This window comes from the organism of the source record quoted next, unplaced genomic scaffold, assembly GCF_019419815.1.
Source record: "Pyrus x bretschneideri cultivar Hongxiangsu unplaced genomic scaffold, Pyrus_bretschneideri_v1 Contig1, whole genome shotgun sequence".
Classification (NCBI taxonomy): domain Eukaryota; kingdom Viridiplantae; phylum Streptophyta; class Magnoliopsida; order Rosales; family Rosaceae; genus Pyrus; species Pyrus x bretschneideri.
In genome coordinates this window covers 7,347,008-7,487,711 of record NW_025999390.1, presented here as the reverse complement: position 1 = coordinate 7,487,711, position 140,704 = coordinate 7,347,008, and the positions used below count along the sequence as shown (strand labels likewise).

Here is a 140,704-nt window from a genome sequence, read left to right as displayed (position 1 = left end):
ATCGATTTGGGGGAATTAAAGCTCTAAAGGCAATTAGTAGAGATCAACTTTAATATTTATCCACCTTATCCTTTAATGCTAAAAACTTCATCACTTTATATTGGTTAAGTCATCACTTAATAGCTGATGACCTAAAATATATCTAATTTTTAAAACGTTTAAATAGTTATTTAAAATATTTTAAAAGGTTAAGACTAATTTAAAATCATTCCACAAGATTAGATAGTTATCCCCACTTTAACTCCTATAAATAGGTCATTTAGACTTGAGAGTTGAAAAAAAGGTAAAAAGAAAGGAAGAAAAAAGTGGTACTTAAGAGTCAACCCATTTTGAACCCTTTTGCATCGTACCAAGGGAACAATGAATTTGAATTTTGTGTGTTTGCTGAAAATGACATTTGTTATGTTTAATTTGCCAATCATATTAAATATGTTAAATATCTTGTACCACATTGCGTACTTGAGACGGTTAATTCATGTTACTTTCATCTCTTATCTCAGATTACAATACATTCATGTTTAATTTGTCTTCTTATTTCAATCAACTTTTACGTTCTCATTATTTGATGATAAAAAATATCTATTTTTTAAGTCTCTCTTCAAAAATAAATTATGTGAAGAATTCATCTAATAAAAAACTGTTTAATCATCAGGTTTAGTGCTTAGCTGACAACGTGTTCATTTATTGGATAAAAGTTAGATAACTAAACGATTTCTTATTTGGTGATTTTTTTTTTTTCATAATTGATTTTTTCAAACCATTGTAGCTTGTAATAGATTCTTATACTCCTTCCTTGAACCATCGAAATAGAATGTCAGCTTATTTTCAAGTGTTTAATCACCCATTTCTCAGCACTATACTCTCAGTTGGTGTTTTTCAAATAATTCAATTGAATTTTGCAAACTCTTTACAAATTGGAAACCTCCCAAGTTGGAAATAATTAACTTGAACAACCAAGCTGCACTATTATTCTATTCCCAAATGGGGATCCAGCTGTGTGTATCTAATCATCCAAGCCTTATAATTGATAGCCACTCGATGTGGATACCATGGTTGGCAAAAAAGAGCCAGAGGGTTGGTTAAATTTGGTTCAATGCCAGCTCCAAGTTCATTGGTTCTTGGGTTGGGGGCCAACCTATTGGTGAATCGCCTTACTTTAAGGTTTGAAACCTTGACTTACAAGGTACTTTAAATTGCCCAAAAGAGAGGAAAACAAACCCCACCATCATTGTATAATCGAGAAGTAACGGTTGAAATTGAAAGGTCTGTTGAGGATTTTCAAATAGTAAATCTAAGATTGCATAAAAATATAAATTTGACGAGTGTTTTAGTTAACAATGATAACAAGTTATGTCATAGGATTAATTAAAAGACTTTTTTGTAGGTATTTTCTCAGAGTTTCATTTGTTATGTGAGGAGCTTAAATATTGAGCATTTAGGGGTATTATCCTCACACAATCACGTGTTTGATTTCTGACTGCCTCCAATTTTCGTATCATTTACATTGTAGTTCGACAAATGTTAGAATAGATAATAATTAACTGTTGAATGTGTTAGTTTAAAATCAATGTATGTACTATCTTACAATAAGTTTTACACGTACACATCAATAATTATCGCGCACGACACGTTGAATATAAGTAGTGTAGAATATTTTGATTATTCTCGCACTCTCTTCTCTACTCCAACGAGTAATTAACCAGCACATTTTGGGAACCTAAATCCTCAACTTGAAAAGAAAAGTCTAAACATTCTTAATAATATCACACCACTTGGCTTAAGCCATCTCATATATCATGGAATCCAGATCCAAGAGTGAATTAACTTATTAGAAGAATGATAACTGTGACGATAATTACGCAAGGCCTATCTTAATCTTTTACTTTTAGGATACTATATTGCAAGTGGGACGGACGGTGCTTCCCCTAGTTGTTCAATGTACAATGAAAGATTGCAGCCTGCATCGAGAGAGAGGGAGAGAGAGATGACGTGTACGGACTACCTCTCACCTTTCTAGGTTCGCTGTTTCTTTCTTCTGCTCTACTTTTCTTTTCCCTGTAGGATTCTCTTTTTGACCCAACTTGAACTTGCTGCTTCCCAAGTCAATTGTTTTTAGTCTTATAAATAGGCAGAAAAGAGAGGGAGTAGATTTTCTCCTTTCTTAATTTCCTTCTATTTTCCTTGCTTCCTTCCATACTTTCTCTTTATTTTTCTCTCTTTATAAAGAAATCAACGAAAAATATTGACGTTACTTAGTCTTAACCGTTCAAATAGAAGGAGTGAGGAGATAAAATGAGAGAGGAACTTGGAGAAGAGAGAATCCAAGTACTATTATAAGAGTATGCATTTTTTTTATACAAATAGTATGTTGAGATGGTAGAGAATGAGGTAGTCTTTACACTAGCAAAGGGAATTACGAGAAGATTATTGGAATCATTTTTCATAGCATGTTTACTAATCAGTAATTAAAGTGAACACGAATTTGAGCAAGCATGAACGGTGAATAAGAGTCATGACTACGAATCCCAGTCAATATTTTCTCAAAAAAAAAAAAAAAAAAAGACTTGCGATTGCCATTTCTCCATGAATCCCAATACCACATGCCCCAAGGAGTCATATTCTTGAAAAATAATAGGAGTGTGAGTCCCATGTATGCTAATTGAGATGCTTTTTGAAGCTCTATGTTTAGGGTGAACGATTGAGAAATCTAGACCACTTATTTTTACTTTTGCATTCTTTATTAGTTTATCTCATTGACTCATCTCACATTCGAATCTCTCTTTTGAACGGCACAGATTTCTAAGTTTGCTAGTAGAGTATCTCGATTCCATGTATGCAGTCCCATGATACCTACAAGAAACGCTTTAATATTAATCATCTCTCTCTCTCTCTCTCTCTCTCTCTCTCTCGATTTTTAAGCAATTTGAAATTGGTGCATCGTATGCATGTGTACCTGCTATGTTTGACCATAGTCCTATTCACCCAAGCACATCTTTCATTCTTTGAATCCTTGCTTTGAGGCTAATTAATCACTATTCTTTAATCTCTATTAACTATATAATTAAGCAACTAAATCTAGCAACTTGATTTACAATAATCCGTCCCACGCGGAGCCAAAGGCACAAGCACTATCCTTTCAGATCATCAGCCAGCTAAATTAAGCTAATTAATTAGCATGCAACCTCCCTGGATTAGCGGGTCTATCAATATATAATTAAGAAATATGATTTGCATTTGCTAAGAAGATGGATTTTGGATTGTCTTCGTCAGGAGCATCCGTATTCCAAGATTCTCTGAAATATGTTTTCCCAGCTAAATATTAGTTTAAGTTGTAGGTTAAGGATTTATCATGGAAAAACAAGAAAGAATATCTCATGACATCCCCTAATTAACCTAAAAGATTTCTTCTTGAAGTTGAAGGATCATGCTGGCCAACCCACCTTTTCTTTTCTAACGAATATATCCATGATCACCATATAATTTAAGGTAAAACTTCCTACGTCCAACTACATGCATATCTCAAGTGTATGTTGAAGGGCTCGTTTAGTACTGAGAATTGAATTAGATTGAATACTTCATAAGATTTAAAATTTGTTAAACTGGAAAATAAAGGTTGAGGTGAAGAATTATTCATTTTGCATGGATTTGGGAAGTTCGGAAGAAGTAAATTTCATTCGAGATTAGTTCATTTTTTTACTTGAACAAAATTTCTTAATTTCTTGCTTCAACATGGCTTGAATCTAATGAGTTATCCAATTTAATCGATTTCTAAACATCAAATGAGTCAAATATAATTACACCCATCAAAATTTGAACCTAAAACGTCTTACTGCTCTTTGCTCTTCCTTTTCCAACTTGGCCACCTACACGTTTAGGCCTTATTACAACATTTAATATGTTAATGTTTTTAACCTTAAAATTACCATGCATGTAAACAACTCATTTCACATCTCCTTACCTAAAATATTATGTTACAAGAACATTTTGTCAGCACATGGTGCGCGACTGTATCCCTAATGATGGTCAGTGGGTGCCCATATATCACTGTCATCACCAGCACAAGCACAATCACCACCATTCACCACCACATGTAACAAACTACACTCACATGAACCTCCATTCAACTAAATGTATGCTCATTAACCATTCCTATATCTAGGATCGTTGGTATACATATCAAACACAATTTGACACGTATTAATTCATTTTTATGTTTTTAATAGGCTATTTGTATATTTTTTTTAATTTACAAATAAATAAAATGACTCGTTTACTATAAAGAAGCGTTATTTTATTCATGCCTCAAATCATAGAAAAAGGCTAGAACATGTATTATTGGGCTGACCCATCTTTATGTTTAAAAATCTCAAATGAAGATGGCCCACATCCACTTTCAATGTTTGAATTTTGCACTAGTGTTTAAAGGAGTAACAAAACATGGTGCTTAAATGTCTTTGTCTTCTGTGTGTCCAAGAGAAGCAAGAGTGAAGAAATGTGGGGTCAGGAAATAATTTACATTGAACAAGTTTACTATTACGTTACTTTTCTCCTCAATAAAGCATATCATGTGTAAAGGTTTTTCACATTATATTGTTTTAAAAATCGAGACGCTACAATAATAGTAAACTCGTTTTATATCAATCGTTGTCATAGGTTGGACTTTGTTTTATAAAAGAACACTATTACATAATTTACATTACCTGGAAGCATACCACAAAATTTAAAAGGAGAAATTTGCAACAGGTTCACATTTCACGCATCCATTTTATTATTTTATTATTTTATTTATTTTGATTACAATTATTAAACGTGAAACATGGAACATGCATGACATAAAACATTGTATTTAGATTGATACTCAAAACACATTAGTCCAAAGTCCTCAAATTTTTTTTGACTCGGCTCCATTTAAGCTGGCTCACGCAATTTTTCCTCCTCTTAGGCATCATCTAAAGTGTCTCCTCTGTGGTTAGGATTAATTTTGATTTCGTTCGGTTTGGTTCAACTATATAAAAATAATAATGGTTTATAGATTTTAAAGGTTTCCATTAAATTTAAGTCTTTAACGCATCGTATGATCGAAGTTTGATGTCCATTTATCTGCTTTTAGTTGAATTGTCTAATTAACGCATCGTATGATATTGTCGCTTATAATAAAAATAAAAATAAATAGGAAATGGGACTCCGCATTTTACGTTTGGCAAAGTGATGGCTTTCAAAATTGTGGATATTATGGACGAGGAGCATTAAGGTAGGACGAAATGTTGAAGAACGTGATGCCACCAAGGAAGCACTAGTGGTATGTGGATGGACCAACCGTACATTGTTTTGACAAATAAATAAGGGCAAAGGTCTTAAATTGGCCCTTGTGACTTTAGGTAGTGTAACTTCAATTTTGTTAATTCTACCCATGCAATTTACGTTCACCATCTACTCAAGTAAATGTTCAATTTTGCGGATTTAACTACAGCACATATATTCACATAAATTAGTTGATTGTAAGATGATGATTGTATTAAATACATATAAGTATGGTAGACAATCCCTCAATTTTAATCAATTAGTTTTTACTGCTAATCGCACTTAACCACCTGGAATAACGCTAGTGTCAGTCTTCGAGTTTTGTTTTTTTTTCGAAAAAACAAGAAAATGGTTATTAGCGCTCCAAAATAGGGAAGGAGTTGAAGGCAACTATTTCAAGTGCTAATAACAACTTCCAAAAACAATAGCTGAGAAATAGTGTAAGGTAGCTATTGATAATTAAGTAAACCATGCAAAAAAGCAAGAGAGTTTTTTTAGTGTTTTCTTGGTCAATCATACAAACCCTCTTGCTCCCAAATATCGACGAGAAAATCGACCATTTCCTGTCATTTAAATTACAGAAATGGTCAGAATCAAAGAGGTTTGCTGAAGCATTAGCATAGGTGTGGAGCCAAGTCAACTTACAGGAAGAGGGATCGGCTGGGGAAAAGGCTTGTTGGTACTGAGTAAGCTCTCGTAAGTGGCGTTCCAGCTACAAAAATACTATCCAATCATCAGCGTAAAATTGATAATTCAACTGCCAGGAATAAAAACTTGCACAAGCAGCAACTGCGTGCCGATCCAATGTGCAAACAAGAGAGAGCTAAGATCAAGTGAAGACGATTAAGCGGTGAAGTTGGAAATCAGGGCACCTATTTCTACATGCTTGGAAGTGTCGGTTCATACTTTAAGCGTTAGGTTGACCAGTTCGGAGATGATTTAATGAATATCCGCAAGAGCCAATAGGTGCAAGGAATAAAAATTTCACCTTATTCTAGGTTCTCGAAGTTCCTTCTGGCGTTGAGGCTGTTTATTTGCAAGCCACTGATTCCTTGTCTGGTTCCAGAGTAAAAGACCTGAATCCATTTAAATTTTGAACATTAAAAATTTAGTTTGACAGAACAATTTGATTTAGAGGCATGGTAAAACAATACTATGATTCCGGACAAATAGTAAAGCCACATAGTTTCAGAAAAGCACTGCAAAACCTATCATCCATTGCTCTTACTTTGCTGGTCTAAAATATTGCAGCTTGATAATATGGCAACAGCAACACCAGGCCAAACTTCTATTTTTCTCAAAGATAGCTAAGATCAATCAAAGAATGATGACATAAAAAATAAAATAAAATGGTTATGCAATCAAACTTTCGTGAATATCCACCCACTGTCTTCTCTTTTGTTGTTGAAGATAAATAAAACGTGCATGGATATCAGTCAGACATGGCATGTCCACAAAAAAATTACATTGAAGAGAAAGAGACACAGAGAGAACTTGCCATGATTTACAAATGCAGTTGTATTGCTTGTGCTGCCAGAAGTACTGTGGGAATCAAGGGGATTTGAAGTGCTAACAGATGAGATGCTTTTCTGAGACTGGACTCCGCTGTCCTCCATTTCAGCACTGCTAGTACTCCAGAAATCCTCTGATATGCTATTTTTTCTCACTGATCGACCTTGAATTCTCAGTCTGTTCGATGGCTCATCAACTGGAATATGTACACGGGGTTGGCTACAGCATCCAAGACAGCCTCTGCTCTGTTACAAATTAGGTTGAAGTAACCACAAAAAATGATTAGTGCCACAACTATCAATTTGATTTAAGATACAAAAGTTTATGCCAAACTGTAACAAGTAAAAGGAAATTGAAAATTAATACTACAGGGGCATATAATCGACATACAAAAAATTTTCGGAATCTCTCTAAGCCTCCACACCCCAGAAACAAAGAAATAAGGAAACAGTTGAAACGCGGATGCATACATGTCAACATGATTTAAAACTGTAGAATCCTCCAATTAATGAAACTTCCACCTATAATCAAATCTGGCTTTCTTTTTCAGGTAAACTAGACAGAACCTTACAAAAGAAAATGATGCAAGCTCCTCAGCATGCACTCTCACAGAAAAAAGGTTTGCATTGCTGTCAAAGGCAATTCATAGTCCGCATAAGAAAAAATATAAAGCGAGCATTCAACAATAATGGAGATATACGGCCATGCATGAATTTAGACCTGTCATTATCCATAAAGCGAAAATATCACTGCACTGGTACCGAATTCAACCATTGCAACAATGAAGCCTTGTAACTAAAGTTATTAAACTCAAACATGAGAAAATAACTTAGCCACTCAAACTCACGCCACCAGATCCAAGTTCAACAAACGGCACTGACAATCCAATTACGAAAAACTCTTATAACAAGACAAGGCATTATCATTCCCTGGAGTAGAAATTCATTACAAATAAATTGTTTACATATGAAAAAGAAGGAACATGCATCCCTTACTCTGAAAAGAGCCTTGCATTTCGTATTGATTTTCTCCATAACTACAACCACAAAAGATCGAAAACAAGCACCGGAAAACACAAAAAATGAACAGCACGGTCTCTTCTCAAAGCATCTCTCTGTCTGAGACCAAAAACAACACCCATAATACATATTTCCTATAGAAATCCATGCGAAGGGAAACCCCTAAGAATATACTCACCAAATGCCTAAGGTTTGAAGCAAAGAATGTGAAATAAAAAAGCTAGAAACACATTTCCAAGTTCACTCACTCTCAGGATCGCTTAACGAACAAGTAAACCAAAGTACAAAGATTCTAAAACAAAGTTAAAGGAAAAAGCTTGAGCTACAGAAGAAACATAAAGTCCCTGTTTGGTCATCCAGAAAATTAAGGGGGAAAACAAAGTACAAACAGCAAATTTTCACTTTTAAATCTTCTTCTTTTTTTCCTGTGATGTCAGCATCCCAGAAAGAGCAAAATCAATTTTACTACACCAAGGAGTTGCATATCTCAGATTTCAATTTCAAGAGTCAATACTTGGAAAAACAAATCTCATCTGACATGTGAAGTCTCACTTTAAATATTCTTCCCTCATTCTCTCAATAACCAGACAATTAGAGCAGAATGCCTATGTTTGGTTGCTGAGAAAATCAACATAAACAATCCTAAGTTTTCAACTTTTCTTCATTTTCCTTAATTTTCTCAGGAAACAAACAGAACACAACCTTTTTTCTCCAAAACATAACAGAAAGAAAGAGAAACTCACCCCAAGCATGTGAAAATGGCAGAGACCCAAGAGGGGAGATATCTACAGCTTTTCATCTAGAAGCGGCCAAGCTCAAACTTTTCCACCAAAATCCTGAATCCAAAAAGGAGAGAAACAAAACCTCACGATCCTGCATAATCCCATACGGATACGGCGTTTGACAGATGGATACGGGTATCCGACGGTTTAGAAACGGGTATCAGACGGTCTGGATACGTGTAAGAAAACCTCGCGACGGAGATGACGCAATGTGGTGGAAGGAGGCCTCGCGAAGAAGACGACCTGATCTGGTGGAAGAAGGTGTCTCACGGAGACGACCCGATCTGGTGGAAGGAGGCTCTGCGAAGAAGATGACTGCTATACGTCGACATGCCGTTTGTTTGTTTCAGTAGAGAAAACGACACCACATATTTTTATTAATTATTTTTAGTGTTTAAATGGGAATAAAGCCCGAAATTACAAAGCCCACCGACTCTATAGACTATACCACGACCACCCTTTCTTTTTGAGAGTTTGAATTATACAAATTTATATTTGGTTAATTAATTTTTTTTATTGTTGTTTATAAAATATATTTATTATATAAATTTTTGTATCCAGCTGTATCATGTCTTTATTTTTAGAAATTCGATATATCCCCGTCTTAGATTGGTTGTATTCTCGTATTTGTGTCTATGCATCCTAGCCCATAATTTTCCAACAAAAAAAAAAAATTAACCCACAATTTAATGTTAGCAAAATTCATATGCAACCTAAGATCTATGTTTCTATTTGATTCCAGGGAAGAAAAATACATTAAAATCATAAAAAAGAAAAATGATTCCAACCGCAATAAATAAAAAAGAAACTTTTTATTTTGCAATTGTTAATTTAATTTAATTAGAATGAATCTGAAAGATGGCATGGTTGGATTGGAAATTGGGTATATCATTCGTGTTAGGTCCTTTTCTCCTTAATGGAACAGATGGCCGTCTGGTTGGCTTCTGATTCAACCAAAGGGGCAACCCTTGTTCTTCTTCAACTCTTTCCCCTTCTCTTTTCTTTCTTTCTTTTTATTTTCTTAATATTTTTATGTGTCCTTGTCAAATGTGAGTAGGGAGACAGAACCAAAGGTTACAACAACTTCTGTGAAATTCTAGGATTGTGTTGTGATGGATTCCATCATGTTTTCATCATCCAATTAGTGTTCTTTGGAGAGAGAACCTCTTCGAATCTCTTCCATCAAGCCATCGCATCAAGTGATCCGGATCTTTAAAATTTCATTAAACGGTAAAAAATTATCACACCTTTTCTCAATGATGAAAACAGGTGGACCGTTAGATGAAATTTCAAAAACCCGATCACTTGATCCGGTAACCTTGGTGGAAAGAGACCCGAGCCATGTTCCTTTACATCATTTTTCTTGTTGCTGTATTTTTTTTAGATGACACCTGTTATTGGATATGGGGTAAAAGGACTCAATTATTTGATTGCTGTGGGTATATGAAGTGTATTCTGAAGTTCTGGTCTGATTTGGGTGAATCAGAATATTGACATAAAAATTGAAATGAATAAGGCAAAAAAAGGTGTCAACTAATTTACAATTATGTATGCAACATGAAAAGCACCTCTCAAATGTATCACTTTCAACACTAAACCAAGAGAAAGAAAAAAACACTAAACCAAGAGCAGCAAGTAAAAAATTGAGAAGATGTTCTGATTTGTGCTTCCACCAAGTTGGCAGTGTGACGTTTAGCACAATACCAAATTCCTATACAAGAAGTTACCTTCACGAATATAAAGAACAGTGAATTTTCACTCTATTATTTTGTGTGCCCTTTTTTTGGTTTTAATCTTTAATCTTTGATTTGTTTAATCCATACTATAAAAATAAATTATAGTGCAGAAGGGGTGCGCAAAAGTAATTTTCCTAAAATAAAGTGAACTTTAACGAAAAGTTCTCGATACTGTTCACTTTAACAAAAAATCACCTTTTTTACACTAAAAAGTTAATCATGTTACTATTCACTTTACCCTTTATTTTATCCTTATCATTAAAACTCAAAGTTTTCAAATCATCTTCATTAGTTTTCCTTAAAACAAATAGCATCTGCCAGTTATGTCTTTCTTGGTGAGGTCAGATGGGGAAATTCCATTGCATTATGGGCAGGGGAACTAAAAAAAAAAAAAAAAAAAAAAGGCAAATGCAATATCACAGTTGATGGACATTAGACTTTTATTTGGATATTATTTGCATACGTTTTTGTACACGAACTAACATTGCTAGTAACTAGTAGGAATTTACATTTGAATTAATCAACTAGGAACTACACTTTTAGAGGAAACACAACATCTAAGTGGTGAGGATTGGAGGAAGGTAGTCAGATTTGGTGCCGAAAACACGAGCCTTGGTATCGGGAAAATATTCGAAGCCAGGCAGTGTTGTTAGAGCTCCATTATTGCTTACCACAATGGGGTAGTGGAGAAGGTGACCTGTAATGTCATAAATCGTGTCGCTCGAGTAAAATTCCCAGTTCCCTTCGGCAATCTGGTTCACTCTTCGGATGCATTCCAAAGATTCTGGATGCAAGAAGGAGTCGTCAACCACTTTGAGGTGCTCATACCATAGTGCTAGCCTGAAAGCATAGATCTGGCCCCTGGCTGGGATTGTCGAAGCTAAATGGTTAGGTTGGAATGCTCCTATAGCAATCTCAGAGTCCCTTGCCCCATCCATTGACCTTTGGTTTATGTTGGCAGATCCAATGATTATGTATTCATCATCAACTAAAAAAAGACATATGTTAGAAAAATTACTTTAATCAATATTGGAACATAATGACTAGTAATCTGTGCGAGGTATCTAACATGTTACGTTGCTAAGCCGTGATTCAAGACCATAAATTCTGACGTGCTATGACATGTTACTAGACCACGAATTAGGACTGTTCATTCTAACATGCTAGTTCTAATGGAAATATGCGGTTATGAGTCACTTACCTATCATCATTTTTGAATGCACGTAAATCATGAAACGCCGGGCCTCTTGAGCTCTTTTGTAATCGGTGTCTGGCTCTGGAGTCTCGGGAGGTTTATATTCTCCATCCATCTCCAACTCCCGGTTGCCGAGGCAGAAGAATGTGAGATAATCCTTAGGGTTTGCATTTGAGCCCTTTTTCTGAAGGGCTTCTGAGATATCAGTGTACATCATCTCCATTGTCCTTCTTTGCCAATCCAATATAGCCTGAACAGAAGCACTCTCAGGCATACCTTCTGGCCACATTGGGACAACAATGTAGACGCTGAACCTCTCTCCGACTTCAATTTTGCTAACAATCTTCAGCGAAAGCTCCTTCGGTATAAGGTGTAAAGCATTGATATCCTCATCTCTAATGTCTTTTGATCTCCATCCAAATGAACTTCCAAGAAAATACTGATTCTCAATGTAAATGAAGTTTTTGGCTCGCCGGATGGCATGGATATAAGCGTCTTGAATGCTTCGGTCGATGATGTTATTCTTCCCACTCACAAGTCCTATTTGTGTTGCTTCAAGAGGCTTTTCAGGAAAGCCAAAAGCAGCCCCATTGTCAATGGACCTGAATAGTTGAACGTTCCATGATTCGTCGTTGTTTGAAAACACATCTTGTAAAGGGTGAACTGTGATTTCTTCAAGTTTGCCTATTGGAATTAAAAACTTCTCTCCAACCTGTTTTTTCCACCTCTGCTCAAAGTTGTATAAGACATCCCAAGCAACCGGCCCTTCCAGTTTACAATGAATGTCATGCCAGGGCTCCCTTGGACCACCTTTCCTAATTGAAGAGCCTGCAAAGTTGGGCTGATGGAAATCATTCTGGTGGGTTGTGCCTAGGGTTGCAAACAAGGGATGTTCTTGAGTATCATATCTTCCATCACAAAGATCAATGCCTCCGACAAAGCTCACAATCCTCCTCTTTTGTGATCCTCTGCCTGATATCTCACTGTCCACCACAATCGTTTTTTGATGGTGAGTAAACATTGTGGCAGTCTGAAAACCCTGAATAATGCTTTTCCCTACATCAGGGTTCCGAGGGCATAAGAAGCAATGCACTTTTGTGTTTCGAAAATATTCTTCGGTTTCTTGATCATGAGTTGTCATCAAACCATCCTTCTTCAGCTCCTCAATAGAAGTTCTATCATCCCAAACAAGCAAAAGAACCAAAACGCCCTCATCAGCCTTCCTCTTAAGAAGCTGCCCTAGTGTAATGTCATCTTTTCGCCTTCTTGGGTCCCTTAACAAGGTTATTTGAGTGTACACAGACCACCCAGTTATGTAAATAAAGTATCTTGCATTAGTGATTGCATCAAAGACGTCCTCCCAACATCTTTGCGGCTCATATAATCCGCCTAGGGGCATAGGAATATGAGGATTAAATTCATCTGCAATGTGCGAATCTTGGTATAGAGTAACCCTACAACCCTGCCTTTGATTGAAAAACGTCCGAGGAACACCTTCATACGTAGGGTTTCTAATCCCAAGTGACCAGTGAAAATCTTCTGCAACACTGGAAAATTGTAACTTGACATGAATTTTAGAATTACCATGGATGGGATTGTGATCTTCATCCAAAATTTCAACCCATCTATCCGCCCCATAACCCTTGAGTATCTCCTCAACTGGTATATATGCTCTTCCAATTAGGGTTGCCCCAATGAGATCATCATCTTTGACAGTGAATATAATGTGTGAGATGTTGTGGGCACAGTAGATGTGAAATTCTTCCCCCCATTTCGGTTTGTTTGGATCATTTACCATTCGTGTACGCCCGACCCTTGCCTTGTCTAGATCAATTGTTGCATAGAGTTTGGATCCAACAATCTATATGCAAAATGTATATGGTAAATGTCAGAGTGAATTATGCAGAAAAGTATTAGTTTTGGAGGAAAATGAACTTGATATAAATATATTTGGCAAGGGATGTATAATATACCTGCTGGGGTCGGCAAAACACTAACTTCTTGATTTGAGTTGCAAACCTTTTAGGTGACTTTGGTACACCCACAATGTCAAAAGTAAAGGAAGAAAAAATATCAGGTAAAAACACTTGAGCAAAAGAGAAATTAAGCATTCAAATACGGTCAAAAGTTTGAAATATGAGACATTATGCATCGTATTCCAGTACAATTCGTGGAAACAAAAGTTACAGTTCACCAGATTAATTTGCATGGCTATTTTACTCATAAAAGATGATGCACCAATTTTTGTAGCAGAGGATTTGCAGGTAACCAAGAAAAAAAAAAAAAAAAAAACAGCATAAGAAAGGATAAGAAAGATTTATGAAGGCAAAGTCACATGCTCACAGGACATCTCTTTATCTTGTATGGGATGAAGAGGATTTAAAGTTAAGAAAGTTTTGGAGAAACAAAATTTGCCACATTCTTGGAGGCATTATAATATGTTTGGTACAACTTGGGGATAATGACTTTATAGTTTAGTCAAGGATCAAAAGCTTTTCTCAACAAATATTTCATACATATTATGTTGAAAGTATAAATCTCAGATTGAAAAAAAAAGAGATTTTGCATGTACTTATAAGATAAGATAGTTCATGTGTAAAATCCAACAGCTACACGTACACTACGTCCCCCGATTTATGTTGTCCACATAAGATGACGTGTTAATAATGAATCTCACATCAAGAAAAAGAGAAAACTTGAAATCATCAAATTTGCATAATATTGTTTTAAAGAAGTGCTGTGAAAAGTCATTTGGGTTTTATTGTGCCACCTCGTTCTACAACTTTGCAACTATATCATACCAACAAAAAAAAATTATTTACAACCATATCAATTTTTACCCTTTTACATGATTTTGAGGGGACAACAAAAAATAGAAAAAGTATAAAAGAGGCAATTTTCCTTGGTCGGGTTATGCTCTGTTTCCCGCATAACCACTTCTTATGCATTATAACAACATCATACAACAAAAAAGTGACATCCAAATTAACTAGCTCAAATAGATGATGTACAGAATTAAAAGGCTTCGGTTCAATCGTGCTGAAAAAACAAGGTACCTTGCACAACAAGTTGAACCCGCATCCAGTGTCCAGCCTATCAACTTCATATATTGTTGCATTAAGCATCCCATGAAGCAGACTTGGCATTGTATTTATTAACTTCCGTGACTAAAACTCTTTTGGGAATTGCTCGCCTGCAACAAAACATAAAGGTAAAGCATATGCATGTATATATACATACATTTATAAAAGAATACTATATAGCTTCAAGGAAGAGTTAAAGCAACATAAATTGAACAAGCTTCTAAGGATTTTATCTTATGGGCAAAACTTTAACGAATGTATATAATATATATATATATATATATATATATATAGAAATCCTTTAATAAGAGAGATCCCTATTTTTCTAAAAAAATAGAGACATTCTCTTAACCGTTAGATTTGACCATAATGAAATTATGTGTATAAAGACTTACGTGGGCGGTGTGTATGGTATTGTACAAAAGCTACTTTGTTGGGGAGAGATTTGACGAGGTTTTGGAATAAATGATATACATATAGAAAGAGGGAGGTAGGGGGAGAATCTCAGTCAGTTTGTCTAGGAAGGAAGGGATATATCTGCATAAAATTCAAGCTCGAATAAGTTCCTTCTTTGCTTCCAAGGTGCCTATTGTGCACCTTCCAAGTCATTTGGTGAAGATTATGTAAACCAATGTACTTTATGTACAAACCAATTTAATGTATTAATTAATTATGGAATATGCCAATGTAACACATTATTTTAAGCCTGTACTAGTGGTTAACGTCATTTTAATTTACTTTACAAAAGAAAATGAAGCAAAAAACGTTTTGGGCTAAAAATTAGATTCGGGCCCAGAAATATAGCAGAATACCAAATTGGTGCGATACCATTATTATATCATGCAAACTTAAATTCTACGGTATACCGAAATTTTGGTATTGCCGTATCAAAAGTTTGATATGGTAATTTGTACAAAGGTTTGGGTACAATAATCATATCGAACCCACTTCTAAATTTACTAACTACTTGTTGCTTGAGTGCTAATGTAAAAATGTCTCTACCAATTTATAAATGGACAAATTTAATCGATTGGTTTTATGAGACGGACAAGGATTGTCTGCCCTCCCACTTCTGGTGCCCTCCTATGCTCTCCTGTTTATGTTGTTACAGTTAAGCCACGTCAACATTTTATATTACTATTCATTTTTGTCTTTACCTCTATAAAAAATTAATATAAAATGTTGACATAGTTTAACCGTGATCATACAAAATAGAAGGATATGAAAGTGCATCGAAAGTAGGAGGACAAACAATCCTTATCCTTATGAGACGGCAATTGATTCTGTGTTGGAAAGAGTAAAAAGAAAGTCAATGGGAGTTAGTCAATGGGGAAGAAAAGTGTTGTAATGTGGTTGGATTATGATAAGTTCATGGTTGAATTTTCTTTAACGTAGTAATAAAAAGAGATTTAAAAAAAATAGATATATTAAAAAAGTAGTTATAACAACAAGCACGCAAACAAGATATTTTTTTTCAATGGACTCTAATAACTCACACAATCAACCAAACTCGGAAGAGGATCCGGTCAAGATTTCTTTCATCAAAGACCTATGATTAAGTGATTCAAGATATTAAAATTTGATTTAATTGCTACAATTATTATAATTTTTAGAGAGGTCTCCTATTTATAGCCATTGAATTAAATTTCAACGGCTTGGATCACCTGATCCTGAACCTTTGATGGGAGAGATCCGGACCATATCCTCTTCCACCAAACCCTAGTTCTTGGTATCTCACAACTCTCACAATGTTTCAAAGTGTTTCTCTTGTATTTCATTTACAAAAAAGAAAACCCTGTAGTCCTATCTACAAGTAGGTTTTAGGGTACAAAGGAATCCTTCTAAGTAAGCTGATACCCTTCTAAAAGAGGAGTAGGATTCTCTTTCCTTCAATTTCCCTGTTCTTCCCTCCCGACATCTCACACTCTCCACTCCGTCTCTCTATAAAAAATGTCAACACAATATGTTGATGTAATTTAATCGTGATCGTTCAAATAAGTGATGAGAGAAGAGTAGGGAAAAAAAGAAAGAAGATAATCCTACTCTTCCGAAATAAGAGTTAAAAAAAAAAAAGAAAAAAAAAAAGAAAACTAAATCACGAATCGGATAGGTCGTCTAGCTATCACGACGCATCGCCCAGCACCAATAAACACGCATGAAGTCTCTGCCTGGATCCGACAAGTAGGCAGGCCGATCAATCCTACGATATTCTACACTTGCTTCCTTCTCGAGTTGCTACTTGCTATTCCAATACTGAATGCATCTGCATGTCTAAAGCTTTCAAGAACCTTTTGCAACAATTAGATGGCGAGCCAACTTGACAACAACATCCTTTCATTTATTTAGTCCGGAAGATAGTGTTAAGCCAAACATGGAAAAGGGGATCAATAATTCAAGCCACGCTACATGATAAACTGAAAATAGGTCGAAAATTCAAAGCCAAACAATAAATTTGGACGCCAAAAGGTCAATAATTTAGAAACCCTTGTGGTCCTAGAAGAGTAAATAACCAATCCGGAGTCCACAAGAGTCTTTTGAGTCAACCCCTAACCAAACACCTTAATGCCCATCCGAGGAAAAAGAAAAGGTCTTCAGAGCACTTCCAGTGTTGGTAGGTCTCCCGGACAACTGACTATTGCATCCCCTTTAGTGAATAGTAATTGCTTTTAATAAACAGTAATTGCATTTTGCATCTCCATCCCTAAACTGAATAATCATAGCAATAGTCAATAAAATATTAGTATTTTTTATTTTATAAAATAATAAAAAATAATTTTATTTTTTATTTCGGATATTATTTTTAATCGGTCTCATTGTATCACGTGTCATTAAATAAGAAATTACAACACAAAGTATTTGAGAAAATATAAAATTGTGGTGTAAGTTGAAGATAATGATAAGATATTTATAGAAAAATTAAATCATTTTTTATTAAATTTTTACATTTTTTTTTTAATTTTATGCCTCGATGACAAAAAACTGCACATAACCGTATACAAAACCCCGCTCATATCGTGAGAAAAGAGGCTTTAGGACCAGGATTTTTTTATTAGAGTAAACAATATATGATTTTATTTTATTTTTATATTTTATTTCTGTTGGTAAGAAATAGTAAATGCAATTTCTTTTTGGCCGGGAGAGGGAGAAAGGATCATATCATGACGCTCATTTCCTTTTGTTCCAGTTGTCAAGAACCTGAGGGTGTTTATAATGGCTGTGCAGGTGAATGACTTTATTGCTCACACTCTCTCCCTCTTTACTACGTTAGACTTTCCGACCTAGCAAGCCACCGACAGTCCTTATAAATGCCTGTACTCTTCCCTCATCACTCTAAAATCTCATATCCCAAAAACTCTCTGTGGATATTTCTCAAAAATCATAAAAACATGGTACAAACAAGGAAGTTCAGAGGAGTCAGGCAGCGCCAGTGGGGCTCTTGGGTGTCAGAAATTCGCCACCCATTACTGTAAGTTCACCATACTCTCACATTCTTCCATTTAATACTTCATCCACCCCCATATCATCATTTTTAACTCCAAACACTAACAGTCGGATGGTAACATGTCAGACTGTCTGACGAGAAAGAATCTAGTAACATAACATGTCAGATTAACAGCGCTACTCGATCACCATGCTATTGAAATGATTCTTACTTTCTCCATTGTTTTTGTTTTTTTATTTTTTTGTGTGTTGTTGTTGATGGTTTTAGGAAGAGGAGGGTGTGGCTAGGGACATTTGAGACAGCAGAGGCAGCAGCAAGAGCATATGACCAAGCAGCAATTTTGATGAACGGACAGAATGCCAAGACCAATTTTCCGATATCAAACAACAATTCCGACCAAGAAACGAAACCAGCCAGCGGCCAAAACACTCCATGGTCTCCGAAAGCACTTTCCAAGCTGCTCAGCGCCAAGCTCAGGAAATGCTGCAAAGACCCATCTCCCTCCCTCACTTGCCTGAGACTCGACAATGACAATTCCGACATTGGGGTCTGGCAGAAGCGCCCTGCTGGATCGCGGGCGAGCTCCAATTGGGTCATGAGGATTGAGCTTGGGAAGAAGAAGAAGCAGAGTTCTGATCATGATCATCAAGAGGAATCACTGTCGTCCTTGACGTCATCATCAAGTTCATCGTCAATGGTGGGGTTGATTGAGGGTGGAATGAGTGAGGCAGATCAGGATGAAGAGGATAAACTTGCAATGCAGATGATAGAGGAGTTGCTGAATTGGAATTATCCAATGCCTTCAGCCACAAGTAATGTTCACGAAGGAAATAATATTTAAGGGGAATTCTATATGCCGGAATTCTTAACCGTTAAGTTCTTGATAAAAAAATAATAATTGGAATTTAACAGTTAAAAATTTCGAAGTATAGAATATTTCGAAGTACAGTAGAAATATCGATAGATATTACCAACCAGCTGAGCTGCTTGAATTCCTAGTGTTATTAGTCCTCGAAGTAGGGAGGCAGTTAAGTGCTCAATTTGCAGCTACGTACAGTAGTTAATTAAATCATAAAATGCCACCACACTGTTGTTTTGTGATTGGTGAACAAATTGTAGAAAGATTTGTAGATATTTGTCAATTATGTGTGTTTGGTTGTAGCAATACTTGGTTAATTTCAGTATTTGTATAAACTACATCTATATATTAACTCGAACGATATTATATTACTCTTAAGAAGTTACTAAAAAGTGGTTTGGGTAACAAGCGAGCATGCCTACGGTTCCAAATACTAGGAACCGAAATCAAACCGTTATTTTAACTTTTGGTCTGATTTCAAACCAATGGAAACCATTTCAAAATTGCAAAAATTAACCGTTCAATAGAGTTCGGTTCAATCCGTATTTCTGTTTGGTTTTCGATCCCAAATGCCCAACCCTACATTATTATATGCACATAAATAAATTCTGCCTAATCGGAAAACTCAAGAAAGAAGGAATCACAAAGCACACAACTTGTTTATTTACCTGCTACTTTCATAGAAAGAATAATTGAACTTTGACTTTGTCCAGTACATTTCAATTAAAACCCTAAAAATGATTCAATTACTTCAAAAGATGAGAAAAGAATTGTGAAGATTGTTCTCTGGTTGTACTTACAGACAAATGCAGAAATAGAAACACAGTAAAAATAATTTGGCTCATGAATGAACTGATGATTTCCATACATAGGTTAAATCTAAATTTGGTGTATAAAGCATCTCTACTATCTGTTTGAAAAAAAATGAGATTCACATATATTGGTGGACTCTATCAAAGATGTGATACAAATCTGATACGAAAATAATATTAATTATGATTAATTATTTGAAAATAACATCTGTTTAAGCAGTGTTAACATCACATACCCATCATATTTTTTGTTTCAACATCAACTTAGAATTTCTAATTTGATTGACAAGCATATATACCACATGCTTGGACAATTTTAGATTTCTACCGCAGAATATCTGAAGAGTTATTTTACTGTAAAACATATTTGTCTTCCCAAAAAGAAAAAGCTCTAGCGGTAAATCCATTAGAACCGAAATTCTGGAGTTTTTAGTTCCCTTGGGTAAAAGGTTGTGTTTAACAAAGATTTACGAGGAAGGAGACATTGAAAACACAAGTGCAAAGAGAAGCTCATCATGTTGTGAATGACGAATACAATACCCGAGTTTCATAATTCAAATGAAAGGAAAGAAACCCAATTTCCTAAACTCTTCCCAACGCATTCATGGATTTTTCTTCCACTAATTCAGAGGGAGAAAAAAAAAAAAATGAGAGTCGAACTCCTGTCGTAAATACCAAAATGAGATTTTTTTGAAGTTAATCAACTACCAATAGTTGAAGAGGTGAAGAGAAGCAGATGTGGATTTTTCAAGGCAGCGAAATAGGACAAACACATCCAGTGGTGTGAATTAGAAAGAATTAAGACCACATGAACTGCCGCCCAAACGTCCGTTGGATGACAAAGCTAAAAGAGAAGGGACTGCCCTTGGGTAGGTGGGGATGGTCAATGACCATCAATGCTCCATACATCAAAGAGTACTAATTAATGGGTTTTTTTCAGTGCATGTGATTGTCGTCAAATGGGAAGTTAACGCAGATGTGACAGTGATATTTGTAGTCACAGATAAATTTTAGCTTTAGTTTTGCTAGCGTCATTCGTGAGCGAACCTGCATACGAGAAAATTTTGGCTGTCGCTGCATTCTAATTTCTAACCCCACCCGCATCAATGGTTAGAGTCACTCACATGGACTCACGTGCGTGAGCACATACTCTGTTTCGTCGTGGATCCGTGCAGAGTCTCGGAATAGAATCAATGTTCTGCTTCGATCGTTTTTAGAGTGTAGATTGAATGGAGTAGTAACTACTCTGTTAGAATAATGTTGATGGATTAGCTCGATAATTACTGGGGTGACCGCTAAATTTTGAATTTTCTGGTTTGAAAGAAACCATTTATTTTGAATCATTTAAATTTGAGATATTAATTATTTTCTGGCAAATGACAAATAAAACTGAAATCTTTCAAATCCCAAAAGTAAAAATAAGAAATTACAGACTGTAAAAGTAGGAACCCAGAACTTCTATTTCGGTTTGTTTCTGAAGATATCAACCAGTAGCTTCAATGAGTCATACTTCCCAAGGAGAAATCAAAAAACACAAGATTAAACATAAAACTTAGCTAATAAAATTGGCAGAATGGCCTTGTCGCCGTGATGTTTAACGGAGAGACATGGGACAACTCTCAAGGGTTTCCGGATGCCATAATAAACGGCTCTTAGGTCTTCCAATGCTGGTCACATTCGATCAGCTAGGTACTTCGACAAAGAGTTGATAGGCTTCGAAGAATCAATATGTTCCACTCCGCGGCGCTTGATCTTGATTCGTGCAAGGTAGTCGGCTGTAATCCAGGCAAAGCTCAACAGCGCCACATTTCCAGCAACATCTGGCTCTTGCAAATGGATTGATCTTTTCACCCATTTCGGGTGGTAAGTCACCTGGTACCATGCCGATGCCTTCTGCTCATACAGTATACTCCTCTCATCATCAGTAAGAGATTCAATATTTGAATCCCTATTCTCAAAAACTAGCCTGAATTCTTTTTTAAGAGCACTGTAGGATTGCTTCAACCGCTCCTTCAGCTCTCCTTGTTTCTTGCTGTTGGATTTGGGGATGGACCAAACATGCCCAGTAACAATCTCTTCTTCTCTCTTAACTTTGTATTGCCCCATTAGACCCTTCACCTGGCCATCATAAGAGCACTTTTTCTCCCACGCATCAGCTATAAAATCAGTGGCTCCAGGAATCTCCAGATCCATATCATATGGGATGTCACCGGGAGTATAATTCAGCTCCAAAGAGGTTGCCATTTCTTCGTCATAAGCATCTCTAATGTGGCGATACAGTCGCCCCAAAATTTTAGTTGACTTGTACGTCTGGTACTCCTCTTTCCCCATGAAATCAGGGTACATCTTTGGCTTTAGATGTGCTGGCAAGGCAACAGTCTTTCCAGTTTTCGGAAAATCAACTGCTAATGCTGCATACTCAGCTAATAGAAGGCAGTTCTCATCCATAGCCCCATAATCACTACGGTCAGCATGAACCACATGTGCATTGCATATAGCCCCTAAGTTCTCATTCACCATGTTTTTCGCAAAAAAATTTATAATATCCTGAGGTATAAACATAATGACGGTAAGAGAATCAAAAGATGTCCATGAAAAACTTTGGGACCAAAATAAAATAGTGTAAATCAAACAAGAGAACACAATTTATTTAGAATGTAAACCTAATAAATGAAGAACAAACCACAAAGGAAACATCACTTGATTCACTTTCAGACAATACGTCATAATTCTGCCACATCTTGTTCATATAACCTTTCCATCAATGGATTAAGTAGAAGAATAGTTATCTTGTACAAAAAAGAAAACCCATTTGCCAGGAAACTTGACATTGACAATTCATGTTGATAGAATATAAAACAATTATTAACTTGCATTTCATGTTGCTAGATATATTGTAGGAGTGTGAACATAAAATTCTGTAGTCCCCATCATACCAGCTTCAACTTCTAGGAATAACGCTAAACTGAAGAAGTTTATGACACGCATCCTTAATAGTACAACCATAACCAAAATGGTGGCATCAAATGTGTTTCCAGGGAATTAGTTGATACACGCATCCTTGATGGTACAACCATAACAAAAATGGTGGCATCAAATGTGTTTCCAGGGAATTAGTTGATAGAAACTTACTCCTATAGAGCATAAAACAAAACAACTCTTGTGAGCATAAACTATACATGATATCAGACTGATGACACTATCAACTCTAAAAGAAAATTCACATATCTGATAGACATGCGGTTTTATTAATCTTTGTTGTTGAAGCATGCAAGATAGTGAAAATGCTGTTTGTCTAAGAAAAGAATGGCATATTGTCCATTATAGAAAGCAAGCATGGAAAGAGAAGACAATTAATCATGTTCCAAAATATTCACAGAATCTTGAAGACACCCAATGAAAAGGGCAAGTACCGTCTGAGTTATAGGACGCCCATGAGGTTTGGCTTCTTGAGGATCATACAACATAGGAGTCCAGCTCTTCTTACTTGGGGGAATAAGATCTTCATCCCAAGTAACAAAGTAAAGGTCCCCATCGAGGTCACTTCCAGAAGCTTCATTTGTGTGGGGCCTATCACCCTTCCGAGGGAAAAGAATGCAATCATGCAAGTGGTGTAACTCAGGGGCATCAACTGCTTCAAGAATCCTTATATCTCCGGGATGAAGGCAGGGATTCTTTGCTATCACAACAAGCCCCTTAATCACTTGAAGATTGTTCTCAATCTTATCAAACCTAGAGCCATGATTGGCAAAACAATTCTGTAGCGACGGGGTAGACACTCGGACAAAGCACTGGCCTTGCTCAAGTACCCCTAGCTCATCTAGACATCCCATAAGCCATCTTCCAGAAGGAACAAAAATCCTAGCCTTTTCCCTAAGGCCCCAGAGCTGAGCAGCTCGTATACAGGTTAACATGCCCCGTAGATGAGGTTCTGTCTGGGGCTTGAAACCAGCACTCAGCATTATGGCTGCTGCATTTCCTTGCTCAGCGCAAGAGCCAGTGAGAACATCAAATGCCACATCCGTGTCCACAAGCATCTGGTTTAACCTTAAAACCATTCTCTCCTGCATTCTCCAGAATATCTCATCTGGAACATCCAGTGCAGACAGTAATGTGATAATCTGCCTGTTCAGAAAACCCGGCTGCAACCTAGTCCAAGAACAAATTTCCAGTATAGTATGGCATGACTCAAACTTGTTCATACTAGGCCTTAAAGAAAGCCGGTGCCCATCACCATTGGATGGCCAACAAGCCACAACCCCTTTACAGCCAGCATATCTTATTTGATATGCACAAGGTGGATCTCTGTCAAGTTTCAACTTCTCAGCGACTTTCATTGCAAGGTCAGGAGTAATCTTACCAATCCCATCAGAAAAATCATACTTACCCTTCTTGATATCTGGAAGGGCAAAATTAACTTCACTTAATGGAACATCTACTGTTGCATATGTAGACGAAAAGCATAGGCCCATCCTAGCAGCACATTTAGCAATATTTTTGTTGGCGAACTTCCCCATCCATGTTTTGATGTCAAGGATAGTAATGTTCATGCCTTCAGCAAAAAACCAGGCAGAACGGTCCCTCAATTGATTGGATGAGAAGGCCAAGAAAGAGTACTTACGACTACACAAGTAAAAGCCGTCAGTCAAAATTGTCTTCACCCTTTTGAATACATTTGTCTTCTGAGGAGAGGCGTTCGTCATAATTTCCTTCACAATAGGAGCAACATAAGAGTTCAGAACATGAGAGTTGATTGTCTGCATACCTTCATCCATAAAGGTAACCCTTAAGAACCGATCAGCAACTTCCTTATACTTTCTAAGAACCCTATTGGAAAGTTCAACCTCTGGTGGAAGACAATAGGCTTTAGTTGGGGTGATAATCAACCTCCTAACTTCAGAAATGTCATCCAATCGCTTAGGATCCTTGAAAAGCTTGGGGTTCTTCAGCAACCAATCTTGAACAACTTTCAGTCTCTTACAGGCATCAAATTCTGGGTGCTTGTAAGTGCACAAGTGCTTCAATGCAGCCAAATTAACCTCCTTTGGTTGGCTCCTCAGTAAATCAAAGAAACTGTCCGACAACTGGTGCTGATTAAAAATGCCCTTGTGCATTACTGCATTAACCAAGAACATTATCTCAAACGAAATATCATCCTTATAATGAATACAGAAGAAAGGATCTGAAGCAGGCATTCCAAAATCAGGTTCGTTTTGAACCTTAGGAGGCCTTTTGAGGCAAACCTCCCGCACCCTGCATTCTCGAAGATAAGCCATAGTCCTCTTCAACTTTGCACCATGTCGGGGGGGTATTGAAACTCTGTAGCAATTACAACGCCCAATAGCCCCACTAGGAGTAAAATCTGTCGTTCTAATCCAAGGATCATCATCATCCAACAGATTAAATGGGACTGATTGGTCAATGTCATCATCAGCAGTTCTATACGAAACCAAGGGTGATGAAGCCAGCCGCAACAGAATTACATGATATGCAGTATCTGTGTATTGCTTGATTTCGGAAATGTCTCTTACCAAGAACTCTACCATAAAATCGCATTTAATGACTGCATGCTTCCTTATCCCTTTAAATGAAAATGCAATGTCTCTGGTAAAACAAAATTTGCATGTTCCATCAAAGGCATCCACAATAAAGTCAACACCATAAGCGGGTCCTCTCCAAGCAACAAAAAACTCATCTTGATGAACTAAACTTCCAATCTCGACACATACATCAGATAACTTGAATGGAGTTTTATCCCTCCTCCTCCTATTCAAGAAATATGGATTCTCAGGGCCCAAACTTACTTTCAATGGTTCATTGTTGTAAAAAAGTTGAGAACGCCCTGCTGCATCCATAGCAGAAGTTACTGACTCAGTCATGGCAAAATGCACAAATGCATGAGGCTCCACCATGATATAATCATTTGTTCTTGCAATATTTGAAGTATCAATGAGCTCAAAATTTGGAAAGGACTCTTGAGGGGTCCAAGATGTTTTCAACCGGCACCTATATACAAGCCCAATTTCATCTTCCAAGTACGTTACAAGATCGCTTGCCTTCACATGTCTACCAAATCCACCAAAACTAAGTTGAGTTACCACTGTGCTAGTTTCACTTGCTTCAGATTCCATTTTCTCTACAAATATTCACTGTCTGACACAAAAGAAAATGACAAAAACCAGATCAGTACGCCTGATACAAATGAACAAACATTTACTTGAGCAGAATCAGCAACATAGATTAATATTCACACAATAATTCAACCACCAAAGTCACCATCTGGTAACGAAGAACTCAAAAAAGGGTCCTCAGCAACCATGACCAAGGAGGATGGGAAAATTATAATCTTCTGTTTGACAAAATCTAAAGAAATATAACACACAAAATTGTAACAGACTCATACCTCATTCACGAAATCCTTGCTGATTGGAAAAGAATGTTGTGCACAAACCCAAAGATTAAGGTTCCAATCAATCAGTAAATCAAACCGAGTGGAAGAATAGCAAACACAATACAAAACAACAATGTGGTTTGGTGTTGGGTTTTCCACTCAAAGGAAAAGACGGCAAGAGAGATTGGAAGCATAAATGGTGTAAAGCAAAACAAAAACAGTGATCAATATGTCTGGTTTAGTGGTTTGGGGACAGGGCTTCCACAAGATGGGCGCTCCCACACCTTCCTTGTGTATCTCATAGTTCAATACACGCATACAAGACAGAACGCAACGTATTGGCGAATCGCCGTGGAATTCAAAACATCATATGTTACCAAATGAAGAACACTGAAAACCCATTAACCTCAACTAATTGAAATCGAAAAAAAACTCCATCTTCCTCTTTAGCCCCAAGACAGCGATCTAGATTCATTAACCTCAACTAAAAAAAATACATAAGTGTTCGCTTTCGATTAATCTCCTACACTTTTGTAGCAACATGATCAGATTCATCAGAACAACAAGTTCCATTTTTTGCTCAGAAAAAAAAACAAACTGAACAAATTGTTATCATACACACTTACAAAAACCAAACTCAATTTCCACTGTCGGGACTTAAATTTTCTGAGGAAACTGCATCCGATTAGAACGAAATTCCATTTCATTGATACATAATTACAACCAGAAATCTATCAGACCATGTACATACAACCAGAAACAAGAAAAGCCCAAATTTTCCCCCACATTTCCTCGGGAAACAAACACAAATGAACAGAAACTGAGGAAGAAAAGCAGCACTGACCTCTTGAGTTGGAGAAGAACTCGGAGCGAGACAATATGTGAGAGAGAGAGTGAGTTATGTGTCTCGGTGGTGGAATGTGGGGGGGTTTATGAGTGAATGAAGGAAACGTGATCTTGCGGTATTGTGGCTTTTTGGCTTCCCTTCTTCAAGAAGTTCCCGCTTTGTGACTCTGACTAGAATGGAAAAAGGAACGAAGTGTTCGATGAAAGTCACATTGGAAATACTACAACTTATATACGACCAGTTTATACAAGTGGTGTTTCGGTCAAATAATATAATGTTATATGTTAAAAAACGTAAATGTAGTATTGTTTTATTAGAACTGGATAATTTAAATTGCACTTTTTTCTTTGATAGAGGGATTTTAGGTTTGAATTTTGTAGACGGTGAATTCGATACCAAATTAACTTGCCTATTGTATGGTTTAGCTAAACACGTCCTCTTCTCCGTGTAAATTATGCCGTGTACTCAAAAAAAATTGTGCTCCTCCCTTCAGAATTTCGATAAAAACATATAAATTTTTGCAAAAGAAAATGTGAGTGATTAGAAAGTTAATCAAAATATATTTTGAAAAACAAACAATCAAATTAAAAAATAACTAATTACCACATGCGTATGTACCAAGAATCTCTTTCTTAAAAAATAATAGTAAAATAATTGTAACCTTTCTATCTCATGGGGTATCACTTTGTCCAATCATAATTAAAATTCGATTTTGATAATTATCATTTAAATATTTTTATATGTGTAACAGTAACATTAATCAAATTGAGATCCTGAATATATTACAAAAAATTGTTAATTATATTTATATATATATGGATGACTAAATCATTTCTAATTTGGTTGGTCTTCTGCACATATAATATCAAGTAATTGAGAAAATAAAAGAATCAATAATTGATTTACAAAATTTGCATAGTTAATACGTTAACAGCAAGTGAGTGGATAAAACAATCAACGGTGGACACATGAAGTGGATAAAACGAAAAGCCACGTAACGTTATATTCACAATAATTAATCTTTGTAGTAATGAGGTTTAAAACTTGGCCTCTAAGGGTGCGTTTGTTGCACCAAACAGTCTCGGACTGGACTAGCTTCAGGGACTAAGCTGAATTGGCTTAGACTAGACTAAGCTGGACTAGCTTAGTGAAGCGTTTGATGCAGTGTCAGACTAAGTCACAAACTATATTTTTTTTGCCAATTTTAATTCACTTTTGCCTTAAAAATTAAACAAAAAGTAATAATTAAAGGGCACTGAAGTATCGAAATGAATGGACCCAAGCAAATTTTCTTTCCCCTTCCTTCCCTTACCCTTCCTCGTTTCTCTTCTCCATCATTTTCTCTCTATCAAATTATGCATCCAATATCTTACTTTTCTTGTTTAATTAAGAGAATTTGTTGGTTAACCATTTGCCAAGCCTTCAGAGATTCCAAAAAGAAAGGTAAGCCTTCTAGTAACCAATTAAACCTACAAATCCTTGAAAAAAAAACCCATAAACTAGAAGAAAAAAACCCACAAACCCAGAACAAAAATCGATTTACTAAGATTGCGAAGCAGTCATGGTGGAGATGACCCAGTCAATGAGGAGGTAAGTCGAAGGCAAAGCCAAATCAGTAGCTTCAAAGCCACAACCATGACAATAACGAAGCAGCGAAGGATAAGAAGATGGCAAAGATGACCCAGTCGACGAGGTCATCGTCGGAGATGAAGCCTCACCCAAAGATTGTGTCGTCGAAATCGACGTCGGGGAGGTGATTCAAGCAGGACGAAGAAGTTCTTAGCTAGTCCGATGGTTTTCAAGGGGACACGCCAAGAACGGCTAGTGAGGTTGTTAGTGAAAGCGAGTCCTGGCTAATCCCATTAAAACTAGTCCAGCTAGGAAACAAACATGGGAGTAGACTAATCTTTAGTCTAGTCCAGTCCAATGAACTTTAGTGAGAGGAAACAAACACCCCATAAATATTATTATTATCATCGGTATATTTACATGAAGAGGTGAGATAATAAATTAGTTGTCGACTCGCTATTTTCACATTTCGCTATTTTTCACATTTGAATATAAGATTTCTCACTTATAAATGAATAGAAAGACCGATGGATTATAGTTTTTTTTATCATCACTTAAATATGACTGAATTGGACTATTTGTCCTTTAAATTGGCACAATTGAACTTTGATGTTTGACCAAAAATTCATGAATATTAATCTCTAAACTTGTCACAATATGAAATAATAATGTTATTGAATAATATCTTTAGAATTGCCGTCCAAAACAAAAGAAGAAAAAAAAAGTGATGAAAGTTCTTATAAAGTTGCTCAAATAGACCCTGGATTCGCACAATGAATTTAGGACAAGTTCACAATTAATACTTAGTTTTTAGTTCAAAGATCAAAACTTTTAATTGGACTAAAATTTAATGTTCCATTTGACAAAAAAATAAAAATAAAAAAATTGTTCCAAATATTTTTTTAATACAAAAAAGGATTAAAAAATACCGACCAAAAAGAAATGAAAAGATAAGATAAAATACGAAGTCCTTAGCTTTCATAGTTAACAGAGGGAATATTCCCCATAACCCACTTGACGAATATTCTAATTCCGCTTCTAGATATAATCACCTCTCCGTCCTTCTCTCTCCCCTCTGTCTCTCTCTCATCAGACCCGCACGTCGCCGTTGTTGGCAGAACATCTCGCCGGAAAATTCCCAGAACACTTCGGGCGTCGCGGTGTAGCGCGGGAGCATGAAGTTCTCGAAGAGCCTCGGCATCCTGATCGAGGAGGCCTTGCCGGAATGGCGGGACAAGTTTCTGTCGTACAAGGACTTGAAGAAGCAGCTGAAGCTGATCTACCCCAAAGACGGAGACAAACCTCCCAATAAACGGCCTAGATTGTCCGACGACGACGACGATCGTGCTGACGGCGAGGGCGGTGAGGTTTCCAAGGAGGTAACGGATTTCGTGAGGTTGTTGGAGAACGAATTGGAAAAGTTTAATGCTTTTTTTGAGGAGAAGGAGGAAGATTACGTTATTCGATGGAAGGTATAATTTCTTGATTTTATTTTGAAATAATTATCTAAGAATACAATTCTGATTTTGGGAATTACGAGAATTTGTTGATAAATTGAGAGATTGGATTGCTGCTTGCGAATTCGGAAAGTTAACGTTTTTGTTTGATAATTTTGGTTTAGCAGATAGAAATATTGTGTCTTTGATGTATAATATTGAATTGGGATGAAATTGATTGGTTTTTGCATTGTTTTAGGACATTGTTTTGCCGGAAATTTTGGTTTCAGTAGCAATCTTGTAGATTTAGGTATGTAATTTGATTTGACTAGCCAATTTTGATGCATGTAATTTGGTTGAATTGATCCCGAAATTGGTCTTCTGTTTGTTTCAGAGCTCCATTTGACTTAAAATGTCGGGTTTTGCAGCAATTGGTACAACCACTTAAGGCATATAAGAACTTATCGACATTATATCAGTGTTGTTAAAGAAAAAGTATGATTTGTTTGATATATATCTGTCTTGTATTCCGCAATCCACTGCCCAGAGCATTCATGATGTGTCTATCTACGGAACATGACAAAAATCTTTACCTATATTCGCAACATTAATTGCCGATGAACTTCTGTGGTCTTTTTTTTTCTACACATAATTTGATGCAGGACTTTCCTGGCTGCTAATTTGCTAATCCTTTTGTCTCCAATTTTGTATATATCATCAGTCAAATGCGGTTTGTTCTTCAACCCTTTATCACCTGAAGCAGTATGTCTGTATTATAAGTTTGATTAGCTAATTGAATTTGGAAAACTTAGATCACTTTTTTATTAGCTAATTGAATTTGGAAAACTTATCACTTTTCTTTTTTGTGACCGTCAATTTAGTTTTATTGTGTCACACAATTCTTCTATGAGTAATCGCCTTACACAATATGATTAAGGGAGAGCATGACATGCTTCATGCTTTCGATAGTCTTTGACCAAAAGCACTACTGTAATCATTGGTATTGATGCTTTGTTTGGCATGTTATGATGCACAAGTATTACTCTTTTCTTCGCCAAGACTTAACGACTTCTATTAATGAACTTGCAAATACACTTGGCCCCTGAGTTTTCTATGTATTTCTTTGGACCTGCCAATTGGCGGAAAGTGTGTCCTAAGATGCAGAGGCATTGCGACTTTGATTATTTTTTAATTTGTGTACTTTCTGGTTCTGATTTTGGAATACAGGAGCTGCAAGACAGGGTAGCAGACGCAAAGGATTCCAATGAAGAGTTGATGAATGTAGGGAGAGAGATAGTTGATTTTCATGGAGAGATGGTTTTGTTAGAAAATTACAGCGCCCTTAACTATACAGGTATACATCTTTATCTTGTGTTTGTGTGCAAAACTTGTAAAAGAGATGCCTGGTCTTGAAAAGATTAACATTCTGGTTGTGCACGATCGTGCATGAGACTACCAACTATTGAATCTCTTATTGTTGTAATTGAAAAATAGTAATTACAAAATATAACATGTTTATAAAGGTGTAAAGCCCAATAAAACTCAACATGGGCGAGTTCAGTTGAATGAATGGCTAATATTGATAAAGGAACTTGTCAATCTTATTTTAGTTTTCCTAATTGTTAGAATCTTGAACCTGTGCTTTTTGGTGTTTTTTGCTTCCTATTTCCTCGACAGGTCTATTGAAGATACTAAAGAAACATGACAAGCGAACTGGTGCTCTAATTCGCCTTCCCTTTGTCCAAAGGGTCATGCAACAACCATTCTTCACTACTGATGTACTAAACAAGCTTGTAAAGGAGTGCGAGGTGATGCTCGATCATGTTTTCTCCAAGAATGACCCATCAGCCCCATCTGAAGCAACCGAAGTGGAAGAACGGTGTGAGTCTACGACTGTGACTGAAAATAGAGATAGGATATTTAAAGCGCCTACTGAACTTGCAGAAATAAAACAGATGGAGAGCGTCTATGTGAAGCAAACTGTGTCGGCATTGCGTGTCTTGAAAGAGGTACGGAGTGGAAGCTCAACTGTGAGTGCCTTCTCATTGCCCCCTTTGCAAATAAATGTGATGGAAGAGGATTTGAAGAATATGCCTGTTTTAGAACAAGTAGCCAAATAAATGTTTTGAAAAATTAGGGATTGAATTTCCTTTTGGTATTGAATTTAGACCAATCATAGATACCAATTGTATTCTCATAACGGTGGGATCGAGCCTTTGAAATCCCATCCCTTTTTACCCTGACCACTGTTTGCATGTCAAACTGAAGTTAACTCGTGTGAAGATGATTGTCGCCCTATCTTATAATTATCAATTGTTGCCCCCTTTTTATGTGAATTTTTAATTTTTGTACAAAGTTTCAGAATTTTAGTTTTCATTGCCCTTCCGCTAATTGTCATTGTGACGGTATTCCAAATCAATAATGCATTGCCATATTGTAAAGTTATTGTTCTAAAAATCCTCGCCAAGCGTCGCCTAGTCCCTGTCTAGGCGCTGGGCGGTTAGCCACCGCCTCGATTAATGCCTAGGCGTTTGAAAATTAAGAAAGGGCGTCTAGATCTACTAAGGTGCCTGCCTAGACCGTCTAGGCGCCCGTCTAGCCTGACCAGACCCGTTTAGACATCAGCTTAAGTTGTGACTCACTTAGACAAAAAATAAATAACTTGTATTTTGCATTTTATTTTTTTAATAAATTGTAATAGACTTGTTGAATACTTAAGGAACACACATTATATATTTGTTTTCCATGTTTTTATTATGTTTCAATAGCTCATAATATATGTCATTTCATTTTGTAGTTTATGATGAAATCATATATATTTTAAGTATAAACAAACATTTATTTACATGAAATATAATAGATTTAATTTTCCGCATATACCTCGTTTAGCCGCCTAGGCACTAGATCCCAGCCCGCTGGCCGACTAGCGTTGACGTCTTTTAGAACTTGTGTAAAGTTGCATGATATTGCATTATTGGTTGGAATTACCGTCAAGTTTGGAGATATGGTCAAAGTCCGGTCTTGATGTTAGCTAAATCTTTTTGCCCTACACATACATAACGCACCTCTTTGACTTCTAAACTTTTCGGTTCCTCCCACATTTTACCTACCCTTTTTCTAATACCGACTTCTTTTGGTATTGGCCAACACACTTTACATGAAGAACCTAACATCATATCTTTACTAGCACCAACCCTTTATAAACTCTCACAAACTGGGAGACCGTCAGTTGAAGAAACTGGAAGAGCTTCTTTTCGTTTGAAGAATTATGTCCATTGTTGAAGAAGCACCGGACTTTCTTCAAGTTTTTTCCGATGGATCTGTAAAACGCTTTTCACCCGGGGTGGCATCTGCCTCACCAGAATCAACCGACGGATTCAAGTCCAAGGATGTGATTATTGACTCATCGAAACCCATTACGGGAAGGATTTTCCTTCCTGGTAATCCAACATCTTCGAAGAAGCTTCCGGTTGTGGTTAATTTTCACGGTGGTGGCTTCTGCATTGGCTCAACCACATGGCTTGGCTACCATCATTTCTTAGGAGGCTTAGCTGTTGCATCCCAATCCATTGTTGTGTCCGTTGACTATCGTTTAGCTCCAGAGAACCGGCTCCCCGTAGCTTATGAAGACTGCTATTACACGTTCGATTGGCTTAGTTGCCAAGCAAGTTCTGAACCATGGCTAGACAAAGCTGATCTCTCTCGGGTTTTTCTCACCGGGGACAGCGCTGGAGGGAACATAACTCACAATGTTGCTGTGAAAGCCATTTGCAATCGAATCGGTCACGTCAAAATAAGGGGATTATTGTTGGTACATCCTTATTTTGGGAGTGAAAAGAGAACCGAGATAGAGATGGCTGAAGAGGGAGCAAAGGATGTGGCGAGCAATGACATGTTTTGGCGACTAAGCATACCTAAAGGCTCCAACCGAGACTATTTCGGATGTAACTTTGAAAAGACCGGACTGTCTGCAACCGAATGGAGCGATGAGTTCCCTGCTGTAGTTGTTTATGTGGCTGGCTTGGATTTTTTGAAAGAGAGGGGAGTGATGTATGCAGAGTTTCTGCAGAAAAAAGGAGTTAAAGAAGTGAAGCTGGTGGAGGCGGAGAACGAGTCTCATGTGTTTCATGTCTTCCATCCCGATTCAGAGGGGGCCGGTTTGCTTCAGAGAAACATGGGTGAATTCATCAGGAGCCATTAGCGATTTCAGATGGCAGTCACTAGGGCATTCTGATATGAACCATTTGTAAAATAACGGAGACATGAACTCCTTCTATCTGCATTTTAGTAATCATAGTCATATGCATGCAAAAAAAAAAAAAGCTACTCGAAGCTGTTCATTAAGTTGAAATTCTTAATCAAATTCGACCTGAACCAGCAAATTAACCACATTATAATATGAAATCCCATAAATTTCCATCCATATACAGTAAGTCACAAGACTATATCACTATACTTAGCCAACGTACACAAGTATACAAGTCCAATGCTAGGAAGGTTGTGCAGCTAATGGCATTTTACATCATTCGGGCGTACTATCGGAAGTGCTCATGAAACCTCCGAGAAACCCAGCTCCGTTGCAATTTCCGCACAACATCTCCTTCCTACCACTATAAGGAAACAAGAACAGTGAGAATGAATAGCAAAACGGTTTGTTTCAGTGAGTCTCTACACCCTATACTCTCCAGGAAAACTAGCACATTGTTTTGCCCGAAAATCGTAGTTTGAATGACAGAAAAGGCGTTACCCGCAGAGCCAGCACGAGTCACCGGCTTTAAACCGTCCACCGAAGAGATCAACAGAGTTCACTCCACTACCTTTGCATTGCGAGCACAGAACTGCACCTGCCCAATTCACAGTACAAGAATATAATTTTCCCCAAAAGGAAAATTGAACATATATATGCTTTTAGAGTTAGCTTACCATTTGCATCACAATCAGGGCAAATCATGCTGTTCGGTTTTACGCTTTCATTGCTTTTCTCAGCCTATTGGGATGAAAAAAAAAAACACCAAAATTTCAGCATGCAACGTATACAGGCATCAAAATTATGTCAATAAAGAAATTGCTGAAACACGAGCGTCTAATCAAAATTATCTTTTAAGCGTCTAATGCAAGACTTTCATTTCCAATCTAACATAATAAGTGTTCAACCTGTCATTATGGATGTGGGGCGCGTATTGCCTCTAACCTTAACACGTGATTAACATGCTCTAATGGTAATACCAAAGTATGATGTGATCATCCAACTCATAGACAATAAACTCGAATACTAGATACTTTGAAAATTAGAAAGTAATTCAATGTTAGATCGGGACAAAAAGTAAAGAACCTTAGCTTTGAGATTGGTAAATCTAGCGGCAGGAGAATTTTGGAGCAGCTTATCTATTCGAACCAGCTTTTGAGTAGCGTTATGGTTGCCTATCCATCATTGTGCATACATTGATTTAAGTCAGTGATCAAATAACAACCAAGTTTATGAGAAAGAACATTAACTAGCGGAAATTCTAAAATGAACCGGCTCATAGCATGGAACAGGTGAATGAACGACTCAATATACCGCTAAAAATCCAATGGCTAAGGATCCAACCCGCGCATACTATGCTCCGGTCCAAACTAAAAAAAGCGGATAACAGGAGGAGAGAAGCGGAGAAAGACCTGGTCGTGGGGTGATTTTCGAGGAACTTGAAGGTGCCAAGTACAAAGCATAAGCCATTGGAGAATGAGGAGGGAGCTAGCAAGTTATGATGAAAACTAGTTTGAATGGAGATTGAGTAGGTAGAAAACAAAGAAGAGAGAAGTAGCAGGCTTATCTGCTCGTTTCCACGCAAATGACAGGGCAGCGCAGCTGCTGCCTTTAGCTCCTTTTCTGTCCCTCAAAATTACCATTTTGCCCGTAAACTTAAAATGTGCACAACTTCTTTGTTAAAACACCGGTTTTCGCAGGCATTCACGACGATGAGTACCGTCCAAATGAAATCGAATATTGATTACTACGTGTCTTGAGCTCAAAGGTCCGACAAAAGATGAAATTTATGCTTCTAGAGGCATTTTGGTCATTTCACATTAAGAGAAGCTATTTTACAAAGAAAATTAAGGAAGAGTTGTAATACTTGAGAAACTGGATGTCATAAATAGATGCATTTTTGGAGGTTGGTTACAAGTCAAGCCCAATAGAGGTGAGAAAGTGGGTGGTACAGGGTTAGGATCAACTCCTTATACAGTGACATGGTTGGCCTTTATCCAAACTTCGAAGTCGTCTACTTGTTTGGATCGAGAAAATCATAAGTTACTAAAAAGAAAAATAATTAAATATTAGAACAATTTCTTTCGAATCAATTTATAACTTGAATTTTCCAAGTTTGTATTACGAATCGTAACACGAGCCTTGCATATTTTTAAATTTTTTTTTTGCGCGCATTGAATTAGAAATCATTTTGTTTTTTTTTTTATTAAGAAAGTAGTATCCGTTTCATGTCAATGTTGTACAATTTTTTTTTTCTTTTTGGTTTTTTAACAAATACTTTTTTTCCCGTATGATTAGGACCAAAAATCAATTACAGTCACTCAACTTTTTTTTTTTTTTTGAGTTAAATGATAGATTTTATTAGATTAGATATTAGATTAGTTATCGATGATGTTTGAATTCACACTGTCATGCAACGACTTAACACATTTCCATTACTGTAGTAAATAGTCACTTGTTACCATGAAAATAAAGAAAGAAAAAATAATGTTTTAAAAAAGAAAAAATAGTAAATTGTATCAATGGTCTTTCATCTAAAAATCTATTACCATTAGTCCCTAACTCATCAAAATGTGCAGTTATGATCAGTTTCATCAACTTCGTCAAACTTTTGTTAACATGAGTTATGTTGGAAGGACTATTGCTACAATTGGGATCGCTCAACTCATCAAAACGTGTAGCTATGGTTATTTTCGTCAACTTCGTCAGAATTTTGTCAAAACAAGTTATGTTGGAAGGACTATTGCTACACTTGAATTAAAGTTGAGGGACCATTACTCGAATTAGGATAAAGTTGAGGGACCAATGATAATGAATTTTTAGTTGAGGGACCATATACATTTTAACGAGTTGAGGAACAATGGTAATGAATTTTTAGTTGAAAGACAATTGCTACAATTTACGCAAAAAAAAAATCCTGAAAAATCATTTTGCAATTGCGGACAACTCCAAGGACAATTCTGGGATGCGGCTACTTATATATATGTGGCTCCCAATTACTGTAACCCTATCACTCACACTTTCTCTTGCTCTCCTTTTTCGTCGAGGTCTCGTCCCTCTCTCTCTCCGCTCTCTCTGTAACAACAAAAATTTTCAAATTCGCGTTTTCATCTAACTTTTTCAATTGCAGAATCCCCAAAACTCAATACTTTCACTCTTAATTCTTCCTAACTCAGGTATAATTCTCTATCTCCAAAACCCTAATTTCTCCGATTCAAAGTTCAAAACCCTAATTTGCGTCTCGAGCTTCGAAAAACCCTAATTGGAAGTCTCCATTTCTCAGCAGAACATGGGCGAAACAAGGGATGACGTCTACGACGAGGAGCTCGTCGATTACGAAGAAGAGGAGGAGAAGGCCCCTGACTCTGCAGCTAAAGTCAACGGCGAAGCCCCCAAAAAGTGAGTTTTTGTTATACGGATTTGCTTACTTATTTTTTTTTTAGTCCGTTGTTTGGTCGATCGGAATTAAAAATTCAACCTTTTCGTTATTCTAATTGCTTATTATCCGTTGCTTGCATATGATTGTTGTAATTCAAAATCCGATCGTAATGCAGAAGTATTCTGATTGCAGTTGAATATTATTTAGGTCTAAGTTATGTTCGTAATTGCTTTTTTGCAGGGGATATGTTGGAATTCACAGTTCAGGGTTCAGAGATTTCCTTTTGAAGCCTGAGCTTCTTCGGTCTATTGTCGACTCTGGATTTGAGCATCCTTCTGAAGGTAAACTCTTGAACTTAGACTTTTCGATTGCTATTTTGTAGCCGAAGTCAAACCATGTTATCTTGATTTTTTTTTCCTGTTTCATGGGTGAAGTTTATGATTATGTTTTTGGTCATTTAAGTATATTTGAATCCCCATTATGTTATTTTTATCAATCTATTTCTTTTTCGGTTAAATATTTAACTTCTCGGGCCTCTTCTCATTTGTTTTCTTTTATGTGCTTAGTTCTAATTCAGTTTACTTCATGTTTTTCAGGTAATTTGTCCTACTATCATAATCTTGAATTCAGAGAACTATTAGAGTTTCGGTAAAGACTTTCATAAACAGATTGGAGACGTTATGTTTTACTTACCAATGGTTCCTTCGATGCGGTTTTCTTTGGTTCATCAGTGCAACATGAATGTATCCCTCAAGCTATCCTCGGAATGGATGTTATTTGTCAAGCTAAATCTGGGATGGGAAAAACTGCTGTTTTTGTTTTATCATCTTTACAGCAGATTGACCCTGTCGCAGGCCAAGTCTCTGCCCTTGTCCTTTGCCATACTAGAGAATTAGCATACCAGGTACATTTGGGATCTGATTATAATAGTAATGTGCTACTGAATTTTTTCCATCTGTTCCTGTTTATTCAATACTAATTTGCGATTGAACTCTTGTGTAGATTTGTCATGAATTTGAGAGGTTCAGTACATACTTGCCTGATCTCAAGGTTGCTGTCTTCTATGGTGGTGTTAATATCAAACTTCACAAAGATTTACTGAAAAATGAATGCCCGCACATTGTTGTTGGAACTCCTGGAAGAATACTAGCACTGGCAAGAGATAAAGACCTCTCCTTGAAGAATGTGAGGCATTTTATCCTTGATGAATGCGACAAGATGCTTGAATCACTTGGTATGGATTTTACCTATTTTGAATTTTGGTTGTGCTCTGATTTTTATGTATGTCTCAGTTAGTGTCCCCACATCTTAATATTTGCTTCTACTCAATGCAGACATGAGGAGAGATGTGCAGGAGATCTTCAAGATGACGCCTCACGATAAGCAAGTGATGATGTTTTCCGCAACACTCAGCAAAGACATTCGCCCGGTTTGCAAGAAATTTATGCAAGATGTAATGTCCCATGGCCGAATCTACTTCAATTTTGAAGTCTCTTTTTTCATAATCCCACATTCTCCGAGAGATTTTGTAATTAAGTCGAATCTGGTGGTTACATAACGTGCTTACCGTTGGCATCGTGTTTATTTGGATACCACCATAGTCAGCCGTTTATTTGGAATTTGCGGCTTGACAAGGGTGTTCATCTGGAGTAAAAAGCGAGAGTAAGACACAAAGGAGGCCATCTACTAGGAGTTCTCTCAGTTGTGGGATAAGTGCTTTGCAATCTGCATTAGTATTTCCTTAGGTTTATCTTCCTCGTTGGGTTTGGCTTTTTTGTTTTTAGTAAGTCATCTTGTGGGTTTAAATTTGTAGTCCAGTGTATTGGCATTATTTTCCAGTCAAGGGTGAGAGCGGTTGGGTGGGTGGGTGGGTGGGTTGGCGGTGTTGGGGAGCGGGGGTACTCATGTTGGTGTCCCCACTGGGATCAGCCTTGGTCAGCAGTCAAATTTCTTAATAGATTGTATTGAGCGTCAATGGTGGTGGCTTAAAGTGATTTAGAAAAAGTTAACTTCAAGGAGACAAAACAGATGGAGCGGAATCTTGATTCAGGAGATGTGCATCCGTCATTCATTTCGTTCTGGATTCTATTAGCTTGAGGAAGGCCCCTAATATGATTTACTGTGACATTTGTTCCTTTCAGCCTATGGAAATATATGTTGATGATGAAGCCAAGTTGACCTTGCATGGTCTAGTGCAGGTATTTAGTTTGCAAGTGGTCTTTTAGTTTATTACACTTATTTATTCATATAATTATTACCTTTCACTGTTCCTTCATAAAAATAAACAAGAGTCTTACCTCAATAATCTAAAATTTCAGCACTACATCAAGTTAACCGAGGCAGAGAAGAACCGCAAGTTGAATGACCTCCTTGATGCATTGGACTTCAATCAAGTTGTTATATTCGTCAAAAGCGTTAGCAGAGCTGCTGAGCTGAACAAACTGCTTTCAGAGTGTAACTTTCCCTCTATATGCATCCATTCTGGAATGAGCCAAGAAGAAAGGTTTGTTACTAATTCCTATATATTATTATTCCATATTGTATTCCTTGGCGAGTTTTTACTTCTTGTTACTCTGACACCTTTTTGTCACAAATTTATTTTTTTTTTATTGGATTTGGGATATTTCATTACCCCAACTTTTGCTTTGGTTGATCTTAGTAGTTTATGTCATTTTCCATCTTTAAATCAAAGTTTTCTCAACAGTTTTATAAAATTTGATTCAAACTATTAGCTAACCAGCTTTGTTTCGGTGTTTATTATACTGTGTATTTATTTATAAAGTTAATGATTCAGTGTCTTATATTTTTTTTTCTTCTCTCTATATAGTTGTCTGGTGTTATATAAATGTTATTTTTCTCAAGTTGCATGCCTGGTGACTCTTGTGCTTTAGAGTTTTTTCATACTTTTAAATTGATGTTATAGGCGATGAGTACTCTCTCCGGTTATCTTCTGGTGTTTGTGTCCCACTGCCCCTATTTCTCTCCTCTGATTGCCCTTGTGTCGTTTAAAATGTTTTGTTGAACTTGTCGTCATTTTTTGGCCTAGTTATTTCATTTGGGAGGGTGACCGTTTAATTTTAAATTGTATCTCTTTTGTAGGTTGAAGCGGTACAAGGATTCAAGGAGGGTCAGAACAGGATTCTCGTGGCAACTGATTTAGTCGGTAGAGGAATCGACATTGAGCGTGTTAACATTGTTATCAACTACGACATGCCAGATTCTGCTGACACTTATTTACACAGGGTAAGTTGATATTATGGTTTGATTCTTGAAATAAGTCTTGTCTAACTGAATTTTAGCTTATGTTTTGTCTTTTGATTAGCGTCTGTTTATCTTTTCTTTTTGGGTATTGTGGTGCATAATTATATGCCTTTGGTTCCTTTCCATAAAAGGAAAACTAAGAAAGAATTCTAGTTTTTCTTTTGGGGTTACTTGTAGCTGGAAGAGAGGCCTGATATTGAAAATGTATTTTGATGATCATAATGCATGAGCATTTATGCGGTGTGGTTTACTGTTTATATAAATATAGATTAAAATGCAATTCTATTATGTCTTTTGTCTCTTATGTGAATGGCTGGCAACTAATTTATATTCATATGTAATAGATCTGCTACGTTAAGAGTGTATTATAGTTTTTGGGTTCAGAATAAGATCATTTACATTGTGCCTGGTACAAAGATGGATGGTAGTAGGTAGTAGTATTCTGATGATTAACATGACGATGAACAGCTAACACATTCACGAATATATCTTGGATCTAACTTCTTGCTTTCACATAAAAATTCTGACAGGTTGGCAGAGCTGGTAGGTTTGGCACCAAAGGTCTTGCTATTACGTTTGTTTCATCCGCAGCAGACTCTGATGTTCTAAATGATGTATGAAATTAGTTATCCACGTGTGTTCTCTTCTGTTTATTGTAATTTTTCCGTTGTTTTAAACTTATTGGGTATGCAAATGCAGGTTCAGGAGAGGTTTGAGGTTGACATAAAGGAGCTTCCTGAACAGATCGATACTGCCACATACAGTATGTTTTCTTTGCTGGATATTTTTTTTCTGGTGTTTTGCTTTATAGTCAACTTTTGTTTTTGGTCTAAAGGTCAGAAAATAACTGATTGGAATTAGGAAACAGAAGCACCTGTATCACATTTAACAATCTTCTCAGATTTGTTTTTATTTTGACCGTACAACACCGATAATTTGCCTTTCTTCAGTAAAAATTATTTTTAACAGTTAACATCCCCAGTTTTTTATTCTTGAACAGAAAAATGAGATAATAAAAAACAAAAGACCTATCTTTTGGGGTTTCCCTAAATAACTAACCTCGCCAAGTTTATGTTTTATGAATTTTTTTTATTCTGTTTTATTTAGGAAAAGAATTAGGGTTTATTTTTCTAATGAAAACAGTTAGCAACTTAACCACATGGCAGTAAATGGTTGATATTTTCCTTCTCTTTCCATTAATGTCCTGCTATTTCTTCATCGTTTAGTTTACCAGTTTTGATATGTCAATCGTTACTGCAAGTCGGACCATAATTCTAATTTACTACTCGCGTCTAGCCCTTCCTGTGCTTCTGACAGGTGATTAGCTGAATTTACGCGTTCCTAATGCACTATCTTCTTTGTATGCAGTGCCATCTTAATTGAAGTTTACATCTCAGTATGAAGGCATCATTTGCACTGGTGGTGGAGGGTGTTGCAAACCGTTCTGTTATTTTATCAGACTGATTTTGAACGATTTGTTTTATGCGGTAGAAGCTCGACGCTGATGTATAAGTGTTTTTAAATATGGGTGTGTAGAAATTTGCGGTCCTCCACAACCTGTTACCCTGTAGGGCTTGGTTTGAGATGTTAGCAGAGTTGGAAATTTTAGAATTCATTTGCAGTATTATGTATGAAGTACCAGCCATCTCGCAGGGTCGGTCAAAACAGAAAGGATGAGACACTAGGAGGAGGGAGAACAAAGAAAATGTTATTTGCTTTAATATTATTTCGTGTCGGTATTGAGATTTTACTATGAAGATTTTGTTCGACGTTATTTCTGTTTATTTTTATATCGGTATCTGATAATGCAAGATTTCTGAATTCCGAATGCATTTCTATTGGGGAAATGATGATGTCGAAAAACCTGTTTGTAACAGTTCTGTTCGAGAAAGGATGAAAAGCATTTTTTACGTTCTTGTTTAATCATATTTGTTGTTTTTGTTTAATTTATATAATTCAACGGTCAAATAAAAGAATGATCGTGTGACAAGCTTAAAATGACCGAAGTGTCCCCGTTACTATTTTGGTAAATTACGAAGTCCAACACACTAGGAACTGGTTCTAGTCACCCGTTGTCATAATCACACTCTCACCCATTTGCAATATTTGGGACATCTCCGATGTACCCGAAAGTTTTTTCAGACTCAAATCGGAAACTTAAAACCTATAAATGATGGCTTTTAAGTCGAACCATAACTTATGTTTGGGGAATTGATTGACAAGCTACTCTCTTCTTCAATGCACCAGCACTAAGATGCATTGACGAATACGATGTAACTCACAGGACGCGAGGAGTTTTTTGGTAGTACAGTTTCACATTGTTATATAGTGTTTTTAAGTCACTTATGCTAAATACACAATATCTGTTTATCAATAAATTATAACTGCTATCCGCCTATATTTAATACGTGAATTAATAAGAATACATGAAGGTGTAACTGTTGCAATCAAAAATGTTTTTCACAAGTCATAGTGTTCCCCGAATTGAGATCTCAATTTTGAGTCTGTATAGAGCACTTTCTCATAAATTATAAACCATCGAACTGAGTCAAACACCATGAGCCATGGCAATAAACACTTTCCTCATCTGCAGATATGTGTTTTGGAATAACAGGAAAGAGAGTTAATAGGATGCAGTTCTTTGCTCCAATACTGTTCCTATTTATAGAAGTCGGGCCAAGTTGATGTAAACCATGCCTAATACCCATTTCTTCAGTGGATATTATATTCAAAATGGTATCCATATACAAGAATTTCTACATCCTTTTTCATCTTGCAATCCTATTATCTGTAAGGTAGTTTTTACTAGCTAGTACTACGACTATATTTGGGAATATGTATTTATATACATACATACATATACATGCATAGAATAGAGAATTTTTTATCTGTCTATGGCACACGTAATACGTGGTATAAGATTTCACATGTCTGATGTCTTACTTCTAGCGTATATTAATGGAAAACAAATACATATGTTATAATTTGAGTGAAATAATAACGTCACATAACTGTATTTGGAGTACTCCTAAAATTTGCTCACACGAAGTGTTAATAAATCAGGCATATATTATCATTCTCTAAGTTAGTATAACTACTACATATATATTTCATGCAGGAACTACTGCGCACCAGTTTGATGCTTTATATTGCTTTAACGAGTTTTGTGCTTGGCGCTGTGGATGAAACCCGAAGTAATATTTTTAACGTGCTTGACTATGGCGCCTTTGCAGATGGCCAGCACGATGATTCCGAAGTAATAAATATCTTCATGCCTTCAACTTTGTGTCTGCAGTTTTTTTACTGTAATTAGTTAATTACGTTTTAATTCTTAAATCCTCAAAGTTGCCTTCTAAGATATATATATATATATATCTTGTGCAATGAAAGGCCTTTTTAAAAGCATGGAAGGAGTTGTGTGAAGCTGAAGGAAGTTATTATGGTCTGCCAATGCTTGAAATACCTTGCGGAAAGACATTTAAACTGAAACCCGTGCATTTCCAGGGCCCCTGCAAGTCGAGATCTGTTCAAATTAAGGTACTAATTAATTTGTTCATTGGAGCATTTTGAAAATGTCAAAGTAGTATTCAGATAGCAGAAAACGTTTTTGGTAGTTAGTTATGGTTGAAATAAATAAAAAATGCTTTTTTGGGAGCTTCTAACCAGTATAAGTTGTTTCATATGTGTTCCATCGATGGACTCAAATTCGAATCCTTCTTCTTGTAGTGTAGAATATCACCGGCATTAAAAAAAGTAACTGAAAAGTTGGATTATATTTTTGTAAGAATAATTAATAATGGAAAATCATGAGAGTTTTTAACTAAGGCTCTAATACCGCATGTAAGAATAATCTGTTCTTCAAAATTCGAAGAAGATAAGTCATAGCTTGACTTCAAGAGTAAGCTTCTCCTCTCTTGCACAACAATATGCTCGACTTACAATAGGTCTAAGTCCATTAATGAGCTGCCTATTCTGTGAGAGCGCTGATTACTATTTATATTGAAATAATCCTATTAAAATCGTGTAGGATCCGAAACTGACACATAATTCTAATCGAACTATGAGTGCTAAGTATCAAGATTCATTTAAAGCATTATAACCGGTTCTAACTCCCACTGTCATGCTCACATTCTAACAACTTTTGGATCGATTATTTACAGTTTTGTTCAGTATTCAAATTGATCAATTGAAACTTAATTTTGCTGGATGCAGTTTTTTGGAACTATCATTGCTCCTGCGTATATAAGTGGATGGACTGGTTGTGTTGGAAATAGCTGGCTACTATTTTCAAACGTGGACAACCTCATGATCAATGGATCGGGAAAGATTGATGGCCAGGGTGAAAATTGGTGGAATAAACCAAAGGAACACCACAAACACAAAGTACACATTTCTCATTCTATGTGCATATTAACCTTACCCATATTACATCATGACATAGGTAACCAAACTTTAATTTATGTCCAGGAAATAATCAGATACCAGTCTCTCGATTTTCAGGGTAAAGGAAACTGCTATAGTCCTACAGTAAGACCACTCTTCTTAATATTGTCGAAACATATTAGGAAAGTGATTTTTAAACACTCATTTTCACACTCCGCACTTTTGTTATATTTAACATTTGCATTGAATAAATTAAAAGAGAATCAAGGAACATGATTAAAAAAAAAAGATATGTATAGAACGATAATAAAAATCATTTCTCACTTTTAATTTATAATAGAAATTTAGGTAAGAAGTGGCTAATTGGTTATAAGAGAAATCCTAAAAGAAATTTAGCCCCTTCTTTTAAACTAAAAACAATCCTAATAAAAGAAGTGTCTAATTAGTTACGTGTGATTGTATTGCAGGCTTTACGGCTCAGTAACTGCTCTAATCTTCATCTTAGGGGACTTACTCATGTTAATAGCCCAAGAAGCCATATTTATATCAGTAACAGTGAAAATGTAACTCTCACTCATCTCAATATAACTGCACCTGAATCAAGCCCTAACACTGATGGAATTGATCTCTCAAGCTCAAAAAATGTGAGCATCCATGAAAGTACCATTGCAACTGGTAATCCCAATATCTGTTACTTAATTAGGTGGTTCTGTTCGTATTAATAAAAATAATGATTTTACTTTTTATTGATTTTAGGGGATGACTGCATTGCTATCAAGGGAAATTGTTCCAAGATCAATATTACAGGGATTATGTGTGGCCCAGGGCATGGTATAAGGTTTGTCAATGACCTAATTTCTCTTTTGTTGATATAGAATCTACATAAAAGAGAAACTTACATGAAATAGATACAATGTGTGCATCTCACAAGAAAATAAAAAAAGGGGCCTTGGAGCAAGTGTTTTCACATGAGTTTCTTTAGATTACCAAATTCAAATTCGATTTTGCTTTCTCTATCCACAAGACAAGAGATGGAGCAAAAACATATATATGAAAGAATATATTATAAAATGAATTAGAACTTTGTTTGATCTTGTAGCGTGGGAAGCCTTGGAGCACAAGGAGCGTTTGAAACAGTTGAAGAAGTGTTCGTGGGAAATTGTACCCTCACAGAGTCCATGTATGGAGCAAGGATCAAGACCTGGCAGGTAGCGTTTAGGGACAACAATATTTTGGGCCAAACTTTATAATTAACGAGTAGTGTTCGTTGGCTACAATGAATGTGGACCACACATTTAGACAGGAACCATCAGTTACTTGATCAATAACTTTAATTTAAGAATCTCATAAACATTGTTGTTTATCAGGGAGGTTCAGGGTACGCCAGGAACATCCATTTCCAAAACATCCATCTTAGGGAAGCCAAAAATCCGATCATCATCGACCAATTTTACTGCAATGGTCGACACGATTGCAAAAATTCGGTAAAGATATACATGAGTTTTGATAACATATTGACTGTTATTAAAAAAATAAAAATAAAAGTTTTAGTTAATTACACATGCAAAATTTCTAATTATTTTGTGCAATTAATTAATTAATTAATGTTGCAGACGGAGGCAGTGTCAGTGAGCAATGTTACATATTTTGGTGTGAGGGGAACTAGTGCTAGGAAGGATGCAATCACATTGAAGTGTGCAAGTACAAATTGCACCAACATTTCAATGAACAAGATTAACATTTCATCATGGGACTATGGAAGTGAGGTTTCTGCTTATTGTCTGAATGCAAAAGGAACATCAAGCTGCTCCACACCTACTGTGCCTTGCCTGAACGGTGTTTGCGAGGGTGGAGGTGACTGTGGAAGTGAAGATTTTGTCTTTTATTAAAAATTCTAATGAAGGTGATAGTTATAGATCAATTAGGAGTGATGAATTACAGGACTCCACCAATTCTGGTGTGTAGATTTTTGAAAGATAATTTTAGTAACGATCGAGTGGTAAAGAATAATGGAATTAGAGAACACATTTCATATTGGTTGCAAGTGCCCCTTGGTCTTCTATGTACCTGAATTTGATTTCTCTCTTTGTCCCTTTGCTCCAATATTTTCCTCTCCACAATCCATTTTTTATTGATGAACGTTTATTCTAAAAAACTGAAATTGTTATTGACAGAATAATTCATGTGCATGCTATATGGATGAGATGTATATATATTGTTCTTCGCATAGCAAATTTAACTTTGGAAATAAAAATAACATATTGTATCAAAAAAAAAAAAAAAAAGAGACACTTAGGAAATAACAAAACATTTGAGAGATGCTCTCGCCATGTAACATATCAATCAACTACATGACAAGAGAAATTATTAAGAAAAAAAAAACCCCAATAATTATGTAATATATGAGGTGGTAAAAGAATTTCAGTTTTAAGAAATCCAACTCCCACCAACTATGCATGCGGAACTCCAATAACGACACTGTAAAAAAACATCATTTCCAGACAAAAGGATTTCGCGTTAAAGGTTTTGTCTGACAGGATTTTGTCGTTAAAGGTTTTGCTCTACAAGATTTCGTCGAGCAAGGTCGTAGCTAGAATGTTTGCCCGACTATGATTGATCATGAAATCAGTTTAGTTAATCTTATAAGTGCACTACGATCGTGATGCTGTGTCTAAATTTCACTATATAAAGTCATTATTAATCTGATCAATTATGATATAAAACATTCTACGTATTAGATTAAGGTATATACGCACAAGTTATAACACATAATTTTAGTTCTTATGGATTAGAAGAATGTTTTAAATTTTTTAGAAATACTGCATGAATCATGGATTCAATTATTTTTTTTAACAAACGATATTATCTACATTAAGGAGGAGGGGTGGGTTTAGCCTCACAATGAGTTAGCAATAATATGGTTCAAATTCACCTTTGGCGAAAATTGAACCTAAGACTTCTTACTTACAAGTGAAAAGGAATACTCCTAGATGAATATTTTAAATTTTGTAATTGTACACTTTCCATTTTTGGTACATATCTTCAGTCGCTATGGATTCGATGAATGTTTTATAAAAATTCAAAAATTTAAAAATATGAAGAAAAAAAGAAGAGGGAAAAAAAATTGTGGCAGTGCACTTTGAAAGAAATAATATTAGGTAGTGACTGCATGCATAGACTTTATTTTATGAATAATGTTAGGGAGATCAAATTTTTTAAATTCAATTTGTAAACCAAATGATGTGGTTGTTGATAATTAGATTATTACTTAAACGTTGATTAACGTGCTTATTTCTTATTGGTGACACATCATCTAGTTTGCATTTTGGTTTAAAATTTGTTCTCTCTAGCATTACCCTAATTTTATCCCAAAATAAAAATAAAAAAACAACCCTGCTAACCGTGGACTGTATTTTACATACATAAAACAATTGCATACCCAAATGTACTGATTAATAGTCATTAATCGTTAATCCTAGTATAGTGACTGCATGCATGCACGGCCAACTCCCACACCATGTATAAGAAGAGGGAGGAGCGTAGGGTGATTATCGGTAAATTAAGTTAAGAAATTGAGTTTTAATTCATCTCGCATATACTTACGTACTGATAATGGTGAGGAACACTGCAATTTCTGGACTCGATTCATTCTTGCTTAGTACTAACGTCACTTCTTTCTCTACTAAAATTAGCTTGTCATTTTATTTTTTTAAATTCTGTGTGCAGGACCTACATCTAGTTTTGGCATTGGATACGGGCAAAATGGTACTTATAATGTGTTTGATTTTGGTGCATCTGGAGATGGCGTCGCAGATGATTCACAAGTAATTAGATAAATCTTTTCCTCACTTTAATTATATGATTTTTTTCCTCACTTGAAGGCATGGCAAAGAGCATGTGGAACTCCAGGATCTTCACAAACCCTAAGCATCCCACAAGGGAAAACCTACTTACTCAACCCTCTCAGATTTTTGGGTCCTTGCAAGTCCAACAATGTTCAAATTCAGGTATATCTGCATATATATGGTTTTCGTTGATTTCTTTTCGTTAATCCTTGTACTTGATTAATCAACTAAGGTTTAGGGTTATGCATGCATTTCCTCTTTTAATTATAATGTGTGAATGATTAATTTAACGTCTTTTTGAATTTAATCAGGTTGACGGGAATATTGTGGGTCCTTCCGATCCTAATGTATGGACAACGGCGTGCGAATCTGGATGCTGGTTATGCTTCGAAGACGTGAAGGGTCTGATCATCAAGGGAAGCGGACATGTAAATGGGAAGGGTGCAATTTGGTGGAACCAAGTAGGTAAATTAACTCACAACTATAATTAAAATACCGTTTTTCATGTTTTATTTATGAAAATTAAAAACTCATCAGGTTTTTTTTGTTAATATGTATGTTCAGGAGGATAAGTTTCATTGCAAAGCACCATCGGTAATATACCTTTTTACTTCTCAGGACAGCCCAAGAAATCATATCATGATCCATCAATGCACTGGTGTACATATATCAAATGTCCACCTAATGCACCTGAAAATAGCCCCAACACTGATGGCATTGACATCAGTTGGTCAAGTCAAATAGATATACGTGACTCTTCCGTTGGAACCGGTAATTCACATTACTTTATATATATTTGAAGCTTAAGTATCTTTGTATTCATAACTATGAGTTCACTAGTATTTCAACTTGAAGTTTTGCCAAGTTTGTGTAATTGTAACATTGCTTAACATTATTGACGTGATGTCGCCTATTAAGTTAAATTTTAACATGGTGATCAATGATTTTATACTTGAAGGCACGTCAACATGGCATATTACGTTGTGGACACCCATGATATTTTTTGTCATTGTTTAGTTGTTTATGTTATTTACTTGCATATATTCTTCGTAACATATGATTAATTGTTTACAATACATAGGTGATGACTGCATTGCAATTAAGGGTGGCTCTTCTTTTGTATACATAACAAATGTGGCATGTGGACCAGGTCACGGTATTAGGTATGTGAAAAAGTTGTCTTTTACATTTTCGTCACAAAATGAAACTTGACGAACAATAAAAGGGTCCCTAAATCCTAAGCCTTAGTTGGTTTCAAACAACCTAATCAAACTATTTTTCTAATTGACTTTTTAACTGTATGCGTGTGTGTTCTGTTTCTAAAGTGTGGGAAGCTTAGGACAAGGTGGAGCTGATGATAGAGTTGAACAAGTGCATGTTCAACATTGTACCTTCACCGATACTCAAAATGGTGCAAGAATCAAGACTTGGAAGGTAAATATCATTTACGTTTTTAGGTGGATAAAATTTGTGCATGTGTTGATACCCTCTAATGTAAATCGGTCTCTTACAATAGTAGACTTTCTCTCTACAATATATCATTTTTCTGGACGAAACAGTTTGTGATGTAACATGTTTTTCAAATAATTATTTTAGATATTTAATAACACTCTTCTTGATTTGTTTGAAGGGAGGATATGGTGCAATTTTAGATGAATTGATACAATTCCAATACGTCATGGTGCAATTTTAGATGAATTGAAACCTCATGGTCTATTTTGAAAATCACCTCAAACTTGAAGGTGTAAAATCTAATTATCCTTATTTTTAAAGGGGCTTAGATTCACTATATAAAGGTTTCTTTGGTTTAGGCTATAAACATGAGTGACGTGACTTACACTGGCTTCCAAGGAACTTCAGCGAGTGAACAAGCTATAACACTGGATTGCGGTAGCGTGGGTTGCACCAACATTGTAATGGATCTTGTCAACCTAACTTCGGCTGTGCCTTGAAAGCCAGTACTCAAAGCTTTATGCAAGAATGCCAGTGGGAAATCAAGCTCTACTACACCTGTCGTTCCTTGCCTATCAGAGTGATCGATCCGTCGATGCATATTGCAATTCAATTTTGTAGTTCATTAGATTTCTTTTTTCTTAAGGTAGAAGTTACATTTTCTTTTTCGAGTTCATTTGGCCGTTGCTGCCAATCAATAAATTGTGCCCCTTTCATTTTCTCTCTCTTTTCTTCATTCCTGCAATATTAAATTTGAAAAGGAACCTTTTGAAAATTGTGATTTTTATTTTTATTTTTATTTTTGGAAGAAAAGTCGATAGATTCATTGCCATAAACATATGAAGTTACAAAACCCAGTTACACCAAGTTTTCCTCATAAAGTAAATCTGATATGAGGTCTGGGGTTTCTCAAACTAGTTACAATTAGAGCCTGAAAGTAAACCAAATCGTGCAAGACGGTGGACGGTGGACGATGCCATTAGCTTGTCGGCAAACATGAGTAGAAGAAACTCCAATGATTGAGGCCAAAAGCTCCTTCGAATCTTCAATAACGAGCCCAATCTCAAACTAGTCATTAGAAGAATCCTAGGGAGCTGCCGCAATATGGAGCGAAACGCTCTCAAGAATAAAATTTTGAATAGGGCAATGCTAAAGAGACTCAAATTGTAGACTAAATTTATAAACTAAATGATGTGTCACCAATAGAAATGAGCATGCTTATCAATGCTTAAGCAATAATCCAATCATCAACTTCCATGTTCTTTAGTTTTCAAAATTGAGTCTGCAAATTGAGTCTCCATAGCATTACCCTTTTGAATAACCCCTTTGCGTCGCCAAAAGCAAAGCCTCACGAGCGGCCACTGCCTCCACATGTAAAGGAGAAGAAATATGGTTTATTTTCCTCCTTGTGGCAGCTACAAAACTTCCCTGATCGTTAAATTAATCATGCCAACTCCCCCCTGCTTAGAAGATTCGTTCCAAGCCCCATCAATGTTGATTTTCAGAAAATTTGTCCGAGGCCAAGACCATTTAACGTTCTGATGGAGGCGTGTACTTGCAGTCACAGTTGGGACAGCAGTTCGAATGAAAGCCTGCCACCAAGAGATGCATCTGGACGCGAGAATATCTGGGGCCTCCATTGCATTTTCCACAACCTATTGTTACGAGCACCCCAGATAGCCCAAAGAATCATCAAACAGATAGCAAAGTTCTCGGGGTTCAGAACCGCCACCCAAGAAGCAATCCAATCCATCGAAGATGAGGAGCGATGAGGACATGGTGGAAAGCCAACTGGAGAAGCCATCCACACGCACCGAGCAAACGCACAGTCACGCATAAGGTGAAGAGTGGATTCACCAAATCCGCCACGCAGGTGATGTGTTTTCTTAAGATTGCTAATTTTGGTGCTTATAATTTGACCTATCTTTGATTCTACTAATACTCTTGATATCGATTTCCTTTTTTTAAAACACACATGTTGACTACCAGAACACTTTGGTACGGATACTGTTTTCCACTACAACAAAAATGTTTCGAGACAACATGTGCCAATTATTTATTGTTTAGGGTTCTCCGCTCCAAGTTCAACTCACTCTTTCCCCTTTGTTTTGTTTCTGAAAATGATTTCAAATTTTTCTCTAAGTTCAACCAAAACTGAAGACTCAAATAGATGTAGCTAGAAATTTAAAGAGAGGATGAAGTTGGAGAAAATTACTTCCAAGAGTGTGTATAAGGAATTAATTAGGCGTGACAAAGAGAATTATGACTTTCTAAAAATAATAAAAAAATTTGCCCAACAAATGTTTTCGTCGAGCATGTCTTTTGTATTTTTTTTCCTTAAATCCTTACTTGACGATTGTTTTGTGGGGCAAAAATTTTTGAAATTTATTTATGGGTAAATTACACTTTCATACCTCAAGTTTGGGGTTCATTTCAATTTCTTACAACATCTTCAAAACATTTCACTTTCATACCTTAAGTACTATTTTATTTCAAAATAATGTCTCCATTACATTTTTCATTCATTAATCTGTTAAGTGCTGAAGTGACTGCCAGATTTATACCACGTGGATGCCAAATGTGTGCCACATGGCAAAAAAAATAATTTTTTAATTTAAAAAAAAAAACCTAAATCTTCTTCCCAAAAAAAAAAAAAAATTGAAAACGCAGAACCCACCCGTCTTCTCCCTCCAGAGCCTCCCAACCACCTCCCTCTCCTCCACTCTCTTCATCTCCCCTCCCATCCAAAAACCCATCTCATCCCACCCCACCCCCACCCCCCCCCCAACCATTTTTCTTTCCTTCTCCTTTTTCTTTCTTTTCCCATTTCAAAGGGACAAACCAAAAATCAAAAGCCTTGTTTTTCACTCTTCCAGTTCCAAATCCCAAGTATTCTTCTAAGTAGAAACCCAAACCCCATCTTAAAGCAATCTCTTTCTGTTTTTCTTCAGACTCAGAATAGATTTTGGTGGCGGTGGCGGTGAAAGAACACCCACCAAATCCAAATGGAATACACCACAAGCTTAAGGCCTCAAGAATTTAGAGAGAAGCCCTATTCGTATTCCCCCATAAACTCACCGAGAACCAACAACAATGGCACAGCCACCAATGCCATGGTCTGCAACAGCAGCAGCAACTCGGCGGTGGCGGCTCAAATCCCGACAACTCCGAAAGTCTCAACTCCCATATCCGAAACCTGTCTGCATCTCGTGGGTCCGATCGATGTCAATTTGAGGTTAGAATGAGAGAAGGGGGAAGAGAAAGAGATGGAAGAGGTCGCCGGAAATAGGTGGGGTGGGATGGGGGGTTTGGTCGCGGGGAAAACGATGGCCTTTTTTTTTTTAATAAAAAAAATAGGGTAAATATTATAATAATTTTAATGCATTAAAATTTATTATTTTTGCCATGTGGTGTGCTACGTTGGTAGTCACATTAGCACTTAACGGACTAGTAGAAAAATCACTTTGCGCGACGTAGGTGCCTTCGTCGCGCAAAGTCAAGAATCGTTGCCTCAGGGTTTGCGCGACGCAACTTCGTCGCGCCAAGGCAGTGACAGTAGGGTTTGCGCGACGAAGAAGCAACCTACGTCGCGCAAAGTGTATTTTGCGCGACGTAGGATGTGCGTCGCACAAAGCGTCTTTGCGCGACGCATGCTCTACGTCGCGCAAAACCGCTTTGTGCGACGCACATCCTACGTCGCGCAAAATACACTTTGCGCGACGTAGGTTGCTTCTTCGTCGCGCAAAACTCTCTTTTTTTTTTTTTTTTTTTTTTTTGACAAAAATATTTTTATTTAATTTTTAATAAATATTGTAATTAAATTATAAACAATAATTAATAAACCAAGAAAAAGTATTTAATTATAGAATATATGAAAATGTACATACAAGATGTCCAAACAAAAAAGACAAAAACTACAACAAGTAGTCTTCTAGGTTTGATACAACATGCTACTGGGTATCGGCTAGGCGATGTGGCTGGAGGGTCAAAGATAGAGCAAGATCAGGTGCTGGCATCAGGATTTGCAGGCCGGACATGTGTAAGGCCCGTAAGATCATACTTATCTTCTCGTCCTGGGCCGATAACTGGGTTGCAATCTGGGCTTCCCGGGCTATTTCTTGGACCGCAATCTGAGACGCCGTGAGAGTAACCTCAGTAAAAGGTGTAGGCTCCCCAATCAATGAAGCACTCACGACTAAAGCAGTAGCTGCTGAAAATGCGGAATGCACATTGGTTACACTCCGACGACGAGTGATCAACTACGACATCTATACACTTTTTGAACCATAGAAATATAATTATAAAATGACTAGGCATAAAGTCATAACATACCCGCTGTATTTTAGGAACTTCTTGTTGCATAACATCTGATTTTAAGCGTCTCAAAATAAAGGGTCCCAATATAGATTTCATGCGGACAATCAAATCTCTATCTTCACCAATTAATAGATTTTTCAAGTCAACATCCTTAGTAGTGAAAAGATCTGGCACCATAAACTCCAACATAGACCAAAGCTCCTACAACAGAAACATACAAGTCAATGAGTCATTTATCAACAAAACTAAAATCTAAAAGAAATTAATAAAAGCATGAGTTCCACTACAAAATCAATAGTAATACCATTCCTCGATTCTCTTCCCTCCATTGTATACCTTCATTCTCAGCAATTTCGATGACCTACACAAAGCAAGTAGTAAGAAAAATTTTGAACAAAGCTTATATTTATGAAGTTGAGAGATCAAATAATCCAATTAAAGAAACCAAGATATACTTTGGACAGTTCTGAGATTTCTTCTTGCAATGTTTCCATAAAAAGATGGGAAGGTAAAATTCAAAGATCATTACTTTCATTATAGCCAAATACCCCCATGGCAGGGGAAGAAGAGAAAAATAAAACCTCCAGTAATTGTTATCAAAACTCAAACTTCCCAAAAAGAAAACAGAACAACAGTAGCAATATACAATCGAGTTAAATAACACCAAAACAACAGTAGCAATATACAAAAAAGGCACCATCATAAAGTAAGAGACATTTTATTTACACATACATTAACTCAGCCACCAGTTTGATCAGTTTAATATGCATTACCAAGCATTCCACTATTTCCCCAAAAATTTCATGCCAAAGAGAATTTAAAACCCCTACCGATTGCTTCATAACCATGCGACCCACACCCTGTGATAACCCTGAGGAATTGAACCGTTGTACCAGAGCAGACAAGTAAATAGACCATACCTAATAAAATTGCAGACCAAAATTGTTCAAAGAGAAAGCAAAAAGAAAATTGCAAACAATTACATTGTGCATAAGTTCCAAACAGTAGATGGATTTTTAAAAGTTTCTTGGCTTGTTTGACATGTTGCCCATGCAAATCAATTGTTATCACATTTTCTATGTCCTTGTTTCTGCAGATTAGAACATTAGCTTAGTTTGTCTACACTTGTGCCAATTTAGTTTGCACCTTCCCCTAGCCAATCGAAAGATAAGAGGTAACATTAATATCTCAACTTGAATTCAACTCATTTTATATCAAATATAACTAAATACATTACAAAACAGTTGTCCGTGAGGCTTAGCCCTCTTGGAAATAGAACCTTAAACTAACACTCAAGGGCCATCAACCTAGGGTAAGGTTTTCCCTAGACCATTGGGCAGATGAGGAAATTGATGGAGGGAAACTAATGGATGTGCAAGGTGCAAGCTTTGAGTTATTGCGAAGTATTTAATGCTGCTTTCTTGGATGTAAGCCCACAAATCTAGAGAACACATTGGACAACCACTCCACGACCCATAGCAAAAACTGACATGCATGCCTCAAAGCACAACATTCTTTTCAATACACAGAAAACACACTTCCCAAACAACAAAACAAACATTGTGCTCTTAGAGAAGCCCAGACCTGCTCAGCGAGGTAACCTGCATGTTCCCGTGCTCCTCTTGAATATGTCGTTGCAGCCTGCAGAAAAATGTTCCCTAGTCAGTAAGTTACTAAAATAACTGCTGAAAGTAAGGTGTTAAAACCATCTTACTTTCTGATAGTAGGACCTCATTGAATCCCAGTGCTCCTTTGCAGTTCCTCCGAAGGCATGATATTCATCTCCTTGAGCTACACTGAAAAATAAAGAAGGAAAGAACAAAGATAAGACATTGATATAAATATAGAATTTTACATATTTGGGTAGATAAAGGCATTGCTATAGCAGGATAGATCACAGTTCGTTCAAAAGAAAACAATTCGTTCAAATGAATAAATCAAAACCTTCATTCTGAGCAAAATAAACCACTACTATAAAAGGAAATTAATCCCCATCACAAGAGAAGATGTAAATGCAAAAGAAGCATCAGGAGTTCCAAGTTCAGTACCAAAATTGACCTGCTGTGCTTCCACTGAGCCAGAGGTGCCAATGACTGCAATCGGAATCGGAATCGAAGTCCTCGTCGTTGTGGGAGAGTTGTTGGGGCTTGGAGGCTGATCGGAAGCTGAGGAGGAAGGCTACGGGAGAAGATGAGGCGAGGATGAGGAGAGGATAAGGAGGAGACTGCCTGGGTGCAGTCGGGAGGATGACTCTTTCCCATTTTGTTCAGTGTAATATGGGAAAATTCAAAGTAAGCGCCTATTTTTAACAATTGAACCGCCACAATTTTAAGAACTTGCGTGACGGAGGGATAGATGTTGACGTCGCGCAAAGTGTTTTGCGCAACTACCTCTTTACGGCGTCTCGCAAGTTATAATTTTTTTTTTTTAAAATAATTGTAAAATTTATTAAAAATGTGACTTTATTCATTTTAAATTTAATTTTTTTATATAAAACCCATAATAATATATTTTTTCTAACAAAAATCCGATCCGAACTACAATAATAAATTTAAAGTTACTTAATAAATATACATACTATTTAATTTCTTAAGTATTATACATACAAAATAAATAAATTAAAATCTACTTAGTAAATATATATACCATTGAACTTGATGGGAAACGCATTGTACGAAATTAGTTTCAACAATTGAACCGTCAAACTTGTTTGTATATACTTCGAGATCGCATACGCCAAAAATCTCAAAAAACAAACATTCAGAGATCAAGTAATGGGAAAAAACTTTTTGACGGTTATAAACGAAAAATCACGATTTAACGGTTATTTTAACTCCGATTTTGATGATTTTTTACAACTACACTCCTTGACCCTAAATGAATACAACGAAGTAATACGATCATCAATTTAAAATATTTACACAAGTGGATACCACAAAATCTTATGTTATGCTTGATGAAAGTATTAATAAACTCCAGTGTTAGGGAATCTATCGTTTTGATGGGATACGCATTGTACAAAACTAATTTCAATGATCAAACCGTCAAACTTGTTTGTATATACTTCGAGATCGCATACGCCAAAAATTGCAAAAAATAAATATTCAAATATCAAGTAGCGAAAAGAAACTTTTTGACGGTTATAAACGAAAAATCACAATTTAACGGTTATTTTAACTCCAATTTTGATGATTTTTTATAGCTACACTCCTTGACCCTATATGAATACAACGAACTAACTTGATCGTCAATTTAAAATATTTACACAAGTGGATACCACAAAATCTTATGTTATACTTGAACTAATTGTTAGGGAATCTATCGTTTTGATGGGATACGTATTGTACGAAACTAATTTCAACGATCGAACCGTCAAAATTGTTTATATATACTTCAAGATCGTATACGCCAAAAATCGCAAAAAACTAATATTCAGATATCAAGTTACTGGACAAACCTTTTCGACGGCTATAAACGAAAAATCACGATTTAACGGTTGTTTTAACTCTAATTTTGATGATTTTTTACAGCTACACTTTTTAACCCTATATGAATACAATGTACTAATTCGATTGTCAATTTAAAACATTTACACAAGTGGATACCACAAAACAAAAATCCAATGCAAAAACCGCCCCCCCCCCCAAAAAAAAAAAAAAAAAAAAAAAAAACACTTTGCGCGACGTAGGTACAACTGCGTCGCGCAAAACATCTTTGCGCGACGCAGTTGTACCTACGTTGCGCAAAGTTTTTTTTTTTTTTTTTTTTTTTTTCCTTATGAGTACAAAATAAATAAATTAAAATCTACTTAGTAAATATATATATCATTGAACTTGATGGGAAACGCATTGTACGAAATTATTTTCAATGATCCAACCGTAAAACTTGTTTGTATATACTTCGATATCGTATTCGCCAAAAATCTCAAAAAAAAAAGACATTCAAAGATCAAGTAACGGGACAAAACTTTTCGACGGTTATAAACGAAAAATCACGATTTAACGGTTGTTTTAACTCCGATTTTGATGATTTTTTACAGCTACACTCCTTGACCCTATATGAATACAACGAAGTAATTCGATCATCAATTTAAAATATTTACACAAGTGGATACCACAAAATCTTATGTTATGCTTGATGAAAGTATTAATAAACTCTAGTGTTAGGGAATCTATCGTTTTGATGGGATACGCATTGTACAAAACTAATTTCAACGATCGAACCGTCAAACTTGTTTGTATATACTTTGAGATCGCATACGCCAAAAATCGCAAAAAACAAACATTCAGATATCAAGTAGCGGGACAAAACTTTTTGACGGTTATAAACGAAAAATCACAATTTAACGGTTATTTTAACTCCGATTTTGATGATTTTTTTATAGCTACGCTCCTTGACCCTATATGAATACAACGAACTAACTCGATCGTCAATTTAAAATATTTACACAAGTGGATACTACAAAATCTTATGTTATACTTAATGAAAGTATTAATAAACTATAAATGTTAGGGAATCTATCGTTTTGATGGGATACACATTGTACAAAACTAATTTTAACGATCAAACCGTGAAACTTATTTGTATATACTTCGAGATCGCATACGCCAAAAATCGTAAAAAACAAACATTCAGATATTAAGTAACAGGACAAACCTTTTTGACGGCTTTAAACGAAAAATCACAATTTAACGGTTGTTTTAACTTTGATTTTGATGATTTTTTACAGCTACACTCTTTAACCCTATATGAATACAATGAACTAATTCGATCGTCAATTTACAACATTGTTTGTCGCCAAAAGAAAAGCAAGAAACAATGAACTAATGCAAGAATCCCAAAAGAAAAGCAAAAGAGCAAAAAAAAAAAAAAAAACTTTGCGCGACGTAGGTGCAACTGCGTCACGCAAAGTTAGGGAAAAAGCGGTAAAGAATTCCTGGTTTGGCGCCAAAATCTTGCGTGACGCACAAAACGTCGCGCAAACAGCCTTTGCGCAACGGCACTTTGCGCGACGCAGGCTGGCGTCGCGCAAAGGTGTTTTGCGTGACGCAGGTGTTCCTACGTCGCGCAAAGCGTCTTTGCGCGACGCCAGCCTGCGTCGCGCAAAGTGCCGTTGCGCAAAGGCTGTTTGCGCGACGTCTTTTTTTTGCGTCTCGCAAACATACTTTGCGCAACGAAATTTGCTCCGTCGCGCAAGCTGCCGTAGTGCAAACATGTTTTTCTACTAGTATGGATGGAAAATGTAATGGAGGTATTATTTTAAAATAAAATAGTACTTAAGGTATGAAAGTGAAATGTTTCGAAGATGTTGTAAGACATTGAAATAGACCCTAAACCTGAGATATGAAAGTGTAATTTTGAAACATACGACTTTGTCCGATAAAATGCTATCTTCAGACAAGTTATAATCATAAGGTCAAGTTGGTCAACGCACTTGACTCAATGAAATTGTCGTTGGTAATTTTGTCATTGAACAATATTTGCCCAACAAAGTCTTAATATTTGGCGGGTAAGCATATAATCGACGACTTTTGCCCGACGAAATTCGTCAGGCAAACCATTAGGCGATGAAATCTTATTTGGCGTAACAAAATGAAAATGATGTTTTTTTAGCAATTACATTTAGTGCATTCAAAGTTCAGCTAGCGAGCAAGTAATAACACTGAACTGTTGTACCTTGCGTTGGACCATTGTAATGGATCATTTCAACTTAACCTTCATTGTGCCTGGAAAGCCATTCACATCTTCATGCAAAATGCGAATGGAAAGTCAATCTCTACTGTACCTGATGCTGATTGCCCTTCCAAATGGGATGTATTATATGTTAATGTTCAATCTCGAAGTACTAGTGCTTTTATAATAAGATTATTTGTTGAAAGATTATGGGCTCGTCGTGTATTAATTGTGTGAATTGGGAAAATAGTGATATGTTACCTTTATAAATATTTCCCTAAATCATGTCTCAAGATCTTTCTTTCAAAGGAATTAGTAAATAAATCAAGTGATTCTTTATGCCTCATATGCAAGTAGTGGATTGCTTTGACGGATAAGACCTTTCGTTTTAAATAAATGTAGTAAATAATGTTGTTTGTAATAAAATATTCACGCACCATACAGATTAGTAACCGAAGTGATCATTACATCAAAATTATCATGCAGTGCATCATATAATCGTTTAAGATAATAATGAAAGAGAAATGGTAAAGAGACTCTCAAAGTGGAATAAGAAAAGCTTCCACACGTTGACTTAAGGCCACATGCTCAAGAGAAAATTTGAATTCAAGATTAACGAAAATAAGGATGCTGTTAATGCGTATCTATGTGACTAACAAGCATTAACGTGTGACCATCGTTAATATGCGTGAACGTAGAATTGTGTGAAAGAAAGAAAAAAAAAAAAAAAAGGAAAAACGAAACCCTCAAACTAAATGAAACAAGCGTTTGCATATTCTCAGTCATATATATGTTCTTCTCAACAAACTAGAAAGAAAGCTTCACGAAGGTGTACTATGACTTCTGGTTTTTCCGTACAAAAAATGATTTACCACCAACCTAGTTTAAAAATCTCCAGTCAGTTGGAAAATGCTTCCAAATTGGAAATGGTGGTTGAAAATATAGGGTTAAAGAAATTGAATAAAGTTCTTTTGCTTTACCTACTAAGAATTTGGTACACTGGTACAAATTTGCTTGACTCACACTGATTGTGATAACGATATAGATTTGTGATGAGTGCGGTATCTAATTGTGTTCCTTTGTGATGGTTTGGTTTTGAGACTGCATTGTAAAAGTCACTGTACTGTCCTTTTTGCCATTACTAATTTACGTTAATATATAAGGGGCACGATTTAAATAGTAACATAATAAGCAAACAGGTTTCTGGCTAGTAAGCTAATTATATATATGGAAACTAATGTAATTAATTGAAAAACATTTTCTAAAGATATATTCAGTTAAACTATAAGATGACTAGTAATTACTGAAATCTTAATTTTACACAAATGTTCTATATACGTGGCCTACAGAGTTTCACTTCAACCTAGTCAACCATTTTTTAGGAAAAAAATCTATTTTCTGTGTAATATATTTGCATCTGGATTCATAGATGTTTAACTTGGAAAAGAAAAATCGCAATCAGAAAATACAAGGAAATGAAGAAAACTAAGATCTCAATTTTATGATTTACTTTGATGAATATGAAAGATAAGCATTACCCGCTCTCAATTTTTTTTGCAGCCCCCGCCGGTTGCGGCTAGTATATATATGTATTGGTACATAATCTCAAACAATTCATATCCTTATCAAATTTATTGCTGGACTCCAGAATATTTCTTTTGTTGCTTCAATTCTGGTTTAATTTTTCCCCCGTTTCGTAAAAAAATGCAGGACCGACTCGTTAGCCTTTTGATATTTAGCATTGTGCTGTCTGGGTTGATTGATATTGGGTACAGTGAAAAAACATTTGATGTTCTTAATTATAGGGCAGTTGGGGATGGAGAAGCTGACGATTCTGAAGTAACTTCTCTCTTTTCTTCTTTGTTTTCACATTCATATGTTTTGTACAGGTATATGCTTTGTGTATAGGTTCTCTATTGATTATACTTGAGTTCTGGACCCCTGGACATTCAGGACGTTCTATCCCAAATACATGAATCAGTAGTAATGTAACACATATTCTTTTTTAAGTCGTCATGAGTGGTTCAAAAACAATTAATTCGTCACATTATTAAATCAAAAGCATGCTTTACACCAAAAAAATTATTTTCATGAAATAGGACATAAATGTGTTATATTTTAATCAGTTCTTTTTTTGTTGAATAATAATTTTTTTACTATAGTGTTGTTATCCATACATTCATTTTTATCTTTTATACGCACCTCTCAATTTTTGGACGTTGGACCAAATTATTAAAAAGAACTAAGGACATATATTAACGGATTGTGTGTAGGAGCTTGGGAGGTAAAAAAAAAAGTAAGTGGATAAAATCGTTCTTTCGAATACTACTTGAACAAGTTAAAAAGAATAAACTTAAATATAAATCATTGTGTTACTTAGCCACACTTTCCACTCCAGCATCATTGTATAGAAAAAATAATGAACCGTTCTTATCTTTGCATGTATAGGCTTTTGTAAATGCATGGAAAGCCTTATGTGGAGCAGATGAAGTTGGTGACGTACCTACACTAGTTATACCCAAGGGAAAAACCTTCTTACTGCAGCCTATCGAATTTGAAGGCCCTTGCAGGCCTACGAGGGTCCATATTCAGGTAAATCTATAAGGAATATTTATGGCAAGCAAATTTAATAAGGAATTTATAATCCTCTAATTATAGCTAAGATTTCCCTTCTTCATTCGTCTTTATATTTCCCTCTGTTGTTTTTTATTTATTTTGTATCCTAACGTGCTCATTCGAGTTTGAATAAGAAAGATTTATATGACACATGTATTGGGTCACTGTGGTATGAAACGCTACGAGTAACAATGTATTCATAGCATATGTAAGTCTCTTGTGCTTAATAATCTTTAGTGATGTAAGATATGTGGCTATTCTGGTAGTAGGCTCAGGTTCATCCATGGCTATTGTCCGTTTATTGGTGCAAACTAAAATTATTCAGTAATATGACTTCAACTTTTGAAAAATGGTTAAATGTTCCTTTCATATTGGGTCCGGAGAGTAGGTCCTGGGGAATGTAGTGGCTCCCAAAACGGTGGATGCATGGAAAGAGTGCCCATCATCAAATGCCTGGCTCCAATTTACAAATGTGGCAAATCTCACGCTCGATGGTTCAGGAACAATCGATGGCCAGGGTTCATCTTGGTGGAGCAATAGCATTGCCGATCAATATATCTCCTTCATAAATGTAATACTCTGTTCGTATCTATTGAAATTATAATATAATCACCATACATCTAAGATGCTTATCCCATCCAACATATTTACAGGTCAATGAGAAGAGCTGCGAAAGACCAAAGGTTAGTATGAATTTAATTATCAGACTATGAATTCAAACTATTAGTCAAACTGATTTTCTTTTAGTAGTGTGTGGTGCAAATTTATTATCTGATCAACAAAACTATTTAGACACGCATAAGACACAATAATTAACGCACTCTCTAATATAGGTTGATCAACCATTTCATTTGAAAGTGAAACTCACTTGTATTAAAGCAGTGTATAAAGAAATGTATCAGTTTTGTGTGTTAATCCCGATTTCCTCACTATCGTTTGTATTAAAAACATAGCATTACTTCATCTGGTAGAATGCTACCATAGGAATTTGTTTGAACCGATATCATTTTAATCCATATTACTAAATTAAGTTGGGTTTTACCAATTACTGCAGGCTCTACACTTTAACAGACTGTAACAATCTTCGTTTAAGTGGACTTACACATGTCAATAGCCCAAAAGCTCATATTGGTATAACCCACTGCATCAACGTCGATGTCTCCCATCTTACTATAATTGCACCTGCCGAAAGTCCGAATACTGATGGAATTGATATCTCAAACTCTATCAGTGTCAATATTCATGACTCTTTTATTGGAACTGGTAATTAATTTAAATTCATTTTATGTAATTAATCCTGATCATTATTTTGCAGGCCATTGCAACCAATTAGTTTTTTTGTGCATTTTGTTACAACAGGTGATGACTGTATCGCTATCAGTTCTGGGTCTTCCAACATCAACGTTACCAACATTGCGTGTGGACCGGGCCATGGAATTAGGTTTATCCAAAATAACCACACAAAATATATTATATCAATTTATTGACAACATTAATTAGATGTTGAGCATATAATTAAGTTTAAAGTAATGTTAGGAAGACTAAAATTTTTAATTAAATTTTGTAGACCAAATGATGTGATTGTTAATAATTAGATTATTACTTAGGTGTTAATTAACGTGCTTACTTTATATTAGTAACACATCATTTGATTTACAGATTAGGTTTAAAAATTTAGTCTCCCTCTCATTATCCTTAAGTTTAACACTCGTTGTAACTTTATATACTTTGTCTAATTCAGTGTGGGAAGCTTAGGTAAAAATGGAGCTCATGAAACAGTAGAAAATGTTTACGTGAGAGATTGTAGTTTCAATGGAACTCAAAATGGAGCAAGAATCAAAACATGGCAGGTATATATAATTATATGTACCATAAAAGATTTATGTATATGCACACCTTATCTTATCCAAGTTGGTTAGATCAATATGATCTCTTCTCTACACCCAAATTGAAACTTTCATCCCCGTAGTTTAAATGAACTATCCCATTGTTTGTCCAAAGGAGAAATTCCATTTATATGGTTAGTATTTATACGTTCAGTCTCCAAATTAAGATACAGTTGACCCATTTCCTGTATTTGCATCGATTCTCTAAGATATTGTCCTTGTTAATTTTCAGGGTGGATCTGGCTATGCTAAGAACATAGTTTTCGAGAAGATCACACTTGTTGCAGCTGCAAACCCTATCATCATTGACCAATTTTATTGTGATGCTGAAGCTAAACTAAGCTGCGAAAATCAGGTATATTTACTTTCTCTTTTTTATTTGAAATGTTTAACAGTTCATAGGGTAATGTTATTTTACCATACTTATGATGTCAAACTATGAATTTGTATTTCACATGCAACAAAATTAGAATAATAAATGTGTCAGATTTACAGTTTAATTGACAAACGTAAACCATTTTGCATTACTAAAGATTCTGGCAAGAGAACAATTTTTCCATAATATCACATTTGTTGACATGGGGCTTGACTTGTTCCAAATATTGATGATTAGACATCAGCTGTGACCGTGAGCGATGTGAGATACATTGATTTTCAAGGAACTTCTGGAAGCGAGGAGGCGATCAAATTAAACTGCAACCAGATTCCAGGCTGTCAAAACATTGTTATGGAAGAAATTCGTATCACCTCTGCTGTTCCTAGTAAGAAGATTTATGCAAGTTGCAGCCATGCCAAAGGAACCTGCAATGACAGTACTGTGCCCGTACCTTGCCTCGACACGTGATCGCACTGTTCATGGCTTCTACTTGATCCAACTCTATGTTGTAGTTCCCTATGGCCTTGTAAGAGCCTTATTATATTCGCTCTTTTCTTGGAGAAAATTTCAATATTATATATAAGAAGTGTTTTTCAATATTCTAAGAGTTTTATTTGATCGAAAATTTCAATATTATATATAAGAAGTGTTTTTCAATATTCTAAGAGTTTTATTTGATCGAAAATTTCAATATTAGGGTTGTCAATTGGCTAAAAAATATATTGGAAAATAATCAAAAGAAAACACTTTTAGTTGGTTATAAATATTTACCAAGGTCTGTTGAGCAATAAAACTCAGTTCATGTGGAATTGGGGGAAAGAAAAGGTTCAAAACTCTAATCATCCAAATAGAACCTATTATGTTAAAATGGTTCTTGAATAAGGTCAGCAATGGTATTTGCAAAGAAACAACGATGTTAACTCTCATGTATACGTTCACCGATTAGAGCTCGGTGATGATTGACTCCTCGTTTTGCATCTTGTCGATTAAGATTATAACCTAGAAACCAAAATCAAACAAACATAGAAACATATATGAGAAATTACACAAATCAGCAAGGATTTTAAAGATTCGGAATGTAATGAAGAGAGGAAAACATGAGGAAAACATGCTTATATGGCTAACATGATCAAAGAAATTGCAAAAAACAACAAATGGGGAAAATTACAGAACATGGGCATTTCCTAAAACTCCCATCATGTTTTCCATTCCAAATTTTTTTGGGCATACAAAATGAAGCTTATGGAATGAAGAGTAAGATTATTACCTTTGCCAGACCCAAAGTGGTTGCAAAAGCTTGAAAAACCACATGCCAATCCTACCAAAGTCGAATCGACAACCGAAAGGAAACCCATTAAACCCACATTCCAATTCAACCAAAATTCAAACTTCACCTCAAATTAGATCAACAGAAAGAGAAATAGGGGAAAACCCAAATGCCATAGGATAGAAAAACAGGGGAGAGGGAGAGAGAGAGAGAGAGAAAAGGAGATTACAATGAGTGAGTGGGCAAAATTTGAAAGCTTCGGTGAACTCGTGGCTCCCCTACGACTCGTTGCATCAATAGGATTAGAAGATTCTGGAAATAAAAAAATTACCGACTGACCATAAATTCAATTAAATAAAATTTTAAGAATTTCGTAAAATCCTGGAACGAATGCTCACAAAAGATGAATAACATATAAATTTAAACAACAAAAAAATGAAACATACCTCAACAGAACAGATGGGCAATAGTTATAAACTATTGGCCTGGAAATAGTTGACAAACCACAACCCCATGTCCATGATGTCAACACTGTCGATGTCATCACCTGAAAAGGTATGCAATATATGTTTGTTAATTTCTACAACTAAAATAAAAAACCAACATACTTACTCATGTGTTATGTTTTGTGAAAATCCAAATGAAAATGTATTAAAAAAATAATAATAATTATACAGTAGCAACTCTTCATAGAATTCTTCTATCTCCTCCACTTTTTGACCATGATGTCTGCTTCCATATTAGGTAAACAACACATGAATACATTTAGGATAGAAAATAAACGTTTATTTTAACCCTGCACCAATCAGCTAAATTTCGCAGTAAGCACAGCATTTTCATTCCCCACTTAACAGTGAATTAACTATCTACCACTGCCAGATAAATAAGCATTGCTCTTAAAATGATACTTAATAAACTTAACCTTCTTCTTAATTAACACGAAACCGCAGATAATCACCCAAACCAAACTGTTATTCAGTATATAAAGCAAATTACAAACACTTGGAACAAACATTTCAAATTATAAGATCTAATTATGCAATTTCAACTCGATTTTACTCCGACACAATCAAATTTCACACAACTAAACACGAAACGCATCGAATTTGAGGGCTTAAGAGCAGCATTACGTGCAAAAACTGAAATTTCAATCACCTCGGGCGATCAGAAGCAGAAGGAAGAAGGCCGAGCAATCTGGCACACCTAAAGGAGCTCAGAATCTTCTCGCCGACCTTTGACAAATCCATCGCACCCCCTTAATAGGGGACCAAAAACGAAACCCCAGAGCTCTCACTGCCCTCGCTCAAATCGCCATTGAACACAAACGGATTCGCCAAAACACTGCCCAAGGGAGACAGATTCAGCTGCATTTCAATTCGAACCATGGAAAATGGCTAACCCAATTTTCAATCACTTAAAAGTAGATCGAGTGAGAGAGAAAGTACACTGTCGTAATAAAAAAAAATCAGGCAATCATGATTTTCTATCAGAGCAACCACGAAGAGAATAAAATCCCCAAGAGCAGAGAAAGAACTCACCGAAATTGAATAGAAAGGAGAGAACGAACCATTGATGAGGAAAGTGGCAAACCAAGGAGAGGGGCGACGTATGAGTGAGTTTTGGGCTGTGGGTTTCGGATTTCTCGTTCAGGGGAAATGGGGAGGATTCTAGGGTTTGGGGAAGCAAAGAGCAGGGAGAAATAAGGAGGAGCCATCCGGATACCCAAAAAAGGAAACGATTTCTAGGGTTTGATGGGGTGTTCAGGCAGTCGGACTTGCTGGGGAATGTTTTTTTTTTTCGAAGCTATGGCTGCAAAATGGAGGCGCGGCTAGGGTTTTTTTTTTTTTTCTTTCATTCATTTGCAGAAAGGTGAGAGAGAGCAGAGAGTTCTCGAGGGGTAGGAGGCCTCCACAGCTGCAAGGGTTGGAGAAAATGAAACAATGGCACAAACTCATTTTCCTTTCTTTGCCAAACATTGGAAACAAAGTAAAAAGAAATTTCCTAACCCTAACACAACCTCAAAAGGAACCTGGCAAAAAAAGTAATAAAAACAAAATGGACCTAAATTAAATAGTCAAAATTCTAAAATTTAATATAAAAATTGTTGCCTGGAATGATCTAATAGAAATGGGTGCATTTTGCTCACCATTTGAGGTGGTGGTAATGCTCATTACTCTACGTATTATTATTAAATGAGTTTAAATCTTAAGATTTGTGTCTATCCACTACACACACTTTGAAATTTAAACTTGTCCAATGGTGATAAATAAGGTGGTGAGCAAAAATATACACAGGGTCAAGTGTCGATTTAGTTCCTGAACTATCATCTTAGTGAAAATTAGGTCTCTGAATTATTTTTTTGGTATAATAAGTCTCTAAATTCATTAAAAATTGCTAATTCCATCTCTACTATTATATTCAAAGCTATTTTATCCAATTTTTGTCAACTTAAGTCAATTGACACACTTTAGAGTGTAATACCATCATTTTCTCGCCTATAAGCCCTTAACATTTCATGTAGGTTGTGTGACACATCCCGATCAAAATTAAGTCACATCCCACATCGCCCAGGAAAGTGGGTCCTGTAAGCCTTATATGTATATTCTCATCTCTACCTAGCACAAGGCCTTTTGGGAGCTCACTGGCTTCGGGTTCCATAGGAACTCCGAAGTTAAGCGAGTTCATGTGAGAGCAATCCCAAGATGGGTGACCTATTGGGAAGTTCTCGTGTGAGTTCTCAGAAACAAAACCGTGAGGGCGTGGTAGAGGCCTAAAACAGACAATATCGTGCTACGATGGAGTCAAGCCCGGGATGTGGTGGGGACCCAGGCCAAGATATGACAATTTGATTGTTTCATCCCACATCGCCAAGGGGAGTGAATCATGTAAGCCTTATATGTATATTCTCATATTTACCTAGCACGAGGCCTTTCGGGAGCTCATTGGCTTCGAGTTCCATTAGAACTCCGAAGTTAAGCGAGTAACGCGCGAGAGCAATCTTATGATGGGTGACCCACTGGGAAGTTCTGGTATGAGTTCCCAGAAACAAATTCGTGAGGGCGTGGTCAGGGCCCAAAGCGGACAATATCGTGCTATGGTGGAGTCGAGCTCGGGATGTGGTAAGGGATCGGGCCAGGATGTGACAGTTTGGTATCAGAGCCAATCCCTAGTCGGAAGTGTGCCGACAAGGACATCGGACCCCTAAGGGGGGTAGATTGTTTCATCCCACATCGCCCCAGAGAAGTGGATCATGTAAGCCTTATATGTATATTCTCATCTTTACTTAGCACAAGGTATTTTGGTAGCTCACTGGCTTCGGGTTCCATTGGAACTCCGAAGTTAAGCAAGTAGCGTACGAGAGCAATCCCATGATGGGTATCCTACTGGGAAGTTCTAGTGTGAGTTCCCAGAAACAAAATCGTGAGGGACGTGGTCGGGGCCCAAAGTGGACAATATCGTGCTATGGTGGAGTCGAGCTCGGGATGTGGTGGGGGCCCGGGCCAGGATGTGACATTGTGAATCTAATGTCTAATTTACCCTCCAAAGTTAACTCTATATACTATTTCTTTATGAAAATTACCACTCTACTCTCCAATATGTATCACATATAAGTAACGTGACTTAAATTAACGGAAATTGAATATAGTATCTTCGAATCTAATATTAAGGACGTAATTTGCAGATTTTTATAATTCAATGACTTATTTTTTTGAGAAAAAAAATAGTTCAAGGACCTAATTTTCACTCAAGTGATAATTCAAGGACTAAATTGACAATTCACACATATTATCATATAAAATTATTCATTTGATTTATTCAACCAAATAATTTTTGACTTTCATATAAATTAAATTTGAAAAAGAATCTAAACCCTAATCCCTAAACTGGTAAACTCTAACCCTAAGCCAAGTGTCTTTTATCACCCCCTTAAAGTTGGAAATGGATCATCTCTGGATCACTTCCACCTAATTCACAAAGTTCGGGATCCAGACCATTGAAATTTGATCAAACGGCTAAAGTTATTATAACTTTTAAAGTGGACCCCTGTTTATAGCCGTTGGATCAAATTTCAATAGCTCGGATCCTCGAACTTGGTGGATTATGAGGAAGGGATCCGGAGAGGATCCTTTTCCCTTAAAGTTGAAGGGTACAAACAACTTTCTTCAAAGTGCACGAACTTGTTAAGAGATAGTGACTTAGTAAATAAATATACGATTTTATCTTTTGAGGAAACAAAACTAACTTGGATAAATTTGTTGGTCACTAAATCTCATACCATAAGGCGATCCACCTCAATGTAGTCAGCCCGAGTGTGAAAGTAAGAGCAACTCAACGTTGCAAAGGCCCCCTAGGGCAACTCACTACTGAATAGCCTCCAGTGAACAGTACCTGCTTTAATGAACAGTAACTGCCTTTTGCATCTCCACCCTTAAGAGCAGCTCCAGCAGAAGCAATTGCTCGATGAACAGACTTCAGCACAGGGCCTGATTGCCTGAGGGAGGAAGTCCAGCATTGGTTGGCGAGGGAGCCCGAGCAGGCCCTTGGATTCGCGCCGCCCCGAGCACCTGAGGTAAGTCTGACGTCAACTGATGTTAGGCACTTATTTTAATTTTTTTCTATCAGGTGCGTGGTGTTCAAGCTCGCGTGGGTGCGTCAGGGGACAGAAAGTCCAAAAAGGGGCCCGCGGTGCACTAATTTTTTGTTACCGTTGGGGAGCCACGTAGCTTCCCCACGCCCATTGGATTTCAACGGATACAAATTGTGGCCGTTGGATTTCCAACAGTAATAAAAATTAAAAAACCTTATTTAATATCAGCTGTTGGATCTGAGATCAATGGACCATGTTATTTGACTTTAAAAATTGAAAAAAAAAATACTGTTAAAAAATCAGAAATGTTACCGTTGTGCCATGTGGCACAATCTGGAGTGTTGAAATTCAAATTTGTTTAAATCCAACGGTATAGATTAATTAGGTGAATAAAAAAATTTAAAATTTTAAAAAAATTATTAAAAATTAGAAGAAAAAAAATTTGAAAAGTTAAAAAAAAAATGATTTTACTTTTCTATAAATATCTTCTTATTATCTTCTACCTTGCATCACAATTTCATATCTTGTCAAAGTTTCAATTCGGATAATGACATGTGGCGCAATAAGAACAATTAAAAATCTTATCTGAAATTAAAAATAAAATTATTTTGTATTATTTTATAAATAAAAAATATACTAATATTTTATTGCTATTGTCTTTTCGAATAATGACATGTAGCACAACGAAAACGATTAAAAATGTCACATTCTGACCTAGGCCTCCACCACATCCCTGTCTCGACTCCGCCGTAGCATGATATTTTTAGCTTTGGGCCCTGATTACGCCCTCACGGTTTTGTTTCTGGGAACTCACATGAGAACTTCCTAATGGGTCACCCATCATGGGATGGCTCTTGCGTGCTACTCGCTTAACTTCGGAGTTCCGATGAACTCCAAAGCCAATGAGCTCCTAAAAGGCCTTGTGCTAGGTAAAGATGGGAATATACATATAAGGCTTAAATGATCCATTCCTCTGGGCGATGTGGGATGTTACAAAATTATCACATCCCGACTCAGACCCCTAACCACATCCCGGACTCGACTCCACCATAGCATGATATTGTCCGCTTTGGGCCTCGACCATGCCTTCACGATTTTGTTTCTAGGAACTCACACGAGAAATTCCTAGTGGGTCACCCATCATGGAACTTCTCTCGCGCGCTACTAGCTTAACTTCGGAGTTCCAATGAACTCCGAAGCCAATGAGCTCCCAAAAGGCATTGTGCTAGGTAGAGATGGGAATATACATATAAGGCTAAAAGGATCCACTCCCCTAGGCGATGTGGGATGTTACAATCCACCCCCTTTAGGAGCCCGACGGCCTCGTCAACACACTTCTGGCCAGGAATTGACTCTAATACTAAATTGTCACATCCCGACCCAGACCCCTACCATATCTCGAGCTCGACTCCGTCGAAGCACGATATTATCCGCTTTGGGCTCCGACCATGCCCTCACGATTTTGTTTCTAGAAACTCACACGAGAACTTCCCAGTGAGTTACCCATCATGAAACTTCTCTCGCGCGCTACTCGCTTAACTTCAGAGTTCCGATGAACTCTAAGTCAGTGAGCTCCCAAAAAGCATTGTGGTAGGTAGAAATGGGAATATACATATAAGGCTGAGAAGGATCCACTCCCCTAGGCGATTTGGGATGTTACAATCCACCCCCTTTAGGGGCCTGATGACCTCGTCAACACACTTCAGCCAGGAATTGACTCTGATACTAAATTGTCACATCCCGACCCAGACCCTTACCATATCTCGGGCTCGACTCCGTCGTAGCACGATATTGTCGGCTTTGGGCCCCGACCATGCCCTCACGGTTTTGTTTATGGGAATTCTCACGAGAACTTCCTAGTAGGTCACCCATCATGGGATTGCTTTCGCGTACTACTTGCTTAACTTCGGAGTTCTGATGAACTCTAAAGCTAGTGAGCTCCCAAAAGGCCTCGTGCTAGGTAGAGATAAGAATATACATATAAGCTAAGAGGATCCATTCTCCTGGGCGATGTGGGATGTTACAAAAAATCTTATCCGAAATTACAAATAAAATTATTTTGTATTATTTTATAAATAAATAAAATACTAATATTTTATTGCCAATTGCCAGGACTATTCAATGTAGGAGTGGAGATGCAAAAGGTGGTTACTATTCGCTGAGTGGATAACATAGTGGATAGCCCTAAAGGGCCTCCACCACGCTGCAACTACTCTAAACTGAATAGTCATGGCAATAGGCAATAAAATATTAGTATTTTTTATTTTATAAAATAAAACAAAATAATTTTATTTGTAATTTCGAATAGGATTTTTAATCGGTCTTGTTGTACCACATGTCATTAAATAAGAAATTACAACCCAAAGTATTTGAGAAAATATAAAGGGTAAAGTACAAAAAACTACCTTAACTATTGGTCTCACGACACTTTCATACCTCATCTTACGAATTTGTGCCAATACCATACCTCCGTCAGTTTTTATGTTAGTTTCTCTGTTAAGTGCTAACGTGGCTTGACTTAAATAGTGACATGGCTTAAATAAATTATTAAAATATTGAAATATTCATTAAATATTAAAAACTAAAAAAAAATTAAAATCGTTTAATTTTTTTTTTTTTACATAGGGACCCACCCCTTTTCCCCCTCCCGTCTTTACCAAATCCGATCCACCCCCTTTATTCCCCATCTACCCCATTTCTCCCTTCTCTCATTTGCAACCCCACCCACATTTCTCTCATCTTCATCGTCGACTCCATCCACCAACGACCATCACCTCCTTCCCCATTCTAACTGACGACATCGAAGTCGCCAATCTCCAGCACACCAACCTTACCCCTCTTCGGGTACCCAATCCCTCTATTCATCTCCTCCCTTTCCTTACCAAACTACCCATATGGGTTCAAATACTTCTACAAATCCTTGACAGCCTTGTTGCCCCACGATTACCAAGAAATCGACTTCGTCATCGGGTTTGCAGAAGTTGAGGACCGTATTTGCCACCTTCCTCTGTTCCCGCAGCCCAGCACCATCTTCAAGCCCAGCAAAACGCAACAGCAATCCCGCGCCCACCACCGCTACCGAGTCTCTTGTGAATAGAACTTGGGTTTTTTTTTCTCCTGGGAAAAATTGAATGGTTTTGCTTTGTTTGGTTGCTTGAAAAATGTGGGAGAAAGGAAATGATTTTTTTTGATATTCTGAACGTTCTATGTTCTTAGAAAAGTGAGGTAAATTGGAAGATGGGTTTTTGAACTTTTGTTAATGTTGTGTTCTTAAGATTGGTGGGTGCTTTGTTTTTGATGCATGCTTGTAGGTTAGAAATAGAGAGAGCGGCGGAGGAAGAAAAGAAAGGCACTTGGTGGGAATAGGAGTGGCTAGTTTGGGGTGGGATCTGGGTTGGGTTTGGGTTAGGGGAAGACGACAACCTCGTCGGCCCCAACCTTAACATCTCTTCCTCTCTCCCTTTCTCATTGACAGCTTTGGAGACGGCAACGACAGCGGATCGGCAGTGGGCAATGGAGTAGGAGAGGGAAGCAGGTCGGAGCTTACAAGTAGATCTGAGAAATGAGGGCGGATGAAAAAATCCAGGTGGGTTTGGTGGGTTCTAGGCACGGCAAGAAAGAGAAGTGGGGAGGAAAGAGACTACGGGAGAGAGAGGGGAGAAAGAAGGTGCTGGATGAAGGTTGGGGGGGGACAGGTGAGAAGCGGACGAGGAGGGTGGGTGGGAAAGATTTTTGGGGATACAGAGAAGGGAGAAAGGCAAAAGAGATAGGGAAGAGAGAGAGAAAATTAATATATATATTTTTTAATTTGTAATTATTAGTGAGTGACCCCCGTATCTAGCCACGTCAGCACTTAACAGAAAAACTGACGGAGGTATGACATTGGCACAAATTCGTAAGATGAGGTATGCATTGTCAATTTAAAAAGATGGGGTATGAAAGTGTCGTGAAACCAATAGTTGAGGTAGTTTTTTATACTTTACCCAAATATAAAATTATGGTGTAAGTTGGAAGATAGTGATAACATATTTATAGGAAAAATTAAATCAATTTTTTTTTAATTTTTTTTTCGGAATTTTTATTCAAATTCTTTCCCATGTTAGTCGGTTCCCACATCTCTCTAGCTCTCCCTCTTTACCGACGCAACCCTTCCCCCTCATTTCTGAAACCTTTCTCTCTCTCTCTAATCTCTCTCTCTCTCATTCTATTTTTACAGCTTTGAGAGCTCTCATTTTTCCTCTTCTTCAAAACCAAAGCAAATCAAACTAACAAACTCTAAAATCTCAATTTCCTGGATGAGAGGAACTCGAATATGTCCTTGCATGCATCATCAAAGCACCATTTGGGTGATCCACCATTGAAGCCGAGAGCTTCAAGCTTCCATTGCTCAAACCAAGATGAGGTTATTGCCCTACTTCAATTGCTTGAGTTAGTCTCTACCATTTGTCTGTGGGTGCATCATCAACCTCGACGACGAACTAAGGTGAAAGCCGTTGAGTTTGAAGCCTGCTAGGTTTTATATTTTTTTTTAATTTTTACTTTTTTATTAATTTTTTACATTTTTTTAATATTTTATATTTTTATTAATTTTATATTGTGGCTGACGTTGCCCTGAAGTCAACCTAGCGTCACCTAGCCTTCGGGCCTTTCGGGCCACCGATTCAAGCCGGTCCTCTCACTCGGGCCCCCCCTCATCCACACACCTGCATAGGCTGGAGCTTGCAGCTCTAGCTATTGGGTTGCAAAAATCACCAGTCCATCGGGCTAGGAGTCCCGATGAAGCTGCTCTAAGAGAGAGCGCATATTGGAGGGGTTTACTTTATGTCATAAGATTTCTAATTGAAGCATGATAGAAAAGCCAATCCAGATTTCTTTCTTTGTTGGCTTCCAATGGAGTTGCCCTTTAGTTGAACTTTTTATTTACTCATTTTTGTATGCAAGTTATTTCTTGTTAAATATTTTTGTTTTACATCAACCCTCTTTTGTTGGGGTTTGCTCAATGTTTCTATTCTTAAAAATATCCCTTATCTATTGTTTAACCAGCATTGTGCTCAATGTGTCCAAGAGTTCAATCAGATGAATCCAAATTAAGAAAAGATAAGAAATCTTTGATTTTGTATTGTACACATAATTGTTGATCAATTATTTGATTTCGCTTCTGAATATACCATTAACTAATCAAATCAGCATTGTGCTTAACGTGTCCAAAAATTCAATCACATGAATTCAAATTATGAAAACATGAGAAATCTTTTGATTTTGTATCTTACACGTACGTGTCAATTAATCATTTGATTACGTATCTGAATATACCTTTAACTAATCAATCTTATTCAGGGTCCAAATTAGACAGTTCAATCGCAAAAGAACCATCCTTCTTATTATGTACTTCAACAAGTTAAGATCAACAAATGTGAGCGATCTAGTACATACTTGTGGATTATTCAATCAACATTTAAGTAGTAATTCAATCATATAGAATCACGTCATATGATTTATAAAATATAGTTTAAATAAATAGTTTCTTTAGCATTGTATCTTTGACATATCTATCGATCAATCATTTTATTACGTATCATAGTATACCATTACGTAGTCAATCTTTGTTAGGATTAAAAAAAAAGGGGGGGGGGGGAGACAATTTGAATGCAATCCCTAACTATCAATATTCTTTAATTGAAACCTTGTCTGTTTTTAGTTTTTTTATTGAAGTCTCTGACATTAATGTAATAATATAAGCTACTATGGTTTTTATATTAAAATTTGAAATTTGAAATTTGTATTTATTTATATTAATGAGATTTTAAATAAAACTCATAATTTGTTGGATTAAAAATAATAAAATATAAATTAGTTGGATTAAAAATAATAAAATATAAATTATACTCTGTATTATATTGTGTGCATATATATATATATATATATATAGATACATTCATCAAATTAACAAAAAAAATTATTGAACCAAAACATGGGTACATTCTTCAAAACCATAGGAAATAAAAAAGAAGATATTATGCTTAATAACCTTAGTAAATTTCTTCGATTAAATTTGACATGGATACATTCTCAAATCAACGAAAAAGAATGAACCCATATAATTTTAAAAATAGATTTTATATTGAAAAATTGGGTACATTTTGTATTAAAAAAGGGTACATTTTACATATAACAAATTGGTATATTTAAGAATGGTACGTTTAAGATTTAAAATATTGAAAATTATAGGAATGGGTACATTTAAGATTAAAAAATTGAGATTCTTTTTATAAAAAAACTATTGGGTACAAACTTATTCTAATTTTTATTTTGGAAATGTTTGAATCGAAAATTAATTAGAAGTTTAATAGAGGTGTGAGTATTAAAATCCCAAATCAATTACTAATTTTTATTTAACAAATATGCAATTAACATTTACATTCATTATCACATTAATGCTAAGGACTTCAATCAAAAATTGAAAACTAATAAGGTCTCAATCAATGAACATTAATAACTAGGGACTAAATACTAATTTTTTCAAAAAAAAAATCATAACAAAATAAAGCAAAACTCGATTTTTTTTTTTTAACTGAATCAAAAGAGATAGGGGCCAAGTGAGTAACTGCACCAATTTTGTCCCCTAACAGCAAATTATCTTTGTAAGTTCCAAGTGAAGGAACGTGTGGGCGTATATGGACTTAAAAAGAATGGTGCTATCCACGCATTCTTTTTTATTTTTCACATATTCATCTCAAATTTCGGCAGTCGGATCGAATGAATGAAAGAAGATCAATCGATAAAAATCAATAAAGGTGTATGGAAGATAAAAAAGAGTGTGTGAATAACAATACCCTTAAAAATAATCCTTAATAGCAGTATAGCTGTCATCATTTATTTACAAACCAAACTGTCATCCTTAAATAAGATTTTTCAGTAAAAGATGAATTTTAGATTGAATTTAGATGTACCTACAAATACAATTTGTACCTAAATAATGAAACTAGAATAGTGATTAAAATCAAAATTATGAATGTAAACTACAATTTTATCCAATGATGAAAATCCAAATACCCCAATTTTGTAAGAAGATTATCTTCAAAAATGGAGTTGCAAAGCTTTCACTTTGAACGTGAATCGTGCGCCATTATGACAGCATCTTTGTGTCCAGTTAAACTTGGTGAGTCAATGTAACTAGTTCTTGAATTCAACAAAGCCGCGGGTTTAAATTTAATTTTTTTTCATAAAAAGAAGAAAAACAACTAATCCCGCACATGAATCTGTGTACATTGTTGTCATTTTCTGCATCCAACAACCGTAACGCTTCTCACTTTGCATGTTATCTCCAGAGGTGATTTAAATACATTAATTACAGCGGATATGGATGTCGTGAACGAAATCCAATCAAGGTGATAGTTGTTGTGAATTTGAGAACGGATGCCAGGAAAATAAAAATAAAAATCATATACGGGAGGTTATAAAAACTTCTGCACTCGAAGAACAATTGTCATGCATCTATTTGTGCTTATAAACAACTTGCTATGCATTATCCTAATCTAAAATTTTGAATTTAGGAAATTTCCTAGTATGCTTCGTGGTGCCATAAAACTTACCTAACGTGACTATCAACTTTAAACACATGTCATTTTTTAATTGAACTGTTTTGTGTATGTAACTGTCATATGAATGAGAGTTGTCACGTGACATCAAGGGCCCCACATTTTTCACCTATTTAATGTAGCTTTGTACCAGTTATTTACCGCATAGCATTCTTAGTTCTTCTCTTACATACCTATCACTTCACTATCAAAATGTCCTCCTCCAGTGTAATAAGCCAAGCAACACTCCACACTCTCAACAACACTAATCGAGAAATTTTTTCTCGATTGGTGATCACTCTCCGCCGTGATGTAGCGGAATCCTTGATGATTATGGCGTTGTGGCTCTTCCTTCAGGAGAAGGGCTACAACAAATTCGTGCACAGGATGGTGAGGCTTTCAAACGCTGTACTCAGTGCTTTAGCTGACGAAGCTGTCCAATGTTTGAAGTGCCTAGAGTCTACCGATTGTCCTAGAACCATTTCAAGAACTTCACCCAATGGTGGTAGCCTACGCCTTACTAAAAGGCTCCTGGGGAAGGAAATTTCACTCCAAATCATCAGCGTAAACCGATACACATTAATCAGTGGGGTAAAAAATTTCGTTAACAATGTTTGTGCTAGAATTTTTACTGACATTTTGCAGAGGATTTTGTTTCCTCTGTCCCATGCACATTTTAGTCCGGAGGATACTTTTGTAATCCCGTTATTCCCAAACGGGCTGTTTGGTAACGTGAAAATAGTGAACCCCGATAGCTCCATCGACCATGGTGTTCCCACCGGAGGGTTATGGGGTTGGAGCCCTTTTCTTGAACTGTCCGTGGATGATCGGACTATGTTCCTAACATTTTCTAGAGGCTTCCCTGTGTCACAATATGAGGTCAAGGAGCTATTCATGGAACTTTTGGGATCTGAAACCTGTGTGGAAAATGTGCAAATGGAAAATGTTCCTCCTAACGAACAACCTTTGTTTGCTAAATTGGTGTTGAGTACCGTAGTTTATGTTGATCGTGTTCTGAAAGGTACTCGAGTTTCGAAGTTTAGGATCAATGGAAAACACATATGGGCTCGGAAGTATGAACGCAGGGATTAGACGTGATGATCTCAAAGAACAAAGCTCGACAGTTTCTGATGTTTAAGATTTCAGGTTCTTCTTGTATCTTTTTGTCATTAGAGCTGTGACATTGTACTCAAATCCTATATGGATGAAAATAAAATGCTTTGTTTCAGATTTAGTCTTTGCAATTACTTATTTTACTTCTCAAGTTCTATACTATTCTGAATTGTAGTATATTATTTTGAACCCTCGCGAACATCTAACTCATATGCTGATGATGCCGAGAAAAAAGAAAACAAAAAATTACAAGCTAAAGACTTTAACTTCTAAATTCCATATTCATAGTCTCTTATTTGTTAGTGTGACATTTTTTTTATTTGCTTAATCATGGATTAGAATTAACATGATTCATTGGAATGCCATAATTTAATAGTATGCATTTTAGCGCTCAAATTTCTATATGATGTAGCGCACATTTAACAATTCATGCATAGAAAATAAAACGGCATATTTTTGTTTGTCGTTTGGCAACGGTATCTAACGAATGGTCATTAATACGTACGAAAAATCATTTGTCAGACCGTTATACTACATCATCTTACTGTAGAAGTGTGATATAACTAATCGTTCAAAAAAATAATGGGGTTTTAGATTTTAAGGCTTCAATAAGATTGTTTTTAGATTTTAACTTGAAAGGTTTTCAAAATCTAATATAAGTCCCTATTTTTAAAACCTACTATATTTAAGTAATTATAGCACATTTATTATTTATAAACTTACCATTCGAAATTCTTACCCATCCATAATTATGTTTTTCATTTTGTGCTCTGATCATATTAATAGATAAAAATTTATTCAAAATTCAAATTCTCATTATTAAAAAAATTCAACAACAAAACAAAATCAATTTATACATAACATTCGGTATCTTATTTTATTTATAGGTACAGAAGTATCGGTACATAACTTTAGGTACTTTATATTATTCATAGGTACAGAAGTATCTGTTTGTAAGTTTCGGTAAGAATATATCGGTACAAATGTACCGGTACGTAACTATAGTATCTAAACATACATATGTACGTAATATGCATATCATATATATGGAGAAATTCATGCACAATGAAAATTATATTATAATATATGACTTTTCTTATTATGGGAACTTAATAAAACTATCAATGATAAATAACATTTTTATTATTTATGGGAATCAATATATAGCCTACAAACAAAAACCTCAATAATTATTACAACCTATTTAATATTAAAAAGTTACAATTAAATGCCAAGGATTAGAATTAGTTTTTAATCTTAGATAAGGTTTTATTCAAAAAGTAATCTTAGATAAGGATTAGAATAGAATTTTCCGACAAAAATATTATATGTTAAAACCGAAAAACAAATAAGCTTTTAGGCTTCAATCTACATCATATATCAATTTCCTTCTATCTATCAATTCACAAGCAAAAGTTTAACTCCATTATTTGAAGGCCTTTCTTTTGACTAGTTAAACAAACTATGTGATACACTAGTACCACTTAGTAATTTTCATCTATATGTGTTAATTTTAATCACTCTCCCTCCCCCTTGTGGCCCCGGGATCTCTCGCAACATTGCAAGAACGGTTGCATGTATACCAAGTGTGATGGATTATATGTGCTAAGTTGGAAATGTTTTTTTCACACTTTTTTGCATGTTAACCAAGTGTTCTAATTTAAGACCCATAATTATGTCGTTTTAACCTTTTTTGCATGTAAACCAGGTGTGCACAGTCAGACCAACTGCCAGACCAAAAAAGAAAAAAGGAAAAAAAGAAAAGCACAATAAGGCCTTTATATTCTTTCGTTTGTTTCTTATTACCAGCGGGGTCTTACCGTTTACTGCTTTTAATTTGGTGAAACTTTTGAACAAGCTTCTGTCTTTTTCTGGTAGTATTTATATTTTAAAGCTCCAAATCTGAAAAACAAAAGTTTGTTCATTGGTCAAAATTTTACTCAATGTAACAGTCAAATCCTGTCGCATGCCACTAAATCATATACAAATAGGATTTAAAAATGAAATCGCCATCAATCTTCTCATTCTATTTAAAATTAGTCAGTGTTTACATATTATTTTACAAATATTAACTAAGTTTAAAATCGTTTAATCATCTAACAGTTATTGAATAAATTAAAGAATAATATTTTCAACGTAAATATTGAAATTTTAAAAATATTAATTAAAAACTCATTTGGAAGTGTTTTGAACATGACTTGAAACGTTTTTGGTGAAAATATTTTTTAAATCAATTCTTATCAAAAATCCAATGTTGGATATTGGAAAAGCACTTGAAGTGTTTCATGTAAAAATCACATATTTGATATTTCTTCCAAAAAGCACTTAACGTCTTTTGAAATTTAAAATCAATTTCACAAAAAGTGTTATTTTAAAAACACTTTTAAACAAGCCATAAAAAGTAAAACTATTTCTATTTAGTTGATTTTTAAAGAATAATTTGACAAGTAGACAATTATGATCATCAAGTAACATTATAAGAAGGACATTAGAGTTAAGTAGATAATCGGGAAGGTACAAATAAAAAGGTTAACAATATCCGTTTGTAATAAAAACATTTAAAATAGGATTTGGAAAAACCATGTACAAATAGGATTAAATAAAACTATATACAAACAAAGGAATATTTTAATGTGTTATTACCCAAAACTCCATTCAAAGTTCCCCTGTCACAATACTAGAAAGAAAAAAAAACATTAACTAAAAACAACATAAAATTCAGTAGCAGTAGGAATCCATATTAAAATAACAAAAACTTTATTTCCCTATATATAATATGCACATACGAGCATCCACCCAATTTTAAGTCAAAACCTCTATGGCTCCGTCCAATTTACAGTTAACCATGTTTTTTCTTTTCTTCTCTACCTTCTCATCAGCAGCCAAGCCTTTGTGTACTCCATGAACGATCAAACACATACAACTTTCTCCTTCCCCACCTTCACTCCTCAAAGCTGTAACAATGGTGACCTAATATGCATGGGCTCGGTGACTGCAAATAATGGATATTTGAACCTCATACCGGAGCCACAAGAAGCCAATTCAAGTAGTTCATCTTCTTCCTCACAATTGTATAAGGTTGGAAGGGTTTTGTATCACCTCCCGGTGATTGCCTGGCCGGCGTTTATCTCCACCACCTTTACTGTTAGGATTTCTGCCTTTCCAAACACAACTGGATCTGGAGACGGAATGGCATTTGTTTTTGCACAGGACACTAGTCCTTCTCCACCTGATAGCTATGGCTCGTTGCTTGGACTCCTTGATAGATCAACTCAAGGTTAGTTATATTTCCTATTAAAGTTTTATTTCTTGATTTGGAAGGCACGCGTAATTTTTTTTTTTTTCTAATGCTAGTTGGACAACATTTACTAGTTACATTAGTTTCACACTAAACGTAAAATTTACTTGTTTTGTCTATTATCAAGACCAGTTATAATGAACTCTTGACATGTCATATAATGTGGTTTACTACAACCACGTCTCATGATTAGAAATATAGAATTTACCAAAATTTAAAAACTTTGATATTGTAGAATATGTGTAAGTGCGTGCGCACGTATTATGCATATACATGTACACTTTTTTTACATACTTGATTGATGTTGTCTAAAAATTAGGTGGGGTGGTTAAACAAATGGCCATTGAGCTAGATACTTTCATGAATCAAGAATTTGATGATCCAGATGGGAACCACATTGCCATTGACACAACAAACGTAATGAACCCAGTTGTGGCAAAGAGTCTCAACACCACAGGAATTGACCTCAAGAGTGGAAGAGACATCAGATTCACAATTGGCTATGATGCTTGGAGTCAGATCCTCCAAGTTTCTGCTGGGTACACTGACATCCCAGCAACACTGATCAGCATCCTCAACCAATCAATTGACATGTCTAAAGTTGTCCCAAGTTCAGTTTATGTTGGCTTCACCGCCTCCAGTGGGACCCTCCAAGAGACCCATCAAGTACTTGATTGGGTTTTCACATCAGTGGAGTTACCAGGAATACCCTTAGGGCCTGCTGACAAAGATCATCACAATAATATTAAGAACATATGGGCTGTTGATCTTCCTATTTTCTTGGGTGTGGCAATTTTGATAGCCTGCACTTACCCTTTGATTTTGAAAGTTGTGAAGAGAAATCATAGGGATGGAGAGGACATAGAAAGCCAGTCAAGAACAGCTGCAAATGCCCCGGAAATGTTCACTTACAAACAGCTTTTAGTTGCCACTCAGAACTTCAGCAAGGAAAATCTGCTGGGTGCAGGTGCATTTGGAGTTGTTTACAAAGGCATCCTCTCATCACATCCTCCTAAAACTGTTGCTGTCAAGAAGATTTCAGCAACCTCCAAAAAAGGTTTGTTCGAGTTGCATTGCTTTCTAATATACCGGAAAGAAAAGAATTGTATGACAACTGTTTAGACCACATTCTTGTACTACATTTCGTGTCACACATATGTAACAAATGTTACACACAATATGGTACAAAAATATAATCAATGCATCATTTTTTTTGGTTCAGATACTGCAATTATTTTCCTAATAGTTTCTTTTGATTTCTGTTTACTGAGACAATTGTATGTTCAAAATCCAAAACAGGTGAAAGGGAGTACTTAGCAGAAATATGCACCATTGGGCGCTTAAGGCACAAGAACATAGTGCAACTCCAAGGCTGGTGTCACGAATACGACCATCGTTTCCTGGTCTACGAATACATGCCTAATGGAAGCCTCGATCAATACATTGGAAAACCCTACCTTGATTGGAAAACAAGGTACAAGATCTTAACGGGATTGGCATCAGCATTACTCTACCTCCATGAAGAGTGTGGCAACCCTGTGGTGCACAGAGACATTAAACCAAATAATGTGATGTTGGACTCCAATTTCAATGCTCATCTAGGCGATTTCGGGCTAGCGAGACTAATGTTCCAAGACTCATCAATTACAATCCCTTTGGCAGGAACTCCCGCGTACATAGCCCCGGAAGTACTAGGGTTATCTGCGAAAGCTACCCCAGAATCAGATGTCTATAGCTTTGGAATGGTGGTGCTAGAAGTGGTATGTGGGAGAAGATCAAAAGGGTTCATGGATGATCATAGTTTAGTAGAACACGTTTGGAATTTGTATGCGAAAAATGCGTTGCTTGATTGCGTGGACCAAACATTGGACGGAAAATATGAGGAGGAACAAGTAAAGAGGACATTGATTGTAGGGCTTGCATGCTTGCACACATATTCCATGCTAAGACCAAAGATACGGAAGGTGGTGCAAATTCTTATGAACCCTAATGAGAAGCTATTCGAATTGCAGGATACGAGGCCGAGGCCGAGTGCAGTTTATTTATCAGTATCTTCTTCTGCTCCAACGACTGAATTTGGCTCTAGAAATGCTTCATACACTGCCTCATGACCAATTTTCAGCAAAATTAGTTTTTTTTTTTTTTTTTTTTTTTAAGCTATTCTTTCTAGTAAATTTTGTAAATTCTTTGGTGAAGTACATACTTTTTCTCCTCACGAAAATGTGATGTAATATGAATTAACAAAATAATAATACCATATATTTTCATCTTTAAACTGATTGATTTCGCCGCCAATTTAGAGGTAAGGAGAAGTCTTCTTTCGAAACACACGAGAGAACAACTACTCAAGCAAGATGAAAAAAGAATTTTCCGCTGCCGGGAGCCCACCTTGGCTTCAAACAAATAATCCAGTTTTAATTTGCTACAGCGGATTCTTGCTAGCTTTGAACAGTTGATTTGTTTATATATTTTGAGTTATTCGATCGGCTTATGTAATGGTGTGAGTGCTCCTCCTTCTCTCTACAACTCACTTTCGCACAACCCTATTTTGATCAGTTGTTCGCCTCTCCCGCCACCCTAAGGGGCGGCACCTCCTCCATCCTTCTTTGTGATGGCTCTTCCATCCTATTTTGTGGTGGCTGCCTATTTGATGGCTATTCCACACTCTGTGGTGGTTTTTTTCGCTTTTCATCTCTCCCCCCCCTATCATTTTCCTTTTTGTTCTCTCTCTCCTTGTGCAACTCGATCGGTCTCCCCTTCCCTCCATCTCCACCTCAGATTTCCTCTCTGTTCTTTCCATGTCCCGCATCCTAATTTAGCTTGCCCACCCACTATTTTCCCCACCACCACTTCCTCCCTTCCCGGCAGCGGAAAATTATTTTTTGTTTTATTTGTTTATCTTTTTGACAGAAAAAGTAAAGTAGCTGACCTACGTAATAATATAAACAAAATAAATGAACATATTAGAAAAACAATCCGTTGTAGCAAATTAAAATTGAAAAAAATAGTCTAATCTGGGTCTGGCTCTCAGCAGCAGAAAATTATTTTTTTGTTCATCTTTTTGACAGAAAAAAATCTACTTTGCCTACATAATAATATAAATGAAAAAAATTGAAGATGATAGAACAACAATCCGTTGTAGCAAATGAAAATTGGAAAATTTGTCCAATCTGGGTTCAACTACTCACTAGTACAAAAGAGGTTTTGCACAACGCAGGACTTTCGTCGCGCAAAGTCAAAAAAAGGTCGTGCAAAAATTAGCCCAACGGACGTTCGTCGCGCATTCACCGTTGCGCTAAGTGCGTGAAAGCAGGGTTTGCGCGACGAATTTCCTGCGTCATGCAAAACCACTTTGCGCAACCTAGGTCCTGTGTCGCGCAAAACAACTTTGCGCAACTAAGAACCTGGGTCACGCAAAGTGGTTTTGCGCAACGCATATCACTTCTTCGTCGCACAAACCCTTTTTTCGCAACTAAGAACCTAGGTCGCGCAAACCCTTCTTTTTTTTTTGGCCAAAGAAGTTTTTTTATTTAATTTTTAATAAATATTGTAATGAAATTCTAAACAATAATTATTAAACCAAGAAAAAATATTTAATTATAAAATATATAAAAATGTACACACAAGATGTCCAAAAACAAAACAAAAAAAACTACTAGTCTTCTAGGATACATCATGCTACTAGGTATCAACTGGGTGAAGTGGCTGGGAAGTTGAAGGTGGAGCAACATCACGTGTTGGCATCGGGATCTGGAGGCTGGACATCGCTAAAGCTTGTACAATCATACTCATCCTCTCGTCCTGGGCCCTAATGTGCTCGCCCTGGGCCGCAAGCTGACCTTTTAGGGTTGACACTTCCTCCTTCAAGGCATTGACCTCTCCTGTGGACGATCTGGAAGAGGAGGCACCCGTCTCACGAACCCCCGCCTTCCCCATACATCGAACAACCTTGCCATAACGACGACCCAACTTCTGATCGAAGACCTCAGTCACGATCTGAATATCTGCATCCTCGGGTACATTGACGTCCTCAATCAGGGTCTCCGGGGGAAGCTGGGATGTTGCTTCTTGGAGAACAGCAGTGGACTTTTCCACCATAACATCCTGTAATAATAAAGAAAAAACATATAATGTTCAATAACAAAATATAAATAATATTTGAACGATTCGTAAAAATAAGAATAATAAGAATTACATATACTTACATGAAGCTCCTTAGCGGTCTCATTGCCGGGTCGAACGTAAACGTCATTGAACAAGTCAATCTGTGGGAACTTAGAACCCTCCTAAAAAAAATCATTAAGTAAATTTTATTAGTCAATAATAAAGAATAAAATGTATAAAATTTAAAAATTAATATACTTTTACCTGACGTCGTGCCTCAAGCCTATACAAAAAGGGCTTCGAACCGGAATGGTGGAGAAGTGTCTTTGAGTCCCGAGCTTTCTTGCCAGCAATAGATTTCTTCTGTTAAACATACAATATACATGTTAGTGCGATTATTTGAATGAAATTATTAAAAAAAGCTTAAAAAGATAACAAAAACAGTAAATTATTATTAAAGTATTATGTACATACCACAAATTTTGGATCCATAAAATGTTTACAGAGCCACTCCCAATCCTCTGGCCGGTCCCTCAACTCGTTTGGGCAACCCTCTAGGCGAGCAATCTCCGGATCATCCCATAGCTGAAAATGCGTGTGAAAAGCGCTCTTCCAATCTTTGTACCGGTTTGCTAAGGTCCCCTCTAAGTAGGCACTGACCTCAGGGGATAAGTCCTTAACATCAAAATTGACCTACAAATATGAAAAACAATAAAATAATATTAAGAAATTTAATAATATTAAGATAATATACTTTGGTTTATAATATTTGTAAACAAAATTTAAAAAAAAAATGATAAGGGCTAAAAATTAATTTACTAACCGACAACTTGTCTCGCACCAGTTTCTTCCTTGATCCTATATGAATACAATGAACTAAGTCGATCGTCAATTTAAAATATTTACACAAGTGGATACCACAAAATCTTATGTTATACTTGATGAAAGTATAAAAAAATTCCAAGTGTTAGTGAATCTAATGTTTTGATTGGAAATGCATTGTACGAAATTAGTTTTAACGATCTAACCGTCAAACTTGTTTGTATATACTTCGAGATCGTGTACGCCAAAAATCGTAAAAAACAAAGATGCAGAGATCAAGTAACGGGACAAACCTTTTCGACGGCTATAAACAAAAAAGCACAATTTAACGGTTATTTTAACTCCGATTTTGATGATTTTTTAAAGCTACACTCCTTGATCCTGTATGAATACAATGAACTAATTCGATCGTCAATTTAAAATATTTACATAAGTGGATACCACAAAATCTTATGTTATACTTAATGAAAGTATAAAAAAACTTCAAGTGTTAGTGAATCTATTGTTTTGGTGGGAAACGCATTGTACGAAATTAGTTTCAACGATCTAACCGTCAAACTTGTTTGTATATACTTCGAGATCGTGTACGCCAAAAATTGTAAAAAACAAAGATGCAGAGATCAAGTAACGGGACAAACCTTTTCGACGGCTATAAACAAAAAAGCACAATTTAACGGTTATTTTAACTCCGATTTTGATGATTTTTTAAAGCTACACTCCTTGATCCTATATGAATACAATGAACTAATTTGATCGTCAATTTAAAATATTTACATAAGTGGATACCACAAAATCTTATGTTATACTTAATGAAAGTATAAAAAAACTCCTAGTGTTAGTGAATCTAATGTTTTGATGGGAAACACATTGTACGAAATTAGTTTCAACGATCTAACCGTCAAACTTGTTTGTATATACTTCGAGATCGTGTACGCCAAAAATCGTAAAAAACAAAGATGCAGAGATCAAGTAACGGGAAAAACCTTTTCGACGACTATAAATGAAAAAGCACAATTTAACGGTTATATTAACTCCTATTTTGATGATTTTTTAAAGCTACACTCCTTGATCCTATATGAATACAATGAACAAAGTCGATCGTCAATTTAAAATATTTACACAAGTGGATACCACAAAATCTTATGTTATACTCAATGAAAGTATAAATAAATTCCAATTGTTAGTGTATCTAATGTTTTGATCAGATACGCATTGTACAGAAATAGTTTCAACAATCTAACCGTCAAACTTGTTTGTATATGCTTCGAGATCGTGTATGCCAAAAATCCCAAAAAACAAAGATGCAAAGGTCAAGCAATGGGACAAACCTTTTCAACGGTTATAAACGAAAAAGCACGATTTAACGGTTATTTTAACTCCGATTTTGATGATTTTTTAAAGCTACACTCCTTGATCCTATATGAATACAATGAACTAAGTCGATCGTCAATTTAAAATATTTACACAAGTGGATACCACAAAATCTTATGTTATACTTAATGAAAGTATAAATAAACTCCAATTGTTAGTGAATCTAATGTTTTGATGGGAAACGCATTGTACGAAACTAGTTTCAACGATCCAACCGTCAAACTTGTTTGTATATGCTTCGAGATCGTGTACGCCAAAAATCACAAAAAACAAACATGCAGAAATTAGGTAAGGGGACAAACCTTTTTGACGGCTATAAATGAAAAATCATGATTTAACGGTTATTTTAACTCCGATTTTGATGATTTTTTACAACTACACTCTTTAACCCTATATAAATATAATGAACTAATTCGATCATCAATTTAAAACATTTACACAAGTGGATACCACAAAGAAAAAGGCAATGCAAGAACACCAAGAAAAAAAAAAAAAAAAGACTTTGCACGACGTTCGTGCCCTGCGTCGTGCAAAACGGCTTTGCGTGACGCAGGTGGGCATACGTCGTGCAAAACATCTTTGCGCGACGCCAGTCTTTGTCACTCAAAGATGTTTTGCGCGACGCATAAGATCCTACGTCGCGCAAAGCTGTTTTGCGCGACACATGAGGACCTACGTCGCGCAAAGTCAACGAAAAACGCGGTAAACCTTCTTGGTTTGGCGTCAAAAGTTTGGCGACGAATGACGGCGTCGCGCAAAGCAGTTTTGCGCGACGTATGCCCACCTGCGTCGCGCAAAACCGTTTTGCACAACTCTTTATTCGTCGCGCAAAGTACGTTTGCGCGACGTTTTGTGTTATACGTCGCGCAAACGGACTTTGCACTACAAAATTTTCTTCGTCGCGCAAACATGTTTTTCTACTAGTGACTAGTAGTGGAAAATTATCTTTTGTTTTGTTTGTTTATCATTTTGACAAAACAAAGAAAATTATTTTGCCTATGCAATACTATAAAATAAATAATTTATAAAAAAATAAAAATAAAAACTATTTTGCCTACGTAATCATATAAATAAGGTAATCGAAGATAATAAAACAACAATTCGTTGTAGCATATGAAAATTGGAAAATTTGTCTAATTTGGGTTCACTTCCCAGCAGCAAAAATTATTTTTTGTTTTATTTGCTTATCTTTTTTACAGAAAAAGAAAAAGTTCGCTTATCTTTTTAACAAAAAAAGAAAACTACTTGTCTACGTAATAATATAAATTAAATAATTGAAGATGCAATAATCCGTTGTAGCAAATTAAAACTGGAAAATTTGTCTAACCTAGGTTTGACTCCCAGCAACGAAAAAATATTTTTGAACAGAAAAAGAAAACTACTTTGCCTACGTAATAATGTAAATAATTGAAGATAATGGAATAAGAATTCGTTGTAGCAAATTAAAACTGGAAAATTTGTAAAATCTTGGTTCAACTTCCAGCCGTGGTGGATTATTTTTTGTTTTATTTGTTTCTGTTTTTGACAAGAAAAGAGAATTATTTTGCCTACGTAATAATATAAATAATAGAGCTACAATCGCTTATAGCTAATGAAAACTGGAAGATTTTGCCCACGTAATAATGCAAAAATGCGTTTGCCGGGAGTCGAACCCGGGTCTATTGCTTGGAAGGCAATTATCCTAACCGTTGGACTACAAACGCTTGGTGCCTCTAAACATGGCCTTTTTTTTAATTACATACGAGGACCGCATCTCCTAGAGATAATACCTAAATCGTAGCATGGCTCGCCCTAGTAATATAACATATTTACTTGCCCAAAAAGGATAGAGTCTATTTTCACCAAAAATAAAAAGAGGATAGAGTCTATAAGAACTAAGGCTATCTCCAATAGAGAGTTCGTTTTAGCCCTTTGACCTTCCAAGATATTAATATTTTTAATGAACAGTACATCACCATATTTGCCTCAATCTCCAACCGAGGGTCAAAATGTCATAATGCAAAACATAATTTATTATTTAAATTTAAAAACTACAACAACTTAAATTTCAAAACAACAACAACTTATATTTAAAAACAATATTAACTTATATTTTACAACTACAACAACTTAAATTTAATATCCATAATCAACATCATCTTTATCATCCGCCATTGTAAAAGTGTAGTCAGAGGTAAACAACTGCCGTCGGGTTATAATATCTTCTTTTTTTTTCCTATCAAAATAAGCCTTACTCAATGAAGTGTAATTCAAAGTGTTTCTTTCCATATTCTTATCATCCATCTCTTCTTGTATTTGTTTGGCCCGTTCTTCATGCCTACGGTTCCTTTCTTCCGCGGCAATGGCATTTTGCTCTGCCATGAATCGCAACAAGGCTGCCACTTCATGTAGAGCAACATAATCATCATTTGCCTTGCCCTTTTCCTTCAACCTTTGGGCCTTGTTTCGTCCCATAGCCCTAGGTATGGAACCTTCACCTGAAGACAGATTTTCTACCCTTATTTGTTGAATGGTAGGAGATCCATCTTCATCTATATCTACAGCTGAGGATGTAGTTCCGAACACCGGTGTAGGACCTACTCTATGTTGAGGTGGATCTTCAAATAACACCCACCCTTTACAAATTTCCCAACAACTGTAAAACTGAAAGGGTTTCGAGCTGCCCTTCATATACAATTCCTCCGCTTGGCGTACCTAGAAAATATAATTACAAAAATTAAAGAAAATTAATTTATGAAATTAAATATATTTACAAAAATTAAAGGAAAATAATTCATGAAATTAAATGTAATATAATTAAATATTTAAAATAAATTGCAAAAACACTTACTTCGTCGTAACAGTATGCACCACTTTCATGTCTACTTGCGGCTGCTAACAGTGCTTGATGCCATTTGTTCAAACTTGGGTGAAGATGTTTCTTCCATCTTGAAGAACAACTCTTGTGGTTTCGGATATTCAATGGAGTGGTGCCTACGTAGAACTCTAAGTATTTTTTGGACACTCAAATCCAAACACCTTCACTTGTTTGAGAACTCCACCTCACACTATCTTCCGACACCTATCTATAAGCCCTGCAAAGAGCTTCATCTTCTTTTCGGGTCCAAGCCCTACCTTTTATTGCAAATGAGGCCATTTGGAAATTATTGAAAGAATTGAAGGGAATATTTTTGAAAGAGGTAAGAAAATATGAGAATTGAAGTAGTGTAGGAATGGTGAAAATTTTGTGAAGAATGGTGAATCAGTAGTTCAAGTATTTATAGAAAAAAAAATGAGAAATTTAAAAAATTAAAAATTAAAAATTTGGCCCAAAATAATAATAATAAAAAAAGAATCCAACGATAACTGGCGTCAGCTAGCCGTTGCATTTGAAATTTGGCCTAGCATTCCTGTTAGTTATATCCGACAGAAATGCTCAAATTTATGGCCTGGCCTGGGGCTGGCTGGCTGGCTCATTTGGGCTAGCCGGTTGGCCCTTTGGCCCTTGTTTGTCCAATGGGGCCCACGAGGCCTTTGACCTAGCTCTTGGTTGGAGACAGTTTTAAGACGTTTTTCGGCCTTCTAACACTCTAGATCCTTCGGTTGGAGATGGTCTAAGAAGACTAATTCATTCCAACTTTCGACTTTCTTCAACTAACATATAAATAATAATTTGGCAACTAATTTAAATGATGAAAAACTAAATCTTGATTGTGAAACAGAATTGACACTCTTGTAAACCCATCACATCACTCGGATTTCAACTTTATTGACTCACCATTTTTTAAAATTGATTAGTTCAACACTTGAATATTGAAAAATCATTAGAAAACCCAATTTTACTAAACCTACCCTAAAATCAGTAATTCCATGCTTTCAAAACCAGAAATGAAATAAACTAGGAGTAATAAATAATATGATTCTCATTCATTTCGTTACTCTTAAGTTTTCTGACTTCCTATATCTCTCATTCATGATAAGTAAATATGTTACAATTATAGACATACACACATGAGAAATTGAACAATTTTTTTTTTCCCAACATTACATGAAACTTTGTGACAATATTAAGTAAAGTTTATACTTTGGTTTGTGTTTTTAAGTTCCTTGTCCATCCAACTGGACCCTCCTCATAAGCTTCTTTTCAAAAAAAGTTAACAAATCTAAGGAAAAAAGAAACAACGAGTACATGAAAAATGATTGTGGTGACAAAAGCAAAGGCCAAGAAAACTGAAACATCTTTCGAAATAGGTAAACGACCACCTAAACACAACTTTACGGATTTTCTGGTCAAAGAAACATGGAAATGATTTTCGTTGTTCTGCATTATTTTTGTTTCTTGATTTTTTAATATTTAATTTAAATCTCAAAAAAAAAAAATAAATAAACTGGGAGGTCGCAATTGTGGGGAAGAGGGAGGCCACTTTGTCTGTGGAGGGGCCCTATCATAATCTCTCGTCCACGTAGCTAACTTTTTAACTTCTATTCTTCTACACCCAAAAAATTATTTACTATTATAAAGTCATATTACTTGCTGAGTTACAGCGATGTCTAAAAACAAATGTAATTTCTGTTGGGTCTTTATTCTTTTTATTTTTAAGTTTATTAGGGTTTTTATTCTTAGAAGTTTCAACTTTATTGACTATAACGACAGTCGCGATAATAAACAGATATGCGACAATGATAGGAGGAAACGTTCTGCTCTCTCATGGTCCCTTAGAATCTTAATTTAATAAGAAGAGTCTTAATTTAATATTTAATAAGAGTATTAATTTATTAAAACTTAGTAAATTTTTTATATGCGGAGCAAAATTGTGATAAAAAAAATTTAATTTTCAAATTGTCATGTGCATTAACAAATTATTTGTTGGAGATGCTTTTTTTTTTTTTAATAACTTGGAATATTTCATTGCCAGGGCTGAAGCCAATAGAGTGAGAAAGCCACTAAGGGTAAGCAAATACATAGGAAAATAATTGGAAGTAAGGCCATCTCCAACTGAGCCATTAAAGGGTCATAGGCCAAAATATAGTCCGTTTTGACACAAAAGTCGTCTCCAACCGAGAGTTGGACCAAAAGGCTTGCGGGACCCATTAGGCCATAAATCAGCCACAATGCTTGCAGGCTGGCCAAAGAAAGCTAACCAGCCATCCCAATTTGGGTAGACCCAATCTAGTCCAACAGCAACATGACATCATCCTGACACCAGCTAGCTGATGTCACGTCATGTAGCCGTTGGAATTTGAATTATTATTTTTTCAGACGAAATTTAAAAAAAATTCTAATTTTTTTTTTGTATAAATACCTAAGTCATTTCTCACATTCTTTTCATCATTTCATACTATCTTAACTTATTTTAATATGGTAGTTTAATTCAATTAACTAATAAATTAAAGAACAAGTTTAAAATAATAAATTATTGAGGGGGCTAAAAAATAGCCCTATTTGGTTGGAGATGGGTTTTGTGTCAAAATAGATTATGTTTTGGCCTATGACCTTTTGGCTCGCTCGGTTGGATATAGTATATAAACATGGCTTGGCACTATTCATTAAAAAATAATTTCTTGAAGGGCCTCTATCCAGATTATATACAATCTCCAACCAAATAAACATGGCTTGGCACTATTCATTAATAAACAGTGTCATGCCATATCTATATACAATCTCCAACCAAAACGGGTTATTTTTTAGCCCCCTCAATAATTTATTATTTTAAGTTTGTTCTTTAATTTTGTCGGTTTATTGAATTAAACTTCCATATTAAGATAAAGTTTCCAGACATATTTTGAGGGCTACTTATCGTTAAATGTTGTTTTAAGTTTCATGTTATTAAATATTTTAATTTTACTTGCATGTTAACAACTTATACATTAAAATGAGGTAAGATAGTATGGAATGGTAAAAAGGATGTGAGAAATGATGTGGAAATGACTTAGGTATTTATTGGAAAAAGTTAGAATTTTTTAATTTTGTCTTAAAAAAAAGGCTATATGACGTCAACTAGCATCACAACTAGCCCCAACTTTTAGGGTTGGCTGACTGGCTATGTTTGCCCAGCCCTCTGGCCTTTTGGTTATATTTTTGGCTTGGTGGGTCCCAAATTTTTTGGGTCCAGCCCTCCATTGGAGATGAGTTTTGTGTCAAAACGGGTTATGTTTTGGCCTATAGATCTTTGGTCGGCTCGGTTGGGGATGGCCTAAGGGAGATTGAAGGGCACGAAGCAAGACCACGCCATCCCCTACAACCAACAAAAGAACTAACTAGGTGGGCAAGGTAGTTTGTCCTTGTTCAAAACCCACACAAACAAATATGGGGGCCGAATGATCCAAACCAAGTCGCACATGTTGGAGATGCTCTTAATGTTTACTTACCATGAGAAGGAATGAGATTAGATGCATTATTTTTATCATTCTTTTGGTGTTAGTAAACAGATGAATGAGAATCACTCATTTATTTCTAATCATTGATTGTTAGTAAACACAAGAATGAGAATAGAGAACAACAAAGTATGGTAATTTGATTAGCCTTGAGCTATTTTATAAAATCAATTAAGTAATTATACTATTATTTTTTGAACTTCCTAATGTAAGACATTTCTTTACATCTTTATAATTATTATTAGCACTCAAAAAATTTAATCATATAAAGTGTATTCTCCTCACATATTCACATCTTCCCAATCGTTACAAGTCTAAGCTAACAACTCTCATACGATACCATATTTAGCTTGTAACCCAAAATTCTAACCCAAGGATACTACCATTTCTTTTCTAAATATGAACGGAAGAAACATTTTACTTCTAACATAATTGACACTTCATGAAGTTACATTCTTTGCAAAGGATTCTTGTCTCCAAACACACATTTCCAAAGCAATAATTAATTAAGCTTTGCAACTTTCTTGGCGTAGCCTTCACTTTCATTTGTCCAAACGTAGACTTCACTTTCATTTGTCCAAAATTTTGGACTTGTTTGACGGTTTGAGTGCTGGCTGACCGGTCGGTTACATATTAGTCTCGAGAAGGCACCAATTTCTATATTGGAAACTTGACAACTCATCATTTGTTGGGTTGTGCAAGTGGTTAAGTTGAACAATATTAGTGTAAATAACTCCAAAATCTTGATAATTAAGTCTTTAATCCATAATTAAGATTCTTAATTAGAAAAGGCCTTGCTAGTATTTCACGTTGTTTCTATGAAAATCTCTACCCTAAAATCTTATAAAAACGCAATAGTTATAAGCTAATTAGCAATATAGAGAGTAGTTTAACCTTTTATAAGCCTTTACAAGGTTTATTTTTTCATTAATGTTGGACTCTTTTTACCTTCACTTCTAACATACCCCCTCGCACGTGTGTTCAAGCCAAAAGCATGGACAACACAAATTGGGTGACGTGGAGCATGTATGACTGTTGAGCTTCACACGTGGATGTCAACCTGCTATAATATTATGGAGACAATTGAGATTCCACCATAAAACTCATTGACAATATGAGGCATAATTCAACCTCTTATAAACCTTTACAAATAATTTATTCATGGGGTTTTTTGAAATGGGTCCAAAGTAACTAAAAATTGGACCTATTTCAAAAGTCAAAAGTCACTAAAAATTGGACCTATTTCAAAAGGTAGTCTATAAAATTTGACCTATTTCAAATTTTCCCTTTATTTCATCGATGCATAGTGCCCTAGGTTTATATAACTTTATAGTAAGTGATATAACACGTTCAACAGCCTAGCAGCTCAGCATTTTTAAACGTGCTTCTGCATTAAGCTCTTTTATTCAATAGTTGTTTCATTAGAATTAATGAATTATATCAGAAAGCAATACTCAGAGGAAAAACACAAATAATTCACACACATTTGCCTGACTATTAATCCTAATTTGACAAGAACTTAACAACCAAGAAGCGCTTGGGATCGTTCCGCATCACAAATTGGTTACCTGTCAAAATCCAGTTCGAGTTTTCAAATGAAATAATTGGGGAAAGAACATGGGTTTTGGTGGGCGACTAGCCATTAGGGAAATTAGTAATTCAGGCAATTCAACATCAATTTCGAATACCAAGGAGAATCAAGACTGTTTAAGAAGACATGTGAGATCTTCTTTATCAAATTCCTCATTTTCTATTAATCATATATACAGGGAGATAAAATATTACAAGTTGATCGATTAGTAAATTTAGAATATATTTACGATCATTTTTATATTTGGTTTAACAATGTTCCTTTTAGCACTATTCTCATGCTAACATTTGATATGTATGGTTTTAGGATCCGCACAGGTTCTATTGTAATTTTATTTTTTTATGACACAAAAATACTGCCTACATTAAAAAATGTAGGAATAGACTAGACTTCACAATAAATCAGATATAATACTGTAATTTAAATCTGCTTATAAATTTTATTCTCTCGCTAAAATAATGTGATTTCATTTCAATGTAAAAAAAAAAAAAAGTGCAATGATTATTTTATGTGGGCCAGGTGGAAGAAGAAACGCAATGAACCCTCCCAATACGGCATATCCCCTCCCCTTGTTTGGAAATTTCTCACCGACAACAACCCAACCCTGATGAAGAGGAAAAAGGAAAAAAATGAAAAAGAAGGCCCGTACCCGAATGCCCACAGACCCAAATTAGAGAAAAACGGTTGCGGTTTTGTATTGAATTGAATAGGAATACCGAATACTGAGGTCACGTGGTGCAGCCCACGTGAGGATTCAAACGACTTACAAAATACAAGGTCGCGTAAAGCAACTTCCTTGAATCAGAATCTATGCTCCCTTTCTTTCGGACTTGAAACTCACATTTCAATTCAATTCATCATTCATTTCACACACTCGCCGCTGTTTGTTTTTTCATTTTCGGGAAGGCATTTAATTGTGTGCACGAGAAATTTTGATCGTGACGTTTTTATATTTTCTGATGATTTTTTCTTTCAAATTTATATATTTACATCAAGAGATAGTGTGGATAAATTAGTATCAAACTCGGATTTACAGATTCAATCATAAGATCTCTCTATAAATGCAGTAGTAATATTACTAAATTATAGTACTATGTGATTTTACTCTGCTTTTTTTATTTTATTTTATATAGCGATATATTTGCACTAAAATGTGAAAGAAATTTGTATTGAATACGCTATTTATGAAATTCAGTTTGAGACATCTTATTTATAAGTGAAGAAAAATTTCATCATATTGTAGTATTAAATGTGTATATTTTTAAGCGAACTATTATTGGCATGGTAAATGTATATTTTCTTGTTTCATTTTGTATTTATCACAAGATTCATCACTAAAAACAAATATAATATCTTATGTTAGTTATATTTTTATTTTTTATGGTAATATCTAATGTTTAGTTAGAATATCTCTAACAATACTAGTTAAATTTTTGTTTTTGTACCTAACACATGACCCAAATATTAATATGGCTAGTCATCGCATCCAACAATACTAACTATTTTAGTTTAAGTTAAAATATTTTAATATTATTTTTCTAAACTTAACAACCCAAACTTTTTTTTTTCTTCTCAAGCCTACAAACAATACAATCTTATAGTCTAATGTTTAGCAAAAATTTAACAGTCTCCTCCTAACTAAATTTGGCTAATTATTATTCACATAGTTAAGATTGGTAGTCAATTAGCTAGCCTGTCAGAGATTATTTTTCTGCATTTTTAGTTAAAACAATGAAAATCTCGCATTTAACTAGACTGTTAGACATATTTTTAATGAATACGTGACAATAATATATGAACAGAAAATCCCATAAGCATTAGCACTATAGTCTTTTAAGTTAATGCAAGCCCGACAATAATATATACGTTTCAAAGTTGTCATCCCCACCCTCCCTCCCATCCCACGATAAAAGTACAAATTAAATCCAAATCCAAAAAAATCGTGACTACCTCAAAATCAAATGCATAATTGCACAAAAATGCAGACTGTTCCTGCAAAAGCCTAAATAAATACCACGGACACAGATCCTCCCTGGATCTAAGCTTAGGGATCGGGATCATTGAAATTTGATTTAACAATTACAAATATGAAACTCTCTAAAAATTATAATAATTGTAACCGTTTAATCAAATTTCAATAATTCGAATCTATCTATTGATCTCTAGTCTTAGATCCAGGATCTCCTAAATACCACCTCCCCTCCCACACCAAATAAAAAATGGAACTTCCACACCAGATACGCTCCCAAATTTAATATTTTTTAATTATTATATTACCCCCGTTTCTCTCACCAAAATCCAGCTCTCACTGCCTTCTTCTATCACTTTGAATCTGACTTCTTCCTCCTGCTCCTCCTCCTCACTTCTCTCCCTTTCTCCCCCACCACCGCCACCGCCACCACCGGCGAAAACCCACCTCCAAAATGGGAAAAGGTGGCTCCCTGAGCGAGGGGGTGATAAAAAAGATCCTCCTCTCCTACACCTACGTCGCCATCTGGATCTTCCTCTCCTTCACCGTCATCGTCTACAACAAATACATCCTCGACAAGAAGATGTACAACTGGCCCTTCCCCATCTCCCTCACCATGATCCACATGTCCTTCTGCGCTTCCCTCGCCTTCCTCCTCGTCCGCGTCTTCCGCCTCGTCGAGCCCGTCACCATGTCCCGCGACCTCTACCTCTCCTCCGTCGTCCCCATCGGCGCCCTCTACTCCCTCTCCCTCTGGCTTTCCAACTCCGCCTACATCTACCTCTCCGTCTCCTTCATCCAGATGCTCAAGGCCCTCATGCCCGTCGCGGTCTACTCCATTGGCGTCTCCTTCAAAAAGGAGTCCTTCAAGACTGACACCATGGTCAACATGATCTCCATTTCCATCGGCGTCGCCATCGCCGCCTACGGAGAGGCCCGATTCGACACCTGGGGCGTCATGCTCCAGCTCGGTGCCGTCGCATTCGAGGCCACCCGCCTTGTCTTGATCCAGATCCTCCTCACATCCAAAGGCATTACCCTCAACCCCATAACATCTCTCTACTACGTGGCTCCTTGCTGTCTGGCTTTCCTCTTCGTCCCCTGGATCTTCGTCGAGTACCCGATTCTGCGTGATTCCTCGAGCTTCCATTTCGATTTCGTGATTTTTGGGACCAATTCTGTTTGCGCATTTGCTCTGAATCTCGCCGTGTTCTTGCTCGTCGGAAAGACCTCGGCGCTGACGATGAATGTTGCCGGAGTGGTGAAAGATTGGCTTCTGATCGCCTTTTCGTGGTCCGTTATCAAGGACACCGTGACCCCGATCAATCTGTTCGGCTACGGCCTCGCGTTTTTGGGGGTTGCCTACTACAACCACTCTAAATTGCGGGCTCTGAAGGCCAAGGATGCGCAGAAGAAGGCCGCGCAGCCCGACGAGGAGGCCAGCAGGCTCTTGGAGGAGAGGGAAGGGGAAGGAATCGGGAAGAGGAATGAATCCCAGAAATGATTTTTTCCGAGCCCTTTAATTTGATCCGGGGACTTCTCTGATTTGAGCTGGATTATGATAATAAAAACAAAATGGGAATGTAGGTGGTGGAAGAGCGTAAAATGGGTCCAATTCGAAGGCGGAGGAAATTCGGGTTTCCGGTATGTTGTTCTAGATTTCTGTTTTATTATGATTAGCAATATATAGTATTGTTTAAGGGATTTGAGATTCTGCAAGTGTTGCTTATGCTGCCAAATCATGTATGTTAGCAGAGGAAGAATCTCAGTTGCCTTGTCTTTTGTTTCTGAATTTTTCCCTTTTTATTTGTATTTGTGTAGGAACTCCTTATTTATTCATATTCGTTATCTTTTTGTCTCAATGGGATCGCTGTGGATGAAAATTACATTATAACTTTGATCACATTTTGGTTTCTCTGAGTTGCACTCATGTTTGAGTAGAGACTTCTTCCTGAAATGGTTAGACAAAAAGACTCAACTCTGTGAGTGTATAGCGTGCACCGGGGTTTTGGCCGTTAGATCCAACCATACCTTTGCTCGGTGTATGCCGTGCACCGGAGCATAGGAGAATTTTCACGGCGGCACACAACAGTTTGTCAATGCATTTTGAAGATGTCATCTTATCTTCTCACCATAGTTATGACAATTCGGCTGTTATTTGACTAAGACCAATTCCTTGTGGGCATATAAGTTAGTGAGTTAGGTTAAAGCTAGAAAATTTGGCCCAAGCTGCTATCTCGCATTTACACGGTAATTAAACTAAGTTATCTTAAACCTTATTAATACCTACAAGACTGACCTGTTCTGTGCTCTCAATGCGATCCGATCCACCAACCCTTAATGGACCAGGACGGGTTAAATTTGCCGTGTAGGTATGTTAGTCTTATGGCGTATAAGTTTTCGGTATTTCCTGCAAGAAAATTGCTTGCATGGGTTTAATCCTCCATTTGGTAGTTAGATTGTGAGACAGATTGCTTTCTTGTACACCGGCTGGGTTTGCTCGGTTCCTTACCTTAAGCTTAAAGCTGTTATGTGGAACCTGAGGTGCTCCAAGTCAGGATATTGTTCAAAGACACGTACAGCCCCGTCATTTGAGTCGTACTAAACCATGTTAGTTCATCAGTTTACCCGAAAGGGAACGAAGGATTTTAGATTGACTTATCGACCTGTTTTTGGAAAATGCCGGATGACATAAGTTACCAAGTTTCTTTGGGCAGTTTCTCTTGGTTGGAACTTCTGCTTTGGATTTGGAACTCCATTTGAACTACAATTAATGACTTTTGAGTTTTGGAAACTTTTAGCTGACAAAAACTGAACGTGCATTTCTGTTTAGACGTTTGAGTACAAGACTCTTTCTTCCTCGTTTAGATGCGGAATCTATTTCTGCTACATTGTCGTCTATAGGAGTCCAAAACTTCTCTCTCTTTGGATAAGTTAGAAGCTGTTAAAATGTTCATTTGGTGGTAAATTAACGTGTAAAAATGTTGTTACTGAGGTAAATCTGGGACATTATTGAGCAATTTATGCGGCATGAGATGTCACAGTAACGATGTACTTATATTGTAAGGTAAATGTATGACATTATCAAGAGAGCAATTAACACGACGCGAAATATTACACAAATAATATACTCGTACTATAAGTCCTGCTCCGTTTACAATCACAGCCTTCTACCTCGATGAGTCGATGACTACAAATCACGCGAATCGCTGAGCTTCCGACACGAGGCGACGTTGTCCAAAGTTGTTATGGTTAAATCATTATTAATTAATTGGGGTTAGTTTAGTAGAAGTTTCAGTTTTTTGTTGCATTTAACCCGTTGACTCGTTTTGCTTATTACGAAAATCGTAAGAGTTTTTCGATATCAACATATTTTAGCAAACAATACGCACAGCAGCACATGGGAGCCTGTCTTACTCTGCCAACTGGGGGACAAAGACATATTATAATACGTGTGGTTCTAGTGGCATTGGGACAATGCTCATTTTTTTCCTTGCTCTGCATTCGCTGCAATTTCAGCGTGAATATGTGCATTGTTTGTGCTGTTCTAGGGTTTGGGAGATCAATTCTGCTAATAAACACTTTTGGAAAAAAACGCTTTTGTTCGGAACACATCAATTTTTTTTCTTCTTCCAAATGCGAGTTTTTCTTCTTCTCAAAGAATCCAATGTTGTGTGCTTCTCTAAAAGGAGCTCAAATTGTGATTTTATAATTTAAAATTATTTTTAATCTTTATGCCCCTCTCAATCATAAACGTTTATTGTTATCCTAAGCCTAAGGTAACTTTCCACTGGGTGGCCCGTGGGCATTTGGGGTACCCGAAGCAGGAAGGAGGTATGGGGTTTCGAAATTTTCAAGATTTTAACGATGCTCTGTTGGCTAAACAGTGCTGGAGATTGATTCACGAGCCAAACTCGCTTTGGGCTCGTCTTCTAAAGGCCCGGTATTTTCCTCATTGTTCTTTCCTAGATGCTAAACTGGGGGGGAGAGCGTCTTGGGGCTGGTCTAGTCTTTTGGTTGGGAGGGAGATTCTGCTAAGAGGTGCTCATTGGCAAATTATGAACGGTCGAAGTGTCAGGCTATGGCATGATAGATGGGTGCCGTCTATCCCGGGTGGGAAACCTTCGGTCATTGGGGACGTGCGGGTGTCTAGGAACATGAGGGTGAGCACAGTGATTAAGGAAGGGTCCGGATCGTGGGATATTGAGGCCATTAAGCCTCTCATTTCTTCGGTGGATTATGAGGCCATTCTGGATACGCACATTGGCGATGGGTATCGGGAGGATAGGTTCATTTGGCCTGCCACGCGGAATGGGGTGTACTCTGTGAGAACTGGGTATCATTGGAAGAATGCTTGCTCGAGACCCATGAATGATCGTGCCTCCTCGTCTTCATCTGTAATCCCGAAAAGGGTCTGGAGATGTGTGTGGCATTTGAGGACTACCCCGAGGGTTCGAAATTTTATGTGGCGGGCCTTAAACTGCGCTTTGGCAACGATGGAGATTCTGTTCAAACGCTACTGTTCTCCCTCGCCGGTTTGTCCAATTTGTTTGGATCAGGTTGAATCTTTAGAACACATGTTTCTTTTGTGCCCATGGGTTGAGCCGATTTGGTTTGGGGGCCCGTTGAATTACCGGGTGAGTAGAGCTAATATTTCGAATCTTCCAGCTTGGGTTACTTCTTTCTCCGAGTCTAACTTGGGCTCAAAAGATGACATTGAGAGGATTCTGTCTATTGTAGCGATAACTTGCTGGCAAATCTGGAAATCCAGATGTAGTTTTGTGTACGAGCATAAGCGCATTTCCCCAAACCAGGTCATTATGGCAATTGGGATCTCGGTGAACGGGTTTATGGAGGCAAATGGTGCTCCTGAGGGCAGTCCCCAGAGGAGCTTGGTCTGCTCTAGTCAACCTGCTCGTTGGTTTCCCCCGTGCCATCCTTTCATGAAAGTGAATGTTGATGCGAGCTGGGAGGCTAATTCTAAGAGAGGCTTCGCTGGAGTTGTTATCAGGAATCATGACGGGCATGTCGTGGCGGCTAGGCGGGAGCAGATTGGGGCGCCGAGTGTAGTGGTGGCGGAGGCTTCAGCGATTTTGCTCGGGTGTAGCGTGGCCAAAGCGATGGGTTTGGAGGAAATCATTGTGGAGTCTGATTCTAAGGAGAATATCCTTAGTTTAGATCAGGGTTCTACGCGGGGCAGCTGGGAGGCTTTCCCCGTTATTTCTAAGGTGTTGAGGCTTAGGGAAGAATTCCAGGTCTGTCGCTGGTCTTGGGTTCCGAGATCGGCCAATTCGGCGGCGCACTCGTTGGCGTCGAGACATAATCCGGAGATGTGCGATGTTACTTGGGTTAATCACCCCCCATCTTCTCTTGTCCATGTTCTGAACAAGGATGGTTTACCATGTCCCCATTAATTTTGGTTTTGGTTGGGGAGGGGGTGACCTTGGCTTGGGTGCTGGGTCGGTTGTGTTATGCCCTCTCCGTAACTTGCTGTTTGGTTTTCCTTGTTGCTTGCTCTTGGTGAGCTTCTGTGGTGCTGTGGCTTCGGCCCTGGTTTATTTGCCAGTTTTCAAAAAAAAAAAAAAAAAAAAAAAAAAAACAATCCTTTATAAATGAGAGTGCAAGGAATGGGTATCATTTTCTTTTCCGTTTTCCTGTCACACAAGCAATAAATAAAGGAAATTTTAAAGAAAACTCTTGGTACTGTTCACTTTAATGAAAAACCACATTTTTACACTAAAAAGTCAATCTTGGTACTATTCACTTTACCCTTTATTTTGTCTTTATCGCTAAAACTTAAAGTTTTCAAGCCATTTTTATTAGTTTTCTTATAAATGAATGAATCATATGTGTTGAAAATTTGTTTCAACCCTAATTTTTACAAGGTATCGAGCCGAAAATTTTAACCACGAGTTGGTGGTCTAGTGGTAAAAGATGAATTGTGAGGCTTCCTTTAAATTAAAAACTGAAGGTCTTGGGTTTGAAACCCGCTGCTAGTGTGGAAGCCAAAATTGTGATCAGGAAGAGGCTGAAATGTCTGTGTGAGCCTTTCCGTCCTCTTGGAAGGGGTGGATAACTGTGGGTTGCCACTAGTTATCCCCTTTTTTAAAAAAAAAAAAAGACCTAAACAACTTAAGAATCACGTCCCGATTATTCCATATCAGTCATATTCCCAAAAATGTAATATCCAGAAGCATATACTACCTAAAAATTGACTAAAATTGGGTAAGACTGGATGATAAAAAGAATCCACAAGTGCGTTTGTTGATAAATTGAGTTAGATGCTCACAGGTAACAACAATACAAATGAGATAAGGTGTCACGTCTTGACCAATATTTCAATTTTTGGAATGCCGCCTTAATTTGGCCTGTTATTTGAACGTTGTATCAATGTAACAAGGATTCCTGATTGGAAATTGTAAGGGTCAAATGGGTAATTCCAACTTTTTCATCAAACAAGGGATCATCCATTTCTTATTAATTTGTGTTTAAGTTTTAAAACCCCACATTAAACTCGGCTGGGTGGAAAATTAAGAAACATGTCTATTGCTTGTCCTCTTTGCCTTTGTAGCCCTAGGGGCCCACCTTGGTTATAGGCCCAACAAGGCCCATAATCAAATTGGCACAGCTCAATGTTACATATAGGCACTTTGGAAACGAAAACGAAACACGAACCAAATCGGATCGTATTTAGTGGTTCGATTTGTCAGTTTTGACATGGTTTCGGTTTTGTAACCAAACCGAAGTGTAGAAGACTGTTTGATTTCGATTTTAACTTTTGAAAACACACCGATACTGAACCACACCGTAAATATTAATAAACATTTGATTAAATATTCATTCTTGGACCCCAAGATAATTTCTAAAAAATATATATAATAACACATGTCGATCGTTCATCCTATTCACTAAAGCCTTTTGGCGACTTGTCTGAGTTGGAAGATTCCTGTGACTCTGCACGAAACTTTTCCTTTCTCTTTCTGAAATGGATTCTTAGGTTTGCAGTACCTTGGAAAGGAGCTTCTTGCGACAAAATGGCTTGCATATGTTGTCGAGATTGACGTTCAGCCTCTGAGTTGTTGGCAACAACCGGCATCATATGAGCAGCATGCACCGAACATTCATCTAGTTTTTAATTATATCATCGTTCAGTATCTCCGCATACAAGTCTTCATCATAAGTACCCTGCAATTACTAATTAACAAAGGATCACGATTCATTAGCTGGACATACAATGGACTAAAAACCACCATCAGTTATGCATTGATTCTTGGACCCATGATAATTTCTCAAAGAATAATACATATTAAGACGAATGAAATGAGACCCTCTTATACATAAAGCATACATATGTGTAAATTTTAAATTGTATATATTTTCTTAAAAATCAAATTGAAACCTTTTGAAAACGCACTGAATCGAAGCAAACGGCTGATTTCATTTTGATTTTGGCTTCCAAACCGCATCGAACTGAACTGTGCTCACCTCTAATGTTAAATAGCATTTTGGTACTAGTTTTACCTCACTTTCGGTCCCACGCCACCATGTGTCCGGAGGTCAAAAGCAATGACCGGCTTCACCTCCCTTCCATCTCATAATCTTCTTGCTAGAACCATATCCTGATGTCCATGTGAAAGATCATGAAGAATTCTGTTTGGTATATTTTTCTCAAGAAGACAACTAAAACTAACTGAAGAAAAAGTTTTACTTGCTGAAAACAGAAAATGTGAGAATTTATAGTTTTTAGATGAGAACCATTCGTCGGCCTTTTCTCTCACCCTGTCCTCTCTCTTTTCTCTCCTTCTCTCTCCCTCACTTCTCTCACTGGTTACTCAAACAAATTTCAGAGGACGATATCTGCCACGAGCGCCCTTCAACCCGAGATAGTTCAATTTCGCTGCTATTCGACTCCATCGTTGCATGCTATAGTCATGAAATGGTAGTGCGCATAGTGGGCACTTGAACTGTTTGGCAATCTGAGTTTTTTTTTTTTCTTCTCAAGCTTTGAAGATTCACAGTTGCCTCCCAGCCTGCATTTTTTGTCTTTGAATATTTGATAGTGATCTAAAAATAAGTTTCAAGTTCTCATACCAAATGAATTTATGAGTCTTATGAATTGTAGTTAGAACTATGTTCTTTGAACAAATAAAAATTTTCAAGTCCAAGTTTCTAAATAGAATACTAAACATGCCCTTAGAAACGGAGATGAAGTTCCTTAGGACTCAAGATATTCAGGAAGAACAGGTTGTTCCAGCTCAGTGCCGTTGATAGTTCCTGACTATTGAATGGAAATAAGTTCATCTTCAAAGTTCTATCTGTTTGTGCTTCGCTGATTTCTTTTATCGACCTCGATGATGAGAATGGGGCTTTAATGAGTTCAACTATGCAACGTCAAGAATTCCTCGTCGAAACACAAGGTTAGGGATGTTGAGAATTGTCCACATCGGTGAGGGGACAAGTTTGCTATGTGCTTATATGGTCTTGAGCTACTCCCTATATTGCCAATTGGTTTTATGGTAGAACCCTAATTTCATCATGGTATCAAAGCAGGTTATCTCACGTGTGAAGCCCAACGGCCACATGTGCTCCACATCACCTTGTTGTGTTGTCCACGTGTTAGGCTTGAAAATTGGCTACACGTGTGAAGCCCAACGGCCACATGTGCTCCACATCACCTTGTTGTGTTGTCCACGTGTTAGGCTTGAAAATTGGCTACACGTGCGGGGGCGTGTTGAGAATTGCTTTCTGAAAGACTATACAGAGAGAGTTGATCAAAAAGATAAAATTGGCTACACATGCGGGGTCGTGTTGAGAATTGCTTTCTGAAAGACTATACAGAGAGAGTTGATCAAAAACATAAAATTGGCTACACGTGTAGGGGCGTGTTGAGAATTGCTTGGCTACACGTGCGGGGCGTGTTGAGAATTGTTTTCTGAAAGACTATACAGAGAGAGTTGATCAAAAAGATAAACGACTACACAGAGAGGAGACACTTACTGCTGATTGATCAAGTAATAGAGATAATGGAGCAGACCGTTTGTATGATAGTGAGTAGGAGGAGAAACACAGCTGCATTGTCGTCTATTTTTTTCGGCAGCATCTTCTATTGATGAATTATTTCAATGAACCGAAGAGGGTGCTCTTTTTGATTTGGAGAGGTGAGTGTTCACTTTTGTTAAAGGTTATTTGTCCGTAATGTTATGGCTGGTAACATTTCGGTCTAATTCTTAAACATATGATATTGAAAGCATGTATAATTGTTGCTTTTAGTTTCCAGTTTAAAACAGAGAAGGAAGGTTTAAAACTTCGCCGCGATGTTGTAGCAGAAGGTAATGTGAGTTCTGGAGAGATGCCCCAACCCGTATAATATCCCGGCTATCTGGTCAAGAAGAGATGTTTGCTTTCCGTCCAGCAGTAAGTGGTGTCCTGTTTCTCTAGTACACTAGTTTCCGATTGCTTTCTCTCTTCCACTCGTAAAGGTATGGTCTTCCTGTGCACTGAGGATGAATTATCTGTGTAGGTGTTGCGCTTGATTGAAATGCAGACACCGGTATATCTAGAGGAGTCCATAGTCCTCATCCTTATTTCCAGAAACAACGCCGAGAATTTGAAAGTATATCTTCACGGAACATACAGTAGCAGTCGTCATACTAAGCCGCAGAATTGTTGTATCAATGTTGCTTCTTCCTGTACATTTTATGATTTTTCATTCATTTTTATCTCGTTACGGTATGAACTAATACGAAGCCAGGCCTACAGGTAAAAAAAAAAAAAGGAAATCCTACGGAGTCTGAATTTGCCATTACTCAACAGTTGACACTATATATCAAAAAACGTTGGTTCTTCATTCTTTATTTCTTATCTGCAATTTTAAGCACGGCGAAGGATTTCTACGTGAATGGTGCAGTGTAAATGATATTTTTGGAATAATAATAACAATATAGTTTCAACAAAAAAAAGTTACAAATCTTCAACAAAACAAACAAACTAGCGAACACAAGGACATAGCTTGTGGAAATAATTCCTTGCTACTAAGTGTTTTTTTAACGAATTCATTGCAACTAAGTTTTTTTTTTTTTAACAAATTCATTACAACTAAATTTGAATTCTCTTTTTTGTAAATTAGTGTCAAAATATATATTGTCTTTGTAAAAATTATGTTGTCACTAATTTTAAAATATTTGTTAGTCTCTAACATGCACGCTATTTTGTGAATACAAATTCGTTGAAAACTCTGGCACAAGAAACCAAGGCAGAAGGGAAATTGATCAGAATCACTTGGTTTTGCTTGCATGAGGAATGAGGTGTACATAAAGTAGATGCGAAAATGAAATTTTGGTTGTCACTCTTTCAGTTGGTATCATCTTTGACTCTTTGACCATGCAACTTACTTTGAAGTCGATAAACACATTTTGTATCTTTTCAATTGGTGAAATCATGATTCTCTGAATCTGATGACTTTAAGTTAATCTCAAGCCTTTATTCGGTTCTAATAATTGTTTGGCGGCTAAATAAGGAATAGACATTATCAAATAGTACTACAGTTTAATGTTATTTTTTTTTTATTGATAAAGAAAAATTTCATATTTAACTCATACAATCACACAAATAACGATAAGGTATTATATGTGTTGAGTTCAATACTTAGTAGTTAACCTATTGTGCGGTCTAGCTCAAACTTCCCATTCCTTTTAATAGAGTAATCCTTCTTCCCTTAGGGATCAATATCAAAATTACAAGGTCAAGGAAGAACATTTGCTACTGTATTTTTCAAGTAGGAATAACTCCTAAAGGAATATGCCATTCAAACGAAGTGACAATGAAGAATACCAATTCATTATAACTACTAACCAAATCAAATCATACTATTATACATGGATAAAAGAATACGAACACAATAAACAATTTATTTAAAGAGGCACAACTATCTATCTCATATACAACAGTTTAGTTTGACCCGACCCGACGCAATATCGATGAGCCTAAAGTCAGGGTGTCATAAAACTACTTGATTTTTAAGGGTCGAGCCTAAGCATGAGCACAACTCACCTTAAAAGTCATGTTTATTTAAATTATGGTTAAAACTGCTTGATTCTTGTAGTGAATAGGGGTTCCTTCCTTGGATGATATTGGAAACAAGGGTTTTCTACTTTCTATCTTAAGTACAACCATTGAGTTGGCCCGATCTCAACACGAGCATGATGAGGAATATTTGGAAGCTGGGATCGTGTGAAAGAAAATTTTGTGTATTATCGAATACATTTAGTAAGAGGACCGAGACTTGTGAAATTACATAATTAATTCAAGCATTCGTGAAAAAGTAGCATGCATCCAAAAGTTGACTAATTAGTGGCCATATACCAGAAGAAGAGATGTCAAAAACTATGTGTAAAATTGATCAGATAGTTCTTAGTTGCAGTAGTGGACATGATAATACACCACCCCACTCATCAATTATGATACAGTTGTTAAGTACTAATAAAACGCCTGGCTTGTTGAAAAAGGGCTACAAGCCTACAAAACCATGCACATTCCGTTTTGTTTAGGACCACTGTTTTATCTTTTGACTCAGTGGAGGTTCCATTTCGATAAGGTGCATGTGGCTAAAATAGATACATCCCACTCATGGCTCAAAGTGGAGAAAACAAATCAATCCAGAAACAAGCAACGAACTGTTTACACAGATACGACAGGGGATGCAAGTAGAGCCTTAGCTACTAGCCAAATCTTTTCCTTTCTTTCTTCCAAGGGATGTTACTTTGGATGTATCTTAAGTAATCATACACTGTTTATATAAAAAGTTATAACACATAATAATGCGTAATTGACTTGAAATATTATTACCGTGACATCTCCCTTGTATGTAAGAAAGGAAGTCAATATACTGCATAGTGACTATCATGGGCACGATGGATAAGTATGGTTGATTAGGTGCTAAATGAAACACATTTAAGGGCTACAAAATAATTGAGTAGAACAGAACTAGATCATCCAATTCAAAATTAATTGGATGATCTAGAGAGCAATCTCCATTAATTATGTGGTGTATTACTAGTATCTGTGGCTATGTCGTGTATTAGATTTTGCATCTTCGAGTGTAGTCTAGTCTCATCCCCAAGAAAAAAAAAAAAAGGATATGTACGAAAAGAGTTGATATCATTTTCCTTTATAAGCATAGAACAAAAACTAATCGGGAGCGTGGTTTCCATTATGATTAGTAAATGTGACATAAGTAATGTTATTTTTGTTTTAATTGGGATGTGGAATTGTGGATGTATGATAAAAAAAAAACTCTGCATATCATTTTATTGAAGACTAATGGACAAACTAAGAAAATGTAGTATCAAATTAATATTACAATGTTTCTCTTATCATTATAAACTTGAGTTCAACATGAACTACAAAGCCAGTATAATTGATAATATCCTCAGCTGTACGTGGTCATCATATATCTGGTTCAGCTGATTTCATATCCTGAAGATCAAACCATCGACATATATATTAGAGTGTGTGTGTGTGTGTGTGTGTGTGTGTAGATATAAGGAAAATGATAGTAGAACTATAAGAGAGTGTAAAGTTTGTAGAGATATTTACTGGACATATTCGACGTTGATTCGTGTAGAAGGAGAGTGTGAGATCGCTGCAAAAGCATCAGTTGACATTGCTACGGTAGAAGGGCAAGGTGATTTGTTGCAAAGATCAACCACCTTCACGTCCACCGTAGCACCACCCTTGCAGGGTTTATTACGTCCACTCAGGCACCTCAGTCTATATCGCCTTCCACACGCAGCACCATTGTCCCACAATCCTTCACTCACCGCCACAAACAGGTTCCCCGGAGGGAACTGGTCTTGCCTACTCCCAAAGCACTTTGTAGCTGCACAACAATTACAATGGCATTAAGAAAATGAATTGTCATTCATAATGGATCAGTTAAGAAATAGAGCATATATAACCTAAACTATATATGTTTTTAGCAAAGTATTAGACATGTTATGTTGTCAAACTGTAAATTAAAATCATAAATGAATGTGTATGTAGTTCTAATTCACAATCTCTGACGACATAACATATTGGATATCTTTATCTTTATTGGGTTGAGATTAATATGTTGTTTGCTCACGTATGTAAGGAGGACCGTAGGAAGTTGCAGTGCCGATATCACCAGAGACTAGCCTTACGTCTCTGCAGAATAAGCTTAACACTATTAACATGACTAAGAGCCTCATGTTCACAACTAAGTTAGAAAACATATACATTCGTTTTGGGGCATGGCTATATATAAAGGCATTGGAGCTCCTCTCTCTCTCTCTCTCTCTCTCTCTCTAGATTTCAAAATGTTCAACTGCTAAAAAAATGTTCTGCGAAGGAGTAGAGATTATTCGCAGGTTGAAAAATCAAGTCAAACAGTTCAATATCTTCTAGAGTAAAGATACTTGCATGCATCTCTCGGGATGTCAAAAATGTCATTGGCATCCCGAGGGGTGCATGTGAGTCCTTATTCCTCTCAGCTTTTTAAAGCTGTCGTGGGGTTCAGAAAAGGTTATTGACTACCTCGGAACGTATGAGCTAGGTACGAAGTCTCATGACATAAAGTAAAAAAATCACATGAAAGTATAGTTTTTTTGGACAAAACATGAAAGTAATGTGTGCTGCTTTTTAAAGGGAAAAAAAAAAAAAAAAAACGTGTGAGAAGCACATTACTAATTCAAATTTGCTTTTGCAAATGCCGACTATTAATTGGTAGAGGTGATAGTCTGAAATGTACCAACAACCAGTCCTGTGTGTGAACGCAAATTTCTTTATAAATCATTTAATTGTGAACTATTTTGGTACCCTTTTTTCATCAATAGAAGCATGAAAAATTTGAACTTGAGATTTCTTTCAACGTTCAAAAGGGATCAATGTACCTTAGGCTAAGAACTAGTTGACATGTATATAGAAGAGAAAAACCAAACCAAACCTTTGGTCCTTGGTTGACTAGGCACTGTGTATGAACATGATCGAATAAAGTTCATTAAGAATTGCTTAGGAATGAAGTGACCAAACACGCTAATTACGGCATACCGTCAAACTTTCTTTTTTAATTAACAGAACGATATTTTAAACAACTCTAATTTACGAGAAAAAGAATTTGAACTTGAGTGCAGTGAGCACACTGGCTTAACTAACTGATCTAACCAACTTCTATTATCTAGTCCTGACAGTTTACACAGGTTGGAATTCAACAAATTCAAAGTAGTAGTTATACAACTTTTGACCATTTGATTAAAATCTATCCTTTAGTGATTTCCGGAGCTACTAATACAATTATGCTTTGGAGATCCTCACCCTCATATGAAAGATTGCAGCAATCTCTTTTGGTTTCCAGATCAAGTTTGCGTTTCCAATCCTACTGTTTTCTCCAGGCCTCCCTTCCTCATTGTGCACACAAAAGCAAGGGATTTCAATGTCCAAAGTTTGGAACAACCTGGGATAGACATTATCATATATGACCTAGTACACTGACCTAATTCCTCCATAGATTAGAGTAGTTTAAATTATCGCTTTGTCAAAATATAGAATGTACCCTATAATTCGTATTCATCTACATTTTTGTCAAATAGTTGATGCACGAAAAATTGAATTTGAGTCCGCAAGCCAACACAAGACAATATGTTTCAAGTTTTTCCGTCAAACAAAAATAAGATAAATGGTAATCTTTGATACAAATTCCGCGCTACCATTGGACGAAGTTGAAATTGTGCCAGGCCACTTAAGCCGGAACAAAGTCTCTAAGAATATTCTTAATCCGTTTTTTGTGTGTAAGTTACAAAGTTTATAATTAAATTTGCTTATTTTTAACCACATATACATACCACTATGCACTCAAATTTCGAAATCCTTCATTTGAAAAAAAAAAAAAAAAAATATTGTCACTTAATACTAGGTATGTCTTCACTTTGTAAGTGAGATCTCTCTTATGCTCGATTATCGTCATAGACGAATTTTAACCACTTGATTGCTAGATCATTGTGAAGCTTAGCATAACCTCTTTAATATAGATAATATCATTTGTTCAAATAAAAAATAAAAAAAACCGGTTATAAAATATTGGGCACTCAGAGACTCTAAAAGAAGTTGGAAATAGCATAAGAAAACGTGTTGGTTCAATTGGGACTGCCTGGCGGGCCATGATGGATCCGAGTGGCACCGACCAGTTATCCTTCCACCGCCAAGAACGGGAGGTCATCGTTGATCTGTGAAGCCAGCCTTACGCGGTGCCCTCCATTCTAGGAACCTGGAAGCCCGGGCCTTCGCCCAAGCTCCACGGCCCAACTCCCAGAATGGGCGGGCCAGAAAAGAACCACAACGGACCCGACCAGCTTGAGACTGAACCAGCGTCCCAACACCTTAATGTCCCACTCGGGCAACAAGCTTGCGTTGCCAAGCCCGACTGTATATGCGGCTTGTGCATGATATATAAAGCGTTGTTTATAGCTGCTGATTGTCGATGTGGACAAGTTGTAGTTGTTGTTCTTCTCTCTTAACTTGTACTTTGGCAACTCAAAATTTTGGCTACATTTAATCAAATTGTATTTTCTCAATCGCGCAACTTCGGGAGTTGAGATTTACATTGTTGTGGACAAACATTAAAAAAAGGGATGAATCGACAATCAAAACTCCCAAAAAAAACAGGTGGTGTTCCTAAAGTTTAGGTTCTGCATATTCTCACACAATTATCTTTCCATTTCTTTTTATTTAAGGGTGAAATTTCAAGTGATCAGTGATGTATATGGATTAAAGTTCCAGCAAGAACCTAAAATAATAAGATTAGTCAGTGTTACGAAAAAGAAAACACCATGAGAACTACCTGGCATTCTAGATGATAGACACGACAAGGAAAACAAGTTGGAGAGAAATGCAACTGCTGCGGTTTGGTTATCTGGTTCTTCGAACTTCCAAAAACAAAGCCATGACGTATTGGTTTGGAAACGAAAGCAGAGATTCGGATCCTAAATTTTCAAATATGAACAAAAGGTTGCAGTGCCCAAACCAATCATGGTACATTGTCCAAAAGACAAACATAAAACATGTAATGTGTTGGGGGTGTCGGTAAGTATGTGTTGGGTTAGGACACTAAAATACTAGGATTTTGCTTCTGGAGGAGACGAGACCAACACGCCGGTCGACTAATTAGATCGATACAATCAAATCAATCTCATCTAAATGTTGATAACTATCAATTTAAGTTTTGAACTCTTCTGTATCCCTGTATATATATATATACGCGCGCGCGCACAGATGTTCATATGAGGCAGATGATTTGGGACTTTTGTATATGCCACAAAAGCTTTCGAATTAAAACAGAGGTGTAAATAAAAAAGTGTTGGTTCAAATTGGAGTGGTCCAGCGGGCCATGATGGATCCGGATGGCACCGACCTGTTATCCTTCCACTGCCAAGAGCGGGTGGTGATCGTTGCTCTGTGAAGCCAGCCTTACGCAGTGCCCTCCGCTTTAGGAACCGTGAAGCCCGAGCCTACGCCCAAACCACACGGCTCAACTCTCGGCTTGGAACGGGCGGGCCAGAATAGAGCCACGACAGAGCCGACCCGCTGAGACCAGACCAGCGTTCCAACACCCTGATGCCCCCACTTGGGTTATAAGCTCGCGTTAGTAAGCTCGGCGACTGGCGCTCTTTGCTCAAGGTATATAAAGCTTTGTATTTAGCTGTTTGTAGCCGATGTGGGACAACTTGTAGTTCTGGTTCTCTCTTCACTTGCTCCTCTATTTGGCAGCTCTAAACTATGGCCATATTTAAATCAAATTGCAGTTTTAAATATAAATTTATGGAGTGAAGATATACATTGTTGTGGAGAAACATTAAAAAGGGTTAAATCAAGAGTTTGAAGCTCTCTCCCACCATCAAACTCCTCATGTAAACAACTCGAAACGACCTTGTTTTTTTATTGTTTCAATCTTTTCTCGTCATATCCTTCACACAAACACAATTTTTATTTTTAATTTAGGTTTTGTAAAGTTTCAAGTGATCGGTGATATATGCTGAAAGAAATGAGATTGCTCAGAAAGTGTAGCAAAAATCACCATTAAAGCTACCTGGTGTTCCTATAGAATGCTTGTCAATATTCCGATTTTGCATCCAAGTTTGTGCAGGTTTTTGAAAAAACCAAATATAGCAAGAGAATTGTTATTAGCACTCCAAAATATCTCATTCTTCACTCCAAACTTTATATATTAGGAAAGAAAAATACACATGTAAGGAGTGTAGAATGAGATTTTTGGAGTGCCAATAACACTTCCCTATAGCAATTAGTATAATTCATAATTATAGTCAATTTTTTTTTTCTTATTACTTAATTCTCTTAACTTCTGTCTCACTTTTTTCCTTCAATTAATTATGTCAAAATCAAAAATCAATCCGTCATCTAAACGGATCACTATCAAATAGTTCGATTCAAATTGGGTGATCACATATTCTGGTTAACAAGCTGATGAGAACCAAACAATTCAATGTCGGTTTAGTTCCACTGGTTCATCGGGCATCAAGAAGTAGGTTTATGACATGTTGGTTTGGCAACGAAAAGGGGAGATTCGGATTCAAAATTTTATATATGAGAAAAACTTAATCCATGTACATTTGAAATCAATTCACAACACTCATAGTCAAGTGCGGTTAAGTGTGTGAGTGAGGAAGATCTTATATCAAACTAAGAAGTTACGGTAAAAATATTACAAACCAATCATGTCATGCTATGTTTGAAACTTGAAAATATGTGGTGGTGTGATTAATTTGGAATGCCACGATATCATCTGGAGGATGTAAGTCCTTCTCATGTGGGGTGAATTGGGTTGGTAGAATTGTTAGGTAGGGATAGGACACTAAAATCACTTGGGATTGCTTTTGGTAAGGATGAAATCGCTTTCTAATGACCAAAATACATTTTGACTGTGTATGCTTGATAAACTTAGACATTTTCGCCTATTTACTCCATAAACTTGTAAGTCATGTTCATTTTTACCATGGATTTTTATTTTAGCCAATCATCCCGTTAAACTCTTATAAATATCCAATTACCATACCATCATCAAATTTTTCATAATTTCACTCATTCTTCCCTCCACATCGATGGACGGAGGGAGGTAAAGCCCAGTGGGGGCACACGCCCCCTCTCATCCCTTTTTTTTTTGCATTACAAATTATTCAATCAATCATTCCCTTTTTTTTCACTTTGCAAATTATTCAATTAATCATATTAAAATAGTGAAAATCCTCTTTTAGTTTTTAAATGTGCATCCGTCTTGTATATTTTTCTCTCACACTAATGTCTAAACATTGTTGAGTTGCATGTATTGGGTTAATTAGTACAAATGAGCATTAGATTGTCAACAATTAAAGACAAAATTAAACAATAGAGTAATAAAATTAGGCATTTGGAAATTAATTTTTTCAGCATTTGTAAAAGAACTAGCTTTATTTGTCCAAAAAAGGAGCACAAATTTTTTAAGGTGCCCCCTCTTAGTTAAATTTATGGTTTCGTCCCTGTCCACAGTCACTTGGACAACAATTAAACCGCTTAATAGGGTAAAAATGTGATTATTCTGCACTTAGATGAGTTGTTATAAAAAAAGACTGATAGAATTCGTCAACAAAAAAATTATTGAGTAATAGAACAGTGAGAAAGTAACTGATGAAGGTGTAATTTGACTGAAATAAAAGGTCATGGTGAATTTTGAAAAAGTGAAACAATTTTAGGTGTAAATCTACGAAAACCTCAAAAGTCAAAAGTGGTTTATAGTACTGGATTTTCGAAAAAGCACATGCTAGAAGCTTTTTCAAGTAGCACTTCTTAGTGCTCTTTTAGAAAACAGGTTTTCTAATAAAATTTGATAACTATTTTAATGAAAATGATTTTAGTAAAAAAAAAAAAAAATGATTATGAGCAAAAGTATTTTATAATTATAAAAATTCTACAAATCATGCCTATTTATAAAAGAGAAATGTTAGGTAGATTTTCTAAAAAGTGTGACACTATATGAATTTTCTGACATCTCATATTTTTTACGCGTTTTATAATATTTGTAGATGGATTGACGTTAAATTGTAAAGTGATAGAGTTTTTTTTTTTTTTTTGTAAGGGAAGTGATAGAGTTTTAATCTAACTGAATTTGCTTAGTATTTATCTTTTTTAATAAACCAAAAAAATAAAAAAAATGAGTGAATCCTGGAGCGACCCAAACGCGACCTTTTGCTTACACAAGTGAGAGAAGTAGCTTTGCAAACCCGGACGCAAAACCTAACTCCCTATACTGTTTCCCCTTCCCCATCACCCACCTCAAGAGCCACCACCCCACCAAACCATTCCTATTCCCCACACAGAAATAGAGAGAGGGGGCTGCGACTGTGTGTGAGAGAAGCAGAGAGAGAATCCAATTCCCACCTACCTCTTCTCACGCTCTCGCTCTCTCTCTCTCCCCCCCCTTATTTTTCTCTTCCTCTCTCACTCCTCCTCCCCCTTTCGTTTTTATCGCCTCCTTTTCCGAATCAAAACAAAACCCAAATTCCGTATCCGCAATTTTTTTCCATTATCTGCTGTTTGTTCCTCTCAGTCATCTAATAAAAATGGATTATTCGATTACCCATTTGCCAAAAGTCGAATCTTTGTCTCTCAAGCACTGTGAATCGGCTTGAAACCGTGGCAAATAATGCGAGTGTCTGTCACTAAACCATAGAAGAAAGCGTTTTACATTAGGTTTTGATCAATGGGGAGGAAGCAATTCCAAGTTTTCGATGATAAGAGTGATGGGTTTCTCTCTGTTTGCAATTTGGGAAATTTGGGATTTCAATGGAGTCCCGAAGAGGAGGGTTACCATCCCGGAGGCTTATTTGCAAGCGTTAGCCAAGTGGGGATGGGCTTCGGGGTCTCGCCGGACCCTCCCAATCCACGCCGTGATGGCGGGGCCGTGAAGCTTCCGTATGCCGAGCAGTACATGAAGTATGTGGAGGGGATTAAGAATTTTGGGGTGGGGGAAGAGAAAGGGGTGGTGAAGAATAAGAAGGGCGGTCTGAAATTGAAGGTTAAGATTGCTAACCCTTCAGTGAGGAGGCTAATAAGTGGTGCAATAGCCGGGGCAATTTCACGGACGGCTGTGGCACCATTGGAGACGATAAGGACTCATTTGATGGTTGGGAGTTGTGGGAGATCTACTACTGACGTCTTCAATGATATAATGAAGATTGATGGGTGGAAGGGGTTGTTTAGGGGAAATCTAGTCAATGTGATTCGGGTTGCACCGAGCAAGGCGATAGAGGTAGGAAGAATTCTTTCGTATTAACTTGTTTTAGGTGAATGACATGTCTGATATCTTCAACTTGCTTCATATTTACTGTTATGTGCTTATCTTGTCGGTGATTTGGCTTGTTCTGTGTTAGGTGTAATTAATGTATTAGTGTCAAGTTCTTTTTGATGTAATATGGGTTCTGCTGGTTTCCCTTTGTTTGTTGAAACTAGGAGCAAGTCAAGTTTCATACTTTTTCATGTGGCATTTAGTTTCTCTGAACATATCAAGGGCGGCGTCCCATACGCGTTGAGCAGTCTGTGAAATTAATAATTGAGAACATTTCTGATTTAATCCGAAAAGCTTGGTCTTTGGGTTCCACAAGATATCAAGATGTTTTTTCTATGAGATCACAGGTCTTTTTTCAGTTTTGTTTTCTCACCGTCAATCATGTGGTACGATGTAGCTTTTAGTTGCACGTGTTTGTGCTTTTCATTCTAGTCAAATGATCTGCAAGATATGGTAAACTACTTTATGCAGAACTTCAAGGAGGAACCTTGTGTGAATTGGAGAAATTGAATTCGTTGCATGGTGCTCTTCAGTAGTTATAGAATGGGAAATGCTGGGGCAAATTGTTGATTTAACGTGCTAATCAGTTCTCCATTTTGTACCCTTTTTTAGTTATATCATCTTTGATCATTGAGGAGAGGCACTATAATATTAAAAGGAGGTGGCCGATCTTGCTTCGTGCAGAAGGCACCTTCCTTTTGATATACCTTGTTTCAACTGGCCTAGTCTGTTTTTCTGTGTGGCCAAGAAAGCATTTGTTTAGTGTCTACAAACAAATAAAGAGGATTTAAGGCACCTGTTCAGTGTACTATAGCTGTTGTATTGTGTGTAACTCAAATTTGGCGAGAAAATCAATTGGAACTTCCCTGCATGAATATGATTTTCATTACAAAGATTTAAAGATTTCAATTCTGCATGTTTAATTGGTTTTGTATTTGAATTTCTGCTATATATTTTTTTTTTTTTCAGCTGTTTGCTTATGATACGGTTAACAAGCAACTGTCACCAAAACCTGGAGAGCAGCCCAAACTTCCAATTCCTGCCTCGTTAATTGCAGGTGCTTGTGCTGGAGTGAGTTCAACAATTTGCACATACCCTCTTGAGTTAATTAAGACGCGGCTAACCATTCAGGTATGTAAGGATTAGCAGAAGTGTGTGCCTATCTCAAGTATGGCCGTAGCAATCACATAATGATGTCATTATATTTGCAGAGAGACGCTTATGATGGCCTTCTGGATGCATTCTTAAAAATAGCGCGAGAAGAGGGACCGGCAGAGCTCTACAGAGGTCTTGCCCCTAGTCTTATTGGAGTAATTCCATATGCTGCCTGCCAATTACTATGCTTATGATACATTACGGAAAGCCTATCGCAAGTTTCTCAAGCAGGAGAAGATCGGCAACATTGAAACCCTTTTAATTGGATCAGTAGCTGGTGCTATTTCAAGTACTGCAACATTCCCACTCGAGGTGGCACGCAAGCACATGCAGGCGGGAGCCGTGAGTGGAATCCAATATAGAAATGTGCTTCACGCCCTCACCAGTATACTTGAGAAGAAGGGGGTTGAGGGTTTATACACTGGGCTAGGCCCGAGCTGCATGAAGTTGGTGCCTGCGGCAGGGATTTCTTTTATGTGCTACGAAGCATGCAAGCGGATACTGGTAGAGGAAAAAGAGGAAGAGTAGAATACTTTCCTGAGAAATAAATTAATATTACATATCGGTCCTGGCAGTGGTAAGGACACGGGATAACTTATCTCCGACACAGGTTTACTTGCCCATTTTCTTTCTTTGATTGCTGGATATTTATTTTTTTCGTTCCTTCACATTTTGCAACTGAGTTGAGGGGAGCCTTGTCTTTCAAGAGGTTAGACTTGATGTTTTTGAGGATTAATTTAAATGGCATTTTAACTGAGCAAGCAGATTACTGTTGGCTTGATATGTTACATGCGGCTCCAAGGGTGTACACATTGTACGCGTGCCTTTCTTTGTAGGGTGCCCTTTATTTGTTGCTTTGGAGAATTTACCAGCAATTCCCTTGGCTATCCTTGTCCTTGCATGTCAGCTCGTGTCGCCATTGTCGACGTACACTGCCGAAATGCCACTACTAATTGGGTGTATGTGACAAGAAATTATTGCATGGTACGGCAATAGTCTTAAGCATAAACTCCTCAGTTGTATTGTAACATGCGAATTAATTATATCATGTGGCATAGTTCCGGACAATAATCTTTTGCTGCGGACACTGCTTAGTTAATGCACACCTTCAACTTTTGAGCCTTTTGATTTCTCTCTGTTTCTCTCTGATTCTATGAAGGCTGGCTGCCCACAACTACTTAATAAGGGTACACAATTGCACATCCAATTCCAATAGGCCTGTACTTGTTCTCCGTCTAACTCACCTTTCTAATTTGTTGAACATGCAAAGGTGACCCCACAATGAGGGAAATCTCGGCGGCTATCACAGTTGTATCTCCCTTACGTCTCTCGTCACGTAACTCATTTTAGAAATATGTCTCTCGTCACGTGACTCATTTTAGAAATAGACACAAGGGAGACAACAACAGGTAACGATGAGACTCGTTTTAGAAATAGACACAAGGGAGACAACAACAGGTAACGATGAGAGCGGTGTGGGGTAACCAATAATTTCACTTTAGGGTTCACGTGCCAACAACCAGCAGAAAGAAGCAATAAAAACACCTGATTCACACGCATTCTAGAGGTCGAGCAGAAGGAATGCCATTGGTCTACTAGAAGAGCATTTCAAATTCACAACATTCTAACACAAATGCCGGCTTAAACAATGAACCTAGGAACAATTTGAATCTTCTGGTAGCAGAAATAGCGGTATTCTACTACAATTCCTGAAAGAAATTTTATCGCAGCTAAATAAACACCACTAGAGAGACGAATCTAAGAACAAAAGTCAGACATCAGATATATGTTTCAACTCTGCTCATACTCGATGCCTTCCTTGGCGGCAGCAGCAGCATCAGCAGCCATTATCTCGTCGAACTTCTCTGATTTTCCGAGCAGTATTTCAATCTAAATAACAAGGAATCACATGATACCATCAGCCTCCAAGACAAAATTAGAGAAGTAAATGAATAAATCCAAGTAATGTAATGCATTGTAAGGTCAAATTAGAAACTGAGAAAATCATAGAGCAGAATGATTAAACCAACTCTTAAACTCATAAATTACTCACAAACAACTTATAGAACAAACGCAGGTTAAACAAGCACTTCACATGTAAAAGGAGGAGCAGAGAACATATTTTACGATCAGAAAGAACTAAGCCAACACTTTGCTTTGAAGGTCTGACAATTCCATTAATGAGATCAATTATCTAGAGAGTCGGATAGCTAAGGAGCTGACATCTAAGTCCTCACCTCATACGCATAAGCATCTAATATTCCAACACCATGTCCATGCCCCGAAGAATGGACAGACCATCGTGCACGCGCCAGTAGTTGGTTAAATTCCAGAAACAAGCAAACTATGAAAACTACGGTGCCCCATTTACGAGAACAAGCAGTACTTTATTAATATGGAGCTCCTTTTCTTTCAAACCATCAAAATTATGTTTGCCCATCTTCCTTGTTTACATATAAGTTTAGTTGCTAACATCTAACAATGTTTCTAGAATCCCCTATCCTTGGTGCATTTTACCTTTGCCTTTTGAATTGGCCGCCCACCTGCATCCTCCCTCATGTTAATTGTCGAAGTCTTGATTCCTGTATGTGTTGCATACAACAGCAAGTTGAAATATATATGAGGAGCAATTACTACACAAAAAAAGGACTATCAGAAAGGCACAAGAACCGTACTCTTCTCAACGGCCAATCCATTGTTCTTCAGAATCTCAGCAATGGTAACCACTGTGGCAATAGCTGTAGATATACAAGCAAATTATGAATCCTTAGTACACAAAAGATACAAATTTTCCACTTCAATAACAACAAATATAATGAACGATTTGACACAGTCGAGGAATGATTATGGACAAGCCAATACCTAGGCAGCATTACAGTTCTAATCCATAAGCGCACTTGTGACAGGAGAGACGATAATCAAAATGAAGACATAAAAGCATCGACAACACAATAATAACCTTACTGAATTACCGAAAAGAAAAAAAAGCGAGGGCTAATGTAATGAAACAGTACCCATTCCGAGAGCGGAGAGCTCCACCTCGTTGTTCTGCTGCATGTACCTCTACAAATACCAAATTGAAAACCACTGAGTCACTCAAAACACACACACACACACTACTGTAACTAAGAATAAACATGAGTACAAGATGAAATCAACAAAACTCTGCAGCCACCAAAAAATCGACAGCGAAACAGATGAACAAGGAGAAAAGGGGGTTTTGTTACCTTGGCGAGGCTGACGTAGAAGAAGACGGGCTTTTTGGTGTTGGAGACTTGGATGCGATTCTTATTGTTCTTGTTGTATGATGCGTCTGTAATTTGCAAGTTGTTCACTTCTTCTGCCAGACCCTCCATTGCTTCTTCTTCTTCTTCTTCTTGTTTGGCTCTGCAGAGGGGGAGAAGAAAAACCCTAATTCCTCACGGTGTCTCCGAAATCTCTCTGAAATCTATTAACCCTGGACTACCGAAGGCTCGAGGGGGTTTGAAGAAGTGCTCCAGTCCTGTCCCACTGGCTCTACAAGTCAATACGCCGTTTTACAACTCATCTTACCGAAATGATATATTTGCCCTCCCAATTTATTATTTTTACTTCTACAGGTGGTGTTCAACTTAGTGTACTAATCTAAATTACGTAAAGGAAGATTCAAATTCGATACATAAGGGAGCACATTAGCTCTCACAAATGTGGCCTTGTTTTAGCATGATGTACTTCGCTACCTTAGTGGTGGTAATATGATATGATCAAGAAAAACTTGAATAAGATAACCTAATCAACCAGCTAATCAAATCACTCTTACAAAAGATGAGTCCACGTGCATTAAAAGTTGGTACCCAAGTGCACTTGGATCCGTTTGCCGGAGGAGTGCTAGTCATCTAGCTTGTCAAGTTGCACTACCCAAGTTTTTCTCCGTGCTTCATCAGGGTATCAGTCATGCGATTGTGAATATGTTTGCAACAAAAAGTGGCCGCATAGAAATTGTGTTCAACCTACATGAACTTAGTAACATAGGCTTGTTTAATGAAAGAATCAGTATTTCAATTGTAATGCTTACATCGACCAAAACAAAGCTTGTCCTTTAAAAACAGACCAATTACTGAAATAAATTGCTTTCTACATCCTCCCCTCGAGTCCTTGACAACAACCATAACAACAATACTGCACAACAAACAATGGCTAAGATCATCAAAGTTCAGGAAAACATACTTCAGTAGCGAACAATAAATACTAGACAACGGGACAATAAGAACTATACACAAGGCGTTCTCTCGTTTTTCTTCCACCCGACTCCCTTTTGGATGTGGAGACCCTGTGTACAAGTTCAGTCGACGATTTACTTGATTTCTTGTATATACACACCGATGGTGTAGAGAGATGCCGGTTCCACAATATTATTGCATTTGAAATGAACTAACAGTTGATGCCACATTGACCGTTTGATGCAGCAGTTGTTTTGTCCGAAGTGAATGGGTCGATGCGCACCCACAGCAAGGAAAATATTGATGCAAGAAGAATAGACCACACGATGACGATTGTAGGGGTGCGATTTTGCCGACCCAACAGACCCTTCAAGAATGGATACAGATGTGCTACGACCCATAGGGCGAAAAACAGTTTGCCGAAGAGTGGACCCCAAGATTGGTAACCGCTATTTATGGCATATGAAACACCGGCCACGATACCTACCATGTTCACAAGAAGAACCGTGGTTGGAGGGATGAGAAGTGATGTCCATTTGAACACGTAGAGCTCAGCAAAATCCCCATCCTCATCAGATGCCTTTGACGTCACAGTGAAGTTGGTATCAATCCCAGCAAGAACTTTCAGGAGACCTTGGAAGACGGCGAAGAGATGAGCTGATGTTCCACCAATGATCCAGAACTGTTCGTTTCTCCACCAGTCTTCAATACTGACTCCACTCCACCTTAGCTCAAGAATACCAGTTGCAATAATAGAAACAAAGAGCAGAATGAACCACATGCTAGCGAAGTTACTTATCTGCATAAACATTCAACAAATTTAGTGGCTGCCCAGAATGATGATCTGGAGTGTGAAAATCCTAAAGAATCATCTTAATGAATTCTTCCAAAAGTTGCAGAATTAGTGTATATTTTTTTTTTTTTGGTATGTTTTAAGTAAGATCGACACAGAACCAGTACTTACCTCAGGAATGATAAACTTTTCTGTGAGAAGGCAAAAGGCAGGAAGCAAACAGTATGCAATCAGTGGTATAGATGTGAGGGGGTAAACAATGGTATTGATGTATGCAAGTCTCTCTAAAAGCTTCAACTTGCCATTGTAGCCATACCATATGGGACAATGCCTGCTGAGCAGAATTTCAATGGAACCCAAGGCCCATCGAAGCACTTGGTTCAAACGATCAGAAAGATTGATGGGAGCAGAACCCTTAAATGCTGGGCGTGGAGGCATGCAATAGACTGATATCCAACCACGAGCATGCATCTTAAACCCAGTTAAAATATCTTCAGTCACAGAGCCATAGATCCATCCAATCTGGTGACAAACAAAATGTCAATTATTGTGGATCTAAAATCACAAGTTCATTCAATAAGTATTTTGGAACAAGGGCTGCTAGGACCTAAATTGCTATACTTACCTCTTTTCCCCATTCACTCTTGTCTTCATATCCACAGCTAATAACATGTATGGCTTCCTTCAAAAGAGTTGCAGGATTGGTTGTAGGCGGAATACCTCCCTGTTCCATGAATGTGGCTGCAATAAAAACTGGTGATTGACCAAAACGCTTCTCTAAGCTCTTCTGAGACATAAGAAGAGTCCTCTCATCATCATAACCTGCAGAATATGAAGTTATCTCAGTCAAATTTGCAAAACGCACGGATGCATCAAACATCATTTTGGTTTTTCTGTTAATTTTCGTCAATATCAAACTCCCAATGTTTTTTTTTTTTTTTTTTTTTTTGAAGTATTATCAAATGAGCAGAATTGTTAAAAGTTTTTGTTATATGTGATGAGATGGACACACTTTCATGAATAACTCACAATACTGTAAGCGGCAAGATATTTGGAGAAAAGAACTTAAAAACAAAAAATATAATAACAAGAAACGACCTTCAACACCCTCCTCAATGTCTTCCATATTAAAAATGGGAATGGTGGATTCCGTTCTTTTAGCTGCCCTCTTCTTGTCAATATACTTCTTATTGCTAGTCTTGTTCTTCTTTCTTGAACCACAACAACTCTTTACAATAATGTTTGGCTGCAAATCTTCCTCAGTCAAAACCGGATCATACCCATATAGAGCTTGTCTGTTGAAACAACAACCAGTTCCCACATAGACTGGACCCTGGATGCCATCTAGCCCTTTCAAGTTAATCTGCAAGTAAGACGAAATAAGAACATAATTTACCAGAGTGTATCCATACTAACTGTCACACAGAGTGATCTTAGTAATTGGTGGTTATAAATCAAGTAGTACATACATCAAAGAAGACAATGTTCCGATTGGCATATCTATCGTGTAAATCAATGCCATCAAATCGCTGAGGGAACTGGACATAGCAGGTCTTCTTCCCATAAGCTGGGTCCATCATGAAACACATGGCTTCCTTAAGAGCTTTACTGTTATTGAAGTAGTGATCACAATCGACATTCAAGAGATATGCACCATTTGTCAGGACGGCTGAAACTCGAATCTACATAGCACATGGTGAACCAACCAAGTTAGAAAATCAAAATGGTTTTGGTGATGACTTCACTTCATCAGGTAACAATCTTATCTTACAAAACTTGTTTAAGAGATGATGACAGTTTGTACCATAAAATGTGTCATGGTGTAATTGGTCAAGGAAATATTGAGGGTTCTAACTGGTCAAGGAAATTTTGGAGATCCTAATTGGCAAAGAAAATATTGAGGATCCTACTTGGCCAAAGAAATATTCTAACTGGTCAATTTGGAATTTGTCCAGCTTTAGCATAAATGTTGACAAAATATAGTTCCAAACAAATCAAACCACTGGCATTACTACCAAGAAAAGAAAACTGATATCATAATCAATTTGAGGGGAAACAAACCAATGCATTCATTGCTCCAGCTTTTTTGTGATGCTGGAATCCAGGTCGCTTCTCACGAGAAACATAAACAAGTCGAGGCAGCTCATTGCCATCAGTATCAAGGCCCCCACTGTGACCTAAGAAAACCTGTTCTTCCACACAATGGAAAACTAAATTAGTATGAAAACAAGAAGAGGGGGCAGAAACCCAAATGCACTGGATAAAAATCCAAGTACCTGGATCATTCCTGGATGGTCCCTAGGGTTGTTCCCAGGCCATGGAGTTCCATCCTGCATTGTCCAACCTTCTTCGGGCATTTTCTGTGCCTTGGCAACTAGGGCATTGATCCGAACCTTGAATTCTTCATACTCTCTCTGTGGGCAAAACAAATATGCATTGAGACTCCATTCGTAGTGCTAAAAATGAATGTGAATTTACCACAATCTGCTCACTAAACATCCGTTAACTCTCTTAGGTATAATTAACTCACGATTTCAAATTTTAAACTATTTGAACCGGTTGCAGCAATAATCTACAAAAGCATAACACTGTTTTTCATTTTCCTTTTGCGCACTTGTGTCAAACACAAATTTTGATAACTAATTGATAATCCAGAGTCCACCTATCAAGAATTGAAGTAATTGTCTTGTTTGAAATTATAAATAATGCAAACTATCAATCAATGTTTTAAAGATGAAATCAGATGGGGGTTTATGTATTAACTAATTTTGAGAAACCATGCAACATATTGAACCTGTGTGCGCTCACCTTCATTGCTCTACGCTCTTTTACGAAAGAAGGCTGTATCTTGTCCTTTAAGTAGTCAATCTTTTGGGCAAAATAAAACTCAGGGGCTCTAGGTTCAATGTTGTGCTTCTTGCAAAAAGGTACCCACTTCCTAGCAAACTCCGCAGTTTCAGAAAGAGATTCAAATGTAAGCATTGCTGACCCATCATCTGACACATAGCAAGAGACTTTGTCCACTGGGTAATCCACAGCAAGTATGGACAAAACAGTGTTAGCTGTAATCAGAGGAGGCTCTTTCATGGGATCCACTGTACTAACGAACACATCTATGGGAGCTAACTGGGATGGCTCCCCATCACGATCATACCTGCATGGCGAAAACTATGTTTAGGTAAATAAAAACGATAATGAAACTAATTTTTAAAACCTGAACAACTATAGATTGTCACAAATACTGTGAAGTTGGCTAACCTCAGTGTGAGCCTATCAAGATAGGTCTCACGGTTAATGGGAAACCATTTTGGAAACTGATCCAGAAGCCAGGATAAAGCAAACCAAATCTCACAGATGACTGATGTTAACCATAAAGGGTATGCATCTTTCACTGGGTGAGTTGCACGGTATTGCAAGAAGAAACCCAGAATAATAAGCCGGAGTATGATCACAACACGATAAGGTGTCAGATGAGATGAAGAAATAGGCACGATGCGACTCAAAGGTTGTCTAGCATCATCAGCCCTGAGACAAAGCCAAAAGAAAAGAAAACGTCATTATCAAGGAAAATTTGCACATATGAAACACTTTTCATTCCCGTTATCTATAATGTGAAGGCAAAATGCTTGCTAATTAAAGCTTTTACTCACATTTGGAGTTCTTCACCATTTGAACCAGTGCCTTCCATGTCCCCCTTTCCTTCAGCGTATTTACTAGTCATCTGCATCATATTTTTGTCCTGTTTGAGTTTCCAGCCTTCAACCCTTTCTTTCCAGTCAACATTTCCTAGCCCATAAGAATTCAAGTCCTTTGATGGGTCCACTATTCTTACTGGAACTGCAATAATAAATAATATAATCAGATAAATATTTGACCAAACCATTTATCAGAGGACTTTTTGTGGGAATGTAACTAATTTGTACCTGGCTGTCGCGGATCCAAAGGACCTGATGTAGTTCGCACAGATTGGTTATCAGGTGTGGCACAGGGAATCTCACCAGACACCTGAAGAAATTAAAGCATAAGTTCAAAGCAAGATAGAAAAGAAATGCAAACCATACAAGACTTGTACTGTAGTTAAAAACAGTAATTTCAGCTAAGAGTAGAAATACTCCCAAGTTACACACAGGAGGAGCTAGAAACACTTCCTTTCACAAATGTTAGTTGCAGTATCAAATTAAAAGGAGCTAGAGAATCAACCAGCTCATTTCGATGAACATGAGAGTTTTTTATTTTTAGTTTTACAATAATTCAGAGATAAATGAGTGATATGAAGAAGTTTCGTTGCTAATCGCTTACCGACTGCCCATTCGTGAGAAGGGGAATTGGCTGTTGAGATTCATGTCTCGAGGAAGATGAGAGATCAGCATCTTCTCCTTGCCACTGGCGTCTAGCATTGCTAGTTCCTTGCGCATAATTGAACTCATTCTCCAGATCATCAATGTCATCCTCATCATCATCTCCATCCACTCGAGGACTCCCTAAAGCACATCAGTTTGAGTAAATTCATTTCCAGAATCATATCTAAAAATCAAAACAGTACGAATCTGTTGAGAAAAACAAGCGAACCTTTGTGCCTTTTATATCTAGTCTTGCACTGTGGGCAAGCCTGGTTCCCATCTTTCCGCTCATACTCATAACAAGGTCGACAGACTGGAAAGGCACACTCATTGCAGGCAACAAAGACATCACCAGTGGCTGTAAGTCCAACAGTATCACCACAAATCTGACATATCTGCCCGTTCAGATTCTTTACGGGTTTGGGCTGCATTGCAAATGAAAAAGTTCAAATTCGTTAAAGGGCAATTCAATGAAAGTATCAAGGAATTTGATATGCTTCTGCAGATATTCTATGTTTTTAGCAAATAAAGAGGCTCTGTTTTAAGAGCAATATATTGCTACAAGGAAACTCAAAGAATGCACACAATTACCATGATCAATGTCGTAATCAATTAATCAATTCAGAATTTCATTTCAAGTAATGTTAATTAATCAATTAATCAATTAATCAATTACATTGCTGTAGTTTCGTTAAGTGAATTTGAACTTAACTCAACTGCGATTTTGCGATCACCGAAAATAGAGGTTTTTTTTTTTTTTTTTTTTTAACAAACCGAGAATAGAGGATTAAGTATCAAGATCTTAGATTGATTGTCGAAAAATAAGATAACCATCCAACTACAAAACAATCCTTACAAAACTAATAGTAATTAGATTGGGTTGTCAACAAGTGTCGGCAAATCAAGCTATAATCATCAAAGATTAAACATTTCTAAGATCTGATTAAAATTACATTTACTATTCCCTAACAATTCAAAAAGCAAACATATTTCCATAACAAATCATAGCTTCAAATAATCAAAACTCAAATCTCCAACTTTGACTGCAACATCCCCTCCCCCTAGTCTCAACCAACACTCAAAATCCAATTCCAAAGCCTACCCACTTCCGATTCAGTAAAAAACCCCACAAAAAATCACTGAAAACTCAGTCCCACCAGATCCACACACTCTACAAAAACCCACATCCAAAACAACACAAATCATCAAAAAGACGAAATGGGTAACTCCAAAATCGAAATGGGTAGTTCCAAAAACACAATTTACCGCGCTATCGGAATCGTGGCGAATCCGAACGAGCTCGTTCCTCTTGTAAGAGCCAGCCACCAGTCCTGCATTGGCTTCCATGGCTGCTGCCGCCCTCAATTCTCAAGCTTTCCTGAGATTTCGATTCAGTGGTTTGGGATATCAGAGAGGAGAGAGATCTGTCGGCAAAAGAAGCTGTCAAATTCGTCGCCCGTTCACTACGACATCTCCACTCTCTCTCTACTCATGACAGCTTGCTTACTCTTTGCTTGTCTTTTTATCACCATATTTTTGTATTTTTGTATTTTTATTTATTATTACCGGATGAACCGGTTGCCCCCGTCCCAAACCCAACACCCATCTTGCTTTTCAGTCGTTGTGTCTTGTTTTTACGTGTTTTTATTTTATTTTGTTTTTTTGGATGGAATTATTTGTTTTTTTTTTTTTAAATTTAACGAAAAACTCCCGGTACTGTTTACTTTAATGAAAAATCATATTTTTACACCAAAAAATCAATTCTAGTACTATTCACTTTATCATTTATTTTGTCATTTTTGTTAAAACTTAAAGTTTTCAAGCCCTTTTCATTAGTTTTCTCTATTTTCTATTCCTTAATTTGTTAGGAGATTTTTTGTGGATGGAGTGGGTGATAAAAATGATACTTTTGCACCTAAAAATTTGACAGGTATTTACTCTTGTATTTTCTATTCTTCGAAATTACTAGTTCAAATTGACAATTTGACAATAAAGCATGTCGTATACGGTATTTACCTTTATACTAAGAGCACTTCCACCGTGTGCTCTCCCCCGAGGGACAAGCCTGTGAACAGTGGCAGAGAGCCCGAGCAACCAAGTCCAGCGTGTGCTGGCGATGGAGCCCGAGCCGGCCCGAGGGAGAGGCCTGGCACGAGTTGCCAACCCGAGAGCCTGAAGGCAACGTGACGTGGGTTGACATCAGGGTGATGTCATCCATAATATAAAATTAATAAAAATATAAAATAGTAATAAAAAAAAGTAAAATTAAAAAATTGTAAAACCCGGGCTTCGAACTCAACGGCTTTCGCCGGAGTTCGTCCCCGAGGTTGATGAACACCCACAAACAAATGGCAGAGATCCTCCTCCACCGCAACTGCCGCCGCACCCCATACCACCTTCGCCCCCACGCACTCGCAATCCTCCTCCTTCCACTAGCGCTCCCAGATCGCATGATTTGGGATTTGTTTTATGGGGAAATAGGAGAGAGAGAGTTTGGTTAGGGAGAAGGGAAGATCAGGACCGTTATGGAGGCTGAGGTGGGTGGGGTGGTGAAGATGGAGGAAGAGAGGAGGAGGGTTTGGGTGCGTTGGGGGGTTGTGGGGGGGACACGGGTTGAAAAGAAAATGTTTGGGCTTTTGGAATGGTGCCAACGCACCATGTGAAAGAGTAGAAGAAAAAAAATAATAATAATAAAAAAGGTTTTGGATTGGATCACCATGTGAAAAGAAAAAAATAAAAATAATTTTTTAATAGAAAATAGTACAACGAGATCGATTAAAAATCATATTTGAAATTACAAATAAAATTATTTTGTATTATTTAAAAAAACTAATATTTGATTGCCTATTGTCAGGACTATTGAAGTCAACGATAGAGATGTAAAAGGTGATTAGTGTTCATTAAGGACAGTTACTATTCACCAGGTGGATAGCATAGTGTATTGCCTGAGGAAGGTTTCACACGCTGGAGTTGCTCTAAATCATAATTCTTTTTTTGGGATTATCACTATACATAAAGGTGTATTCAATCTTAATGAATTCCCATATAATTTTTTTAACTATTTTTATTGATGCATTAAAATACACGTTCTTTAAAATAAAACATTATGTATATATGTTATACGCATATATGTACGTATTTTTCACGCTTGAAAGTTTTAACTCTCATGTCTTCGGCATCGCTTGAACATAAGAAATTATATATGTTTCTTGTAGGTTCTCAACATTTCTGTTGGCCTTCAAAATTCAATGTTTTAGTTAGAGGGTCATTACCATCCTCATAACAACTTTGATTACAGTGGTCACGAAAGATAGTGGTTTAAAGCCACGTCCGCATCAAGAGATGTGATTAGTGATAACGCATTTCCCAATTATTTTTACTTATTTATTTAAAGATGATGACATCAAAATTAGATAATAATGCAACGTAAAAGAAAGTATGTACTAGTACTTGGTGTATTTGAAACACGGTATGATACACTAAGTGCAATAATACAGTTAGTTGAACATTAGAAAAGAAAATTTTCAACTAATTGTATTCTGACATGTGATGTACTAGTCCGTGTTCCTAGCACATTAAATTTTTTTCCCAATTGAGTTGCTTTGTTGACTTCAGACAGTTCTGTCCAATTGAGCACGGACACATGTATGTAACCGGTTGGGTGGTCTCTATCAAGGAGGAAACAATAAAAAATTGTTGTGTATTTTTAAGTCTTAATTTTTGTAATTTATTGTTTGCCGGTTGGTACCAGGCTGTAGTGGGAGGTGTCGGTGGCCTAATTCCTCCCCTTTTAACAGTGGCTTGTTCAGCTCCGCCGTCGGAATAGTTTTGCATTTTTACCCCTGGCCGTAGTATAAGTAAATCTTCTTCAAAGAGAACCGAAAGCCCCTACATCCACCGGTTCAAGGAATTAACTTGGCTCCATAAACGATTAAGAATCAAGACAAGTTCATTCACAAAATACTTATCCCTGCAAAAAAATAAAAATCAATAAAGCATGAGTTTGTTTTGTCGTTGAATTGTATAAAAACAAATTGATTGTTACTATCATACCTGTGTTGTTAAAGTTGATTGAACAATTTTAGTTTTAATTAATTTTTTCATAGATGATTTTTATTGAGTGTCTTATAATATGAATAGTTATGATTATAAGCACTAAGTTCTATGAACCAGTCACAAAGTGTTTTGAGGAACTCTTCCTCACCCATGAGTGGTCAAACATTGTTCCGGATCACAACTTAACTAACGAGTAATTTATCAATGTGGGATTTGTATGTACTTCAACATACTCACTTCACCACGTAATGTTCTAGTGGGCCACATGTACAACAAATTCATAATCAATCATTTAAGCCTAGAAGCAAGGCAAGACAAGATGAAGACTCAAGAACAATCAACAGCTCATATATGGTAAGATTTCAAGTGCCACGCTACCGATTTATTACTAACCACACTGATATTACCCCCAAACTTGTCAACTTATTGCGTACAAGACAAATGTTGAAGTTCTATCACAAAAAAACACCAGGCCTTAAGAATGAAAACATTCATTACATATTATATTTTATTTTGTCACTCTTTCAATTAGAGATTCGTGTACTCTTCCTCAAATGTAACTACCAAATGGTTTCTTAAATTTTGACAATACAATTCGTATCTAAGAGATACTAAACTTAGGACGCAACTTGTAACTTAAATGTGTTAAAAGCGTTTAACCATACACCCGAGTTCCCTTTTCAATCTCTTCCTTCAATACCGCTTGTGTAACATATATATTATATTTTAGTCCTTGGATGGAATTTAAATTTAGATTTATCCATGGTATAACATCAGAACTTCAATGTTAAGGGCAATATAGTTGGTTGATGATACATTGATACTAGTAAATTACTGTTAAAACATCATTTCCATCGTTCCATGGAGAAGAATTGCATGTAGACTAAAACACAATTAACTCTTCTTCAACCACAGGTTCAAAGCCCTGACGAGGTTTTAACAAGACCACAGTACACACCATATCCTCTTATAGCCACCACTACTATTTCCATTTGCTGTCTCTGTGCTATTATCACTCCTATGAATCAGCTTTCCTCCTGGACTTGCACTCTTTGCACACAGATCTACTAGTGTTTTCATTTTTGAGTCATACCTACCCTCAGTTGCTGTCGCCACAGTCGGAGCAAAACCGCACCATATCAACGACAGCAGAGTACAAAAAATGGCAAAGCAAATGAAGTACTAGCGAAGATAACTAATAGAAAAACTAATCTAAGATTCAGCATGCCCAAGTCCTTTTGCGTGTGATGTTTCAACGGACGCTTCGACTACGGATGTTGTGTCGCCTCCACTTTTGCACTCGCAACTTCTTATGAACACTCGGATCTTAGTGTCCTACGAGGATCAATCCGCATTTGCACTACCACCCGCTCCTCTCCGGCTTGCTGTTGTGTTCTTCAATATCTGCGACAAAATTAAAATGACAAATGTTACCTACAAGTAAATGCTACATTCCATCAAACTTGGCGTGAATTACATAAAATGGTATATAACAATATTTAGCATATATAACCTCTGTCTAGTAAACAATTAAGACTTTCAGTAAAAGCATAAGCCTAGTGGCAGTTCTGCTAGGATTGCTTTCAACTCAGTCAGGGTTTCTGAACGACCAACACTTTTGGATCATGCTAAGAAGTTGGACACTACTTAATACTTTCCAACTCAAACAATGACAAGGCATAGAATTTGGGACTCATACTGATGTTCCAAGCCGTCTAAACTTTTGCAAAATGGCATGTGTATAGCTTGTGAATTGGATAGCAAAAGAGTACCCTTTGGCTCTAAGCACCGGAACATTTCTGCGCCGTCCCAACATGGTATAATGTGTGAAAAAATGTTTTACTGTAAGTAAAATCACATATTACTATGAATTACCATTATAAACTACATGAAACATGTTAACTGGGATAAATTTGAAGCCACTAGTCAGTGGACCAAAGGGAGTTTGGCACCATTATAATTCTATTCCATAAACTCCCCATGCCTCTGCAACTTTCTTTCTTATCAAGCAAAGTAATGGATTTGGTGGGGTAGACCCCACAGCCCCTACCCCATTCATTACACTTTCCATTTTTTATAACAAGTGATAAGGTGATACCAAGGTGCTCCCCAACAGAACTGTACATTTATCCCATCAAATTTCCTTTCCCACAGTACCCCATATCCAATTGTTTTGTCACATATAAACACATTCCAACTAGTGATTCTATGTTGATTGAAAACATATATTTGTATGCACCTAGCATCACTAACTTTAAGAAATGGAATCTGATTTAAGGAGTTGGATTCCGATTTCAGATTACTAACTATGCGGACGCAACATATCTGACTATAATATGTACAAGTACTTAATATTATCACCATTTGACGGTTAGATATGTTATAACCATCTGTGTTCACTTCCAAAAAAACATATCTGACCGTCAGATGGTGATATTACTAATTGGACTCCTTGTCGTTGTCACCCTTTACGGATTAGTAACGTGCTGTGAAAGACTGAAACCATAATGATAATGGGTAATGATACACATACTTGTCGAAGCATCTGATTCTCATTCTGCAAAGTGGAAAGCCTCTCATCAAGCTCAGAATTCTTCTGCTCCAATTCTTTGACTCTCACTTCCAAATCATTCAAATATGCCTTCTTCCTCTCCCTTGCTAGCTGTGCTGAAACTCTGTTCCTCAACAACCTATTAATTTTGCACCCACATAATAAGACAATTCACCAAAATACCAATGACCCCATCGCACAATAAAAGGGCAGAACGGTAAAATCATCCAGAAAGAGGTGCATCTGAACCCACCTCTTCAGCCGCTTGCTTTCCTTGTCTGCTGGATTTCTTCCTCTCTTTCTTTGACTCTCACCAGCCGCTTGGACCCGGTCTGGACCGCCAACGAGCCGTTTTCCAGGCCGGAAGCCGACGCTCCCGCCGATTCGCCGCCGATCTCCGGCACTCTTCTGATCTCCTCATCACTTTCCATGCCTGAATTTAGGCAAATAAATTTTTATTTTTTTGGATCCAATAAACGAAAACAAAAAATACAAGAAATGTAGAAAGTCAACTGCTTTTCATCTGAATCATGTAACAGGGCAGAGTTTCCCGGGAAACTAGCATTTCCCGGGAAACAAACAACCAGCCAGCTGAGGAAATCGTCGACTCTACATGACCCAGATGGGAAATTTCCAAGTTCTTTGGATTTATAAAGATATACTTGTTGAACTCAAGCTTTCAACTTATTATCTGGAACAATGTAAAAGCAAAGATTTTCCATCCGAAAAAGCATTTTCCCGGGAAAATAACAACTACCCAGCTCAGAAAATCCTGGATATAACAAAACCCAAATGCGAAATCTCGAAATTCTTCGGATTAGCAAATAAGGTAGACAAATTGAAACAAACCAAAGATATACTTTCTGGAAAGAAAGAAAAACCCCTTAAAAAAACTACTAAACGAAATGAAAAATCAAACCTTCTTTAACTTCAAGATGAAATGCGGAGCTGGAAGACCTTTCGCTGCTGGAAGGCAGAGAGCTCGCAGCGAGGGAGCTCGTCGCCTGCTCTTGCATTTTTCTCTGCTAAATCCAATCCAACAGGGATAGAAATAAAATCGAATCTTCTGCGGCTTCTTTCTGCCGAAACAAAATTAAAAGAGCGGGACAATAATGTTTGAGTGAGTAAATAGCAGAGAGAGGTGGATTTGCTGCCGTCAAAGGCTGTGCCGATCTGAGGGTTGTGGGAGTGTGAGCGTGGAGAGTTGTGAGCCATGAGGTGTGGCAATAATCAAAGGTTTGGAGGGAGGGAGCGTGGAGGTTTGGTGACCGTTGGATTGGGCTTTGATCGAACGGACGGCGTGGAGGGTTGCGAGGGAGGTGCGGTGAACTGGGACAGTGTGGGACCACATTGTGTGCTGGATGTAAGTGCATGTGCTTCTTCATTTTGGGGAAGCATCGAGAGCTAGGTTTGCCATGGAATTTGGATACTCCATACCTTAGAGGTAACGTGTGCGTGACTGTCTTTAACTTGATAATCTTTATTGACCGTTAACATGACTATTAAGTAACTGCATAAATTCTGGATATGGACAGCCAACAATTAGTCTAATAGTAAATCATTACTATTACATCACGTAATTGAGCATTTCTCTTACACATCAGTTTCAAATAACTGCATTATATTTATGGGATTGAGCAATCTATATGCTGATTAATATGATCGTTATAACGTACGTGCATATTATCGAGTTGTTGAATACATATGGAAGTGAAGCTGCCCAAAGGAAAGCAAGGGAGATCATTAGACCAATGCTTATAAAGTGAGCTAACTATAACAAGGACGTTGGGTACAGAAGCATGGTCAAATGTTAACCAATTCGAAAAGATAACATATCTTGAAGTTGTTTAGGTGTTCCTTACAAGCCAGTTTTTAGGGATAGGTTATACATGTAGTCTATTAACAAGAAAAAAGGTTATAAAAAACCCATTTAGAAAAATCCTAGATAAATAGAAAATAAACTATATGCGATTCACATTTGAGGTAATACTGTACCGGCTGAATACATATCAATCATGTTCACACATATGAGAAGATTCAAACTTGAAATCTCTTTTAATCATCGATAATAAATATTACTAAACAATGAGTATGCTAAATTAACATATCTGATGATTCGATTTTTACCTGATAAGGGTGGTAAGTCTTTCACTCTTGATCTACCTTCCCTTGGGTGAATGGTAGATTGCCTAGTATGTACAATCACGATGAAGCTCTTTTCAGAGTTGTGGAGGCAAAGAACTCGAAGACGACCCAATACCAGTTAGGTTTGACAACTCCACAGATTTGTGATTTCTGAAACATGAGTTTGCCTTTTGATTTTAGAACATTTAAATGTACCGTCAAAGAAAAGACATTAGATATCTCTAGATATCCCCTTTGAAGATACCAACTTGAGATGTTAGGTGCGAAGTTGCCTTCCAAATTTACAACTATGTAACTTCATTTTTGGTGTCTTAGATGCAACGTACAAGTGTTGGACCACAACTATAAGGAACAAAGTAAAAAAAGGCGCTTATAGTTTTTAGTTATTTTGCTTATTTACTTGTGAAATGTATTAAATTCGATTTTCATGAATGACGAGTTTGATATTAATTATAGAATATAATAGAAAACATCTAACAACGCACTTTCTTTTTTTCTTCTTTTCCTGGCTTCGATGTTTGGATTGAGAATTTTGGTTTCTCAATCCTTAATAATAAAGAAAGTTAACTATAAGTATTTGTTTACTAAAAAAATGCCGTCAAATATCCTATCCGTCATTGTATTAAAAAACAGAAAGGAAAAAAAACATATATAAGTAACTTAATTATGGCAATTTACTACAGTGACGAAAAGCAATCATGCCTATTCACTATGGTGTAGGTTCGATCTTCATCAGTCTCCCTACCTCCTAACAACTAACAACTTAAAACGCTATTGTTTGTCAAATAAAAAAAACTACTTAATCCATGGTTTACACTAACAATAGTACAAATGCTATGCTAGAATACGTCACTGTAAATGACATACATTGCTAAACCTAACGGATTAAATATGCGTTGAAGAATCCAATTAAAATAAACGGATGGATCTATTACGTATATATACTATACACTGACGTATACCAGAACTCTAGGATAGATGCCTATCACTTGTACGTAGACTGACTTTTTAGGTTGGACCCAAAGAAAAAATTTACCAAGCCTTCTAAAAATAATCCTCCATGACATGAAGGAATGGTTTCTTTCAATTTATCCATACAATATAAGTAGAAACGTAGAGATGGGCGTTCAACCCTTTTTTGACTAAAAGCTTTGTCTATTTCTTCTAAATCAGAAGCAAATGGAGATGGGCTTCTCCCACCATTTCCACACTGCAACGTTGGGCATCAAACTAATCTGTCGGCATACCACTTTGTCGGTATCCTCGATTTATATGAAATGCCAAAATAATTACAAGAGGTGATATGTTGGAACATCATTTCTTAAGTTACAAGAATTTCAACGAACATGTTCAATATAATATCCATACTACATAAGAACTCATACAAGCGATATTAGAGAAGGGAAGACTCGGAGATTGCTTATTCTATTATGCGGCAGCTTATATACGCACAAAAGTAATGACTAGGAACGACTGAAAGCCTAAAACCACTCATCATAAAATGCACTACAAACTAGGGCATCTCGATTCATGCATCGGATTTTCGGGTGGTGGTTGATTTTCGGAAAAGAGCACGAAACATTTTCAAGAATTTGCTTTTGAAAGAATTAGGGTTCCTGGTTGGGACAGAACGGCTACGGGGGCAT

The 140,704-nt window shown here is 36.8% G+C and overlaps 18 protein-coding genes, 3 long non-coding RNA genes, 1 other non-coding gene and 1 pseudogene across 25 annotated transcripts; 11 read left to right on the top strand and 12 right to left on the bottom strand.

Annotated features, from left to right (window-relative positions):
* Window positions 1–5,737: 5,737 nt before the first annotated feature.
* On the bottom strand, window positions 5,738–9,022 carry LOC103946700. Of its 2 annotated transcripts, none has more exons than XM_009357463.3 (5): window positions 8,576–9,022; window positions 6,800–7,053; window positions 6,290–6,377; window positions 5,947–6,013; window positions 5,738–5,864 (listed from the first exon to the last, which is right to left on the bottom strand). In XM_009357463.3, exons 1-5 carry the CDS (start codon window positions 8,629–8,631, stop codon window positions 5,811–5,813), a joined length of 519 nt encoding a protein of 172 aa, XP_009355738.2. In that variant the 5' UTR covers window positions 8,632–9,022; the 3' UTR covers window positions 5,738–5,810. The 2 variants fall into 2 exon arrangements, with proteins under 2 accessions (XP_009355738.2, XP_009355737.2); XM_009357462.3 differs by lacking the exon at window positions 8,576–9,022 and adding an exon at window positions 7,809–8,536 and having other exon boundaries at window positions 6,800–7,058.
* Window positions 9,023–10,776: 1,754 nt separating this feature from the next.
* Window positions 10,777–15,082, bottom strand: LOC103946698 (phospholipase D alpha 1). Its single transcript, XM_009357461.3, has 5 exons — window positions 15,024–15,082; window positions 14,602–14,738; window positions 13,519–13,575; window positions 11,552–13,406; window positions 10,777–11,338 (listed from the first exon to the last, which is right to left on the bottom strand). The coding sequence occupies exons 2-5, from the start codon at window positions 14,689–14,691 to the stop codon at window positions 10,908–10,910; spliced, it is 2,433 nt and encodes an 810-aa protein (XP_009355736.3). The 5' UTR covers window positions 14,692–14,738; window positions 15,024–15,082; the 3' UTR covers window positions 10,777–10,907.
* A 2,672-nt stretch (window positions 15,083–17,754) lies between these two features.
* On the top strand, window positions 17,755–19,300 carry LOC103946697 (ethylene-responsive transcription factor SHINE 2-like). Its single transcript, XM_009357460.3, has 2 exons — window positions 17,755–18,094; window positions 18,338–19,300. Exons 1-2 carry the CDS (start codon window positions 17,934–17,936, stop codon window positions 18,909–18,911), a joined length of 735 nt encoding a protein of 244 aa, XP_009355735.2. The 5' UTR covers window positions 17,755–17,933; the 3' UTR covers window positions 18,912–19,300.
* Window positions 19,301–21,183: 1,883 nt separating this feature from the next.
* Window positions 21,184–27,166, bottom strand: LOC103946696 (RNA-dependent RNA polymerase 6). Of its 2 annotated transcripts, none has more exons than XM_009357458.3 (3): window positions 26,977–27,166; window positions 23,155–25,894; window positions 21,184–22,288 (listed from the first exon to the last, which is right to left on the bottom strand). In XM_009357458.3, exons 2-3 carry the CDS (start codon window positions 25,870–25,872, stop codon window positions 21,413–21,415), a joined length of 3,594 nt encoding a protein of 1,197 aa, XP_009355733.1. In that variant the 5' UTR covers window positions 25,873–25,894; window positions 26,977–27,166; the 3' UTR covers window positions 21,184–21,412. The 2 variants fall into 2 exon arrangements, with proteins under 2 accessions (XP_009355733.1, XP_009355734.1); XM_009357459.3 differs by having other exon boundaries at window positions 23,155–25,890.
* A 2,432-nt stretch (window positions 27,167–29,598) lies between these two features.
* On the top strand, window positions 29,599–32,320 carry LOC103946695 (SPX domain-containing protein 1). Its single transcript, XM_009357457.3, has 3 exons — window positions 29,599–30,020; window positions 31,212–31,338; window positions 31,662–32,320. Exons 1-3 carry the CDS (start codon window positions 29,724–29,726, stop codon window positions 32,102–32,104), a joined length of 867 nt encoding a protein of 288 aa, XP_009355732.1. The 5' UTR covers window positions 29,599–29,723; the 3' UTR covers window positions 32,105–32,320.
* Window positions 32,321–32,468: 148 nt separating this feature from the next.
* Window positions 32,469–34,278, top strand: LOC103946694 (probable carboxylesterase 17). The gene has a single exon (XM_009357456.3). It carries the CDS (start codon window positions 33,253–33,255, stop codon window positions 34,183–34,185), a length of 933 nt encoding a protein of 310 aa, XP_009355731.2. The 5' UTR covers window positions 32,469–33,252; the 3' UTR covers window positions 34,186–34,278.
* A 76-nt stretch (window positions 34,279–34,354) lies between these two features.
* On the bottom strand, window positions 34,355–35,819 carry LOC103946693 (protein BUNDLE SHEATH DEFECTIVE 2, chloroplastic). Its single transcript, XM_009357455.3, has 5 exons — window positions 35,643–35,819; window positions 35,317–35,405; window positions 34,908–34,971; window positions 34,732–34,828; window positions 34,355–34,594 (listed from the first exon to the last, which is right to left on the bottom strand). Exons 1-5 carry the CDS (start codon window positions 35,698–35,700, stop codon window positions 34,507–34,509), a joined length of 396 nt encoding a protein of 131 aa, XP_009355730.1. The 5' UTR covers window positions 35,701–35,819; the 3' UTR covers window positions 34,355–34,506.
* Window positions 35,820–37,245: 1,426 nt separating this feature from the next.
* LOC103946692 (DEAD-box ATP-dependent RNA helicase 15) lies at window positions 37,246–42,644 on the top strand. The gene is given in 13 exon segments (XM_009357451.3): window positions 37,246–37,406; window positions 37,514–37,629; window positions 37,850–37,950; window positions 38,341–38,513; window positions 38,612–38,843; window positions 38,944–39,062; window positions 39,751–39,807; window positions 39,928–40,112; window positions 40,709–40,722; window positions 40,725–40,852; window positions 41,401–41,484; window positions 41,570–41,633; window positions 42,239–42,644. Coding segments are annotated over 12 exon segments (1,278 nt in total). The 5' UTR covers window positions 37,246–37,406; window positions 37,514–37,519; the 3' UTR covers window positions 42,250–42,644.
* A 1,120-nt stretch (window positions 42,645–43,764) lies between these two features.
* On the top strand, window positions 43,765–51,050 carry LOC103946806 (probable polygalacturonase At3g15720). Its single transcript, XM_048578122.1, is given in 19 exon segments — window positions 43,765–43,773; window positions 43,989–44,126; window positions 44,375–44,407; window positions 45,083–45,253; window positions 45,338–45,397; window positions 45,721–45,928; window positions 46,010–46,091; window positions 46,353–46,461; window positions 46,621–46,737; window positions 46,867–47,107; window positions 48,980–49,077; window positions 49,135–49,260; window positions 49,410–49,559; window positions 49,663–49,780; window positions 49,783–49,869; window positions 50,180–50,261; window positions 50,424–50,532; window positions 50,729–50,779; window positions 50,910–51,050. Coding segments are annotated over 19 exon segments (2,130 nt in total).
* Window positions 51,051–62,244: 11,194 nt separating this feature from the next.
* On the top strand, window positions 62,245–65,886 carry LOC103946805 (annotated as a pseudogene).
* A 474-nt stretch (window positions 65,887–66,360) lies between these two features.
* Window positions 66,361–68,050, bottom strand: LOC125480675. Of its 2 annotated transcripts, none has more exons than XR_007260987.1 (5): window positions 67,816–68,050; window positions 67,132–67,232; window positions 66,915–66,997; window positions 66,686–66,736; window positions 66,361–66,417 (listed from the first exon to the last, which is right to left on the bottom strand). It is a non-coding gene; the product is annotated as an uncharacterized LOC125480675 (long non-coding RNA). The 2 variants fall into 2 exon arrangements; XR_007260990.1 differs by having other exon boundaries at window positions 67,841–68,050.
* Window positions 68,051–79,063: 11,013 nt separating this feature from the next.
* On the top strand, window positions 79,064–79,942 carry LOC103946804. The gene has a single exon (XM_009357600.2). The coding sequence runs from the start codon at window positions 79,064–79,066 to the stop codon at window positions 79,940–79,942; it is 879 nt and encodes a 292-aa protein (XP_009355875.2).
* Window positions 79,943–82,942: 3,000 nt separating this feature from the next.
* On the top strand, window positions 82,943–85,372 carry LOC103946803 (probable L-type lectin-domain containing receptor kinase S.5). Its single transcript, XM_018647343.1, has 3 exons — window positions 82,943–83,240; window positions 83,581–84,318; window positions 84,561–85,372. The coding sequence occupies exons 1-3, from the start codon at window positions 82,943–82,945 to the stop codon at window positions 85,370–85,372; spliced, it is 1,848 nt and encodes a 615-aa protein (XP_018502859.1).
* Window positions 85,373–86,942: 1,570 nt separating this feature from the next.
* LOC103946802 lies at window positions 86,943–92,694 on the bottom strand. Its single transcript, XM_048565778.1, has 7 exons — window positions 92,673–92,694; window positions 92,036–92,155; window positions 88,189–88,223; window positions 87,840–88,058; window positions 87,630–87,728; window positions 87,467–87,547; window positions 86,943–87,365 (listed from the first exon to the last, which is right to left on the bottom strand). Exons 1-7 carry the CDS (start codon window positions 92,692–92,694, stop codon window positions 86,943–86,945), a joined length of 999 nt encoding a protein of 332 aa, XP_048421735.1.
* On the bottom strand, window positions 91,190–91,261 carry TRNAG-UCC. Its single transcript has one exon. It is a non-coding gene; the product is annotated as a tRNA-Gly (tRNA).
* A 7,148-nt stretch (window positions 92,695–99,842) lies between the features above and the next one.
* LOC125476572 (probable sugar phosphate/phosphate translocator At5g25400) lies at window positions 99,843–101,334 on the top strand. Its single transcript, XM_048582856.1, has one exon. The coding sequence runs from the start codon at window positions 99,927–99,929 to the stop codon at window positions 100,974–100,976; it is 1,050 nt and encodes a 349-aa protein (XP_048438813.1). The 5' UTR covers window positions 99,843–99,926; the 3' UTR covers window positions 100,977–101,334.
* A 4,952-nt stretch (window positions 101,335–106,286) lies between these two features.
* Window positions 106,287–108,238, bottom strand: LOC125480654. The gene is made up of 2 exons (XR_007260983.1): window positions 106,994–108,238; window positions 106,287–106,666 (listed from the first exon to the last, which is right to left on the bottom strand). It is a non-coding gene; the product is annotated as an uncharacterized LOC125480654 (long non-coding RNA).
* Window positions 108,239–108,341: 103 nt separating this feature from the next.
* Window positions 108,342–109,592, top strand: LOC103946686. Its single transcript, XR_667209.3, has 3 exons — window positions 108,342–108,630; window positions 108,743–108,886; window positions 108,993–109,592. It is a non-coding gene; the product is annotated as an uncharacterized LOC103946686 (long non-coding RNA).
* A 2,155-nt stretch (window positions 109,593–111,747) lies between these two features.
* LOC103940245 (EG45-like domain containing protein) lies at window positions 111,748–112,930 on the bottom strand. Its single transcript, XM_009350334.3, has 3 exons — window positions 112,596–112,930; window positions 112,067–112,349; window positions 111,748–111,946 (listed from the first exon to the last, which is right to left on the bottom strand). The coding sequence occupies exons 1-3, from the start codon at window positions 112,729–112,731 to the stop codon at window positions 111,940–111,942; spliced, it is 426 nt and encodes a 141-aa protein (XP_009348609.1). The 5' UTR covers window positions 112,732–112,930; the 3' UTR covers window positions 111,748–111,939.
* Window positions 112,931–118,904: 5,974 nt separating this feature from the next.
* On the top strand, window positions 118,905–121,731 carry LOC103946685 (adenine nucleotide transporter BT1, chloroplastic/mitochondrial-like). The gene is given in 4 exon segments (XM_009357448.3): window positions 118,905–119,783; window positions 120,789–120,950; window positions 121,031–121,147; window positions 121,149–121,731. Coding segments are annotated over 4 exon segments (1,182 nt in total). The 5' UTR covers window positions 118,905–119,234; the 3' UTR covers window positions 121,503–121,731.
* An 811-nt stretch (window positions 121,732–122,542) lies between these two features.
* Window positions 122,543–124,514, bottom strand: LOC103940243 (uncharacterized protein At2g34160). The gene is made up of 5 exons (XM_009350332.3): window positions 124,202–124,514; window positions 123,989–124,037; window positions 123,650–123,712; window positions 123,492–123,556; window positions 122,543–122,864 (listed from the first exon to the last, which is right to left on the bottom strand). Exons 1-5 carry the CDS (start codon window positions 124,328–124,330, stop codon window positions 122,766–122,768), a joined length of 405 nt encoding a protein of 134 aa, XP_009348607.2. The 5' UTR covers window positions 124,331–124,514; the 3' UTR covers window positions 122,543–122,765.
* Window positions 124,515–124,952: 438 nt separating this feature from the next.
* Window positions 124,953–131,812, bottom strand: LOC103946683 (cellulose synthase A catalytic subunit 1 [UDP-forming]). Its single transcript, XM_009357446.3, has 14 exons — window positions 131,573–131,812; window positions 130,536–130,731; window positions 130,266–130,447; window positions 129,890–129,971; window positions 129,617–129,803; window positions 129,225–129,491; window positions 128,775–129,120; window positions 128,243–128,380; window positions 128,028–128,153; window positions 127,436–127,648; window positions 127,065–127,329; window positions 126,592–126,788; window positions 126,138–126,488; window positions 124,953–125,972 (listed from the first exon to the last, which is right to left on the bottom strand). The coding sequence occupies exons 1-14, from the start codon at window positions 131,651–131,653 to the stop codon at window positions 125,385–125,387; spliced, it is 3,219 nt and encodes a 1,072-aa protein (XP_009355721.1). The 5' UTR covers window positions 131,654–131,812; the 3' UTR covers window positions 124,953–125,384.
* A 3,337-nt stretch (window positions 131,813–135,149) lies between these two features.
* Window positions 135,150–138,122, bottom strand: LOC103940241 (transcription factor HY5). The gene is given in 5 exon segments (XM_009350329.3): window positions 135,150–135,766; window positions 136,896–137,052; window positions 137,167–137,254; window positions 137,257–137,346; window positions 137,833–138,122. Coding segments are annotated over 5 exon segments (492 nt in total). The 5' UTR covers window positions 137,930–138,122; the 3' UTR covers window positions 135,150–135,706.
* Window positions 138,123–140,704: the final 2,582 nt, after the last annotated feature.

Coding starts and splice junctions, on each gene's coding strand:
- LOC103946802 (XM_048565778.1), bottom strand. CDS start 92,694: ATGGCCTCATTTGCAATAAAAG. Junction 92,156..92,672: donor GGCCTCATTTGCAATAAAAG/GTAGGGCTTGGA, acceptor TGTTATTTGAAG/ATCCACCTCAACATAGAGTA. Junction 88,224..92,035: donor GGTAGAAAATCTGTCTTCAG/GTGAAGGTTCCA, acceptor GTATTCATATAG/GATCAAGGAAGAAACTGGTG.
- LOC103946698 (XM_009357461.3), bottom strand. CDS start 14,691: ATGCCAAGTCTGCTTCATGGGATGCTTAATGCAACAATATATGAAGTT. Junction 13,407..13,518: donor TGTTTTGCCGACCCCAGCAG/GTATATTATACA, acceptor TTTTGCATATAG/ATTGTTGGATCCAAACTCTA. Junction 11,339..11,551: donor GCATTCAAAAATGATGATAG/GTAAGTGACTCA, acceptor GTCTTTTTTTAG/TTGATGATGAATACATAATC.
- LOC103940245 (XM_009350334.3), bottom strand. CDS start 112,731: ATGTATATGTTTTCTAACTTAGTTGTGAACATGAGGCTCTTAGTCATG. Junction 112,350..112,595: donor CTACGGTCCTCCTTACATAC/GTGAGCAAACAA, acceptor ATTGTTGTGCAG/CTACAAAGTGCTTTGGGAGT.
- LOC103946696 (XM_009357458.3), bottom strand. CDS start 25,872: ATGGAATCTGAAGCAAGTGAAACTAGCACAGTGGTAACTCAACTTAGT. Junction 22,289..23,154: donor GGCGTCCTATAACTCAGACG/GTACTTGCCCTT, acceptor TTTATACCTCAG/GATATTATAAATTTTTTTGC.
- LOC103940243 (XM_009350332.3), bottom strand. CDS start 124,330: ATGGAGGGTCTGGCAGAAGAAGTGAACAACTTGCAAATTACAGACGCA. Junction 124,038..124,201: donor TCTACGTCAGCCTCGCCAAG/GTAACAAAACCC, acceptor TGGTATTTGTAG/AGGTACATGCAGCAGAACAA. Junction 123,713..123,988: donor GCTCTCCGCTCTCGGAATGG/GTACTGTTTCAT, acceptor GTATATCTACAG/CTATTGCCACAGTGGTTACC.
- LOC103946694 (XM_009357456.3), top strand. CDS start 33,253: ATGTCCATTGTTGAAGAAGCACCGGACTTTCTTCAAGTTTTTTCCGAT.
- LOC103946697 (XM_009357460.3), top strand. CDS start 17,934: ATGCCTGTACTCTTCCCTCATCACTCTAAAATCTCATATCCCAAAAAC. Junction 18,095..18,337: donor GAAATTCGCCACCCATTACT/GTAAGTTCACCA, acceptor TGATGGTTTTAG/GAAGAGGAGGGTGTGGCTAG.
- LOC103946700 (XM_009357462.3), bottom strand. CDS start 7,961: ATGTATTATGGGTGTTGTTTTTGGTCTCAGACAGAGAGATGCTTTGAG. Junction 7,059..7,808: donor AATGCAAGGCTCTTTTCAGA/GTAAGGGATGCA, acceptor AATTTGTAACAG/AGCAGAGGCTGTCTTGGATG. Junction 6,378..6,799: donor AACTGCATTTGTAAATCATG/GCAAGTTCTCTC, acceptor AAATGGATTCAG/GTCTTTTACTCTGGAACCAG.
- LOC103946683 (XM_009357446.3), bottom strand. CDS start 131,653: ATGGAAGCCAATGCAGGACTGGTGGCTGGCTCTTACAAGAGGAACGAG. Junction 127,330..127,435: donor GGAACATTGTCTTCTTTGAT/GTATGTACTACT, acceptor TCTTACTTGCAG/ATTAACTTGAAAGGGCTAGA. Junction 126,789..127,064: donor CATTGAGGAGGGTGTTGAAG/GTCGTTTCTTGT, acceptor CATATTCTGCAG/GTTATGATGATGAGAGGACT.
- LOC103946804 (XM_009357600.2), top strand. CDS start 79,064: ATGTCCTCCTCCAGTGTAATAAGCCAAGCAACACTCCACACTCTCAAC.
- LOC103946693 (XM_009357455.3), bottom strand. CDS start 35,700: ATGGCTTATGCTTTGTACTTGGCACCTTCAAGTTCCTCGAAAATCACC. Junction 34,829..34,907: donor CCCTGATTGTGATGCAAATG/GTAAGCTAACTC, acceptor TGAATTGGGCAG/GTGCAGTTCTGTGCTCGCAA. Junction 34,595..34,731: donor GACTCGTGCTGGCTCTGCGG/GTAACGCCTTTT, acceptor GTTTCCTTATAG/TGGTAGGAAGGAGATGTTGT.
- LOC103946695 (XM_009357457.3), top strand. CDS start 29,724: ATGAAGTTCTCGAAGAGCCTCGGCATCCTGATCGAGGAGGCCTTGCCG. Junction 30,021..31,211: donor ATTACGTTATTCGATGGAAG/GTATAATTTCTT, acceptor TTTGGAATACAG/GAGCTGCAAGACAGGGTAGC. Junction 31,339..31,661: donor CAGCGCCCTTAACTATACAG/GTATACATCTTT, acceptor TTTCCTCGACAG/GTCTATTGAAGATACTAAAG.
- LOC103946803 (XM_018647343.1), top strand. CDS start 82,943: ATGGGCTCGGTGACTGCAAATAATGGATATTTGAACCTCATACCGGAG. Junction 83,241..83,580: donor CCTTGATAGATCAACTCAAG/GTTAGTTATATT, acceptor TCTAAAAATTAG/GTGGGGTGGTTAAACAAATG. Junction 84,319..84,560: donor TTCAGCAACCTCCAAAAAAG/GTTTGTTCGAGT, acceptor AATCCAAAACAG/GTGAAAGGGAGTACTTAGCA.
- LOC125476572 (XM_048582856.1), top strand. CDS start 99,927: ATGGGAAAAGGTGGCTCCCTGAGCGAGGGGGTGATAAAAAAGATCCTC.